Source organism: Orbicella faveolata, unplaced genomic scaffold (assembly GCF_042242905.1).
Source record: "Orbicella faveolata isolate gen_17 unplaced genomic scaffold, um_ofav_v1 contig_36, whole genome shotgun sequence".
In the NCBI taxonomy this organism is placed as follows: Eukaryota; Metazoa; Cnidaria; class Anthozoa; order Scleractinia; family Merulinidae; genus Orbicella; species Orbicella faveolata.
In genome coordinates this window covers 3,209,553-3,336,897 of record NW_028301565.1, presented here as the reverse complement: position 1 = coordinate 3,336,897, position 127,345 = coordinate 3,209,553, and the positions used below count along the sequence as shown (strand labels likewise).

General features: G+C 38.1%; 2 protein-coding genes and 15 long non-coding RNA genes across 19 annotated transcripts; 4 read left to right on the top strand and 13 right to left on the bottom strand.

Moving 5' to 3' along the window:
• Nucleotides 1-840: 840 nt before the first annotated feature.
• Nucleotides 841-3,183, bottom strand: LOC149102024 (uncharacterized). Its single transcript, XR_016202451.1, has 3 exons — nucleotides 3,072-3,183; nucleotides 1,485-1,619; nucleotides 841-1,052 (listed from the first exon to the last, which is right to left on the bottom strand). It is a non-coding gene; the product is annotated as an uncharacterized LOC149102024 (long non-coding RNA).
• A 3,079-nt stretch (nucleotides 3,184-6,262) lies between these two features.
• On the top strand, nucleotides 6,263-8,384 carry LOC149102023 (uncharacterized). Its single transcript, XR_016202524.1, has 4 exons — nucleotides 6,263-6,386; nucleotides 6,931-7,134; nucleotides 7,737-7,808; nucleotides 8,171-8,384. It is a non-coding gene; the product is annotated as an uncharacterized LOC149102023 (long non-coding RNA).
• A 1,741-nt stretch (nucleotides 8,385-10,125) lies between these two features.
• LOC110054011 (uncharacterized) lies at nucleotides 10,126-30,733 on the bottom strand. 3 transcript variants are annotated; one of them, XR_016202597.1, is made up of 3 exons: nucleotides 30,601-30,729; nucleotides 10,775-10,915; nucleotides 10,126-10,332 (listed from the first exon to the last, which is right to left on the bottom strand). It is a non-coding gene; the product is annotated as an uncharacterized LOC110054011 (long non-coding RNA). The 3 variants fall into 3 exon arrangements; XR_016202596.1 differs by lacking the exon at nucleotides 30,601-30,729 and adding an exon at nucleotides 11,797-11,925; XR_016202598.1 differs by lacking the exons at nucleotides 10,126-10,332; nucleotides 10,775-10,915 and adding exons at nucleotides 29,040-29,252; nucleotides 29,683-29,817 and having other exon boundaries at nucleotides 30,601-30,733.
• Nucleotides 17,133-18,882, top strand: LOC149102022 (uncharacterized). The gene is made up of 2 exons (XR_016202563.1): nucleotides 17,133-18,277; nucleotides 18,628-18,882. It is a non-coding gene; the product is annotated as an uncharacterized LOC149102022 (long non-coding RNA).
• On the bottom strand, nucleotides 23,906-25,724 carry LOC149102021 (uncharacterized). Its single transcript, XR_016202291.1, has 3 exons — nucleotides 25,595-25,724; nucleotides 24,563-24,703; nucleotides 23,906-24,109 (listed from the first exon to the last, which is right to left on the bottom strand). It is a non-coding gene; the product is annotated as an uncharacterized LOC149102021 (long non-coding RNA).
• A 3,628-nt stretch (nucleotides 30,734-34,361) lies between the features above and the next one.
• On the bottom strand, nucleotides 34,362-35,143 carry LOC149102020 (uncharacterized). The gene is made up of 2 exons (XR_016202313.1): nucleotides 34,985-35,143; nucleotides 34,362-34,592 (listed from the first exon to the last, which is right to left on the bottom strand). It is a non-coding gene; the product is annotated as an uncharacterized LOC149102020 (long non-coding RNA).
• Nucleotides 35,144-37,120: 1,977 nt separating this feature from the next.
• LOC110054010 (uncharacterized) lies at nucleotides 37,121-39,540 on the top strand. Its single transcript, XM_020760342.2, has 4 exons — nucleotides 37,121-37,261; nucleotides 37,930-38,169; nucleotides 38,700-38,770; nucleotides 39,332-39,540. Exons 1-3 carry the CDS (start codon nucleotides 37,207-37,209, stop codon nucleotides 38,735-38,737), a joined length of 333 nt encoding a protein of 110 aa, XP_020616001.1. The 5' UTR covers nucleotides 37,121-37,206; the 3' UTR covers nucleotides 38,738-38,770; nucleotides 39,332-39,540.
• Nucleotides 39,541-43,315: 3,775 nt separating this feature from the next.
• LOC149102019 (uncharacterized) lies at nucleotides 43,316-44,647 on the top strand. Its single transcript, XM_089275272.1, has one exon. It carries the CDS (start codon nucleotides 43,316-43,318, stop codon nucleotides 44,645-44,647), a length of 1,332 nt encoding a protein of 443 aa, XP_089131398.1.
• A 1,592-nt stretch (nucleotides 44,648-46,239) lies between these two features.
• Nucleotides 46,240-49,203, bottom strand: LOC149102018 (uncharacterized). The gene is made up of 3 exons (XR_016202537.1): nucleotides 49,100-49,203; nucleotides 47,866-48,006; nucleotides 46,240-46,495 (listed from the first exon to the last, which is right to left on the bottom strand). It is a non-coding gene; the product is annotated as an uncharacterized LOC149102018 (long non-coding RNA).
• Nucleotides 49,204-52,883: 3,680 nt separating this feature from the next.
• Nucleotides 52,884-54,718, bottom strand: LOC149102017 (uncharacterized). The gene is made up of 3 exons (XR_016202551.1): nucleotides 54,589-54,718; nucleotides 53,571-53,702; nucleotides 52,884-53,120 (listed from the first exon to the last, which is right to left on the bottom strand). It is a non-coding gene; the product is annotated as an uncharacterized LOC149102017 (long non-coding RNA).
• A 9,337-nt stretch (nucleotides 54,719-64,055) lies between these two features.
• On the bottom strand, nucleotides 64,056-65,280 carry LOC149102016 (uncharacterized). Its single transcript, XR_016202595.1, has 2 exons — nucleotides 65,148-65,280; nucleotides 64,056-64,308 (listed from the first exon to the last, which is right to left on the bottom strand). It is a non-coding gene; the product is annotated as an uncharacterized LOC149102016 (long non-coding RNA).
• Nucleotides 65,281-74,022: 8,742 nt separating this feature from the next.
• Nucleotides 74,023-75,870, bottom strand: LOC149102015 (uncharacterized). The gene is made up of 3 exons (XR_016202550.1): nucleotides 75,732-75,870; nucleotides 74,710-74,841; nucleotides 74,023-74,259 (listed from the first exon to the last, which is right to left on the bottom strand). It is a non-coding gene; the product is annotated as an uncharacterized LOC149102015 (long non-coding RNA).
• Nucleotides 75,871-82,951: 7,081 nt separating this feature from the next.
• LOC149102014 (uncharacterized) lies at nucleotides 82,952-89,601 on the bottom strand. Its single transcript, XR_016202521.1, has 3 exons — nucleotides 89,504-89,601; nucleotides 88,262-88,402; nucleotides 82,952-83,203 (listed from the first exon to the last, which is right to left on the bottom strand). It is a non-coding gene; the product is annotated as an uncharacterized LOC149102014 (long non-coding RNA).
• Nucleotides 89,602-91,973: 2,372 nt separating this feature from the next.
• On the bottom strand, nucleotides 91,974-93,812 carry LOC149102013 (uncharacterized). Its single transcript, XR_016202565.1, has 3 exons — nucleotides 93,680-93,812; nucleotides 92,662-92,793; nucleotides 91,974-92,210 (listed from the first exon to the last, which is right to left on the bottom strand). It is a non-coding gene; the product is annotated as an uncharacterized LOC149102013 (long non-coding RNA).
• A 9,334-nt stretch (nucleotides 93,813-103,146) lies between these two features.
• LOC149102012 (uncharacterized) lies at nucleotides 103,147-104,371 on the bottom strand. Its single transcript, XR_016202607.1, has 2 exons — nucleotides 104,239-104,371; nucleotides 103,147-103,399 (listed from the first exon to the last, which is right to left on the bottom strand). It is a non-coding gene; the product is annotated as an uncharacterized LOC149102012 (long non-coding RNA).
• An 8,746-nt stretch (nucleotides 104,372-113,117) lies between these two features.
• On the bottom strand, nucleotides 113,118-114,961 carry LOC110041343 (uncharacterized). Its single transcript, XR_016202586.1, has 3 exons — nucleotides 114,825-114,961; nucleotides 113,805-113,936; nucleotides 113,118-113,354 (listed from the first exon to the last, which is right to left on the bottom strand). It is a non-coding gene; the product is annotated as an uncharacterized LOC110041343 (long non-coding RNA).
• A 4,895-nt stretch (nucleotides 114,962-119,856) lies between these two features.
• Nucleotides 119,857-121,663, bottom strand: LOC149102011 (uncharacterized). The gene is made up of 3 exons (XR_016202295.1): nucleotides 121,572-121,663; nucleotides 120,560-120,697; nucleotides 119,857-120,094 (listed from the first exon to the last, which is right to left on the bottom strand). It is a non-coding gene; the product is annotated as an uncharacterized LOC149102011 (long non-coding RNA).
• Between the last annotated feature and the right edge of the window lie 5,682 nt (nucleotides 121,664-127,345).

Sequence of the window (127,345 nt, the reverse complement as noted above, 5' to 3'; positions counted from 1 at the left end):
AATTGAGCGTTTTGAAGTTGTGAGAGTTTGTAAGGTTGTTTGTAGCTCGGCGCTGTAATGGCGCGTAATTCTACCTGTACTTCTCACGCCGTACATTTTTAAGTAAAAAGTCAGTCAATGTCAGTCGAGTTTTCCTCTCTGATCGTTGCTTTATTTAAGAGAATTTCTCTAGAATACACTTGACGAATTTCCTCGCTTGTTGTCATTCAATTTACGGTTGAAAAGTTTCATATCAAGCGATTCGCGAAGACTGACAGTGTACAACTTCAAACTTAGCTCAAAAAAGTAGTTCGAAATAAATCAGTTCTTTAATACATATTTCTTTATCTAGTATCTGAGTTACTCGCTCGTTGTGAACATTTTTTACGAATCAATTCAATGACAATGTGTCGTGAACAAAACCATTTGTACATGTAATTAAAACCAATTACCTTAGGAAAAAAAATAAACAAGTTATTTGCCGGCTAACAATCATGGAGAAATTGTGTTGAAAAATGCGAAAAACATGAAATCATAACCTAAATACCTACAGAATTAGTGTCAGCACCCCGATTCCGCCTTTCAATGTTGAAAAATTGTAAAATGCAAATTTCTGTCATATGAAAGTGTTTTATCAACATTGCGCAGGGCAATGCCTAAAGAATGAATTTTTCCAACCCTTGTGACCAAGGTTAAAGGTCGGTCCGTATTGGCAAAAACTGTACTCTGTAAGACCTCGGGCACAGTTTTTCACGGGGCAGAATCTTGTTTCATCATTAGAGAAGTATTTCTCTAAGAGTCGATGGGACGTCTCTTGTGTCCGGCGTAGAACAAGGAAATGTGCTATGAAAAGCAGATCGGTCATGTTCATGTAACTTTTATTGCCTTTCGTTTTACATTACTTTGCAAGTTTACCACTACGATTATTACAAAAATTGAACTCCATATCGGAGATTCATGTAACTTCATTAATTATTTTTAAGGACAAAGGTAGTAGCGCCTTCATTTTCCAGTCTTGTTCAGTCCTCATTTGTCATCGTCACCGTCCCCGCCATCTGCTTCAGTTGTTGGCCCTAGAAAACAAACAAAATACAGTTTAAATTGAACGCCGTTATCAAGGGCTAAGTTTATCTATTTTAGTACAACATTGAAAAAAACTTAGTTTGAATCCCCCATTCTTCAATGCAAGTATCACATGAACGGTAAACAATCAGTTTTTAACACACTTATCGTTTCGTTTTCATCGGGAAGACGAGAATAAGGGATCAATTTGTATTTGAGGAAAACACGAGAAGAATGTATTAGTTTTAAGACAGATAACTTCGACATAGTTCCTGCCATTGAAAGTTTTCCAAACATTACATTCTTACAAATGATTTTCTTAGAAGCTATGTTAGCTTTTCTCTCAATGTGGATGTTATAGGTCATTACATAGTATTGTTTCCTCCTTAGGGAGCTATTTTCCGTTTACCTTCACTTAGAGAACATTCAAGAAAACTACTTACCAAGGCTTCGACTGCCGCCGGCGCCGCCATCTCCTCCGCCTCCTCCACCGCCACCACCGCCTTGCCCACCACCACCACCTCCACCTTCACCGCCGTCACCGCCACCTCCGCTTCCTCCGCCACCACAGCTAAGCACTAAAAATAAATACGACCGAATAAATAAAGCCCCGGTCAATAGCTGTGATGGTATTTTCTGGTGCGACACAAAAAATCAATTCAGCTAGGGCTATTTTACACTTGAAAAAGATACTGGTGATCTTATAATGTTTAAAAATGTCAGCTTCCTTCAATTCAACTTCGAGGACTAACTGATTACTTGCTTTGATAAATGCTCTAGTGTTTAGTAAATTATTATATTGCTCTTCTGTTTGGAGCAATAATACTCAAGCTAATTTGGACAAGCTCCAAGCAGGACAGAATTTTGCTTGCCGCATTTTGAGCGGCGCTAAAAAATTCGATCACATAACTCCTTTGCTAAAAGACTTGCGCTGGCTACCAATCAGGCAACAACTTTATTTGACATCTAAGCTCGTCAGAAGATCCGCCGTCTCGACAAGGAATACCAGACACTCTCAACTTTTGAACATACCACTCTTTCGCACTGCTAGCGGCCAAAGGACCTTTCAATATATAGCGAACTCTCTGTGGAATGAGTTGCAGCTGCGCTCAAACTAAGCCCATCCGTGACGGATTTCAAGCGCTTACTCAGGCAAAAGCTTCTTAATGACTGCTTTATTTCATTTTATTAACCTTTATCTTCTTTTTATCATTGTCGTGTACTTAGTTTTTAATTTTGTAATGTGAAATTGACTCTGAAAAGAACCCGTGAGTACGAGCCAATAAAGTATGTATCCATGTATGTATTACATTGCAGAAAAATATTTTCGCGTTACCACGCAGGAACATCCAGCTAATATCTCTCTGGATGTCATTATTAATATAAATAAACACTAGTGAATTGAAAAGGATTTTCTGCCTTGCGAAGAAACCGTAGTTTGACCGAGGGGTTTCATATGAGATTTTGTCCTATGCTGCAAACAATATGTTTTTTGAACAGTAACTTGCTGTCCCATTTTATTATTTTTCAAATTAGTGACACGATCGCCTAATCCGAAAAGAAAGGCCTTTCAAACTCCCCAGGCAATCCTGTATTGGCTTGTAATGAAATCTTCCACATCAGGAAATTAAGGTGATTTTAATCTAAATATGGTTTTGTGACACTTGTCTCATAGGAAAAGCCAACTTATATCGAATCTCATTCTTATTTCAAACTGAATTAAGAAATTAAAAGCTTTTCATCTTGAGTGCCAAGTGCTTTGAAAAACCATTTTCACTTGGGATTTTTTTGCCTCGTTCTAAATAGCACCATTTCCTTCGTCAACGATCAGTTGCTGCCTTTCTAGTATTCTTTTCATCAGGCTGCTACAAGGGAAAAATCGAAAACGTATCCTTTGTCTTTAGTTTGATCGAAGTCATTCTCGGGTTAATTTTAAATTGTGGTTTTCTAGAACAGATGTGTTATCAATTCCTCCATCTAGGAGTTATTAAAAAATCACTTGTAATGACTTAAAAATGCCTTCAACTAACCTTTTTGACACTGAATGATTACCAACACAACAGCAATGACGAGCCAAAGTTTCATGATGAACGGTGTTTAAGTTGCAAACTTCCAGAACTGTACAAAGAGAACTGTGAAAAGAGCACACTAGATACTGCGTATTTATGTGCTATGAAAGTTATATCGGCTTCCTCTGAGAGATGTTTTTTTTACTCATAACCTCTAAGCTATATAGACTTGCTTGAATAAATGTTTCCTATTTATAGCCTTTTTTTTTATAGAAATGTGGTTTCAAGTAATTTACAGTTGACGGCTTTTTGTCGGACAATCCCAAAACAGACAACTACATTTGCAAGAGCATAAACTTAGAAACTCCTTAAGATAAAGTGGTGCTCATCTCTTGAATAATCCACGTCAAAATGACCGGCAAGCAGAATATCTCTTGAGACGAGTTTTGATAATCTTCAAACGCTTTTTAATTCTTGCACTTTTGGAAAGAAAAAGACAGAATTATTTTACAATTAGGATGTTTATAAAACAGTGGGAACAATGCTCGGCGTGGATGCTGGATAAGAGATTGAAACCGTCCAATGACCCGAAAAAACGCATTATCTTAATTGATATAGATCTATTTTCAGTTTGACATGACCGAAAATACTTCAACACTAATACACAATGTCTGCTTTCACGTACATGCAACTTTCGGTATTAGACTGGTACTAGCTTGCAACAGAGGCTAACAAGGGCAGTATTTAAGAGGTAATATATTTTTAATGATATTCCCCCGCATGAGCCTCTTAATCAAGCTATTACGAATTCATTTTTAACAGCTTGTTTTTTACCCGTAATTCCCCAGATAATCTCGCAGTTTTCTAACCCTCAACCTCCTTTTAAACTACCCTAAACCAGCTGTAGCCACAGTGCTATCATTCGTAAATTAGTCTGCCCAAATTTGTCATAATCTCTCCACTAACTTTGAACCTTTTAACAATTGTTGTATTCAATATCAAAGGCAGGGCAATCACGAGACCGGTGTCATATTAGGACTATGGTTGTAGTTGCGTCCTCAATGATATATGGAAAAAAAAAAACATTTTACTAGTAAATTTAAAACCAATAAAAATTCAAAGTTGTGTGTTAATTTTATTATTTTACTATTTTTATTGTCTAATTTGGCTTGCATTGTCTTTACCCAGGGGCGTAGCCGGGTTTTTTCAAAGGGGGGACACTCTGTATCTGATGTAGGTTGTTTGCGTAAAAACGGCTTACAAAAGCGGGGTCATGGGCACCCCAGTACTCCATCTAGCTACGCCGCTGCTTTACCTAATATCTTCCCCTCGCATTGACCATTAACGAAAGATGCACTAAAGCAATCTAGGCGTCCAGCTACAGAGCCATATATGATGTTAGCCTCCTCTGCGTAAAGTTTGTTATTTATAGCATTTTTCTCCGAAAGTAGCTAGTTTGCCTGAGTACAACTTCTTTAAGGCTTTTTTTTTTTGCATGATAATAATTATAAACTTTTATTTTGATAGAATACAGCTATTTACATAACTTACAATACTTATACACTGATTTCGAGTTGCTAGTATTATTTACCCGAATAAATATTCCCTCATTCTAAGGGATTTAGAGCGACCAGTAATCCTCAAAACACACTAGCTGAACAAATGTTATAATTCATTTCCATAACATAAGATCGAAAATCAGTTGAAGACCAATATACAACTCATGTATTTATTTTTTATTATTATTTTTTATTTTTTTTAATTGCAGTAACATTACATTAGATACGAAAAAAAAATGCCTACTCTACTTACAATGTTAACATAACTTACAATTTAACAATACCAACAAAACTTACAATATAATACTAACATTATTTACAATTTGTTAATATCTTACATTACTTTCATGTAGCTACAATAGGAGGCTTTCTCACATATTGATTTGTGAATTAGACTTATGTTTCTCAATCTTAATTTTGTGTGTCAAAATCGCTAAATAGGCATCGAAATAAAACTCTTCTTTTCTTGAGGCAGTATATAAATAATATTTGGCTATAATCAAACAGAGGTTTAAGCCAAGATGACGAGCGAAGTTGTCTGTCACGCCATGTATTATTTCATACTTATCGAGAGTGATCCTACATCCTTATGTATATCCAATTTTTATACTTTCCAAATTTTGGCTTATGCGCATGCACCAAACTTAAATATTGTACATTTTTGTAACTTAACTTCGGGAGAATTTACATTTAGATGATCAAACTAAACAAGTTGTTTCCCTTTTTTTCGTCGCGGTGTTTTCAAAATGAAATAGAAAACATGTTCTGTGCGTTTCTATCGAATTATAGACACACTCGTGAAAATTCGGTAGAACTCGAAAAAGCTGTGGAAACACTCGCTTGTCGGCTCGTGTTGCCACGGCAGTTCTCGTTCTGTCAAACTTCCACTCGTGGCTTTATAACTCGATAGAAACACGGTACATGTTTTCTATTTCTAAACTAATATATTTTGAAACTGGCTTCCTGTTTTCTTTAACTCCCTAGTTATTACAAGTATCCAGTCCCCATTCTCTCTCTTTTTAGTAGTTTATACACTAATACGCTGAATAGGAGAATAAAGCTTGTTGCTGTGGTTGCTGCTGTTGTATTCTTTATCCTCCAACAGCGTTCCTTGGCTAGAGCTAGCACTACAGGGCCCGGTACGTCATAACAATATTTACGACAACAGACGATTTTCGTTTTCTCGATATTGAACTGGAACTACCTTACATCTGAGGCTAATTCGGAGAGCCTTTTCAAATGCAAATAAATCCCTCCATTGCAAGCTTGTTCCAGCCCAATACTGAGAATACGAATATGGCCTATTAGATGTAAGTGTTTTAAAGAGTGGGCGGCTTTCGTAGATATCGATCTGTATCTCCAACATGTTAACAGAAATATATCACTTCACTCTACAATTTGCACTCCACTTCTATTTTTCTTTATTGCAGTTCAATTCAGCTATACTTTGCTCTGATTACTAAGATATTTAACTGCTTTTCTCCATTGCAAAAGCGTTATACAAGCTGAAACTGTTTCTAGATTACTCGGTACATGGAAGGCGAATTTAGTATTGGGGCACTTGGCAAACATACACGCTTCTGTGAAAGAAAAAGACTATAAATAACAAGCAATTCTTCCACAAGCAAATATAACTGGGAAACGATATAAATACTGAATACCCAGTAGGTTGTTTGAACAAATTTCGTCTATTGTAGGCTAGGAAATCAAACAGCGTCCGCCATGAAACTTTTACTTGTCGTAGCCTTGGTTCTGGGAATCATGAAGTGTCAGGAAGGTTAGTTCACGGTACTTAAAGGGTGTTTTAGTAGACGACTTGAAGAATTACATTAGCATTCGGCAAATGTTGTTACTCAGTTAATAATAAAAAAAACACTGGTTCGTTCGTGCGCTTCGGAATATCTTCTATGATTTCAAACCTTAATGGGGGCGCTACTTTACTGTGTGACTAGTACTGGATTTTTCATATCTAGTTATCAATTCTGGATGCTTATTTGCGCGTTCTTTCGTTTTTAAATCGATTCATTTTCCAATAAATTTTATTTTAGTATCCTTTTAAGTACTTGAAAATATGTGTAAAACACTACCGGAACAGGCAAAATGGTTTAAATCGTTTTTGTAAAACACAAAATCTCGATTGAAAATGACGGTCAAACGTTATTTACTTCATTCAAGTTACAGTAGAAACAATCACTTATTGGATTTTTTGCTGAGTCAAGAAATTCTTATCTTGACTCAATGGCAGGTATTTTCCGCGTCGAAATATATCACCTCAGCTTTTCACAAGGGCAGTTTTTATTCTATCGTTCTATTTTTATTAGTGCTAGGCTGTAGCGCTGTCCCGGGACCCGGTAATGGCAGTGGCAGCGGTGGTGACGGCGGTGCTGGTGGTCCTGGTGGCGGTGGAGGCGGCGGAGGTGGTGGTGGTCCTCCTGGTTGTGGAGGCGGCGGTGGCGGTGGCGGCGGCGGGGGTGGCGATGGCGGCGCTGGTGCTCCTGGCTGTCGGACTACCCCTGATAACTCTTGTAAGTAATTTCTTTGAAGTTTTTAAGTTCAATAAGTACACGAGACGCTTACACACTACAGTTGACACAAACTCACACTAGCTGTCTTCAAACCGTCCCTTTCTAAGCAGATCGCTTGATAAGCAAACATGCTGTATTATCCATCAAAAGCGTCCATCTCTCTTCACATCTCGCCCAAATAATATAAACAGGTCTCTTTGCAGAAATGTTAAGCACTCACTCTTTTTCAAAGAAAGTTGTCACTACAAAACAATACAATTATAGGAAAGAAATTTGAAGGAGCAAAGTCTGCACTTTTCTTTTCGTATTAGCCGCTTGTATCACATATTTTTTGTGATTTTATATGGCATTTAAAGTTACGAAATACACAAAAAAAGTCTCACTAAAATTATTGTGCCAAACATCGTAAAAAGAATGTTTTCACCAGAGTCAGTCAGTTCTCGATGCTGAAAATATGAAACATCACAAGTTTGCGAGCATTTTTTATATATTTGTAAAAACTAATCGCAGCGAAATACTATTTTCTCAAGCAACATAGAAGAAGAGATAATTTCAGTTCTTCATACAGTTTTTTTTTTCTTGTTATTTTCTTAATGTTTTAGTACCAGGCTCTGGAGGTGGTAACGATGATGATCGATGAAGGTGGTTGTGATGGCGGTGGAGAAGAGGCTTAGGCAAGTAATTTCCTGTTATTTATTAGGCGACAATAGCTCACCAAAGAGAAATAATCGTCCTTTTTCGGCAATGGAATAAAATCAAAGTTGAGAGTAAAAACCTTATCGAGTTGGACACCAGGGCGAGCGAGGGAACGAACAAGCGAATGAACCAACGGGCTCATGTCTTCAGAGTACAACCGGCTTTGAATACCCCTACTTCATACCAGTAAGGCATAATCTATAAATACGATTTGACGCAAACTGACTGTTGCCTATTTCCACAAAGTAGCGGAAAGAAAACAGTAAATCAGGTCAAACCAAGCATTTTAAAAGAAAGTGCGTACATCTGAATGTTAATGTCTGATGTTTATCTTTCTCAGGCTTTACCGAGTATGCTCTGATGGAAATGACGACTGAACAAGAATAAAATACCCACTATCAAGACGTTAATCCTTTTAACAAATAAGCAATTCGGTTACACAAGTTACCGATATTCAGTTCAATTTATGATATAATAACTATAGTGGAATGTAATGCAAAAACGTACCCTGGCCCGGTTGTATGAAAGCCAATAAACACTGATGTTGGCTAAAAGTGACTGAAGGTCTTATTTGTTTCTCGTGTTCCGAGACAATTATTCATAGCAAGAAAACTTTCCATACCAAAGTTCTACGGAAACAGGCTTTTATAGTTCCGACTAACTTACTGAAGATTTAAACAATTTATTTTCAAATCCCTGTTTATACCAAGCGTATCGCGATTTGCCAGCCACAGTACCAGAATAAAGAAATTAAAAGTTACCTAAATTATTTGGGCATTTGCCTTCTTTGAATAAAAACTTGTGTGCATGGTGAGGTGTGTTCGTTGTTTTATCCGAAAATCAAGGAGAAATGAGTCACGCTATTTATTCGAGGTGGATTGGCAAATCAAAATATCAATGGAAACAAAGAATCCTTCTGTATAAAGAAGAACCTCACTATTGTAATGATTGTTACTAATCACCATTCCCCTCTAAGAACAAATTCTAGACACAAAGACAGTATCCTTCAATTGGCGCAATCATCCAGAAGTTACCTTGAAGTATATTAGTTTGATCATGTTCGTCAAGTTATAATGCAAATAATCCGTGCGGTGTTCGGTGGCAAACATCACACAGAGGATTAGTTCTCGGAAAATCACTTCCACCAGTTAGTGAATGAGTTTTGTAAAATCATTTTTGAGAGCCAAATAATAGAAAATGGATCTATTCAATTAGTATCGACAGCTGTCGAATAGTTAGCTGATATCTTGTGTTTAGCTTAAGGAAAATTTAGACGATTTTTATGCTAAGCAAGAGGCCTAGAGGTATTAACGCGGATGGTTTATTTTAAGTTTGCAGTGAACATCGTTGGTTTCTGTGCGAAGAGTGAGACCTGGTAACGAAATTAAGTAAAAATGGTAAATGGTTTTTTTTCCGTAATAAGCAAAATTCAGGGATCTCCTTTAACGCCTTAATAGGTAATGTCAACATATTCAGAGAGTTGTGACAAAACAATTACCGTAAAGCCAGCAAATTCTTGGGATCAACATCTTGAAAATCTCGTTTTAATATAGCACTTATACTGGAAAAGAAACCCATTTTCGATCAAAAATAGATCAAACGACCTCAAACAAACCCGCTCATTCTACGTGAGAAAAGAAATCAAAACGCTATTAATTTTCCGAACGCTATTTGCATACGTGTCGCCTGAATCGAATTAGAACACAATTATGCTCTCGAATCAATATCTTGTTTTCTATTATTTTGAAAAGTTTATTGCGAATGTTACCCCACGTTATCTACGAGCCGTCGAGTTCTCATTCGGCTTGCTATGTATGGCTTTGCTCTTTCTTAAAAATGAATGCTACTTTCTTAAGTTGTTTCTTAAGCGACCCAGTTTCTAAAGCGGATTCCTTCGCATCCGCGCAAATAGCCAAAACATTGACAAAGGAGTTCAAATTTGCCAATTTTAACATATTTGTCTCCCGCACAGACCAAAAAGGTTAAAACTTCCACACGAAATTTGAACATCTTTAAAGGATTATTATGTTAAATATTAATAGCCCGACGATTGTAAAAGACTCGTGTCTCATCAGAACTTTAGTTGTAGTTGCAGCCTTTATGAATCCAATCGGTTACTTCACAATGAATTTCTGCAGGGATTCTGAAAGCCTCTCAAATTTCTACAGGATTACATGTTACAAAGCTGTTCATTAGGATCTCATTTCATCTTTAGTAAAGGATTTAACCAACAGTCGGTGGAACGTGTGTTTTGTTTGGCTCAGAACAAGAAAATGTGCCAGGACAACAGGCCGATCATGTTGGTGTAACTTTTATTGCTGTTTTACAGTACTTTGTAAGTCTACCACTACGATTCAAGTTATATAAAATTGAACTTCGTGTACATGAATTGCTTAATTCTCAGAATAAAGGCAGTGAAGGCTTGAATTTTAATCTTGTTCAGTTATCATTTGTCATCGTCACCATCACCGTCGCCGCCATTTCCTTCAGGGATGGTTGGCACTAAAAAATAAAACAAAATAAAATGAAAAAATGCTCTTCTCACGGGCTGAGATTATCTTTCTTGGGATGGTATTGAAAGATCTAAAAACTCAGCTAGGAGTTCTCAAATTTCCCATTCTTGAATAAAGGTAAAACCTGAACGAACACAATCAGTTTTAAATGTATTTATCGTTTTTATTAGGAAGACGAGAATAATAAAGAAAGCAATTGGTCTTTTAAGAGAAAGACGAGTGAGAAAATGATTTTTAAGGCACATCACTTCAACACCGTTGAAAGTATTTCAACTATTCCAAATGATTTACTTAAATGTATTGACAGGTTTTTTATTGTCTTAATACATTTTACTGTTCTATTGCAAGAAAGGGACGCGTTTCTTCTCTAGTAAATTATTCTCAGTTTGCTTCACTTAAAACGGAGAAATTAATTGCAAGAGACTTCTTACCAACAACACGGGGTCTACTGCCACCGGCGCCGCCATCTCCTCCGCCTCCACCACCACCACCACCGCCTTCCCCACCACCACCACCTCCACCAGCGCCGCCGTCGCCGCCGCCACCGCTACCTCCGCCTCCACAGCTTAGCACTGAAAAATAAAGACGCAATAAAAAAGATCTGGTCAAAAACTGAGATTCTGTCTTCTGGTCTTACACTCGAAGTAAATAAATCATGTACGTTTATTTTTCACAAATTTCCCCACTCTTGTAAAAGATACTGGCGATCTTCTGAATTTGTATAAAGCAGCTTCCTTCAGCTTTGAGTATAATTAATTCAAGTAAAAATATTCTTTTCGCGTTACTACGTATGACACACTAAGTGGATATCGGTGTGGTTGTCACTGAGGGGTTGAAAAGTGTTTTCCGCCTTAGAAAACAAAACGCCTTAGAGTGCTGAGTTTCTCATTAGATTTTGTTCGTTGTTACGAACAGTATCAGTTGCTTGGCATGTCATTTTATCAAATACGTGCCACGATTGCCTAATCCGAAAGGAGAAACCTTAACTTTCTGAATCTTTCTGACTCCTTAGGCAATCCTGTACTAGCTTGTAATGAAATCTCCCACTTCGGGAAATTGAGGAGATTTTGTTCAAAATATTCTTTTGTGTCACTTATCCCACAGGAAATAACCAACTAATATCCAATCTCGTTGTTATCGAATCTCGTTCTTATTTCAACATGAATAAAGAAAGGCTTTAAAGGCTCTTTTTAAACAACCATTTTCACCCGACATTTCTGCTTGTTCTAAACTGCACCATTTCCTTCGATGAGTTGCTGTTCTGTCTACTTTTCACGAGACTGCTACGAGAGACAAATAGGAAACGTGTTCTTTTTCTTTAGTTTTATCGAGTTTCTTTGGTTAATCCGAACTAAGATTTGGTAGAAAAGACGTATCATCAATTTTTCCGTCTAAGACTGATTTAAAGGTCAGTTTAAATAAGTCACTTAACTTGAAAGTTACTACAACTAACCTTTCTGACACTGAATGACTACCAACACGACAGCAATGAGGAGCCAAAGTCTCATGGTGAACGGGATTTGAGTTTCTAGCTTGTCATCAACAGCGTGAAAAGAACCGTGGCTGTGGAAAAAGCACACTGGAGTTGCGTATTTATGTGCTCACTTGCTAAGTGATATTAGCTTGCTGGGAGAAAAATGTTTATTCTAATTATAGAGCCTTCCAGTTATATAGGCCTCCTTGGGTAGGATTATCCTATTTATAGCTTTTTTCTTTTAAACAAGGTTCATTTTCTGTGTATAACTACATTACAGTTCACGAAGAAATGGCCACGTCATATGGTTTAGTACAATCAGGGCTTTTGTCTGACAATATTAAAGCACAACCTCTGCATGTGCATAAGCATTATATGGTTCTGATATCCATAAACCTACAGGAGAAACCCCTTTAGTCAAAGTGGTGCTCATCTCTTGAGCAATGGCCAACAGGCGAATATCTCATGTGACGATTTTCGAAAATATTCAAATGCTTTTTAAGTGAGATTAGAGGTACGCCATCCATGGAAAGCAATTTTAACATGATCGAGAAGCATCCTTAGCCTTAATGATAAGCATAGGTGGGCGAAATTGACCTCCAATATAGACTTTAAGTGGTGCTCTATTCTAGAGCCATAAAAAAAATAGCCATGGAACCGAGGAACAATAAAGCAGACCAGGCCGCCCGTGACTGCTAGAACCCTACTTATGCTTCTCGTACAACTATTTTCCACAAGTGCAAGGCATGCAGGTTAAATAGTTGTTTTTATTTATTTTCAAAATGCTAATATTTCTATTGTATGCTAAGCCCGTTTGTGCACAAAAACACTCATGAGAAAAAAAATTAATCCAGCTCTTAATTTGTCTATTGTAAGTGTTTTTCTTTATCTTTGTTTTTACTTTCCAGAGTTTGGCTTTGATTAAATTTAAAAGTTCCCTGATATGACTTGGTTGCGTGCTCCGAGAGAATCGACAGAGGACCCGATACAGTCCAGTGTGACGGGCAATTTAGGAGCGGACTAAAAAGGTAAATATCATCATCATCATATTTCTCTTCGCGCCAGTAGGCGCATAAGGCCGTCACGCTTTCCGACCAACACTCCCTGTTCCGTGCCATCGCTTTGGCTACTTCCCAGCTCTTCCACCAAGGTAAATATAACCAAGGCTAATATCATGAAGTATATGAATTCGAGGCCAGAGTCAAGGAATTATTTTAAAGTTTAATTTTAGAGACCCAATTTCCTAAGCAAGATTTTTAAGCAGAAATTAATATTGAAAAAACACCTGAATATTTTCAACATCCAAATCGTGCCTCAAGATTAAACAAACAAAAAATTTCATTTGTCAATAAGTGCAAAATTTGTAGTGATAACCGTTTCATTCTTACACTTTTGTATTTTAAGAAAAAATATATATTCATCTAAAATTTGAATGTTTAAAAACAGTGCATGGGAACAACTTTCTACAAGAATCGATTGAAAAAATCGAGCGATCCTATAAAAACGCATTACCCTAACTAATATCTGGATCTATTTTCAGTCTGGCACGACTGAGAATAGTTCAACACTAATACAGTCTCCATTGATCTATATGTAACTTTCAATGGCGTATGTTTTTTTAACAGCATTTGTTTGCCCATAATTGCCCAAATAAACTCTTAGTTTCCTTACCAACAACAAACACAACCACAAACTTTTATTGCGTCGGTAAGAAATGTTTTGGATAAGTTGCAAGCAAATATCAATTATACTTATTTAAGGATACAGCATCTTGAAATAACTAAAAAGCTAAAACGCCGAGAAGGGAGATGGGGATACTTAAAGGAAGGAACCATCTCTCTTAGTCCCCATAATCGTGCTTGGACATAGTGACGAAATGCTGCCAATTAACTCGTTAGTAACAAGCGCATTGCTAGATGAGAAATCACGATAGGCTCGGTCTGAACAACGATGTGTTCAAATCTTCATTAAGTTAGTCAGAGCTATAAAATCCTATCTCTATAGGTACTTTGTTATGGAAATTTTTCTTGCTATGAATTGTCTCGGAGCATGAGAAAAAGTAAGACCTGTAGTCACTTTTTCGTCTTCATCAGTGTTTATCGCCTTTCATACAACCGGGCCAGTGTATTTTAACACAACATAGCATTGTGCAATTAAAAATGGGCGCTACATTGGATTGAATTGGTATTTTGGTGAAAAATGTGAAGGCGAGAATTAGATGGCAGAATTTTGTGGAAGAGAAGGCTTCTGTTCGCTTATTGAAGACAAAAATGTTTGAGAATGTTCAAAACCGGACAAGAGATTATGCTAGCCTTGGACTGGTTTAAGGATGGTAGCATTATACGGCGTTGTTAGGGTAGTGTTAAGAATGCTGTAAACATTTGATTTACCTCATTTAATATGGCTCCCTGAAACTTTTAGCTTTTTAGTTATTTTAAGGTGCTAATTGAAATTTGCTCGTAACTTATCCAAAACATTAGGGTAGTGTAAAAGAATGCTGGTTTAAAAACCGCTCTCTCCTCCAATTTTGAACCTTGTCAAATGTTTTTGTATTTAATATCAGAGGCAGGCAATTCCTAAGAGTCAGATATCATATTGGGACTATAATTGGGGTTGCATCTTTCTGATAAAAATACATCTTACCCCTAAGTTTACCCCAATAAAGACTCAAAATTGCGTGCTGATATTGTGTTAATATACCCTGGCCCGGTTGTATAAAAGCCGATAAACATGGACGAAGGCTAAAAAGTGACTGCAGGTCTTGTTTTTTCTCATGCTCTGAGGAGATTTGCAGCAAGAAAACTTTCCATAACAAAGTTCCTGTAGAAATAGGACTTTATAGCTCTGACTAACTTAATGAAAATTTAAACATTTTTTTCAAATCCTTATTCAGACCGAGCCTATTGTGATTTCTCATCTGGCAATGCGTTTGTTATCAACTGGTTGATTGGCAGCATTTCGTCACAGTGACCAAGCACGAATTATGGGGACTAAAAGAAAACTGGTTCCTTCCTTTAAGGATCCACATCGCCCTTTGCGAACAAACTCTGTATGTTTGAATTTTCTTTACAAACGTCACGTGCTCAGTTTGGATTATCATGTAAAACCAAAGATGGTTGCTATAGAGTGATCTAACTCGAGTGACCAGCAACCATGCAAATGCATTGGACCAAAGGAAAGTCATTACAAAAGAAAAGAGCTCAACTCAAAGAGTTCGTGGCTGCCGTTTTATTGTTTCTAACATCAAAATGGCTCCTCTGACGCCCTGTGAAGACGCTATATCATGAAATAAGCTCCATTATCTCCCACATTGCTCGGGCAGTTAGACACCCAGAATTTAAATTTTCCTCGTTCCTTGGGCTGTCAATTTTACTTTCTATTAAAGGTATACCATTTTGCTCTCTTTCTGATATAACCTGAAAAGTTCATTGTTCGCCTCATGGTACCACCTTAACCCTAAACTTGAGAGACTATAAAACTACACTTAACAGAGGAGCCCTAGCAAGGGCGAAACTAATAAGAGGGTGCAGGGACTATGCACTCCCCGCTGAAATGACATGCGGCTTTCTAGTATAACTGATATTGTGCAAAAACAAGCTTAAGTTACGCCATTCCTTTGTGGTGCACCCCCTCCTAAGAAAAATCCTGGATCCGACCCTGCCTAGTCCCTTGTCAGTTTCATGTGGGCTTTATTCCAAGAATTTTGTTGTACTTGATTCAGTGTGTAAATCAATCCAATTAATCCAATTAGTGGCCTCACAATGAATTTGTGCATGGATTCTGAAAGCCCCTCGAATTATTACGGACCAACGTGTTATAAAGTGCAAAGCTGTTCACGGGATCTTGTTTCATCATGAAGTATTTATCTAAAAGTCGATGGGACGTGTGTTGTGTCCGGCGTAGAACAAGGACATGTGCTATGAAAAGTAGACCGGTCATGTTCGTGAAACTTTTATTGCCTTTCCTTTTTACATTACTTTGTAAGTCTACCACTACGATTATTACATAAAATTGAACTCCATATCGGCAATTCAGGTAACTTCATTGATTATTTGTTAAGAGAAAGGCAGAAACGGCTTTATTTTTCAATCTTGTTCGGTCCTCATTTGTCATCGTCACCGTCACCGCCATCCGCTTCAGTTGTTGGTTGGCCCTAGAAAATTAAAAAAAAAAATTACAGTTTAAAAGGCCCTTATCAAGGGCTAAATTTATCTATTTTAGTACAACATTGAAAAAACACAAAACTTAGTTTAAATTCCCCATTCTTGAATGAAAGTAAACATGAACGGTAAACAATCAGTTTTTAACACACTTATCGTCGGTTCTTTTTCATCGGGAAGACGAGAATAAGGGATCAATTTGTATTTGAGGAGAAACTAGAGGATTGTATTAGTTTTACGTAAAGAGGACTTATAACAAATAAACAATAGGTCTCTTTTCATCCACAGTAATTACAGAAGGTTTGCAGAAATATAACACGTACCAAAATACCAAAATAACACATCATTTAAAGTTGATATTGGAGGTAAAGTAAAGAGGCTTGTGCGAGGGAATATCATTAAAAATATATTGCATCTTAAATAATGCCCCATTGGCGTCTGTTGCAAGCTAGTATCAGTCAAATACCAAGGGTAGCCTGATCGTGAATGCAGATATTGTCTAGCAGTATTGAACTATTTTCTGTCATGACACACTAGATATTAATTAAGACAATACGTTTTTACCGGGTCGCTAGACGGTTTCAATATCTTATCCAGCATTCGTGCCGAAAATTGTTCCCACTGTTTTATAAACATCGTGATTGTAAAATAATTCTTTCTTTTTCTTTCTAAGAGTGCAAGAATTAAAAGCGTTTGAAGATTATCAAAACTCGTCTCAAGAGATATTTTGCTTGCCGGTCATTTTGACGTTGATTGTTCAAGAGATGAGCACCACTTTATCGTAAGGAGTTTCTTCTAAGTTTAAACTCTTGCAAATGTAGTTATCTGCTTTGGGATTGTCAGACAAAAAGTCGTCAACTGAAAAATACTTGAAACCAGATATCCATAAGAAAAGGCTATAAAGAGGAAACATTTATTCAAGCAAGTCTTTGTAGCTTAGAGGTTAAAAAAATATATATATATCTTCTAGCAAGCCGATATAACTTTCTTAGCACATAAATACGCAGTATCTAGTGTGCTATTTCCACAGTTCTCTTTGTACAGTTTTGGAAGTTTGAAACTCAAACACCGTACACCATGAGACTTTGGCTCGTCATTGCTGTCGTGTTGGTGGTAATTTAGTGTCAAAAAGATTAAGTTAAGTGATTTTTTTAATCACCCCTAGATTGAGGAATTGATAACACATCTGTCCTAGCAAACCACAATTTAAAATTAACCCGAGAAACTTTTTGATCAAACTTAAGACAAAGGACACCTTTGCGATATGTCACGTGTAGCAGTTTCATGAAAAGAAGACTAGAACGGCAACAACTGATCGACGACGAAGGAAATGGTGCTGTTTAGAGCAAGGAAAATAAATCCCAAGTGAAAATGGTTATTCAAAGCACTTGCTGTTCAAAGCGAAAAGCCTTTCTTAATTCACGTCGAAAAAACGATGAGATTCCATTTTAGTTGGTTATATCCTATGAGATGAGCGACAAAAATGCATATTTTGAAATGATGCTGTTTAGAACAAGGCAAAAATTCAAAAAAAAATGCCAAGTGAAAATGGTTATTCAAAGGCCGAAAGCCTTTCTTAATTCACTTTGAAATAAGGATAACATTTGATATTAGCTGGTTATTTCCTATGAGAAGAGTGACATAAAAGCACATTTTGATTAAAATCACCTTAATTTCCCGATGCGGAAGATTTCATTACAAGCCAGTACAGGATTGCAGGGAGGTTTGAAAGGTATTTCTTTTCGATTTAGGCGATCACCTCACTAATTTGAAACAATATGGAACAAAATCTCATATGAAACTCGTCGCTCAAACTGCGACTTATTCGGAAGGAGAACAATCCTTTTCAATCTCACAGTGTTTATTCATATTAAAACAATAATGACATCCAAACAGATGTCAGCTGGGTGTTCCTGCGTAGTAACGCGAAATAATATTTTTCAATGGAATCGGTTAGTCTTCGAAGCTGAAGTGAAGGAATCTGTCATTTTTAAGCATTATAACATCATCAGTATCTTTTCTTTTTTTTTTAGGGAAGTTTTTGTAAAAAAAAAAAAAAAAAAAAAACAGCTCAATCGATTTTTTTGTGTCGTTCCAGAACAGATTATCTCAGCTATTGACCAAGGCTTTATTTATTCTATCGTCTTTACTTTTAGTGCTTAGTTGTGGTGGAGGAGGAAGCAGAGGTGGCGGTGACGGCGGCGAAGGTGGAGGTGGTGGTGGTGGTGGTGGTGGAGCAGGCGGTGATGGCGGTGGAGGAGGTGGAGGAGATGGCGGCGCCGGTGGCAGTCATAGCCTTGGTAAGTAGTTTTCTTGTATGTTCTCCTTTTTAAGTAACATCCACATTGAGAGAAAAGCTAACATAGCTTCAAAAAAAGAATAATTTGTAAGTTATCTCTCTTAAAACTAATACACTCTTACCGTTTTTCTTCGAATACAAATTGATCCCTTAGTCTCGTCTTCCCGATGAAAACGAAACGATAAGTGTGTTAAAAACTGATTGTTTCCCGTTCATGTTTACCGTTCATGTTTACTTTCATTCAAGAATGGGGAATTCAAACTAAGTTTTGTGTTTTTCAATGTTGTACTAAAATAGATAAACTTAGCTCTTGATAAGGGCCTTTTAAACTGTATTTTGTTTGTCTTCTAGGGCCAACCATCCCTGAAGGTGTAGGGCCAACAACTGAAGCAGATGGCGGTGACGGTGACGACGACAAATGAGAACTGAACAAGATTGAAAATCAAGCCGCTGTTACCTTTGACAAATAAGGCTGTTACCTTCTGACAAATAATCAATGAAGTTACATGAATTGCCGATATGGAGTTCAATTTTATGTAATTATCGTAGTGGTAGACTTACAAAGTAATGTAAAAAGGAAAGGCAATAAAAGTTACACGATCGTGAGCGGTCTGCTTTTCATAGCACATGTCCTTGTTCGGCGCCTGACACAACACACGTCCCATCGACTCTTAGATAAACACTTCACCAATGATGAAACAAGATCCCGTGAACAGCTTTGCACTTTATAACATGTTAGTCTGTAATAATTCGAGAGGCTTTCAGAATCCATGCACAAATTCATTGTGAGGCCACTAATTGGATTAACTGGATTGATTTACACACTGAATCAAGTACAATAAAATTCTTAGGATAAAGCCGGCATGAAACTGACAATAGACTAGACAGGGTCGAATTCAGGATTTTTCTTAGGAGGGGTGCACCACCAAGGAATGGCGTAACTTAATTTTTTTGCAGAATACCAGTTATACTAGAAAGCTGCATGTCATTTCAGCGGAGGGTGCGCAGTCCCTGCACCATCTCATTTGTTCCGCCCTCATTAGAACTCTTCTATTTCTGTGTGATTTCGTAGTCTCTAAAGTTTAGGGTCAAGGTAGTACTATGAGGCTAACAACGTTTCAGGTTATATCGGAAAGAGAGCAAAATGATAAACCTTTTATAGGGAGTAGAATTTTCAATTAATCTATCGGCAAATCGACAGCTTAGGCAACGAGGGAAATTTAAATTCTGCGTGTCTAACTATAAGAGCAATGTGGAAGTTAATGGACCTTATTTCACGATAGAGCGTCTTCACAGCGCGTCAGAGCAGCGATTTTGGTGTTGGAAAAAATAAAACGGCGGCCATGTTAATATGCCAAACCAATCCTGCGGTAGTGGAACTCTTTTCTTTTGTGAAGACTTGTGGTCTTTTGGTCTAATAGATTTGCATGGTTGCTGGCCACACGAGTTAAATCACTCTGTAGCAACCATGTTTGGTTCTACATGATAATTTAAACTGAGCATGCGACGTTTGTAAAGCAAATTCAAACATACAGTTTGCTTTTGGTTTCACATAGCCCCCCGCCCCCCCTCCCCCCATATGCTACTTTGACAAAAAAAACTCTTCTAAATTTTCGGCCATTTCAGTTCATTTCGAGTTAAAAGTAAACGTCATTCGTAGTTATCAAGTGAAGATGTAGGCTACCTTTTCTAAAGTATCTCTAATAATGGAATTTATCTATTTGGCGCTCAAAAACTGATTTGTACATATGATTCTCTATTGCAAGGAAGCACTTTTCCGAGAACTTTCCTCTGTCCGATGTTTGCTACTGCACATCACATGGCAAATTCGAATTATAACAGGATAAACATGATCATACTAATGTACTTCAAGATAGCTTTTGGACGATTGCGGTAAATGGAGGATATTGTCTTTGTCTCTAGAATTCGTTCACGAAGTGCGATGGAGATCCTTAAAGGTAGGAACCATCCCTTTTAGTCCCCATAATTCGTGCATAAACACAGTGACGAAAGGCTGCCAATCAAGCTGTTGATAACAATTGCATTGCTAGATGAGAAATCACGATAGGCTCGGTCTAAACAAGGATTTGAAAAAAATGTGTCACAATCTTCACTAAGTTAGTCAGAGCTATAAAATCCTATTTCTATAGGAACTTTTCAGAAAGTTTTCTCGCTGTGAATTGTCTTGGAGCATGAGAAAAAAACAACACCTGCAGTCACTTTTTAGCCTTCGTCAGTGTTTATCGGCTTTCATTCAACCGGGCCAGGGTATCTGAACACAATATCAGCTTTGTGTAATTATAAATGGGCGCTACACTGGATCGAATTGTCATTTTGGTGTATAAATGTGAAGGCGAGAATTAGAAGTGAGATTCTGGTAGAAGAAAAGGCTTCTGTTCGCTTTTGTTCGAAGATTGTTTATTAAGCCAAAGGCTCTTCATGTATGACTCTGTAGCTAGACACGTAGAACTGCTTTGGGTATCCTCTGGGAATGCCCAAAGGGAGGGGACGATATTAGGCAAACAGAAAGGAGGACATCTCATTATAACCTCGGTAACTAACAAAATACGTAAATCAACACGCAACTTTGGGTCTTTGTTGGGGATAAACTTAGGAGTAAGATGTACTTTTATCAAAAGGATGCTTCCCCAATTATAAACCTAATATGATATCTGACTCGTAGGAATTGCATGCCTCTGATATTCAAGACAAAAAGGTTTAAAATTAGAGTTGAGACTATGCCAACCTTGGTTAGACTGGTTTAAGGATGGTAGCACTCTATGGCGTTGTTAGGGTAGTGTAAAAGAATGCTGGTTTAAAAACCAGTCTAACCAAGGTTGGCATAATCTCTCCTCCAATTTTTAACCTTGTCAAATGTTTTTGTGCTATACACTTAAATAAGTATAATAGATATTTGCTTGTAACTTATCCAAAACCGGCATTTCTTACCGCTGCAATAAAGTTTGTGGTTGCTGTTATTGTTGTTGGTAGGGTGTTTATTTGGGCAATTACGGGTAGAAAAATGCTGTTAAAAAAAACATACGCAATTGAAAGTTACATATAGGTCGATGCAGACATTTTCTATTAGTGTTGAGCTATTCTCGGTCATCCAAAACTGAAAATAGGTCTAGTTTTCAGTTAAGGTAATAGACTCTATTCATAAATGGCTGCCAATTTAAAATTCTTTTGTAGCTATCTAAATTAGCCTAACTGACCTCGTTTAAAAGTAAATTTCTTTTGAATTTTCAACTTAAAAACGAAGTTAGTTGGGTTAATTTAAATACATACAAAATAATTTTAAATGGACAGCCATTTATGAATAGGGTCTATACGTTTTCATCGGATCGCTCGATTTTTCAATCGATAACTTATCCGGAATTCGTGTAGAAATTTTTTCCCATACACTGTTTTTAAACATTCACATTTTAAATCAATATATATTTTTTGGTTAAATCCAAAAGTGCAAAAATCGAACGGTTATCACCCCGAATTTTAACTTATTGATAAATGAAATTTTTTGGTTCTTTTGTCTAGGGTCACGATTTGGATGTTGAAAATATTCAGGTCCTTTTTCAGTAGTTCTTTCTGATTTAAAATCCTACTTGGAAAATTGGGTCTCTAAAATTAAACTTGAAAATAAGTCATTGATTGCGGCCTCGAATTCATATGCTCAATGATATTTGCCTTGGTTATATTTGCCTTTTTAGAGCGGTCCTGAATTGCCGATCTCCACTGGACTGTATCAGGTTCTCTGTGGATTCTCCCAAAGCACGCAACCAAACCATATCAGGAATACTTTTACATTTTATCAAAGCCAAACTCTGAAAAGTAACATCAAAGAAAAAGGAAAACACTTACAATAGACAAATTAAGAGCTGGATTAATTCTTTTTTTCATGAGTGGTTTTCGGGTTTTTCACAAACGGACTAAGCATACAATAGAAATATTGGCATTTTGAAAATAAATAAAAACAGCAAATTAACCTGCACGCATTGTACTTATGGAAAATAAATGTACAAGAAGCATAGGTAGGTTCTAGGGTACGGGCGGCCTGGTTTGCTTTATAGTTCCTCGGTTCCATAGCTATTTTTTCATGGTAATTTGGTTTTATCAACTGGGTTGATAATGTGAATTGGCTACCGTAAAGAGATTCGAAAGCTGACGTTTCGTGCGTTAGCCCTTCGTCGGAGCGAATCGAGGAATTGTGGGTTGTGTGTGGTTTATACAGAAAGATGGAGCTACGCTATTGGTTGGTGCATGGTAACGTGAAAAACAACAGAATAAATTAGTTGAATGAAAAGCGTTCGTTGATACGGCGAGGTTTAAGAGTGCCGATTTGAAAAAATGAATTTTTGCTCTAGAGAATTGCGGCTTTCCGAGTTTCCTTGATGTAGGGAAAGGCCGCAGACTGCCATATGTTGCTTAGAATGATTGGGGAAATTGAAGTGTCTCGCGACCGGTTTAGATGCGTTTTTGTCGTCTTTCTCTACGTTACGAGGGTGTTCTCGGAATCGGTCGCCTAGTCGTCTCCCTGTTTCGCCGATGTATAACTTTTTGCAAAGAGTGCAAGTTATGCAGTAGATGACATTGGCAGAAGTACAAATGAAATGATCAGTGATCTTGATGGATCGCTTGGGTCCCAATATTTTCTCACCGTTGCAAATGAAATCATGAATCTTCTCTCTCTCTCATTCTAATTACTATCTTCGCCAAATTCAGTGTACTCAAAATTCCTTTTCACGTAACATTATGAGGATTACTATCAGAGGTATGTGCCAAAAACGTGACGACCTCGACGAACAAATTTTACATTATCGCTCTGAACTGTGTAAAACCTGTCCAGCTATTTTAGTACAATCTACTCGCGCCGAAATTCAGGAGGTCAGTTCTAAACTTTTTAACAAGTTACACCAAATTAAGGCCCAAAAACTTCAACAATTAATACATCTAGAGACAAAGACAATATTCTTCACTTGGCGCAATCACTCAGAAGTTACCTTGAAGAATAAGCAGTTTGCCAAGTTATAATGCAAATAAGCCGTGCGGTGTGTGGTGGCAAGCAGTTCTCGGAAAATCACTTCCTCCAAATACTGAATCATTTCTGCAAAATCATTTTTGAGAGCCAAATAATGGAAAATAGATCAATTCAATTAGCATCGGCAGTTTCAAATAATTAGCTAATATCTTGTGTTAATAACTACAAAAGGTCGGTTTAGGAAATTTAGACGATTTTTATGCTAAAGTAGCCAAAACAATGACACAGGAGTTCAAATTTGCAAATTTTAACATATTTACATTCTCTACCGGCTAAAAAGCTTAAAACTTCTCCGGGAAATTTGAACATCTTTAAAGGATTATTATATTTAATATCAGTGGCCCGGCAAGAGTGGAAGGCTCGTTTCTCATCAGAACTTTAGTTGTAGTTGCAGCCTTTATGAATCCAATCGGCTACTTCACAATGAACTTGTGCATGGATTCTGAAAGTCTCGCAAACTTCTACAGGATAACATGTTACAAAGCTGTTCATTAGGATTTTAATTCATCTTTAGTAAAGGATTTAACCAAGAGTCGGTGGGTCGCACGTTTTGTTCGGCTCAGAACAAGGAAATGTGCTACGACAACAGGCCGATCACATCGGTGCAACTTTTATTGCTGTTTTACAGTACTTTGTAGGTCTACCACTACGATTATTATATAAAATTGAACTTCGTGTACATGCACTGCATAATTCTCAAAATAAAGACAGTAAGGGCTTGATTTTTAATCTTGTTCAGTTATCATTTGTCATCGTCACCATCACCGTCGCCGCCATTTCCTTCAGGGATGGTTGGCACTAAAAAATAAAACAAAATAAAATGAAAAAATGCTCTTCTCACGGGCTGAGATTATCTTTCTTGGGATGGTATTGAAAAATCTAAAAACTCAGATAGGGGTACTCAAATTTCCCATTCTTGAATAACGATAAGACCTTAACGTACACAATCAGTTTAAAATGTATTTATCGTTTTTAATAGAAAGACGAGAATTATGAAGGAAGCGATTGGTCTTTTAAGAGATAGACGAGTGAGAAAATGATTTTTAAGGCATATTACCTCAACACCGTTGAAAGTATTTGAACTACTGCATTGTTACAAATGATTTACTTAGAAGTATTGTCAGGTTTGTTTTATTTTCTTTAATATATTGTACTGTTCTATTGCAAGAAAGGGAAGTGTTCCTTCTCTAGTAAACTATTCTCAGTTTACTTCACTGAAAACGGAGAAATTAATTGCAAGAAACTACTTACCAACAACGCGAGGTCTACTGCCACCGGCGCCGCCATCTCCTCCGCCTCCACCACCGCCACCGCCGCCTTCCCCACCACCACCACCTCCACCAGCGCCACCGTCGCCGCCACCACCGCTACCCCCACCACCACAGCTTAGCACTAAAAAAAATAAGAAAGATGCGATGAAAAAGACCTGGTCAAAAACGGAGATTCTCTCTTCTGGTCGTACACTTGAAGTAAATAAATCATGTAGGTTTATTTTTCACAAATTTCCCCACTCTTAAAAAAAGATACTGGCGATCTTCTAATTTTTTATAAAGCAAATTCCTTTAGCTTCGAGTATAATTAATTCAAGTGAAAATATTCTTTTCGCATTACTACGCATGAAACACCTAGTGGATATCGTTTTGGTTGTCACTGCCGGATTGAAAAGAGTTTTCCGCCTTGGAAAACAAAATGGCTTAGAGTACTTAGTTTCATATTAGATTTTGTTCCTGGTTACGAACAATTGTTTTCTATCAGTTGCTTGGCATGTCATTTTATCAAATGCGTGCCACGATTGCCTAATTCGAAAGGAGACGCCTTAACTTTCTATATCTTTCTAACTCACCAGGCAATCCTGTACGAGCTTGTAATGAAATCGTCCGCTTCGGGAAATTTGGGAGATTTTATTCAAAATATGCTTTTGTGTCACTTATCTCACAGGAAATAACCAACTAATATCGAATCTCGTTTTTATTTCAACATGAATGAAGAAAGGCTTTCCGTCTTGAGTAAAAAGTGCGTTAAACAACCATTTTCACCCGACATTATTGCTTGTTTTAAACTGCACCATTTCCTTCAATCAGTTGTTGTTCTAGTCTGCTTTTCATCAGACTGCTACGAGAGACAAATCTGAAACGTGTTCTTTTTCTTTAGTTTTATCGACTTTCTTTGAATAATTCCGAACTGAGGTTTGGTAGAAAAGACGTATTATCAATTTGTCAGTCTAAGACTGATTTAAGTGTCAGTTTAAATAAGCCACTTAACTTGAAAGTTACTACAACTAACCTTTCTGACACTGAACGATTACCAACACGACAGCAATGAGGAGCCAAAATCTCATGGTGAACGGTGTTTGAGCGTCTAGCTTGTCAGCAACTGCGTGAAAACAACCGTGGACTGTGGAAAAAGTACGCTGGAGTTGGGTATTTATGTGCTCAGTAGCTAAGTCATATTAGCTTGGTAGGAGAATAGATTATTATATAAAGCCTTCAAGTTATATAGTTTTCTTTGGGTAAGATTATCCTATTTATAGCTTTTTTCTTCTAAACAAGATTGATTTTCTGTGTACAAATACACAACAGTTTACGAAGAAATGGCCACGTCATATGGTCTAGTATAATGACGGCTTTTTTCTGACAATCTCAAAACATAACCTATTCATTTCCATAAGCATTATATGGTCCTGATATGCATAATCCTAGAAACACCTTTAGTTAAAGTGGTGCTCATCTCTTAAGCAATGGCCAACAGCGAATCTCTCATGTGACGATTTTCGAAAATCTTATATTGCTATTTAAATGGGTACGGAAATGATATAGAAGCATACTTAGCCTTAATGATAAGCATAGGTGGGCGAAATTGACCTCTAATAGTCCCTCTAAAATAGACTTCAAGTGGTGTGTAAATTTTTGTATTACATTTGTATAACAGGATAGATTTAATGTGTAAAAAAAAAAACTTGTAAGTATTGTGCTGTCTTATCTTACCTGTTATAGAGCCATGAAAAAATAGCTGTAGAACCGAGGAATTATAAAGCAAACCAGACCGCCCGTGCCCTAGAACCCTACCTATGCTTCTTGTACATTTATTTTCGATAAGTACAATGCTTGCAGGTTAATTTGCTGGGTTTTTTTTTTATTTTCAAAATGCCAATATTTCTATTGTAAGCTTAGCCCATTTGTGCAAAAGCAAAAAACACTCATGAAAAAAACAATTAATCCGGCTCTTAATTTGTCTATTGTAAGTGTTTTTCTTTTTCTTTGATGTTACTTTCCAGAGTTTGGCTTTGATCAAATTTAAAAATATTCCTGATATGGCTTGGTTGCGTGCTTTGAGAGAATCCACAGAGAAGCCGATACAGTCCAGTGGAGATCGGCAATTCAGAACCGGACTAAAAAGGCAAATATACCTTGGGCAAATATCAATGAGTATATGAATTCGAGGCCACAATCAAGGACTTCTTTTTAAGTTTAATTTTTGAGACCCAATTTCCCAAGTAAGATTTTAAATCAGAAAGAACTACTTAAAAAGCACCTGAATATCTTGAACATCTAAATCGTAACCCCAGATGAAACAAACAAAACATTTCATTTATCAATAAGCTAAAATTCGTAGTGATAACCGTTTGATTCTTACACTTTTGGATTTTACGAAAAAAATACATATTGATTTAAAATTTGATTGTTTAAAAACAGTGCATGGAAATAATTTTCTACACGAATTCCGGATAAGTTATCGATTGAAAAAATCGAGCGATCCTATGAAAACCTTAACTGATATCTAGTTTTATTTTCAGTCTTGCATGACCGAAAATAGTTCAACACTAATAATAAATGTCTGCATTGACCTATATGTAATTTTAAACTACGTATGTTTTTTCAACAGGATTTTTACCCGTAATTGCCCAAATCAACTTTTAGTTTCCTTAACAACAACAACAACAACAACAACAACAACAACGACAACGACAACTACAAATCTTATTGCACTGGTCAGAAATGTTCTGGATACGTTACAAGCAAATATCAATTATACTTATGTAATGGTAGAGCACCTTGAAATAACTAAAAAGCTAAAAAGTTTCAGGTAGCCATATTCAATGAGGTAAATCAAATGTTTAGAGCATTCTGTTACACTACCCTAACAAAGCCATATAGTGCTACCATCCTTAAACCTGTCTAACCAAGGCTGGCATAATCTCAACTCCAATTTTGAACCTTTTTGCCTTCAATATCGGAGGCATGCAATTCCTAGGAGTCAGATGTCATATTGGGTTTATATTTGGGGTTGCATCTTTCTGATAAAAATACATCTTACTCCTAAGTTTATCCCCAATAAAGACTCATAGTTGCGTGTTGATTTAAGTATTCTATTATTTACCGAGGCTGTAATGAGATGTCCTCCCTTCTGTTTACCTAATACCTTCCCCTCCTCTTGGCCATTCCCAAAGAATACACTAAAGCAGTTCTACGTGTCTAGCTACAGAGCCATATGTCAAGAGCCTTGGGCCCAATAAAGAATCTTCGAGCAAAAGCGAACGGAAGCCTTTTCTTCCACAAACTTCTCGCTTCTAATTCCCACCTTCACATTTATACGCCAAAGCAACAATTCGATCCAGTGTGGCGCCCATTTTTAATTGTACGATGCTGATATTCTGTTAAGATACCCTGGCCCGGTTGTATGAAAGCCGATATATAAACACTGACGAAGGCCAAAAAGTGACAGCAGGTCTTATTTTTTCTCATGCTCCAAGACAATTCACAGCAAGAAGACTTTCCATAGCAAAGTTCCTATAGAAATAAGAATTTATAGCTCTGACTAACTTAATGATGATTTTAACAATTTTTTCAAATCCTTGTTCAGGCCGAGCCTATCGTGATTTCTCATCCAGCAATGCGTTTGTTATTAACGGGTTGATTGGCAGCATTTCGTCGCTGTGTCCAACCACGATTATGGGGACTAAAAGAGCTGGTTCCTTTCTTTAAGTATCCCCATGTCCCTTCGCGAACAAATTCAAGAGACAAAGACAATATTCTCCATCTGCACACGGGCCATGTGACGACGCTTTATCGTGAAATAAGGTCCATTAACTTCCACATTGCTCGGACAATAAGACACAGAGAAATTAAATTTTCCCACTTGTCTACGCTATCGATTTGCCAATAAATTAATTGAAAAATCTACTTTCTACAAAAGGAATATCAGTTTGTTCTCTTTCCACTGTAACCTGAGAAGTTGTTTGTCTCATGGTACTACCTTGACCCTAAACTTGAGCGACAAAGAAACCACGCTTAACAGAAGAGCTCTAGCATTGGTGGAGCTAGGAGGAGGGTGCAGGGGATGCCCACATGTGGCTTTCTAGTATAGCTACCAAAAAAATATCAGTTACGCCATTCCTTAGTGGTGCATCCCCTCCTAAGAAAAATCCTGGATCCGACCCTGTCTACTCTCTTGCTCAGTTTCACGTGCATGGGCTTTATCCCAATAATTTTGTTGTACTTGATTCAGTGTGTAAATAAATGCAATTTATCCATTTAGTGACCTCATAATGAATTTGTGCATGGATTCTGAAAGCTCCTAGAATTACTCCAGACTTTACATGTTATAAAGTGCAAAGCTGTTCACAAAATCTTGTTTCATCATTAGTGATCGAAGTATTTATCTAAGAGTCGATGGGAAGTGTGTTGTGTCCGGCGTGAAACAAGGAAATGTGCTATGAAAAGCAGATCGGTCATGTTCGTGTAACTTTTATTGCCTTTCCGTTTTACATTACTTTGTAAGTTTACCACTACGATTATTACAAAAATTGAACTCCATATCGGAAATTCATGTAACTTCATTAATTATTTTTAAGGACAAAGGTCGTAGCGCCTTCATTTTTCAGTCTTGTTCAGTCCTCATTTGTCATCGTCACCGTCCCCGCCATCTGCTTCAGTTGTTGGCCCTAGAAAACAAACAAAATACAGTTTAAATTGAACGCCGTTATCAAGGGCTAAGTTTATTTATTTTAGCACAACATTGAAAAAAACTTAGTTTGAATCCCCCATTCTTCAATGAAAGTATCACATGAACGGCAAACAATCAGTTTTTAACACACTTATCGTTTTGTTTTCATCGGGAGGACGAGAATAAGGGATAAATTTGTATTACAGGAAACACGAAAAGAATGTATTAGCTTTAAGAGAGATAACTTCAACATAGTTCTTGCCGTTGAAAGTTTTCCAAACATTGCATTCTTACAAATGATTTTCTTAGAAGCTATGTTAGCTTTTCTCTCAATGTGGATGTTATAGGTCATTACATAGAATTGTTTCCTCCTTAGGGAGCTATTTTCTGTTTCCTTCACTTAGAGAACATACAAGAAAACTGCTTACCAAGGCTTCGACTGCCGCCGGCGCCGCCATTTCCTCCGCCTCCTCCACCGCCACCACCGCCTTGCCCACCACCACCACCTCCACCTTCACCGCCGTCACCGCCACCACCGCTTCCTCCGCCACCACAGCTAAGCACTAAAAATAAATGCGATAGAATAAAGAAAACCCTGGTTAATAGCTGTGATCTGTTCTGGTGCGACACAAAAAAATATCAATTCAGCTAGGGCTATTTTGCAGAAACCTCCCTATCTTCAAAAAGGTACTGGTGATCTTATAATTTTACAAATGGCAGCTTCCTTTAATTCAACTTCGAAGACTAGTTGATTACATTGAAAAAAGTTTTTTCGCGTTGCCACGCAGGAACACCCAGCTAATATCTATCTGCATGTCATTATTATTTTTAATATGCATAAACACTAATGAATTCAAAATGATTTTCCGCCTTGCGTAGAAATCGCATTCTGAGCGACGAGTGTCATATGAGAGTTTGTCCTATACTGCAAACAATATTTTTTGAACAGTAACTGGCCGTTCCATTTTATTATTTTTCAAATTAGTGACGCGATCGCCTAATCCGAAAAGAAAGACCTAATAATAAATGTCATTCTTATTTCAACGTGAATGAAGAAATGCTCTCCGCCCTTAGCACAAAGTGTGTTCACCATTTTCACCCGACATTTTTGCTTGTTTTAAACTGCACCATTTCCTAAGATCAGTTGTTGTTCTAGTCTTCTTTTCATCAGACTGCTACGAGAGACAAATCGGAAACGTGTGATTTTTCTTTAGTTTTATCGCGTTTCTGGTTAATTCCGAACTAGGGTTTGGTAGAAAAGACGTATTATCAATTCTTCAGTCTAAGACTGATTTAAATGTCAGTTTAAATAAACCACTTAACTTATAAAAGTTACTACAACTAACCTTTCTGACACTGAATGATTACCAACACGACAGCAATGACGAGCCAGAGTCTCATGGTGAACAGTATTTGAGTTTCTAGCTTGTCAGCAACAGCAAGAAAAGGACCGTCGACTGTGGAAAGAGCAGACTGGAGTTGCGTATTTATTTGCTCACTAGGTAAGTTATATTAGCTTGGTGGGAGAAATGTTTTATATAAATAGCCTTCAAGTTATATAGGCTTCTTTGGGTAAGATTATCCTATTTATAGCTTTTTTCTTTTAAACAAGGTTGATTTTCTGTGTACAAATATATTACAGTTTACGAAGAAATGGCCGCGTCATATGGTCTAGTATAATGAGGGCTTTTATCTGAGATCCCAAAAACACAACCTCTGCATTTGCATAAGCATTATATGGTTCTCATATGCATAAACCTAGAAACTCAAAGTCAAAGTGAATCCCTCATGTGGCGATTTTTGAAAATATTCAAATGCTTTTTACGTGAGATTAGAGGTACGCCATTCATGGAAAGCAGTTTTAACATGATATAGCAGAATCCTTAATCTTAATGATAAGAATAGTTTGGCGAAATTGACCTCCAATATAAACTTTAAGTGGTGTCTAAATTTTAGTATTATATTTGTATAAACAGGATAGAAAAAATGTGTGTAAAAAAAACTTTCAACTATTGTGCTCTTATCTTACCTAGTATTCTAGAGCCAAGAAAAAATAGCTATGGAACCGAGGAACAATAAACCAAATCCGGCCGCCCGTGCCCTAAAACCCTACCTATGCTCCTTGTACATTTATTTTCCATAAGTACAATGCATGCAGGTTAATTTGCTTTTTTTTTTTTTTTAATTTATTTTCAAAATGCCAATATTCCTATTATATGCTTAGCCCGTTTGTGCAATAAAGATTCTTAATCAGAACGAAATGCTGAAAAGGCACCGGAATATTTTTAACATCCAAATCGTGACCCCAGACAAAACAACCAATAAAGTTCATTTCTAAATAAGTGCAAAATTCGTAGTTATAACCGTTTGATTCTGACAAGAAAAAATATTTATTGATTTAAAATTTGAATGTTGAAAAACAGTGCATGGGAACAACTTTCTACACGGATCGATTGAAAAAAATCGAGCGATCCTATGAAAACACATTACCGTAACTGATATCTAGACATATTTTCAGTCTGGCATGACCGACAATAGTTCAACGTTAATACAAAATTTCTGCATTGACCTCTTTCTAAATTTCAATTGCGTATGTTTTATTAACAGCATATTTTTTACCCGTGATTGCCCAAAATATATAAACTCAACAGCAACTACAAACTTTATTGCACCGGTCAGAAATGTTTTGGATAAGTTACGAGCAAATATCAATTATACTTATTTAAGGGTATAGCACCTTGAAATAACTAAAAAGCTAAAAAGTTGCAGGGAGCCATATTAAATAAGGTAAATCAAATGCTTACAGCATTGTTTTAGACTACCCTAAAAGAAAGAACGGTAGCACTATAAGAGTGTAATCCAAAACATTAGGGTAGTTTAAAAGAATGCTGGTTTAAAAACCAGTCTAACCAAGATTGGCATAACCTCTCCTCCAATTTTTAACCTTGTCAAATGTTTTTGTATTCAATATCAGAGGTCAGGTGTCACATTGGGACTATGATTGGGCTTCCATTTTTTTTTATAAAAATACATCTTACTCCTAAGTTTATCCCTAATAAAGACTCAAAGTTGCGTGTTGATTTACGTATTTCATTATTTACCGAGGCGTATAATGATGAGATGTCCTTCATTCTCTTTACCTGATATCTTCTCCTCCCCCTGGCCATTCCCGGATACACCAAAGGATACACCAAAGCAGTTTTACGTGTCTAGCTACAGGGCCACATATGAAGAGCCTTGGGCCCAATAAACAATCTTCGAACAAAAGCAAACAGAAGCCTTCTCTTCCACAAGATTCTCACTTGATCGAATGTAGCGCGCATTTTTAATTGCACAATGCTGATATTGTGTTCAGATACCCTTGCGCGGGTTGTATGAAAGCCGATATATAAACACTGACGAAAGCTAAAAGTTACTGTAGCTCTTATTTTTTCTCATGCTCCGAGACAATTCATAGCAAGAACACTTTCTATAACAAAGTTCCTACAGAAATAAGATTTTATAGCCCTGAGTAACTTACTGAAGATTTAAGCATTTTTTTTCAAATCCTTGTTCAGACCGAGCCTATCGTGATTTCTCATCTCGCACTGCGTTTGTTATCAACTGGTTGCAGAAATTTTGAAGACTAAAAGAGATGGCTCCTTTCTTTAAGGATCCCCATCGCCCTTCGCGAACAAAATTCTAGAGACAAAGAAAATTTCTTCCATTTGCCACAATCGTCCAAAAGTTATCTTGAACTATATCATTATGATCACGTTTTGCTATTATAATTCGAATTTGGCATGTGATGTGCAGTGGCAAACATCGGACAGAGGAAAGTTCTCGGAAAAGCGCTTCGTTGCAATAGAGAACAATTTGTACAAAATCAGTTTTTGAGCGGCAAATAAAAAAGTAGATAAATTCCATAATTATAGATACTTTAGAAAAGCTAGCCTACATCTTGACTTAATAATTACAAATAACGCTTAGTTTTAGCTCGAAATGAATTAAAATGGCGGAAAATTTCAAATACTTTTTTGTTAAAATACCAAACCAACTGAGGGCCCTTCTGTAAACCACTCTACTGTGATGTTGGTATCATCATTAAAGATTACTGCTACTACTACTACCAAATCAAAGGCAGGGCTTTGTTACATTACATTAGATTAGGCCATCTTCGCTTCTAATAGGGAGCATAGGGCGTCAACCAGGGCTATGTTAAACTAGCAGCAAACTGTATGTTAAAATTTGCTTTACAAACATCACGTGCTTAATTTGAATTATCATGTAAAACCAAACATGATGGCTATAGAGGGATTTAACTCGAGTGGCCAGCAACCACGCAAATTTATTGGAACAAAAGAGTTCAACCAGTACAGGATTGGTTTGGTATATTAACATGGCCGCCGTTTTATTGTTCAACACCAAAATGGTTGCTCTCATGCCAAGTGATGACGCTTTATCGTGAAATAAGGTCCAGTATTTTCCACATTGCCCGGACAGTTAGAAACCCAGAATTTAAATTTTCCTCGTTGTCTAGGCTGTCGATTTGTCGATAAATTAATTGAAAAATCTACTTTCTATAAAAGGAATACCATTTTGTTCTCTTTCTGATATAACCTGAAAAGTGTTTTGCCTCATGGTACTACCTTCACCGTAAACAGTAGAGACCAGGAAACCACACTTAAAAGAAGAGCTCTAGCAGTCGCGGAACTAGGCAGAGGGTGCAGGGGGTACGCATCCCCCAATGAGATGACATGCGGCAGGTATTCTGCCAAAAAAAATACTAAGTTACGCCATTCCTTGGTGGTGCACCCCCTCCTAAGAAAAATTCTGGATCCGACCCTGTCCAATCTCTTGGTCAGTTTCATGCGGACTTTATTCCAAGAATTGTGTTGTACTTGATTCAGTGTGTAAATCAATCCAATTAATCCAATTGGTGGCCTCAAAATGAATTTGTGCGTGGATTCTGAAAGCCTCTCGAATTATTGCAGACTAAAATGTTATAAAGAGCAAAGCTGTTCACGGGATCTTGTTTCATCATTAGTGAAGTGTTTATCTCAGAGTTGATTCGACGCGTGTTGTGTCAGGCGCAGAACAAGAACATTTGCTATGAAAAGCAGACCGGTTATGTTTGTGTAAATTTTATTGCCTTTCGTTTTTACATTACTTTGTAAGTTTACCAGTACAATTATTGCATAAAATTGAACTCAACAATCGGAATGTAGCTTCATTGATTATTTATTAAGAGAAAGGTAGTAGTGGCTTGATTTTTCAATCTTGTTCAACGTTGGTCCTCATTTGTCATCGTCTCCGTCACCGCCATCTGCTTCACTTGTTCCTTCAGGAATGGTTGCCCCTAGAAAACAAAGAAAACACAGTTTAAAAGACCCTTATCAAGGGCTAAGTTTATCTATTTTAGTGCAACATTGAAAAAACTCAAAACTTAGTTTGAATTCCTCATTCTTCAATAAAAGTGAGCATTAACGGTAAACAATCAGCTTTTAACACACTTATCGTTTCGTTTTCATCGGGAAGACGAGAATAAGGGATCAATTTGTATTTGAAGAAAAACGACAGGAATGCATTACTTTTAAGACAGATAACTTACAAATTATTTTCTTCGAAGCTATGTTAGCTTTTCTCTTAATGTGGATGTTATAAGTCATTACATATTATTGTTTCCTCCTTAGGGAGCTATTTTCCGTTTAACTTTACTTAAAACGGAGAACATACAAGAAAACTACTTACCAAGGCTACGACTGCCGCCGGCGCCGCCATCTCCTCCGCCTCCAACACCGCCACCACCGCCTTCCCCACCACCACCACCTCCACCAGTGTCGCCGTCGCCGCCACCACAGCTTAGCACTAAAAAATAAAGACGATGCAATAAAAGAAAGCCTTGGTCAAAAACTGAGATTGTCGGTTCTGGTACGACACAAAAGGTCAATTTAGCTGGGTTCATTTTACACAAACTTCCCTACTTTGGAAAAATATTGATGATCTTATTATGTTTAAAAATGACAGATTCCTTCACTTCAGCTTCGAGGACTAATTGATTCCACTGAAAAAAATTTTTCGAGTTACCACGCAGGAACACCCAGCGATATCTTTTTGGATGTCTTTATTGTTTTAATATGAATCATAATAGGGCCCGGGACGTCATAACAGTATTTTCGACAATAGACGATTTTCGATTCCTTGGTACTGAAGTGGACCTAGCTTGCAACTGAGATTAATGCAAGGAGTGTTTTCAAACGCAAATGACATTATTTATCTCTTTTTAATGATATACCCCAGCATGAGCCTCCATTGCAAGCTGTAGTTGCAACCCAATACTGAGAATACAAATATGTCCTAGCTATTAGATGTAAGTGTTTTGAAGAGTGGGTGGCTTTCGTAGATATCAATATGCATTCTTCCATTATCGGCGTATAAACTGATGAACGAGATTGTCGAGGAAAGTCAGGGGTCAGCGAATCCTATTTGGCAGTGATGCGAAAAGACGGGTTGGGTGACACCAATTTGCCGCTATCCAACATGGTATCCGTTCTACGAAGAGGTGACAAAGGAGAGAAGAATTGAATGCTCGCATTAACTTTGTAGTCCTGTTTTCCATATTCTAATTGCTAATTAGAATTTTTACTCTAAAGGTTCTAACACAGCTGCTTCACATTATTTACGATACTAAAACAGCTTCTTTATTTCATGTACTTGCAATACTAATATAACTACTTTATATTATTATTTCTTACTTTATACACTGATACGATTTCGATTTGTTAGTACTATTTGCCTGAATAAATATTTTTCATATCTGATGCTAAGGGATTGAGAGCGTCTAGTAATCCTCAGAACACACTAACTCCTAACACATAAAATTTATTTCCGAATGAGACGATGGAAAATTACTTGAAGAACAATATACAGCCCGTGTATTTACGTATTTGCAATTTTTATGTACGCATGCATTTTTAGCAGCTTTTACTTGACAGTGACTCTCATAATTTACTTCCAATATCTACTTAATTAAAACGAAGTGTCTTGAACACTCTAGCTATTTCAGGAAGTCACCCCTTTCTGCAGCTCTTTTAAATAATTTACGCACTAATATTGTAATATCACCTGAATGGAGAAATAAAGCTTGTTGTTGTGGTTATTGTCGTTGTTGTTGTTGTTCTTTATCCTATCCTACTTTGCATAATAGTGCCCGGGACGTCATAACAATATTTTCGACAATAGACGATTTTCGATTTTTCGATACTCGAGTGCAACTAGCTTGCAACTGAAGCTAACACGAGGAGTCTTTTCAAATACAAATGACATTAACCTCTTTTTAATCCCCCGCATGAGCCGGTGCAAGCTGTAGTTCCAGCCCAATACTGAGAATACGATTATGTCCTAGCTATTAGATGTAAGTGTTTTGAAGAGTGGGTGGCTTTCGTGGATATCAATATGTATATCGAGCAGGTTTACAGAAATATATCACTTCACACTACAATTTACACACCACCTCTATATTTTTATATTGCAGTTAAATTTAGCTAATCTGCTCTCATTACTATGAAACAGATGTTTATTTTATTGTAATTTTCTCCACTGTTTTGCCTCTAAATAATAACATATTACTATAATTAAAAAATAATCCAATCTCTGCAAATTCGTTGAAATATTTTATCTGCCTGACATTTTGAGATGGATAGTTTAAAAGACGAGCGCTGCTGAAGCAAAAACTGTTTCTAGATTGCTCGGTACATGGAAGGCGAATTTATTTGTGGAATCAAGAAAAAAAGTGCTCAGTCATGGAACACTTAGCAACCATACACGCTTCTATAAAGGAAAAAGGCTATAAATAACAAGCAGTTCTGCCAGCAAGCAAATATAACTGAGAAACGACATAAATACTGAATTCTCAGTGGCTTGGTCAAACAAATTTCGTCTACTACAAGCTAGGAACTAAAACAGCGTCCACCATGAGACTTTTGCTTGTCATAGCCTTAGTGCTGGGAGTTATGAAGTGTCAGGAAGGTTAGTTAAAAGTACTTAAAGAATGATTTAGTAGACGACCAGGAGAAAAACATCAGCCTTCCACAACTGTTTTAACCAAAATAATAATACACCTTTTAAATTGGACAACGCTTCATAATTGCCTACCGAGAATGAAGTTAGGCCCCATTATTCTTCAAACTTGCTGCTCATAGCAATTCTTTTTTGATGGCAAATCGTATAACATAGTAGGCGGCTAACCTAAACTGGTGTTGTTTCTAAAAACACTAATTCGTTCGTTTACTTCGGAATTTTTTCTATCATTTCAAAACGTATTGAGAAAGCTGCTTTACTGCGAGACTGATCCTGAATTTTTCATGTCTACTTATCAGTTCTAGATGCTAATTTGCGCGTTTTGTTGTTTTTAAGTTAACATATTTTATAATAAATTTGATTTCAGTATCGTTTTTAGTGCTTGGTAAAATAGCGCGTGTTTTAAAATCTTTTTCGTAAACCACAAAATCTCGTGTGAAAATGACACTCAAACGTGATTTACTTTATTCAAGTTAGAGTAGGAACAAACACATATTCTTGATTTCCCGAGTCGAGATGTTTTCATCTTGACTGAGTGGCATGTATTTTCAGCGTCCAAAGGCATGACTTCAGCCTTTCAAACGGGCACTTTTTATTCTATCGTTTTATTTTCATAGTGCTTGGCTGTGGCCCTCTCCCGGGGCCAGGTAATGGCGATGGCAGCGGTGGTGACGGCGGTGCCGGTGGCCCTGGTGGTGGTGGAGGAGGCGGAGGTGGCGGCGGTGGTGGCGTTCCCGGAGAACCTGGTGCTCCTGGTTGTGGTGGCGGCGGTGGCGGTGGCGGCGGTGGGGGCGGCGATGGCGGCGCTGGTGCTCCAGGTACTCCTGGCTGTCGTACTGCGCCTGTTGATAACTCTCGTAAGTAATTTCTTTGGAGTTTTTCAGTTCAATAAGTATTCGAGACGCTTTTACGACACATTTGACACAAACTCACACTCCATCGAAGGGGTCGATCTCTCTGCACATCTGACCCAAATAATATAAAAAGGTCTTTTCGCAGAAATGTTAAGCACCCACTTTTTCTCAAAGAAAGTTGTCATTACAAAACAATACGATATATCGGAAAGAAATTTGAAGGGGCACTGCACTTTTCTTTTCGTATTAGCCGCTTATATCACAGATTTTTTGAGACTTGAACAGACTCTCATTTAAAAATTGTTGTACCAAACGTCGCGCAAAGAATATTTTCACCAGAGTCAATCAGATCTCGATGCTGAAAATAGCTACCATCATGAAACATTACAAGTTTGCAAGCATTTTTTTTTTTTCATATATTTGTAAAAACTAATCCTAGCGGAATTTTATTTACTTAAGCAAAGTACAAGAAAAAATAATCTCAGTCCTTCATATGGTTTTTTTTTTTCCTTGTATCTTCCTAATTTTTCTAGCCCCTGAATCTGAAGGTGGTGACGATGACGATCGATGATGGTGGCAGTGATGGCGGTGGAGAGAGGCTTAGGCAAGTAATTTTTTGCTATTTATTCACGCAAGTCGACAATAGCTCACTAAAGAGAAAAACCCTTTTTGGTAATGGAATAGATCCTACGTTAAGAAAAAACGTCATCTACTTTGACAGTTAAACGAACGATTGAAAGTAAGATTGAATGGGCCAACCGGTTCACGTCTTCAGAATATAAATGAAAAATACCAACTTGCTCTGCAAACCCTCTCAAATCAAAGAAGAACCTTACGCTCTTTCATATTTGGGTGTTTTTGTACCCCCGATTCTCAAAGCTCTTGCGCTCTCTTTCAGACTGAAATGTTTTACATACCGTATTTTACTTTCACATTTGTACCTTTCCGTCCACTTTTGTCAGCAACTAGTTTAACCTTCTCTTACAATCGGCTTTGGATACCCCTATTTCATACCAGTAAAGCGAAATCTATAAATCCGATTTGACACAAAATAACCGTACCCTATTTCCACAAAAAAAGCGGAAAGAAAACAATATATCAGATCAAACCAAGCATTAAGAAAATGTATATCTAAATTTTAATGTTTGATGTTTATCATTCTCAGGCTTTACCGATTATGCTCTGATGGGAAATGATGACTGAACAGGAAAGAAATACCCACTATCAAGACTATCCTTTTAACAAATAATCAATTCGGTTACACAAATTACCTTTATTCAGTTCAATTTATATAATAGTTGTAGTGGAATGTAATGTAAAACATACCCTGGCCCGGTTGTATGAAACCCAATAAACACCGATGTTGGCTGAAAAGTGACTGGAAGTCTTACTATTTTCTCGTGCTCCGGGACAATTCATAGCAAGGAAACTTTTCGTAACAAAGTTCCTATTATTTGTGCATTTGCCTCCTTTGAATAAAAAACTGTGTATGCTTATGTGTTTTCGATGTTTTATCCGAAAAACAAGCAGAAAAGAATAACGCCATTAATTCGAGGTTGATGGTCAATTTAAAATGTCAATGCAAAAATAGAATCCTTCTGTATAAAGAAGAACAACTATTATCATAATTGTTATGGTATTACTCAACCGACAGAAAAAGTTAACTGCGAAACTCTTCTACGGACCCATCTTATTTATTTAGCGATGCGCAATTAATAAAATCGTAGTTACAAGGAGTGACTCCTAAACAATACAATCTATCATCAAACTAACTTAACCCTGCTACAAAACCTCAGTCAGCACTCACACAAACCCACAGTAAACGTCGCTGTCTCCGAAGAAATCTCCTCTCGATTCATTTGACTTTAAACGAAGTTTATCAATAGCTCTCTACGATTCTCTTGGTATAGCTTCTCCAGTCGACCTCTGCCGACAACAGCATCCCACTCTAGCTAGCTGAGTCCTTGTATACAATTAAGGTTACAGTATACCTTCAGATCGGCAATTTTCTTCAAATTTGGATTTTTGGTTCAAAGTAATGGTCGAAGAGCAATCTCTAATTTCTGAAAACAAAATTGAAAAAAAAACCTAATATTAGCGGAGAAATGGAGGTTTTATGTTATGGCCGGAAGTAAAAGTTCCCTCTTGATTGACAGCCCTATAACGTGTATGCAATCAACCGAGACTACTTTCGCGGGAATATTACCGATATGGATACCACGAATTGGCTGGCTACTCAGTTAATCAGCATTGTTAATCCAAGCATTTTTCGTATTAGATGTAATTCTACTAAGTTATAAGTAAACGTGGACCACGGAAAACTCCGTTTACCAGTTCGAAAAAGCGAAGAATGTATGAAAATACATCAATGAGTGAAGAAGCGAAAGTTGGCCTCGCGGATGAAGCTACGGACGTATCAAGCGGGCAAAAAGATCGAGTCAAGAAAAGAGAAAGGTTGTGTAAAATTTGGGAACCCGACAGCGATAACAGCGATGTTCACAGTGACTCTTTTGTTGAGTTCGATACCGATGAATCGTCCAACTCATTGAGATCCATTGGAATATTATCCATGCACATTTGCTCTGCCGCGCTTTCTTTTGTTTGTTCTCGTCGCCCAGCTACTCTAGCGTTCGTATCCTTTTTCGTCTTCCCCATTTTTGCCAAACCAGCTTCAAGAAAAACCCAGCTGCCTTGAGCGCACTGCGAAACGCAAGGTTTTTTGGAGATTCACGCGTAAATTTCACCGCGAGTTAATGGTAGTAAATTTTCCAAGCGCTGATTGGCTCAGTGATCTGAGAACCCAGTTGAAGGCGTTTGTGGGCGGAGTTTGTTTGCGAAGCAAGATCTTTTTCTTAGCGCTGTTTTCTCGAATAAATTTTTTCGCCTGAAGCAGACACTTTAAAGAGTTACAACTCAAAGGGAATTTGTTTATTCGCCCTCAAATTTGGACAGTAGCTAGATTAACATATAAAAAACAAAAACATGTCTTCGAATTGTTTATTTCGAAATATTTTTTCTCCGAGAGCGATTTTTGTACGATCACTTCACATTTTTTTGAATCCTATTTCGAAAATGTTCTGTAACTTTTTACTGCAATTGAATATGGAAAAACGCAGACACGCTTTTTTAGCGCTTTTTGTCCTGAAACCGAGGGAAAAAATAAATTGGCGAAAAACAAAATTCGCTTTGACTTGTAGCTTACAAAAGGTGATTAGGACGCTTGCATTTAGTGGCCGTGAAAAAATCGGCAATTCCTTTTTTTTCAAAATTTTTAGTATGGTTTGATAGCCAGCTCTATAAGCTTTAATTTGATATAGGAGTTTAGGTATCTATAGCTTAAACCGGACGCGCTACATCGCTTGGACGCGAGACACCCCTGAAGGTATACGGTAACCTTAAGTGGCAGTCCCGCTAAAAGCGGTCCACTCGACTTCGGGACCAAAAATAACTTTCCTTCATTTTTTGTCAGTGAAAAGGATTTGACACATATATATAAAAAAGCAATCTATTCTTTTCCAACTCCTTATTTTTGCTTTGCTACGAGCCAAAATTGAATTTTGGCCGAACTGGGGTTTCCGACCGTGATCAGAAAGGTAAAATTCACCGATTTTGTGAAGCGTGCTACGTCGCCTAAAATGCAGTTCACGCAATTTCGTTTTCATACGAATTTTAAGGTACATTCATTACTTTGACTGACGAAATATGGAAACTTTTCAAAAAATTCTAAGCTTACCAGCGAGGCTGGAAGACACCCTACTCCGAGGCCCTTGATCACCTACTAAAATTCAGCCAAATTTGACGGGGAAATCTCAAAAGTTGGGTCTAAATGAAGCCTAAAAAGCACATCACAGTAAATTTCATACCTTAATAAATCGTTCTATAAGTTCAAACCGGCGGGCATCTCCTTGGATTGCACGCGGGAACAGATTAAAATCTGCCACAGTCAGTGTGTTTACATAGCCATCGCTCGTGTCAAAGCTCATTTGTATAACCCCTAGCACCCGGTGAAAATACATCTTCTTCCGTTCAGGTTCGTTTGTTGACCTTCTGAGTAGTGGCAAATAGCTTCCTTTAATACTTGTGTACACTCTAGATCCAGTTTTGAGGAGAAGGTTACGTTAAAGTTGATCAATTCTCAAGACTTGCGAGACTCCAAAAGTAAATAATGGCGCCGGTCTGCACAAATTAACCTTGGCCGTCGTCCTGACCCTTCAATAAATTCTGCCGCAGAGGTAGCACTAGGAGAACAAGAAAATCGTAAGTTTTCATCTACCGTTTAATGGCAACTGAATCCTGCACTACTGCCAAGACTAATGGGAGCTTGATGGCTATATGGCCGAATTTGAAAAACAACAACAACGTATCGCTGCGAAATGAACCTGAATGAACACGACACGCTTGAATGGAACTATGTTTTGCGATGAATGATGGGCTTTACTTCTGTTTTATGCTCGATGCTTGTCTTTTAGTATCTTGCACAGCGCATAAAATAAACTTCGGGATCCGTTTATCGGGCCGTTTATACAACGAAAGCTGCACCGGCTTCGTCAAAATGTCACACAAGTTGTAACGTGACAAATTACCCGGGAGGGAGATACTCCCTTATATGGGTTATCTACAATCCCGGCCAAAAGTAGTTGGGACACTTGAGCTAGATCACGTATCCCCCATCCCCCCTAATCAATGTTGGAAAATATCGCGTTTTTTCCAACAAAAAGGGAAAAAATCACCCGATTATCAACATTGTAAGTGGGGGGAGGGGAGAACTCGCTTGCTGTCCCAACTTTTTTGTCCGGGATTGTCTGAAAAAAAAATTTAAAGAATGTCACACAACCTGCTATAGAGGCTTAGAGAAGAAGGGAGTTGTACCGTCTTGCGCGTACTAGTAACGCACACCGAAAAAAAAGAAACCAACAAAATGGATCGAAATCCTCCAATCGTAATCCTAGAGGATGTTATCGTTTGAACTCCCTTGTTTCCTGAGGCGTACGCATAAATATATAACTAAGAAGTCGTATTTTGGGTCGTTATAACGTTTGTGTAACCGTTCATACGGACTGTTATGCTAAATGCGTAGTCATTTGCTACCTGGCGTAGTTATTTGTTACCTGAGAGTTTAATTATTTAGCAAGAGTCATCTTCTTTTGAAATGGAAAGTGCAGAACGCCAGCCGCGTTTGAATGGTAGAAAAATGAGGAGTGTTTACCTGATTACTTACAGTAAGGCGAACGTTGAAATTATTGCATCGCGTGAATCATTTGCTGTGGTAGTGCTTGATTCTTTCCAAAATGCTGATCCCACGAGCAAAACTAAAGTTTTACAATGGGTGTGCAGTCAGGAACGTCATCAGAATGGTGAAATTCACTATCACATGGCCGTTAAACTTGATCGAAATCGGAGATGGCTGACGGTGCGGAATTATGCGGACAAAAAGCATGGCCTGAAACTAAATTTCTCTAGCAGTCACGCTAACTACTTCTCGGCTTGGAAGTATACGACAAAAGATGACAAAGAGTACCTGGAATCAGAATCTCACCCCGACCTGAAAAATGCGCCACAAACACAAGAGGCCAGCCAAGCACGCATCGCAGAAATGGGAGGAAATGAAAAACGCGGGAAAAAGAGTAAACGAGCACGGCAGCCCCGGCTAACGATTTATGAAGTTTCCCAAGTGGCAGTGCAAAAAGGAATTAAGAGTAGGCTAGAATTGCTGTCCCTTGCTAATCAGCAGAAGAAAGAAGGCAAAACTGATTTGGCCGAGTTTATCGCCAACCGCGGCTACAAAGCAGTAGAAGAGGCTCTACGGGTCGGATGGGAAATGGAAGAGGCTCCAGCTAAATTAGAGAGAAACCAGAAGACACGAATGGAAATACTTCAGGAATTTCTACGAGAAGAGTGTGTCTTCACTTGTAACAAGAAGTGGCTTACTATTGCCAAAGATATCCTTCAAAGAAATTCTATCCCAGAGGCTGATTTCACAGAAGCCGTCAGAAATCTTCTCGTCAAAGGTCGTGGGAAATATCGCAACATCTTGCTTAAAGGGCCTGCAAATTGTGGGAAGACATTCATCCTTAATCCACTAAATTCAATTTTTCATACCTTCAGCAACCCCGCAACAACAAGTTTTGCCTGGGTAGGAGCTCAAGATTGTGAAGTGATCTTTCTCAATGACTTTCGCTGGTCGGAGAAAATAATCCCTTGGCACGACCTCTTATTGCTTCTGGAGGGACAAACTGTTCACTTGCCCGCCCCTAAATCTCACTATGCGGAGGACATTGTGTTCAAAAAGGACGTTCCTATTTTTTGCACTGGTAAAGATGAGCTCGTCTATGTTCGTGGAGGGGTAGCTGATTCTCGCGAAACTGAGATGATGCAAGTTCGATGGAAGGTTGTCAGTTTCAACGCACAAATTCCATCTAGCGAGCAGGTAGATATTTTGCCATGCCCTCGCTGCTTCGCAGAGTTTATCTGTGGACGTTAAGGAAGTGTTGCTGCTAACTAAGCAGGACCATATTGGCAATTTTTTTCTTCCTTTTCAATTCCCTCTAGTGCCAGGACGTGTATAAAGCGAGATGCGTTGTCCGCTTAATCGGACTCACTGGTTATCCGCGACAATTAACCGCCACGATTAACCACTGACCACGATTAACCATTTTTGTAAAAAAAAAAATGGCTCCAAATCGCTTCGGGGCATTTCATTTATAACTGTTTCCCCTTTTATGGAATTATAATAAAATATTTAACATTGATTTGGGTCAAGAAAATGTAAAACAGAACTTTGCGAGAAGGTTTATTTGGTTAACCGTTCAATTGAAATATAAGGGTAGTTAATGGTTAAGCTATTGTCTCCGATAGACGGTTAACCATATTGTAAGGTCTAAACCCTACTATTTTGCCACCAAATTGCTTCTATCCCGCATTTAAAATGGTATCTGAAGTAAGAAATTTTTGTAACTTGCGCCAATTGGGAAGAAGACCGAATTTTAAGAAGCAAAACGGGACTTTCAAATGGTTAACCGTCGTGGTTAATCGTGCGTGATCTAAACTACGTGTAAACCGGAAGTTGTTGTGTCTCGTGAAATCGCGATAAACTGATTACTGTAAACATTTCAGTGGGTTTTCACTTAATTAATTTATTTTGCATTTTAACTGAAGTACAAGTATTTTTTACGGTGCTAATAGCATTTAACAGTCAGTTCTTTGTAGCGGGTATCTAACCCTTTATTATCTGAAATACATTGATAAAATAGAGTATTAACTGCTTGTAACAAATGAAATCAATTTACCTTAATTACATATACATGGCTGGCAGTCTCGCTATGAAAACATACAGTACAAGTCAATATCTAGTACGATTTCCTTTAGTTCTTATTACATCATTTAGCCGTGCATTCATTGATCCGATTAAATTGTTGATAGTTTCAATCCGTATTGAGTACATTGTGTTCACCGCTCTTTGTTTGAATTGCTCGAAAGACTCTTTTGTAATGTTCTGTGATACAGTACCCCTGGGCCAATTACCAGGGGCGGAAGGCAAATCCCCCACCCCGCGCGCGCCGATCATTAGATTTGGCAAGATTTTCTCATTTCAATATTGATAATTAAAAAGCCACCCATTAATTTTTTGGACTAGTGCAATCTTTTCAGTATGACCGAACGACGACAATCATTGCACCTTTTCAATTTTTATCTACCTTTCCTCGGAAAATAAAAGGAGTTGCTAATACATGAGCGCGGGGGAAGCAGACATGGACCAAAAATTCACTTTTCCTTTCCCGTTATCAGCCGTTCGTTTTTCATAGAAAACACAACGGAAGAAAATCAAAAGATGGGACCAACAAACCTTCCAAAAAACGTCCATATCGAAGCGCGTGCAGATGTTGAGAGGCCGATTTCTTACTTTGTGTTTATAGGACTACTACAAACGTAATGTGTCGTGTAGGCCCGTCAACCCCATTTTACAAATAATCTCGCACTTTCCGTTCTTTGCGGATTCTTCGTCAATATACCTATTGCAGTTGCTGCAACTCCAATTTGAAGTTCAGCTCAAAATGACCTAGGACAACAGACCGATCATGTTCGTGTAACTTTTATTGCTGTTTTACATTACTTTAAAAAGTCTTCCACTGCGATTATTATATAAAATTTAACATCGTGCACATGCATTGCTTAATTCCCCCCAAAAAAAATGCAGTAGGGGCATGATTTTTAATCTTGTTGAGACATCATTTGTCATCGTCATCGTCAGCGTCGCTGCCATTTCCTTCAGGGATGGATGGCACTAAACCTTCAGGAATGGTTGGCACTGTACCGTCAGGGATCGATGGCACTAAAATAAAATAAAATAAAATAAAATGAAAAAAGTCCCTTATCCTGGGCTGAGATTACCTTTATTGGGATGGTATTGAAAAATCTAAAAACTCAGCTAGGAGTAATCAAAATTTCCATTCTTGAATAAAGGTAAAACCTGAACGATACACAATCAGTTTTAAATATATTTAGGGACCGGTCATTATTTATCTCCTGGGGGATGGCGGAGCATTTTCGGCGAAAGACAGTAACATTTAGCTGATACCCCTTTAAATGTTTTTTTTATTATTATTATTGAAGTGTCCCCCTCATAGTTATTGATAAATTTCGTGATAGCCCCTCAATGTCTTCGCACACATACTTACCTTTCGACATAAATATTTAGTGCTTTTAACGGTCATTTGAATGTAATATTTTTAACTATTATGCTGACTTACAGATTAATGAGGCCGCCATAGTGCAGTCTTTGATCCGTGTCTTCCCGATATCTGATCAGGGTTCTGGCCAGGACTTTTCACAGGCGTTCAATAAAGTATAACAGGCGGCATCAATTAAAGCGAGGCCTAATTTGCCCGAAGGGGCCAGCCAACCCAGGGGGTTGCGGGCGTATGTTCCCCCAAGAAAATTTGGAAATTGTAGGTTGCCAAAGATGCGATGTCATGCATTTTGGGAGGCAAAGTGTTGCCGAGAATGAGTCGCTTATGATCATAAAATTAGATGTAGCAAGTAGCGCTGTTTAACCTTTTTAAATACTAGTTTCTTCTTGAAACGTCTCAATCTGTAAGTCTTAATTTATTGTTATATGTGTACAAATTTTAATAACGGGAACAGGGGGCTACATTCGACTTTATAGAGCCGATAGAATTCTGCTGCCCTGTGATTGATATCAGATGTCATACCAAGAAGTAACCGTCCCAAAGTTACTTTTTAGAGCGCCAAATTGCCGTCTACCAAGTCTGTATGGGCACAGACTTGGTGGACCCCCCTTTTGGTCTCTCAGTTATGACTGAACCCCCTTTTGTAATCCTAAAAATCCAATGATCCCCCATAAATCCTCCCCCCCCCCCCCCCGGCCAGGCGATAAGTAATGACCAGTTCCTTATCGTTTTTATTAGGAAGATGAGTTATAAAGGAAGCGATTGGTATTTTAAGAGCAAAACGAATAAAAAAATGATTTTTTAGGCATATCACTTCAATACAGTTACCTGCCGTTAAAAGTGTTTTAACTATTGCATTGTTACAAATGATTTTCTTACAATTATTGTTAGGTTTTTATATTCTTATATTGGACTGTTCTATTGCAAGAAAGGGACGGGCCTCCTCTCTAGTAAACTATGCTCAGTTTGCCTTACTTAAGACTGAATAAATAATTGCGAAGCAACTACTCACCAACTACTCGGGGTCTCTTGCCACCGGCACCGCCACTTCCCCCTTCGCCGCCACCACCGCCACCACCGCCTTCACCACCACCTCCACCTCCACCTACGCCGCCGTCGCCGCCACTACCATTACCTCCGCCACAGCTAAGCACTAAATATTAAGACGATAGAATAAATAAAGCCCTGGTCGAGAGCTGAGATTATCTGTTCTGGTACGACGCAAAAACTTAATTCAGCTAAGGTTACTTTACAGAAATTTCCTTATCTCGAAAAGATACTGGTTATCTTAGTGTTTAAAAATGGCAGCTTCTTTAAGCTTTGAAGACTAATTGATTCCACTTTTTTGTTTTCGCGTTACCACGCCACCACCGTATAGCACTAAAAAAAGACGATGCAATCAAAAAGCCCTGGTCTAAAGCTGAGATTATCTCTTCGGTGCTATACTTGAATCATGTACGTTTCTTTTGCACAAATTCCCACACTCTTCAAAAAGGCAATAGCGTTATTGTAATATTTTATAAAGCAGCTACCTTCAGCCTCGAGTATAGATGATTCAAGTGAAAATATTCTTTTCGGGTTACTACGCAAGAAACACCAAGTGGATTTCTTTTTAGTTTTCACTGCCGGACTGAGAAGGACTTTCCCTCTTGCAATACAACAAAGCGTTGAGTGCTAAGTTTCACAGGAGATTTTGTCCCTTGGTACAAAAATTTGTTTTCTATCAGTTGCTTGGCATACCAGTTTATTATTTATCAAATGAGTGCCGCGATTGCCTAATCCAAAAAGACAAGCCTGAACTTTCTGAATCTTTCAAACTCCCCAGACAATCCTGTACTTGCTTGTAATGAAATCTTCCGTATCGAGAATTTGAGGAAAGTTTATTGAAAATACGCTTTTTGTGTCACTCATCTCATAGGAAATAACCAACTAATATCGAATCTCGTTCTTATTTCAACGTGAATGAAGGAAGGCTTTCCGCCTTGAGTACAAAGATGATCACAGGTGAGCGCAGGTGATCATTTTCACCGGACATTGTACCAGTCTGCTTTTCATCAGACTGCTGCGAGAGACAAATCGCCTCAAAAAGGTCTATTCCTTTGTCTTTAGTTTTCTCGAGTTTCTTTGGTTCATTTCGAACTAGGGTTTGGTAGAAAAGAAGTATTAACAATTCGTCAGTCTAACACTTATTTAAATGTCAGTTTAAAAAAAAACAAACACTAAACTTAAAAGCCACTACAACTAACCTCTCTGACACTGAAATATTACCAACACGACAGCAATGACGAGCCAAAGTCTCATGGTGAACAGTGTTTGTGATTTTATCTTGTCAGCAACAGCATGAAAAGAACCGTGGACTGTGGAAAGAGCACACTGGAGCTGCGTATTTATGTGCTCACTAGCTAAGTTATATTAGCTCGCAGGGAGCTTGTTTATTGACTTTATTATATATAGCCTGCAAGTGATATAGGCTTCCTTGGGTAATTCTAATCCTATTTCTAGCTTTTGTCTTTTATAGATAGGTCATTTTCCATGTACAAAAACGTTACAGTTGACGGGGGAATGACCTAGTCTTAAGGTCTAGATAATGACGGCTTTTGCCTGACCATCACAATCAAACAGTGACAAACACAACCTCTGTATTTGTATACGCATTTTATCACTCTGATATGCATAAACTTAGAAACTCCTTCAGTCGAAGTGATAGACATCTCTTGAACAATGGCCGGCAGGCGAATCTCTCATGTGACGATTTTCGAAAATCGTCAAATGCTTTTTACGTGAGATTAGAGGTCCCGGAAAGCAGTTTTAACATGATATACGGCAGCATCCTTAGCCTTAATGATAAGTTTAGTTCGGCTAAATTTACCTCCGATATAGACTTGAAGTGGTGTGTAAATTTTATCATTTCCTTATTATATTTGTATAAACGGGAGATAGATGTAATTTGTTCAAAAAAAATTCAAGTATTGTGCTATCTTGCCTACCCTATATAAAACCATGAAAGAATTGCTATGGAATCGAGGAACATTAAAGCGCACAAGGTTACCCGTGCCGTAAAATGCTATATATTATTCTTGTACATTTATTCTCCATAACTACAATCCAAGCAGAATTGTTGTTTCTATTTATTCTCAAGATGACAATATTCTGGCAATATTATGCTTGGCCCGTTTGTGCAAAAGCCGAAAAACACTCGTGAAAAAAAAAATTAATTCAAGTCCTTTGATGTTTCATTCCAGAGTTTGACTTTGATTAAGGTCAAAAGTAATCCTGATATAGCTTGATTGGGTGTTTTGAGAGAATCCATAGAGAAACCGATAACGTCGAGTGGAGATCGGGATTTCAAGGCCCGACTAAAAAGGCAAATATAGCCAAGACAAGTTTTATTGAGTATATGAATTCAAGGCCACAATCAAGAGATTGTTTTCAATTAGTTAAATCTACGAAACCCAATTTTCCAAGTAAGAAAGAAATACTGCAAACGCACCTGAATTTTATAAAATTATTATAATTTTTTCAACATCCAAATAGTGACGACCTTATGAAACAACCAGAAAATTTCCTTTATCAATAAGTGCACAATTTCTTGTGATAACCATTTAATTCTTACACTTTTGGAATTTAAGGGAAAAAGATATTCTGATTTCAAAATGTGAACGTTTGAAAACAGTGCATGTGTTTAAGCATCTCCATCTCCCTTTGCGAAACAAATTCCAGAGACAAAGACAATATCCTCCGTTTGCCTCAATCGTCCAAAACTTACCTTGAAGTATGTTAGTATGATCATGTTTGTCATGTTATGATACAAATAAGCCATGTGATGTGCAGTAGTAAATATCGCGCAGAGGACAGCTCTCGGAAAAGCGCTTCCTTGCAGTAGAGAATAATTTGAACAAAATTTTTTTTTTTCAGAGCCAAATAATGGAAAATAGACAAATCTACACTATTATAGATACTTTCGAAAAGCTCGCTTACATCTTGACTTGATAACTACGAAAGACGTTTAGTTTTAACTCGAAATGAATTAAAATGGCCAAAAATTTAGAAGATTGTTTTGATAAATTAGTGAACCAATGGCAGGACTATGTTAAACCAGGAGCAAACTATATTTTTGAATTTGCTTTATAATAAAGTTTTCATATAACGCGCGCTCTGATTGGCTGAAACAGCGTGCTTTATCAGAGAACAGAGCACGGGTTGATGACGGTAAGTTGGCTTCCAAATTTTTGCTTCGGAATTTTGACAAATTTGACCCAAATTAAACATCCCGTGTGACTCAGACAAACGCACTGGAAGCGAGCTATTTTTCTGCAGTAAATATGGCTCACAGAGACCATTGTTAGCAACAGTAGTGTTAAAACTGTACTAAAATAACAAGTTTTGCTAGATTCCCGCCGACAAAACATGTACAGCTGTAGCGAAATACACAAATTCTCAACCTAAACAGTGCTTCGATAAAGACATTAATTTTGTTACGAAGGCAGAAATTATACTAAGAAGTAAAACAACGACAGAAAACAATTGAACTGGCTCTGTTTATGATGAGAAGCTTTATTTTTGTAAATTTACAATTAAAAATGCTCATTTGCTCAAACAACACTTACATGCAGTGTAGTAACGCTCGTTCTCCGGTCATCTCAGCGAAGCAAACCGACGAGTGGTCAGTGCAAAACTTGTTCTGATATTCTCTTCTGTGCTCGAAGTAGAACCAGTGGGAGCCGTTAAGTCTTTCTAACTTTTACGCTAGTTCGGACAATCTTGCTGCATGCGGCTACAAGCCGTAAATAACTGTAGCTCCTTTCAAATTCAACCCGGCATTTCGCATTTTCATCCACAAGCTTTGAGCTCCGCGTTTCGTAATTTCCACTGGAAAAGTGTTCGTTTTCATGGGCCACAATACGGCCGGATTCCTCTGGACTATAAACCTTTACCTGCCTTGAGATCCGTATTTAAAAATTAACTTAAAAGCGAACTTTGAAGGCATCGTTCTTCTCTCGAAAGTCGCTCAAACTTCTCGAAACTGAAAGCTTAGCTGAAGTCCAGTTTGTGATTGACAGCTGTCGCTTCGTTAGCCAATCAAATTATTTGAACAATTCTAACAAGGATTGTGATTGGCTTATTTTAGCGTGCTTTATCAGAGAACAGTGCACGGCTGACGCCACTTTTGCTCGTTTGGAAAATAAAGTTTGGTTTGAAAATTCAGCCGAATGCGTGGGGAAATTATCTGATTCTTTATCATAAAACAAATAAAGAAGCCTCGACTGTGCTCTGTTCTGTTGTAAAGCACTTAGGAAGCGGTAGAGCACTCAAGAAGTAGGGAAAAACACTCGACTACGTCTCGTGTTTTCCCCTACACTTCTTTCATGCTCTACCGCTTCCTGCGTGCTTTACAACAGAACAGAGCACAGTCGAGGCTTCTTTATTTGTTAATTACAAACGTCACGTGCTTGATTTGGATTATTATGTAAAACCAAACATGGAGGCTATAGAGTGATCTAACTCGAGTAGCCAGCAACCACGCAAATTAATTGGAACAAAAGAAAGTCTTTACAAAAGAAAAGAGTAACTGCCACAGGATCGGTTTGGTATATTAACATGGCCACCCTTTTATTGTTTCCAACACCAAATTGGCTGTTCTGACTTCATGTGAAGACGCTCTATCGTGAAAAAGATCTCTTAAATTCCACATTACTAAGAGAGTAAGACACCCAGAATTTAAATTTTTCTCATTGTCTAGGCTGAACAGAATGAGAACCAGTGTCTTCTTTTTCATGTGGGCTTTATCCCAAGAATTTTGTTGTACTTGATTCAGTACTAGTGTATAAGTCAATCCAATTAGTGGTCTGACAATGAATTTGTGAGTTGATTCTGAAAGCCTCTTCAATTACTACAGACTAACATGTCATAAAGTGCAAAGCTGTTCATGGGATCTCGTTTCATCATTAGAGAAGTGTTTGCCTAAGAGACCGTGGGACGTGTGTTGTTTCAGGCATAGAGCAAGGACATGTGCTGTGACAAGCAAGCCGATCATGTTCGTGTAACTTTTATTACCTTTGCGTTTTACATTACTTTCAAGTCTACGACTACGACTATTACATAAAACTGAACTCCATATCGGCAATTCATGTAACGTTACTGATTATTTGTTCGAATAAAGGCAGTAAGGGCTTGATATTTCAATCCTGTTCAGTCCTCATTTGTCATCGTCACCAGAACCGCTACCTGCTTCAGTTGTTGGCACTAAACCTTCAGGGATGGTTGGCCCTAGAAAATATACAAAATACAGTTTAAATTGAAGGCCCTCATCAAGAGCTAAGTTAATCTATCTCAGTACAACCTTGGAAAAAACACATAACATAGTTTGGAATACAAAAAGTCCCCATTCTTGAATGAAAGTAAGACATGAACGTGCACAATCAGTTTTTAGCACACTTATCGTTTTGTTCTTATCCGGAAGACGAGAATAAGGGATCAATTTATATTTGAGAAAAAACGAGAAGAATGTATTATTTTTAAGACAGATAACTTCAACATATTACCTGCCGTTGAAAGTCTTCCAAACATTGAATTCTTACAAATGATTTTCTTAGAAGCTATGTTAGCTTTTCTCATCTGTGGATGTTATAGGTCATTCCATATTATTGTTTCCTCCTTGGGGAGCTATTTTCCGTTTTGCTCGACTTAAAAAGGAGAACATACAAGAAAACTACTTACCAAGGCTACGACTGCCGCCGGCGCCACCAGAACCCCCTCCTCCACCGCCACCACCACCGCCTGCCCCACCACCACCACCTCCACCTTCGCCGCCGTCACCGCCACTTCCACCACCTCCGCCACAGCTAAGCACTAAAAATAAAGACGATAGAGTAAAATATAGCCCTGGTCAATAGCTGAGATTATGTTTTCTGGTACGACACAAAATATCAATTCAGCTAGCGCTATTTTACACAAAGTTCTCTATCTTGGAAAAGATACTGATGATCTTATAATGTTTAAAAATAGCAGACTGCTTCAGCTTTCAGGACTAATTGATTCCATTGAAAACGTTGTTCGCGTTACCACGAAGGGAACACACAGCAGATATCTGTTTGGTTGTCATTAATATTTTTAATGCGAATATACACTATGGGATATCCTCCTTCCGAAAAAAATCGCAGTTTGAGCGACGAGTTTCATATGAGATTTCGTTCCATATTGCACACAATATTTTTGAACAGCAACTTGCCGTCCCATCTTTTTTTTTTTTTCAACATAGTGACACGATCGCCTGATCCTAAAAGAAAGGCTCTTCAAACTCTCCAGGCAATCCTGCACTAGCTTGTAATGAAATCTTCCTCATCAGGAAATTAAGTTAAATTTTATTCAAGATATGATTTTGTGTCACTTATCTCATAGGAAATAATCACCTTACACCAGATCAAATCTTATTGTTATTTCAGCGTGAATGAAGACAGGCTTTCCGCCTTGAGCACCAAGTGTTTTTGAACAATCATTTTGACCTAAGTTTTTGCCTTGTGCTCAACTACACCATTTCCTTGGTCATCGATCAGATGTTGCCGTCATAATCGTAAAGTAGTACGAGTGACAAACTGGAAAACTGTAGTCCTTTGCCTTTAGTTTGATCAAGTTTCTCTGGCTTATTTTAAATTACCCTCTGCTAGAACAGGTCTGTTATCAATTCGTAAAAGACTGGTTAAGAAAAACGCTTAACTTAAAAGTACCGTGAACTAACCTTTCTGACACTGAATGATCACAAACACGACAGCAATGACCAGCCAAAGTCTCATGGTGAACGGTGTTCAGTTGAGTTTCCAGCTTCTAAAACTGCACAAAGAGAACTGTGGACTATGGATAGGACACACTGGATGCTGCGTATTTATGTGTTCACTAGGTTGTATTGGCTTGGACGGAGAGATATTTTGTTTTACATGATTTATAGCCTCTAAGCTATATAGGCTTGCTTGGATAGATGTTTCCGCTACTTACATTTGTATACGTACTTGCACAAACTAAGAAACTCCTTAAGTTAAAGTGGTGCTCATCTCTTGAGTACTGGCCAGCTAGAGAAATATCTCATGTGACGACTTTCGAAAATCTTCAAATGCTTCAGTCACCTCAGATTAGAGGCAAGTTATGCGTGGAAAGTAACTTTAACAAGACATAACGGCAGCAGAAGCCTTAATGATAAAATTTTCCTCCAGTAGAGAATTAAAGTGGTATGTAAATTTAAGTATGTCCTAATTATCTCTGTATAAACTGGATAGATTTACTGGGAATTAAAAGAAAAATAACTTTCTAGTATTGTCCTTCCCTATTCTGGAGCCGTGAAAGAATACCTATGGAGTTCAGTAACAACAACAAAAAAAAGGCAACGCCGGTGCCATAAAACTCTACTTATTCTCCTTGTACATTTATTCTCCAAAATTACAATGCAGGTCTGTTGTTTTTATTTGTTTCAAAAATGCCAATATTTCTATATCGTATGCCTGGCTTGTCCACAAAACACTCACGAGGGCTGAAAAGTTAATCTAAGTTTTAATTTGTCCCATGTAATTTTCGTGTTTTTTTTTTTTTATTTTATCGCTCTCCAGAGTTTGGAATCAATTACGGTCAAAAACATTTCTGATATAACTTCGTTGGGTACTTTGGGAGAATCCACAAAGAAGAAGTCCAGATCTGCAATTCAGGACCGGGCTAAGAAGACAAATATAGCCAGGGAAAATATCACTTTGTAGATTGAGGGCACAATCGGGCATTTAGACCTCCAAGCTTAATTTTAGTCACCTAATTTTCCATGTAATCACAAAGACATAGCTACAAAAGAAGCTCAATATTATCAACCAATCCAAAACATGACCCCATTATCAAAATTCGTGGTGATAACCGTTTCATTCTTACACTTTTGAAAGTAAAAAGTGCAGTGACTTTAAAATGTAAATGTCCCAAAACGATCGAAACAATTTTGTACACGAATTCCAGATAAGGGATGGATTAAAACATCGAGCGACGCGAAGAAAACGCATTACGTTAACTGATATCTAGATCTATTTTCAGTGTGACATTACCGAAAATAGTTTAACTTCAATACCCAATATTTGCAGTTACCTATGCGCAAAATTCAATGTTTTTTAAACAGCCCTAAAATAACCCGCACTTTCCTTACCAACAACAACAACAACAACAGCAAAGTTATTTTACCCATCAGAAATGTGTTAGATAAGTTACAAGGAGATATCAGGTGCACTAATTAATGGTTACCAGAACTCAGAAAAAAAACTAACAAACTAAAATGTCAGGGAACTGGACTAAATAAAGTAAATCAAATGTTTACAGCTTTCTTTTAAACTACCCTAAAAAGCTTTAAACTTCAGTGCTACAGTTCTAAAACCAGTCTACCGAAATTTGTCAATGACTCGGAGTTTTGATTCTTAATTTAAATGTTTTACTATTCACTGTGGTTAAAATCAGCTGTCTTCCATTCTCAATATGTATACAATATACTTAAATCCTAAATCTCTACCAAATGTAATCTGGCAAATAATACCAATTGAAAATAGTATACACATGTGAAAAGTTTGAAATTCTGTTTTCTAACTTTATCACCAAAGATACATAATGGTAATTGAACTGAGTGGAGTGCAATTTGGTCTGAAATCATACGCGTGATTTCAAAATCGAACGAGCGCGCAGCGCGAATTCGATTTGAAATCACAAGTATGATTTCAGACCAAAATTGCACGACACGAAGTTCAATTGCCACTTTATTAGATCCATTTTGAAATCGCACAATTTTATCGCCTTAATTTTTAGATTTTTGATTTATATTTCCAGTAGCCGGTTTGTTAAAAAAAAAAAGCGGAACCGGAAACGCCTTTACGTCTCAGTTAGTATGCAAAACGATGTCATGTGACGAAAACTCATCCGAGCATGACAAAGAAACAAGCGGTTTTGAAGTGAGAACGAAAATAGTCTACTTCAGGTATAAAAGTTCAATTCTCGTCGCCTGAATCAATGATGGAAGGTCTTTCTTTCTTCTGTGGTTGAGGCTGAGACTTTTCATTGTCTTTGGAGAAGGAATTTGAATTTGAATTTGAAGGAATTTGAAGTAATTCTGCGATGGATTTCTTTTGAGTTGTGAAACTCGAGTGCACGATGCCCAGTGGATGGTACTTTTTTTTCTTTCATACCGTTTAATGGCATGATTTTAAGGGAGTCCAGCTCGTTATCATCTCCGTTTCTTTTTGTGACCTCGGTGAAGGACCCAATACTCAGGACCTTGTCATGTTCTTGCGGCGCCATTTGTTTCAAGATATTTCCAAGATGGTGGGACTAGCACCAGCTTCGTAAGACGTTCATTCATTCACTGTTTGGTGGCGCGGGGCGCATTTTGACTATGTTTATTCACAGCGACAGAGTTGAGCTCTTTTGTTGCTTCGTTTGAAACTACCGGAAACCTGGAAACATCTACCTTCTTGAGATGGCCCTGAATTTGTTGTTGTGTGGTTTTCGTTTGTTTATGTTTTACTGGACTCGGTATCATACGGATTTTGAGCAAAATATTCGTCAAAATGGACACTGAAAGTTGGAAACTTCCATTAAAGTAGGTGTTCAGCCTGAAGGAGCTGATAATCGTCATTTAGAAACTGTAATTAATTACATTCGTCAATTTTTTTGGAAAAAAAAAAGCAAGAACAACAAAGTTTTGGCAATAATAGTTGCTAAATTCTCCACACAATGGCTTTTTGTCTCTCATTTTCCTGAAATTTTATTATTTACCCTAAACTAATATTGAAATCTGATTGGTTGTTCTGTTTTACTGTCCCATTCTCAATGGCTGAGAAAAAGATGCGATTTAGAGCAAAAACTAGTGCGATTCGTGAATAAATCGCACCATTGAGAGCCAATCAGATTGCAAGGATAACCAGTGATTTCAAAATGGATTTAATAAAGTTAGCAATCTTCACTTTTATAATTATCATGGGGACTGTCTTCCTGCTTGAAGGGTTTGCACAATCTCTAAAACTACAAGTATAAACAAAATCACTCTTGCATAAACGGTAAAGATAATATTTTGTTGCTGATCATAAATACTTGCATAGGATTCCAATTATAATTTTATTATTTAGTTTCAATAATGTGTCCGAGTGATTTGTTCTTTTTTTCTCGACTGAGACTGTGGAGTACAGGAACTGTGTCTGGGTGCCATTAATTAGCAATTATGCTATTATTAAATTATGCCTAAATTAATAAGTAAGCTAAAAGTAACGGTAAGTTATAATATTTACATGTATTTTGCCTGCACTATCCAACAAAATGCTTTCAATGGTTATGATGCATATGTGCATTTGTCAGCTGAGCCCAAGATATTTTTTAGTTGGCATATCAAGGAGATAATTTACAGCAAAATTATACATTAATATCCTACATGCATCAAAGCCGGACACGTAAATCTCTAAAACCTCTTATTAGTAAAGAGAAATTGGAATCGTGTTCCCCTGATCAAATGGAGTGCTGCCACTTCTGGGGTTATAAGGTTTTAATCATATTATCAATAGGTTGAAATGTAAATTAAATAGCACTATTTACACAACACTAGCTGAAACCTAACCTTGCTGAAAGTTGCGAGGAGCAAGGCTGTCCTTCAAATGTCCCAAATTTCTCAAGCCCCTCTTTTTATAAACATACTAAATTATCTTGCACTCGGTTCTCCATTTCGTGTTGGCAAAATATTAACTGAATTTTATGCCATTGCAGATTATCACAACATAAATTTAAAAGACCCATAAACCAAGCACAATTTCCTTCCAAAGCCAAAAAAATGAATTATTTAAATAAGCCATGAGTAATTTTCTTTGTTCCATTTGTTTAAGTTGAACTCTTTCTTTCTACATTTACGAATATTAACGTAAAGAATGGAAGAAAATAAAGACAAGTTACCTTAAGAGTGCCTGCCTGTAAAAATCAGACAAATTCTTAATTTCGCGGCAACGGTCGAAAATTTGATTTCGCTCATATTCTTATGGTAGATAGGCTAGGGCATGACAAAAACTACTGGATAGTTTTTTTGGCGAAATATCCTTTTATTTCAAAGAAATATGCAAATTACCAAATTCGGTTAAAATCGTCATTTGACGCACCATTTTGTTAAGCAAGTTTGAGAGCCTCGCATGCAAAACTACATGATTCTTCCGTCTTTAAAACACTCAAATATTTTTGTGCAATGTTTAAATGTGTACTGGGTTGATTTTAGGGAAAGTTGCGTTGTCGTTTTGGGTGCAAAATAATTAAATTTCGAAGACATGTATTTCATTCACTTAAAAGTACTTCGTCAATATAATTAATTTTCACCATGTGCGAAACCTTCAAATGGATCAAGCTTCTGCTGGTTGAATTGCAGAACGATGGTCTACAGATTCCTGTAAAAATTTCTTTGGGCAAATGATTGTGAGCGACGCGAGAGCTTTTCAAAGTACGTCAAAAATGCAAACATTTGGCCATCCGTCGTCAAATTTCAATTTACGGGTTAGACGTATATTTTAGCATGCGCCACATGACTCAGATGACTTGACTTCTGTAAAGTTGAAATAGACACAGAGCTGATAATTTCGAAATGTTCTAACCTCATTTGCTGTAAAAGGCAGGTCCAAAGCCGATTTGACGTGTTTCTCTCACCATTCGTCGCACATAAAGCAAAGTTTGCTTTTGTTTACATAACGTCCGATGTACATCGCCAACTGTCAACTTATTTAACGGTCGAATACCATGAATCTGTGACCCTCTTTCGACACATATGATCACCACTGCATCTAAGTCAAAAACGGCTAAGTCATTTGTAGATAGTTGCTTGCTTTGCACAACACCAAACTATTACGTTTGATCATCATGGTTTGATGGCTTGAATCCTTTCTTGAAGCGGTTCCTTGTTCGTCACGCAATGCTGTCATCCCATTTTAGGGGGTAGGGGTAGGACAATTCCTATCCTAATATGTAAGGCTCTGTAAGGCTTGGAATCACTGGGAGCACACAATCGTGTTGAGTAGCAAGAGATTGAATTAAGAAATGAAAAGAATGAATAGTTTACCATTGCCCCTGTTGTAATATTTTACTCGACCACCGCTACCTACATGCCCTGCGTAATACTGTAACGCTAAACTCATACCTAGGTCTTTTCGCGCTATGCAATTATTTTTGGTTTATACATGTAATACAGTGGGCTACCCTCGGGGAAATGGGTGGTGACCGCTTAATGGGGCTAGCCGCTCAAATAGAGGTTGGTGTACCTTGAATATTTAATTTTTCACCATCTTTCTGCGCTTATGAACATCACTGCATCTAAGTCTAAAACGACTGAGTCATTTGTAGATGGTTGCTTGCTTTACGCTTCGCCAAAATATTACGTTTGATCGATTGCTGACCATTGTTGATAAACGTGTCGGCGCAGCACAATCTTACAGCCATTATTTGTTCGTCACGCAATGCTGTCACGGCATACGCTGCACATTATAATCTATTTTGTATAGAGTACTCTCAGGATAAGTGAAACAATTTAATCATTGTTCATCTGTTTGTTCATATATATAATAATATGTGTATATTTATATAATCGTGCTCCATAGTGTACGTGGCGTCGGTCCAAATCACGTTTGTTGTACGTTCTGACGTTTCAGACAACAGCTGATAAAGCTAGTGCCTGTACTCACTAGAATTTTAAGAAAATCGCCATAAACAAATTATAGATCAATGAAGCAAGAACTACCTGAAATAAAAATAGGAAATCACGACATGTCTAATTCGTGAGAAAAACAGACTAAATTTAATTAGTAATTACGTGAGTAAATAGCCCTGGCCATGCCATTTTATTTGGCGTATTTTGTTTGCTTGGTGGCGAGGCATTGGTATGTAACAGAAAATAGTGGACTGTTGTCAATACAGTCCAAAATTATCGTCAGTAAAATATTGTAAATAAAACACCTATTGACCGGTTACCTCCGCGGCCACCATTTGGTCATTCCGATAAGGGTTTCATTATTGTCTTTACCCCTATTAAGCGGCCACCCAAAATTTAAGAACTTTGTTTTGGAAAGGGCGCTGGCAGATAAGAGTCTGAAACTGAAGTGCATGACGAGTGATAATTCAAACACACGTCTATCATGATTGTCTTGAATTGACTCCATGTTCGCCAAGAAATTTATAGCCCGACAGTGAAAAATTAAATATTCAAAGTACACCAACCTCTATTTAAGCGGCTAGTCCCATTAAGCGGTCACCACCCATTTCCCCGAGGGTAGCCCACTGTATTACATGTATAAACCAAAAATAATTGCATAGCGCGAAAAGACCTAGGTTTGAGTTTAGCGCATTCTCGTCCCCAGAGCCTCCGTTTCTTTTGCTCACGTACTCGGACTTTTAAGACGAGTAGCAGTGGGTACGAGAATGGAGTTTAGCGTTACAGTATTACGCAGGGCATGTAGGTAGCGGTGGTTGAGTAAAATATTACAACAGGGGCAATGGTAAACTATTCATTCTTTTCATTTCTTAATTCAATCTCTTGCTACTCAACACGATTGTGTGCTCCCAGTGATTCCAAGCCTTACAGAGCCTTACGTATTAGGATAGGAATTGTCCTACCCCTACCCCCTAAAATGGGATGACAGCATTGCGTGACGAACAAGGAACCGCTTCAAGAAAGGATTCAAGCCGTCAAAACATGATGATCAAACGTAATCGTTTGGTGTTGTGCAAAGCAAGCAACTATCTACAAATGACTTAGCCGTTTTTGACTTAGATGCAGTGGTGATCATATGTGTCGAAAGAGGGTCACAGATTCATGGTATTCGACCGTTAAATAAGTTGACAGTTGGCGATGTACATCGGACGTTATGTAAACAAAAGCAAACTTTGCTTTATGTGCGACGAATGGTGAGAGAAACACGTCAAATCGGCTTTGGACCTGCCTTTTACAGCAAATGAGGTTAGAACATTTCGAAATTATCAGCTCTGTGTCTATTTCAACTTAACATAAGTCAAGTCATCTGAGTCATGTGGCGCATGCTAAAATATACGTCTAACCTGTAAATTGAAATTTGACGACGGATGGCCAAATGTTTGCATTTTTGACGTACTTTGAAAAGCTCTCGCGTCGCTCACAATTTTTTGATCTTCCGATTAAAGAAAATTTATGGGAATAATTTTTTATTGTCTAGTAGATCCGAACATTTCAAATTCCACAAGCTACCGTCGATCTAATTTAGGTCCTATATTTCTGAAGTTTGTTTGGAAGCTTCGAACGACATGAAAATTGTGAATTTCGGTTCGGTTTTTCCATATTCTTGAAAGTTACATTTTACGACGTCATTAGTTACTTACACAGAGCAACCTGCGGTGTGTCCGAAATCATTGTAGGTTTGTACCTGGATATGAGCCATGTCGTTCTGTTCGATATAAGTTCCAACATTCGTGTGTCTCATTCTCAAAAAAAAATGGCTTTCTTTCTGCACATTCCGGGCTCGGTTTTGCCAGTCGAATTTACGCAACATTATAGCACGCAGTGAGCTAGCCCGCGTAGCAAGTGTTTCTGTGGGGTTCGAGAGCAAAGAATTACGGCGCCCCGTTTTCCGCGCAGGCAAAACACCTAATATCCCGTTCCTCGGTCTTTCTTTGCTCTCAAACCCCACGGAAACGCTTGCTACGCGTGGAACAATTCGTTGACTAAGCGTTCTTTCAAGCCCATAAGGACTAGAACCTAGCAACTTTCCCAATCTGGGGGTCTATTTTGCTTAATTGGCGGACTTTTGAAATTTAGCTGGAAAGTCAGGTGGTAAAATATGTGACGTGATCTCTGCTTTTATATTTCAATCCAAGGAATTTTCTCGCTTTCTTGTAGGTTTCCAACCGTAACAGAAGGATACATTTTGACAGTCTACGAAGCGGTTGTCCCTACTCAGTCGGCCTATTTGCAAATACGGTTTATTGTTTTTTAGACGTGAGGTTATTGGCAAAAATCGACTCAAAACTACTTGTCCTACCATTTGCAGTTCATATAACAACTTCGGCCAGCTTCGACAAGTCAAGTAACTCAAGTGTTATTGTTTAGAATAAGCGAAATGAAAGCAATGAGATATATAAAATGTCTCACAGTATGGTTTCAAATCAGGAGGACTTTACATCTCCTATTGAAGATATCTCGCCGACGATGGTCCTATTCAATTTGAAAGTGCTCGCAAAACTTGGCCTTTGCTCGAATTGCTCACGAAAAATAGATAAAGATGAGTGCTCGCTTGCTTGGGTTTCCCAATTTCCATAAGTATGGGGCTGTCCTTGTGGCCCTACGGGTCGCCGGAGCTTCGCTGTAATGTCAATGATAATAATGACAAAGGAATTGAAATTTTCCAGTTTCAACCTATTTACCTCCTCTACAGGTCAATCGGTTTAACAAAAAGGTTAAAACCTCTACACGAAATTCAAACATCTTTAAAGGATTATTATATTAAATATTACCGGCCCGGCAATCGTAGAGGGCTCGTTGTAGTTGCAGCCTTAGTGAATTCAATCAGTTACGTCACAATGAACTTGTTCATGGACTCTGAAAGCCTCTAAAATTACTACAGGATAACATGTTATAGAGCTGTTCATGAGAATCTTATTTCATCATTAGTAATAGCCTCTTCCAGGTTTTCAGTTAGCTGGGGTGCAGCGCGAAAAACGGTGAGCAAGGAAATAGAGGAAAAGCGCGGTGAGAAAAAGCGAAAGAACGCCTGTGGGAGAACTTAACAAAAGCTCCTTCTGACCACTTATAGACCACCTAGAGGGCCCCGTAACATAACCGCCGGCTTCTGGTTTTCAGTTGTCAACAATATAGAACGCAACTTAGTAGCATGTTCAATGTATATTTCAAACTTTTTCCCTCGAAAGCCAATACTTGGAGACTTTAAAACATATCTTCCGATAGAAATGAGCCTAAACAAAGTATGAATACATGGCAAATTACAGAGCTGTAAAACTCTGCGAAGAGAAAGGTCGAGAGACCGAAAGGAGAACGGCAAATGTACAAACGTAATGTGTCGTGTAGGCCCGTCAACCCCATTTTACAAATAATCTCGCACTTTCCGTTCTTTGCGGATTCTTCGTCAATATACCTATTGCAGTTGCTGCAACTCCAATTTGAAGTTGAACTCAAAATGACCTAGGACAACAGACCAGTCATGTTCGTGTAACTTTTATTGCTGTTTTACATTACTTTAAAAAGTCTTCCACTACGATTATTATATAAAATTTAACATCGTGCACATGCATTGCTTAATTCCCAAAAAAAATGCAGTAGGGGCATGATTTTTAATCTTGTTGAGACATCATTTGTCATCGTCATCGTCAGCGTTGCTGCCATTTCCTTCAGGGATGGATGGCACTAAACCTTCAGGAATGGTTGGCACTGTACCGTCAGGGATGGATGGCACTAAAAAAAGATAAAATAAAATAAAATGAAAAAAAGTCCCTTATCCTGGGCTGAGATTACCTTTATTGGGATGGTATTGAAAAATCTAAAAACTCAGCTAGGAGTAATCAAATTTTCCATTCTTGAATAAAGGTAAAACCTGAACGATACACAATCAGTTTTAAATATATTTAGGGACCGGTCATTATTTATCTCCTGGGGGATGGCGGAGCATTTTCGGCGAAAGACAATAACATTTAACTGATACCCCTTTAAATGTTTTTTTTTTTATTATTATTGAAGTATCCCCCTCATAGATTAAAATTCCTGGAAGAAGTTTTATCATTTCGACTTCCTTCGAGGCATACACGCCGGAGGACGTTCACGCTGCTAAGGGTGCCTCACAACACGGGAGCTACAAGCTCGTCTCAACTGCACTTGAAGTCAGGGGATATTCATCCGAATCCTGGACCGAAGAAGAGAAATACCGCTAAATATCCTTGCGGAGAATGCCAATGCAACGTGCGAAATAATCAAGACGCCATTTTTTGTGTGGAATGTCAAGGGTGGTTTCATGCAATGTGCATCAATATGAGCAAAGCGACTTTCGAATACTATCTTAAGAATTTTAATCTCCCTTGGACCTGTTCCTTCTGCTCTTTACCGAAGTTCAGTGATTCTTTCTTTGAACAACCGAATGATGGTCCTGGTTCTTCGATAATCAATTCGCAGGAGGCTTACGGAGGTGTTGCTAGAGATTTGTGCATCGGCTCCTCAGATGATTATGTTGGACCAGGTTTTCGTAGGGAATTAGCTTCCCAGTCCAACACTCTTCAGGATGGTTACTAATCAACACTCACCAAGTATGGTTGGCTCTGGATTTAATGTTTAACTTCAGCTTCACATCATTTTTCAACACCAGCTTTCAGCAATTTCTAAAACTCTCTCTCTTTACAGTTTTACAACTCTTTTTGTTAGCTAGTTTACAGGAGGTTATCTAACGCTTTACATCAGTGCTAAATTAAGCTAAATCTACCACTCTAGGTGTGGATTTCCAGGCACAGAACCAATGGAGGGTATCGGTGGTTACCTCAGTAAAACTTCAGTAATAATTAAACGTGCTTTTGACTAGACGGATTGGTTATGGGAATGAATAGCTAATGAGATAGACGAGAAAGGGACATTTTGGGCTAGGTCGAAATCTAGCGAAGCGTTCAAAGGTCTGAGTAATGAAAATAAGATCATAGCCTTGTCTAGTGACGCACAACGCGCGGGCGACTAAAACAACAGGTGGAAAGCTAAAACTGGCAGGTGCCTAAAAAGTACTAGTGAAAGGTAACGGATATCTAGCATTGGTTCTCGCTGTTCGATGGATATATTTTACTTCTACTTAAATTATAGTTCTACAATTAATTAGCGTATGAGAGAACTAAGACAATATCGAGAATCCTAATTGGATTACGGTCGCGCTTACAAAAATAACTGACAGGTAGGTGAGTTACGGGTGGCCGTAACGCCCAACTTAGTTTCCAGTTTACCAACGTTATCTTTTTCCATGATAAACCCTCGAATTCGTTTTAAAAATATCCCAAGACAATAATTTATATCTGTAAGTATTATAAGTTTCCAACACCAAAAATAAGTTTCCCTTATTGTTTAAAGTAGGAAATAAATAAATATGTGTAACGCATCATTGCTTGCATTTTTATTGTTTAACAATTATGCAGAACCCTCTGTTGTAGATGACAGTTTGAGGGAGTTTGCAATGAGCCTACGGCAATCATCTGTTAAAGATTTTAAAGTGGCGCACCTGAATGTTAGGAGCCTTCGATCGAAGATTGATGAGATTCGCCTGCTACAAGAATTATGTAATTTCGACATTCTCGCAATAACAGAGTCGCATCTCGACAGTTCTGTTCCTGACTTTCATATCGAAATTGAGGGTCTTCGCTTTTTCCGTTTGGATAGGCCAAAACGTAAAGGAGGAGGGTGTGTGCTGTACTACGCGGAAAATCTTACTGTCATTTACAGAAGAGATCTGTCCGATAAGAACCTTGAGGCTATCTGGATTCAAGTGAATTTCCCATCAGTAACTGCTTTATTTTCTGTTATTTACAGAGCACCAGATGATAATGACTTCTTCGATAAATTTCAGAAACAATTAGAAAGCGCATGGCTCAGATCATCCTACATCTTCCTATTAGGAGATTTAAACTGCGATCTGAGTATTCTGAACACTGTATCAAGGAACAAGAACGCAGCAAAGTTGTTGAGTATTTTTGATGCTTTAAATTTAGAGAATACAATAACATCGCCAACTCGTGTTACACCAACTTGTGAATCGCTAATTGACCTAATTGTGACATCCAAGAAAGAATTGATCCATTCATCTGGTGTTTTCCACTTGGGGATTTCTGATCACAGCTTAATTCACGCTTCTATTCGACTGACACAAAAACGGCCTCCCGCTAAAATAATCAAAACTAGGAACTACAAGAATTTTAATGAGGCCAACTTCCAGCAGGATATTTCCTTCGCGCCCTTTCATGTTGCCTCTGTTTTTGACGATCCTGATGACAAACTATGGGCCTGGAACAAGTTATTCCTTGATGTGTGTGATCAACACGCACCTCTTAAAGATGTAAATGTCAGAAGCTCCTCACTTCCTTGGATTACAAACAGTATCCGTCTTAAGATTAACCTAAGATACAAACTATTCAAATTGGCTGTGAACACTAAATGCCCACATAATTGGAGCGAGTACAAGAGGATTCAAAACGAAATTACCACTGACCTTCGTCAGGCCAAAGCTATGTACTTCAATGAGTTGTTTACTGAGATTAAGACTACTAGAGCATATTGGAATCTAGTGCGAAAAGCCACTGCACCGAAGAAGCAAACTGTTGTTGGTCCACTAAAAACTGAGTCGGGTCACCTTGTTGTTAAGGACGACGAGAAAGCTTGCTTGATGAACACCTATTTTGCCTCGGTTGGTGAGAAATTGGCGCTTGATCTCCCGCCTTCAATCACGCGATCGCTGTCTTCTGATTTGGTGACACAGACGAAAATCGTACCATCACTTTCTGAGGTCAATCTCTCTGAAGTTGGCGTTCTGCGACAAATAAAGCATCTTAAATCCAATAAGGCTACCGGTCCTGACGGTATTTCTCCAAAACTTTTGAAATTAGCCAGTCATGCAGTGAGCCCTCACCTCACGAACCTTTTCCGACGGAGCATCCACCACGAAACTGCGTACGAGGGTTGGAAACTTGCAAGGGTGTCCCCGATTTTCAAAAAGGATGACAGCACCGATCCAGGAAATTATCGTCCGGTCTCTATTTTGTCGGTTCCAAGCAAGCTGCTCGAATGTGAAATCAATACCGCCATTGTCAATCATGCGACGAACAATAACTTGATAACTCCTAATCAGTGGGCCTATAGGAAGGCTCACTCCACTGAGCTACTTCTCATTCATCTCACAGAGAAATTGAGGAAGTTTGTTGATGACGGCCTCACAGTCACTGTCGCTTTTGTAGACTTCAGGAAAGCCTTTGATAGCGTATTGCATTCGCGCTTATTGGACAAATTACATGGACAGTTCGGCATTGATGGTGAACTCTATGCGTGGATGGATAGCTACCTTTCGAATCGAAAGTAGTTCGCGACGATAAATGGAAAAGAACCATCGAAAATGTACGTTAGGTGCGGAGTACCACAGGGCTCGGTGTTGGGTCCTACCTTGTTTACGCTTTTTACGAACGATTTACCTTCATTCATTAAATCTGGAGATACTTTTATGTACGCTGATGACACTACGGTTTTCTGTACAGGCTCCTCGCGAGACGTCGCCTGCAGTTTACTAAACTGTGCCCTGGAAGAACTTTTCACCTGGTGTGTTAACAACCGCCTTACTCCACATCCTGGCAAGTGCGAGGTAATGTTACTCTCCAAAGCTCGGCTTATTGGTCCGCTGCCTGCCATTTATATTGGCAAGTCCATCATTGAATACAAGGCTACGGCCAGGCTTCTGGGTGTTACCTTGGATCAAAACCTGAGCTGGATACCTCGCCTGAAAGAAGTCATTAAAAACTTTACAAACAAATTGAGCCTCCTGAAGAAATCCAAGTTTCTACCCAGTCATGTGTGCCAGTCACTTTACGTAAAGGTTATCCAGCCATCCATTACGTACGCGATGCCCGTCTGGGGCGGGGTTAATCAGACAGAGTTATTTAAAACATTGGAAAGACAACATTGCCGTGCTGCTAGAATTATTTTTGGCTTTCCACCGGACATGCCAACAGTTGACGTTTTAGCTACCGTTAAGTGGAACACTTTAACATATATGTATAAACGTTCTTTAATTAAACTTTTTTTCAAAGGTTATCATGGCATGCTCCCTAGCACTTTGGCTGAAGAGTTGATTATCCACGGCGACAGACCTTCTTCACGACTAAAGCATGGGCTGATAGTACCGAGTTTTACCTCCAAATACGTTAAAAACTCCATTTCCTATAGAGGGGCTGTCCTCTAGAAGGCTATAGGGCGAACTAATAGATCGATACTAGAGAGCACAGACCTGAAATCTTTTTTGAAGAATGTTGTTAATTGTAACACTTTTAAGGAATTTAATTTTAATGTTTTAGCCCCACAAATAATTAACAAAAGATCGGAAAATCTTAACTATGGATCTCATTCGTTGTTATCAAATTATATTTTTTGTAAGAATTACTTAATTCTTGTATTAATTTTTTATTAACTGTATTAATTATTTATCTATTAATTTGCAGTTATTTTATGTATCTTATTAGTACACGACCCCACAAGCTTGTTAGTTTTGACGTCTTTTATCGTGTATAAATAAAGGTTGTCTGTATGTATGTATGTAGGTATTGATAAATTTCGTGATACCCCCTCAATGTCTTCGCACACATATTTACCTTTCGACGTAAATATTTAGTGCTTTTAACGGTCATTTGAATGTAATATTTTTAACTATTATGCTGACTTACAGATTAATGAAGCCGCCATAGTGCAGTCTTTGATCCGTGTCTTCCCGATATCTGATCAGGGTTCTGGTCAGAACTTTTCACAGGCGTTCAATAAAGTATAACAGGCGGCATCAATTAAAGCGAGGCCTAATTTGGCCGAAGGGGCCAGCCAACCCAGGGGGTTGCGGGCGTATGTTACCCCAAGAAAAGTTTGAAATTTTAGGTTGCCAAAGATGCGATGTCATGCATTTTGGGGAGCAAAGTGTTGCCGAGAATGAGTCGCTTATGATCATAAAATTAGATGTAGCAAGTAGCGCCGTTTAACCTTTTTAAATACTAGTTTCTTCTTGAAACGTCTCAATCTGTAAGTCTTAATTTATTGTTATATGTGTACAAATTTTAATAACGGGAACAGGGGGCTACATTCGACTTTATAGAGCCGATAGAATTCTGCTGCCCTGTGATTGATGTCAGATGTCATACCAGCAAGTAACCGTCCCAAGCGCTTGAAGACTGCAAAGTTACTTTTTAGAGCGCCAAATTGCCGTCTACCAAGTCTGTATGGGCACAGACTTGGTGGACCCCCCTTTTTAAGTGACCCCCCTTTTGGTCTCTCAGTTATGACTGATCCCCCTTTTGTACGTAATCCTAAAAATTCAATGATCCCCCATAAATCCTCCCCCCTTCACCCCCCCCCCCCCCCCACCAGGCGATAAGTAATGACCAGTTCCTTATCGTTTTTATTAGGAGGATGAGTTATAAAGGAAGCGATTGGTATTTTAAGAGCAAAACGAATAAAAAAATGATTTTTTAGGCATATCACTTCAATACAGTTACCTGCCGTTAAAAGTGTTTTAACTATTGCATTGTTACAAATGATTTTCTTACAATTATTGTTAGGTTTTTATATTCTTATATTGGACTGTTCTATTGCAAGAAAGGGACGGGCCTCCTCTCTAGTAAACTATGCTCAGTTTGCCTTACTTAAGACTGAATAAATAATTGCGAAGAAACTACTCACCAACTACTCGGGGTCTCTTGCCACCGGCACCGCCACTTCCCCCCTCGCCGCCACCACCGCCACCACCGCCTTCACCACCACCTCCACCTCCACCTACGCCGCCGTCGCCGCCACTACCATTACCTCCGCCACAGCTAAGCACTAAATATTAAGACGATAGAATAAATAAAGCCCTGGTCGAGAGTTGAGATTATCTGTTCTGGTACGACGCAAAAACTTAATTCAGCTAAGGTTACTTTACAGAAATTTCCTTATCTCGAAAAGATACTGGTTATCTTAATGTTTAAAAATGGCAGCTTCTTTAAGCTTTGTAGACTAATTGATTCCACTTTTTTGTTTTCGCGTTACCACGCCACCACCGTATAGCACTAAAAAAAGACGATGCAATAAAAAAGCCCTGGTCAAAAGCTGAGATTATCTCTTCGGTGCTATACTTAGTATAAATAAATCATGTACGTTTATTTTGCACAAATTCCCACACTCTTCAAAAAGGCAATAGCGTTATTGTAATATTTTATAAAGCAGCTACCTTCAGCCTCGAGTATAGATGATTCAAGTGAAACTATTCTTTTCGGGTTACTACGCAAGAAACACCAAGTGGATTTCTTTTTAGTTTTCACTGCCGGACTGAGAAGGACTTTCCCTCTTGCAATACAAAAAAGCGTTGAGTGCTAAGTTTCACAGGAGATTTTGTCCCTTGGTACAAAAATTTGTTTTCTATCAGTTGCTTGGCATACCAGTTTATTATTTATCAAATGAGTGCCGCGATTGCCTTATCCAAAAAGACAAGCCTGAACTTTCTGAATCTTTCAAACTCCCCAGGCAATCCTGTACTTGCTTGTAATGAAATCTTCCGTATCGAGAATATGAGGAAAGTTTATTGAAAATACGCTTTTTGTGTCACTCATTTCATAGGAAATAACCAACTAATATCGAATCTCGTTCTTATTTCAACGTGAATGAAGGAAGGCTTTCCGCCTTGAGCACAAAGATGATCACAGGTGAGCGCAGGTGATCATTTTCACCGGACATTGTACCAGTCTGCTTTTCATCAGACTGCTGCGAGAGACAAATCGCCTCAAAAAGGTCTATTCCTTTGTCTTTAGTTTTCTCGAGTTTCTTTGGTTCATTTCGAACTAGGGTTTGGTAGAAAAGAAGTATTAGCAATTCGTCAGTCTAACACTTATTTAAATGTCAGTTTAAAGAAAAAAACACTAAACTTAAAAGCCACTACAACTAACCTCTCTGACACTCAAATATTACCAACACGACAGCAATGACGAGCCAAAGTCTCATGGTGAACAGTGTTTGTGTTTCTATCTTGTCAGCAACAGCATGAAAAGAACCGTGGACTGTGGAAAGAGCACACTGGAGTTGCGTATTTATGTGCTCACTAGCTAAGTTATATTAGCTTGCAGGGAGTTTGTTTATTGACTATATTATATATAGCCTTCAAGTGATATAGGCTTCCTTGGGTAATTCTAATCCTATTTCTAGCTTTTGTCTTTTATAGAAAGGTGATTTTCCATGTACAAAAACGTTACAGTTGACGGGGGAATGACCTAGTCTTAAGGTCTAGATAATGACGGCTTTTGCCTGACAATCACAATCAAACAGTGACAAACACAACCTCTGTATTTGTATACGCATTTTCTCACTCTGATATGCATAAACTTAGAAACTCCTTCAGTCGAAGTGATAGACATCTCTTGAACAATGGCCAGCAGGCGAATCTCTCATGTGACGATTTTCGAAAATCGTCAAATGCTTTTTACGTGAGATTAGAGGTTCCGGAAAGCAGTTTTAACATGATATACGGCAGCATCCTTAGCCTTAATGATAAGTTTAGTTCGGCTAAATTTACCTCCGATAGAGACTTGAAGTGGTGTGTAAATTTTATTATTTCCTTATTATATTTGTATAAACGGGAGATAGATGTAATTTGTTTAAAAAAAAAAATTCAAGTATTGTGCTATCTTGCCTACCCTATACTAGAACCATGAAAGAATTGCTATGGAACCGAGGAACATTAAAGCGCACAAGGTTACCCGTGCCGTAAAATGCTATATATTCTTCTTGTACATTTATTCTCCATAACTACAATCCAAGCAGAATTGTTGTTTCTATTTATTCTCAAGATGACAATATTCTGGCAATATTATGCTTGGCCCGTTTGTGCAAAAGCCGAAAAACACTCGTGAAAAAAAAAATAAATTCAAGTCTTGACATTTTTTTTTTTCCTTTGATGTTTCATTCCAGAGTTTGACTTTGATTAAGGTCAAAAGTAATCCTGATATAGCTTGATTGGGTGTTTTGAGAGAATCCATAGAGAAACCGATAAAGTCCAGTGGAGATCGGGATTTCAAGGCCCGACTAAAGAGGCAAATATAGCCAAGACAAGTTTTATTGAGTATATGAATTCAAGGCCACAATCAAGAGATTGTTTTCAATTAGTTAAATCTACGAAACCCAATTTTCCAAGTAAGAAAGAAATACTGCAAACGCACCTGAATTTTTTCAACATCCAAATAGTGACGACCTTATGAAACAACCAAAAAATTTCCTTTATCAATAAGTGCACAATTTCTTGTGATAACCATTTAATTCTTACACTTTTGGAATTTAAGGGAAAAAGATATTCTGATTTCAAAATGTGAACGTTTGAAAACAGTGCATGTGTTTAAGCATCTCCATCTCCCTTTGCGAAACAAATTCCAGAGACAAAGACAATATCCTCCGTTTGCCTCAATCGTCCAAAACTTACCTTGAAGTATGTTAGTATGATCATGTTTGTCATGTTATGATACAAATAAGCCATGTGATGTGCAGTAGTAAACATCGCGCAGAGGACAGCTCTCGGAAAAGCGCTTCCTTGCAGTAGAGAATAATTTGAACAAAAACGTTTTTTTTTTTTTTTAGAGCCAAATAATGGAAAATAGACAAATTTACACTATTATAGATACTTTCGAAAAGCTAGCTTACATCTTGACTTGATAACTACGAAAGACGTTTAGTTTTAACTCGAAATGAATTAAAATGGCCAAAAATTTGGAAGATTTTTTTGATAAATTACTGAACCAATGGCAGGACTATGTTAAACCAGAAGCAAACTATATTTTTGAATTTGCTTTACAAACGTCACGTGCTTGATTTGGATTATTATGTAAAACCAAACATGGAGACTATAGAGTGATCTAACTCGAGTAGCCAGCAACTACGCAAATTAATTGGAACAAAAGAAAGTCTTTACAAAAGAAAAGAGTAACTGCCACAGGATCGGTTTGGTATATTAACATGGCCACCGTTTTATTGTTTCCAACACCAAATTGGCTGTTCTGACTTCATGTGAAGACGCTCTATCGTGAAAAAGATCCCTTAAATTCCACATTACTAACAGAGTAAGACACCCAGAATTTAAATTTTTCTCATTGTCTAGGCTGAACAGAATGAGAACCAGTGTCTTCTTTTTCATGTGGGCTTTATCCCAAGAATTTTGTTGTACTTGATTCAGTATTAGTATATAAGTCAATCCAATTAGTGGTCTGAGAATGAATTTGTGAGTTGATTCTGAAAGCCTCTTCAATTACTACAGACTAACATGTCATAAAGTGCAAAGCTGTTCATGGGATCTCGTTTCATCATTAGAGAAGTGTTTGCCTAAGAGACCGTGGGACGTGTGTTGTTTCAGGCATAGAGCAAGGACATGTGCTGTGACAAGCAAGCCGATCATGTTCGTGTAACTTTTATTACCTTTGCGTTTTACATTACTTTCAAGTCTACGACTACGATTATTACATAAAATTGAACTCCATATCGGCAATTCATGTAACGTTACTGATTATTTGTTCGAATAAAGGCAGTAAGGGCTTGATATTTCAATCCTGTTCAGTCCTCATTTGTCATCGTCACCAGAACCGCTACCTGCTTCAGTTGTTGGCACAAAACCTTCAGGGATGGTTGGCCCTAGAAAATATACAAAATACAGTTTAAATTGAAGGCCCTCATCAAGAGCTAAGTTAATCTATCTCAGTACAACCTTGGAAAAAACACACAACATAGTTTGGAGTACAAAAAGTCCCCATTCTTGAATGAAAGTAAGACATGAACGTGCACAATCAGTTTTTAGCACACTTATCGTTTTGTTCTTATCCGGAAGACGAGAATAAGGGATCAATTTATATTTGAGAAAAAACGAGAAGAATGTATTATTTTTAAGACAGATAACTTCAACATATTACCTGCCGTTGAAAGTCTTCCAAACATTGAATTCTTACAAATGATTTTCTTAGAAGCTATGTTAGCTTTTCTCATCTGTGGATGTTATAGGTCATTCCATATTATTGTTTCCTCCTTGGGGAGCTATTTTCCGTTTTGCTCGACTTAAAAAGGAGAACGTACAAGAAAACTACTTACCAAGGCTACGACTGCCGCCGGCGCCACCAGAACCCCCTCCTCCACCGCCACCACCACCGCCTGCCCCACCACCACCACCTCCACCTTCGCCGCCGTCACCGCCACTTCCACCACCTCCGCCACAGCTAAGCACTAAAAATAAAGACGATAGAGTAAAATATAGCCCTGGTCAATAGCTGAGATTATGTTTTCTGGTACGACACAAAATATCAATTCAGCTAGCGCTATTTTACACAAAGTTCTCTATCTTGGAAAAGATACTGATGATCTTATAATGTTTAAAAATAGCAGACTGCTTCAGCTTTCAGGACTAATTGATTCCATTGAAAACGTTGTTCGCGTTACCACGAAGGGAACACACAGCAGATATCTGTCTGGTTGTCATTAATATTTTTAATGCGAATATACACTATGGGATATCCTCCTTCCGAAAAAAATCGCAGTTTGAGCGACGAGTTTCATATGAGATTTCGTTCCATATTGCACACAATATTTTTGAACAGCAACTTGCCGTCCCATCTTTTTTTTTTTTTTTTTCAACATAGTGACACGATCGCCTGATCCTAAAAGAAAGGCTCTTCAAACTCTCCAGGCAATCCTGCACTAGCTTGTAATGAAATCTTCCTCATCAGGAAATTAAGTTAAATTTTATTCAAGATATGATTTTGTGTCACTTATCTCATAGGAAATAATCACCTTACACCAGATCAAATCTTATTGTTATTTCAGCGTGAATGAAGACAGGCTTTCCGCCTTGAGCACCAAGTGTTTTTGAACAATCATTTTGACCTAAGTTTTTGCCTTGTGCTCAACTACACCATTTCCTTGGTCATCGATCAGATGTTGCCGTCATAATCGTAAAGTGGTACGAGTGACAAACTGGAAAACTGTAGTCCTTTGCCTTTAGTTTGATCAAGTTTCTCTGGCTAATTTTAAATTACCCTCTGCTAGAACAGGTCTGTTATCAATTCGTAAAAGACTGGTTAAGAAAAACGCTTAACTTAAAAGTACCGTGAACTAACCTTTCTGACACTGAATGATCACAAACACGACAGCAATGACCAGCCAAAGTCTCATGGTGAACGGTGTTCAGTTGAGTTTCCAGCTTCTAAAACTGCACAAAGAGAACTGTGGACTATGGATAGGACACACTGGATGCTGCGTATTTATGTGTTCACTAGGTTGTATTGGCTTGGACGGAGAGATATTTTGTTTTACATGATTTATAGCCTCTAAGCTATATAGGCTTGCTTGGATAGATGTTTCCGCTACTTACATTTGTATACGTACTTGCACAAACTAAGAAACTCCTTAAGTTAAAGTGGTGCTCATCTCTTGAGTACTGGCCAGCTAGAGAAATATCTCATGTGACGACTTTCGAAAATCTTCAAATGCTTCAGTCACGTCAGATTAGAGGCAAGTTATGCGTGGAAAGTAACTTTAACAAAACATAACGGCAGCAGAAGCCTTAATGATAAAATTTTCCTCCAGTAGAGAATTAAAGTGGTATGTAAATTTAAGTATGTCCTAATTATCTCTGTATAAACTGGATAGATTTACTGGGAATTAAAAAAAAATAACTTTCTAGTATTGTCCTTCCCTATTCTGGAGCCATGAAAGAATACCTATGGAGTTCAGGAACAACAACAAAAAAAGGCAACGCCGGTGCCATAAAACTCTACTTATTCTCCTTGTACATTTATTCTCCAAAATTACAATGCAGGTCTGTTGTTTTTATTTGTTTCAAAAATGCCAATATTTCTATATCGTATGCCTGGCTTGTCCACAAAACACTCACGAGGGCTGAAAAGTTAATCTAAGTTTTAATTTGTCCCATGTAATTTTCGTGTTTTTTTTTTTTATTTTATCGCTCTCCAGAGTTTGAAATCAATTACGGTCAAAAACATTTCTGATATAACTTCGTTGGGTACTTTGGGCGAATCCACAAAGAAGAAGTCCAGATCTGCAATTCAGGACCGGGCTAAGAAGGCAAATATAGCCAGGGAAAATATCACTTTGTAGATTGAGGGCACAATCGGGCATTTAGACCTCCAAGCTTAATTTTAGTCACCTAATTTTCCATGTAATCACAAAGACACAGCTACAAAAGAAGCTCAATATTATCACCCAATCCAAAACATGACCCCATTATCAAAATTCGTGGTGATAACCGTTTGATTCTTACACTTTTGAAAGTAAAAAGTGCAGTGACTTTAAAATGTAAATGTCCCAAAACGATCGAAACAATTTTGTACACGAATTCCAGATAAGGGATGGATTAAAACATCGAGCGACGCGAAGAAAACGCATTACGTTAACTGATATCTAGATCTATTTTCAGTGTGACATTACCGAAAATAGTTTAACTTCAATACCCAATATTTGCAGTTACCTATGCGCAAAATTCAATGTTTTTTAAACAGCCCTAAAATAACCCGCACTTTCCTTACCAACAACAACAACAACAACAGCAAAGTTATATTACCCATCAGAAATGTGTTAGATAAGTTACAAGGAGATATCAGGTGCACTAATTAAAGGTTACCAGAACTCGGAAAAAAAACTAACAAACTAAAATGTCAGGGAACTGGACTAAATAAAGTAAATCAAATGTTTACAGCTTTCTTTTAAACTACCCTAAAAAGCTTTAAACTTCAGTGCTACAGTTCTAAAACCAGTCTACCGAAATTTGTCAATGACTCGGAGTTTTGATTCTTAATTTAAATGTTTTACTATTCACTGTGGTTAATTTCAGCTGTCTTCCATTCTCAATATATATACAATATACTTAAATCCTAAATCTCTACCAAATGTAATCTGGCAAATAATACCAATTGAAAATAGTATACACATGTGAAAAGTTTGAAATTCTGTTTTCTAACTTTATCACCAAAGATACATAATGGTAATTGAACTGAGTGGAGTGCAATTTGGTCTGAAATCATACGCGTGATTTCAAAATCGAACGAGCGCTGCGCGCTCGTTCGATTTGAAATCACAAGTATGATTTCAGACCAAAATTGCACGACACGAAGTTCAATTGCCACTTTATTAGATCCATTTTGAAATCGCACAATTTTATCGCCTTAATTTTTAGATTTTTGATGTATTGTTCCAGTAGCCGGTTTGTTAAAAAAAAAAAGCGGAACCGGAAACGCCTTTACGTCTCAGTTAGTATGCAAAACGATGTCATGTGACGAAAACTCATCCGAGCATGACAAAGAAACAAGCGGTTTTGAAGTGAGAACGAAAATAGTCTACTTCAGGTATAAAAGTTCAATTCTCGTCGCCTGAATCAATGATGGAAGGTCTTTCTTTCTTCTGTGGTTGAGGCTGAGACTTTTCATTGTCTTTGGAGAAGGAATTTGAATTTGAATTTGAAGGAATTTGAAGTAATTCTGCGATGGATTTCTTTTGAGTTGTGAAACTCGAGTGCACGATGCCCAGTGGATGGTACGTTTTTTTTCTTTCATACCGTTTAATGGCATGATTTTAAGGGAGTCCAGCTCGTTATCATCTCCGTTTCTTTTTGTGACCTCGGTGAAGGACCCAATACTCAGGACCTTGTCATGTTCTTGCGGCGCCATTTGTTTCAAGATATTTCCAAGATGGTGAGACTAGCACCAGCTTCGTAAGACGTTCATTCATTCACTGTTTGGTGGCGCGGGGCGTATTTTGACTATGTTTATTCATAGCGACAGAGTTGAGCTCTTTTGTTGCTTCGTTTGAAACTACCGGAAACCTGGAAACATCTACCTTCTTGAGATGGCCCTGAATTTGTTGTTGTGTGGTTTTCGTTTGTTTATGTTTTACTGGACTCGGTATCATACGGATTTTGAGCAAAATATTCGTCAAAATGGACACTGAAAGAATATTTAATTTTTCACCATCTTTCTGCGCTTATGAACATCACTGCATCTAAGTCTAAAACGACTGAGTCATTTGTAGATGGTTACTTGCTTTACGCTTCGCCAAAATATTACGTTTGATCGATTGCTGACCATTGTTGATAAACGTGTCGGCGCAGCACAATCTTACAGTCATTATTTGTTCGTCACGCAATGCTGTCACGGCATACGCTGCACATTATAATCTATTTTGTATAGAGTACTCTCAGGATAAGTGAAACAATTTAATCATTGTTCATCTGTTTGTTCATATATATAATAATATGTGAATATTTATATAATCGTGCTCCATAGTGTACGTGGCGTCGGTCCAAATCACGTTTGTTGTACGTTCTGACGTTTCAGACAACAGCTGATAAAGCTAGTGCCTGTACTCACTAGAATTTTAAGAAAATCGCCATAAACAAATTATAGATCAATGAAGCAAGAACTACCTGAAATAAAAATAGGAAATCACGACATGTCTAATTCGTGAGAAAAACAGACTAAATTTAATTAGTAATTACGTGAGTAAATAGCCCTGGCCATGCCATTTTATTTGGCGTATTTTGTTTGCTTGGTGGCGAGGCATTGGTATGTAACAGAAAATAGTGGACTGTTGTCAATACAGTCCAAAATTATCGTCAGTAAAATATTGTAAATAAAACACCTATTGACCGGTTACCTCCGCGGCCACCATTTGGTCATTCCGATAAGGGTTTCATTATTGTCTTTACCCCTATTAAGCGGTCACCCAAAATTTAAGAACTTTGTTTTGGAAAGGGCGCTGGCAGATAAGAGTCTGAAACTGAAGTGCATGACGAGTGATAATTCAAACACACGTCTATCATGATTGTCTTGAATTGACTCCATGTTCGCCAAGAAATTTATAGCCCGACAGTGAAAAATTAAATATTCAAAGTACACCAACCTCTATTTAAGCGGCTAGTCCCATTAAGCGGTCACCACCCATTTCCCCGAGGGTAGCCCACTGTATTACATGTATAAACCAAAAATAATTGCATAGCGCGAAAAGACCTAGGTTTGAGTTTAGCGCATTCTCGTCCCCAGAGCCTCCGTTTCTTTTGGTCACGTGGTCCGACTTTTAAGACGAGTAGTACTGGGGACGAGAATGGAGTTAAGCGTTACAGTATTACGCAGGGCATGTAGGTAGCGGTGGTCGAGTAAAATATTACAACAGGGGCAATGGTAAACTATTCATTCTTTTCATTTCTTAAATCAATCTCTTGCTACTCAACACGATTGTGTGCTCCCAGTGATTCCAAGCCTTACAGAGCCTTACGTATTAGGATAGGAATTGTCCTACCCCTACCCCCTAAAATGGGATGACAGCATTGCGTGACGAACAAGGAACCGCTTCAAGAAAGGATTCAAGCCGTCAAAACATGATGATCAAACGTAATAGTTTGGTGTTGTGCAAAGCAAGCAACTATCTACAAATGACTTAGCCGTTTTTGACTTAGATGCAGTGGTGATCATATGTGTCGAAAGAGGGTCACAGATTCATGGTATTCGACCGTTAAATAAGTTGACAGTTGGCGATGTACATCGGACGTTATGTAAACAAAAGCAAACTTTGCTTTATGTGCGACGAATGGTGAGAGAAACACGTCAAATCGGCTTTGGACCTGCCTTTTACAGCAAATGAGGTTAGAACATTTCGAAATTATCAGCTCTGTGTCTATTTCAACTTAACATAAGTCAAGTCATGTGGCGCATGCTAAAATATACGTCTAACCCGTAAATTGAAATTTGACGACCGATGGCCAAATGTTTGCATTTTTGACGTACTTTGAAAAGCTCTCGCGTCGCTCACAATCATTTGCCCAAAGAAATTTTTACAGGAATCTGTAGACCATCGTTCTGCAATTCAACCAGCAGAAGCTTGATCCATTTGAAGGTTTCGCACATGGTGAAAATTAATTATATTGACGAAGTACTTTTAAGTGAATGAAATACATGTCTTCGAAATTTAATTATTTTGCACCCAAAACGACAACGCAACTTTCCCTAAAATCAACCCAGTACACATTTAAACGTTGCACAAAAATATTTGATTGTTTTAAAGACGGAAGAATGATGCAGTTTTGCATGCGAGGCTCTCAAACTTGCTTAACAAAATGGTGCGTCAAATGACGATTTTAACCGAATTTGGTAATTTGCATATTTCTTTGAAATAAAAGGATATTTTGCCAAAAAAACTATCCAGTAGTTTTTGTCATGCCCTAGCCTATCTACCATGAAAATATGAGCGAAATCGAATTTTCGACCCTTGCCGAGTTATTTTCCATTTTTATGGACAGGGACTCTTAAGCATTTTAACTTCCGTTACCTTGTTCGCTGCGATGTTTTGATCTTCCGATTAAAGAAAATTTATGGGAATAATTTTTTATTGTCTAGTAGATCCGAACATTTCAAATTCCACAAGCTACCGTCGATCTAATTTAGGTCCTATATTTCTGAAGTTTGTTTGGAAGCTTCGAACGACATGAAAATTGTGAATTTCGGTTCGGTTTTTCCATATTCTTGAAAGTTACATTTTACGACGTCATTAGTTACTTACACAGAGCAACCTGCGGTGTGTCCGAAATCATTGTAGGTTTGTACCTGGATATGAGCCATGTCGTTCTGTTCGATAAGTTCCAACATTCGTGTGTCTCATTCTCAAAAAAAATGGCTTTGTTTCTGCACATTCCGGGCTCGGTTTTGCCCGTCGAATTTACGCAACATTATAGCACGCAGTGAGCTAGCCCGCGTAGCAAGTGTTTCTGTGGGGTTCGAGAGCAAAGAATTACGGCGCCCCGTTTTCCGCGCAGGCAAAACACCTAATATCCCGTTCCTCGGTCTTTCTTTGCTCTCAAACCCCACGGAAACGCTTGCTACGCGTGGAACAATTCGTTGACTAAGCGTTCTTTCAAGCCCATAAGGACTAGAACCTAGCAACTTTCCCAATCTGGGGGTCTATTTTGCTTAATTGGCGGACTTTTGAAATTTAGCTGGAAAGTCAGGTGGTAAAATATGTGACGTGATTTCTGCTTTTATATTCCAATCCAAGGAATTTTCTCGCTTTCTTGTAGGTTTCCAACCGTAACAGAAGGATACATTTTGACAGTCTACGAAGCGGTTGTCCCTACTCAGTGGGCCTATTTGCAAATACGGTTTATTGTTTTTTAGACGTGAGGTTATTGGCAAAAATCGACTCAAAACTACTTGTCCTACCATTTGCAGTTCATATAACAACTTCGGCCAGCTTCGACAAGTCAAGTAACTCAAGTGTTATTGTTTAGAATAAGCGAAATGAAAGCAATGAGATATATAAAATGTCTCACAGTATGGTTTCAAATCAGGAGGACTTTACATCTCCTATTGAAGATATCTCGCCGACGATGGTCCTATTCAATTTGAAAGTGCTCGCAAAACTTGGCCTTTGCTCGAATTGCTCACGAAAAATAGATAAAGATGAGTGTTCGCTTGCTTGGGTTTCCCAATTTCCATAAGTATGGGGCTATGTCCTTGTGGCCCTATGGGTCGCCGGAGCTTCGCTGTAATGTCAATGATAATAATGACAAAGGAATTGAAATTTTCCAGTTTCAACCTATTTACCTCCTCTACAGGTCAATCGGTTTAACAAAAAGGTTAAAACCTCTACACGAAATTCAAACATCTTTAAAGGATTATTATATTAAATATTACTGGCCCGGCAATCGTTGAGGGCTCGTTGTAGTTGCAGCATTAATGAATCCAATCAGTTACGTCACAATGAACTTGTTCATGGACTCTGAAAGCCTCTAAAATTACTACAGGATAACATGTTATAGAGCTGTTCATGAGAATCTTATTTCATCATTAGTAATAGCCTCTTCCAGATTTTCAGTTAGCTGGGGTGCAGCGCGAAAAACGGTGAGCAAGGAAATAGAGGAAAAGCGCGGTGAGAAAAAGCGAAAGAACGCCTGTGGGACGCCGGCTTCTGGTTTTCAGTTGTCAACAATATAGAACGCAACTTAGTAGCATGTTCATTGTATATTTCAAACTTTTTCCCTCGAAAGCCAATACTTGGAGACTTTAAAACATATCTTCCGATAGAAATGAGCCTAAACAAAGTATGAATACATGACAAATTACAGAGCTGTAAAACTCTGCGAAGAGAAAGGTCGAGAGACCGAAAGGAGAACGGCAAGTGTACAAACGTAATGTGTCGTGTAGGCCCGTCAACCCCATTTTACAAATAATCTCGCACTTTCCGTTCTTTGCGGATTCTTCGTCAATATACCTATTGCAGTTGCTGCAACTCCAATTTGAAGTTGAACTCAAAATGACCTAGGACAACAGACCGATCATGTTCGTGTAACTTTTATTGCTGTTTTACATTACTTTAAAAAGTCTTCCACTACGATTATTATATAAATTTAACATCGTGCACATGCATTGCTTAATTCCCAAAAAAAATGCAGTAGGGGCATGATTTTTAATCTTGTTGAGACATCATTTGTCATCGTCATCGTCAGCGTCGCTGCCATTTCCTTCAGGGATGGATGGCACTAAACCTTCAGGAATGGTTGGCACTGTACCGTCAGGGATGGATGGCACTAAAAAAAAATAAAATAAAATAAAATGAAAAAAAGTCCCTTATCCTGGGCTGAGATTACCTTTATTGGGATGGTATTGAAAAATCTAAAAACTCAGCTAGGAGTAATCAAATTTTCCATTCTTGAATAAAGGTAAAACCTGAACGATACACAATCAGTTTTAAATATATTTAGGGACCGGTCATTATTTATCTCCTGGGGGATGGCGGAGCATTTTCGGCGAAAGACAATAACATTTAACTGATACCCCTTTAAATGTTTTTTTTGTTTTTTTTTTTTTTATTGAAGTATCCCCCTCATAGATTAAAATTCCCGGAAGAAGTTTTATCATTTCGACTTCCTTCGAGGCATACACGCCGGAGGACGTTCACCCTGCTAAGGGTGCCTCACAACACGGGAGCTACAAGCTCGTCTCAACTGCACTTGAAGTCAGGGGATATTCATCCGAATCCTGGACCGAAGAAGAGAAATACCGCTAAATATCCTTGCGGAGAATGCCAATGCAACGTGCGAAATAATCAAGACGCCATTTTTTGTGTGGAATGTCAAAGGTGGTTTCATGCAATGTGCATCAATATGAGCAAAGCGACTTTCAAATACTATCTTAAGAATTTTAATCTCCCTTGGACCTGTTCCTTCTGCTCTTTACCGAAGTTCAGTGATTCTTTCTTTGAACAACCGAATGATGGTCCTGGTTCTTCGATAATCAATTCGCAGGAGGCTTACGGAGGTGTTGCTAGAGATTTGTGCATCGGCTCCTCAGATGATTATGCAGAACCCTCTGTTGTAGATGACAGTTTGAGGGAGTTTGCAATGAGCCTGCGGCAATCATCTGTTAAAGATTTTAAAGTGGCGCACCTGAATGTTAGGAGCCTTCGATCGAAGATTGATGAGATTCGCTTGCTACAAGAATTATGTAATTTCGACATTCTCGCAATAACAGAGTCGCATCTCGACAGTTCTGTTCCTGACTTTCATATCGAAATTGAGGGTCTTCGCTTTTTCCGTTTGGATAGGCCAAAACGTAAAGGAGGAGGGTGTGTGCTGTACTACGCGGAAAATCTTACTGTCATTTACAGAAGAGATCTGTCCGATAAGAACCTTAAGGCTATCTGGATTCAAGTGAATTTCCCATCAGTAACTGCTTTATTTTCTGTTATTTACAGAGCACCAGATGATAATGACTTCTTCGATAAATTTCAGAAACAATTAGAAAGCGCATGGCTCAGATCATCCTACATCTTCCTATTAGGAGATTTAAACTGCGATCTGAGTATTCTGAACACTGTATCAAGGAACAAGAACGCAGCAAAGTTGTTGAGTATTTTTGATGTTTTAAATTTAGAGAATACAATAACATCGCCAACCCGTGTTACACAAACTTGTGAATCGCTAATTGACCTAATTGTGACATCCAAGAAAGAATTGATCCATTCATCTGGTGTTTTCTACTTGGGGATTTCTGATCACAGCTTAATTCACGCTTCTATTCGACTGACACAAAAACGGCCTCCCGCTAAAATAATCAAAACTAGGAACTACAAGAATTTTAATGAGGCCAACTTCCAGCAGGATATTTCCTTCGCGCCCTTTCATGTTGCCTCTGTTTTTGACGATCCTGATGACAAACTATGGGCCTGGAACAAGTTATTCCTTGATGTGTGTGATCAACACGCACCTCTTAAAGATGTAAATGTCAGAAGCTCCTCACTTCCTTGGATTACAAACAGTATCCGTCTTAAGATTAACCTAAGATACAAACTATTCAAATTGGCTGTGAACACTAAATGCCCACATAATTGGAGCGAGTACAAGAGGATTCGAAACGAAATTACCACTGACCTTCGTCAGGCCAAAGCTATGTACTTCAATGAGTTGTTTACTGAGATTAAGACTACTAGAGCATATTGGAATCTAGTGCGAAAAGCCACTGCACCGAAGAAGCAAACTGTTGTTGGTCCACTAAAAACTGAGTCGGGTCACCTTGTTGTTAAGGACGACGAGAAAGCTTGCTTGATGAACACCTATTTTGCCTCGGTTGGTGAGAAATTGGCGCTTGATCTCCCGCCTTCAATCACGCGATCGCTGTCTTCTGATTTGGTGACACAGACGAAAATCGTACCATCACTTTCTGAGGTCAATCTCTCTGAAGTTGGCGTTCTGCGACAAATAAAGCATCTTAAATCCAATAAGGCTACCGGTCCTGACGGTATTTCTCCAAAACTTTTGAAATTAGCCAGTCATGCAGTGAGCCCTCACCTCACGAGCCTTTTCCGACGGAGCATCCACCACGAAACTGCGTACGAGGGTTGGAAACTTACAAGGGTGTCCCCGATTTTCAAAAAGGATGACAGCACCGATCCAGGAAATTATCGTCCGATCTCTATTTTGTCGGTTCCAAGCAAGCTGCTCGAATCTGAAATCAATACCGCCATTGTCAATCATGCGACGAACAATAACTTGATAACTCCTAATCAGTGGGCCTATAGGAAGGCTCACTCCACTGAGCTACTTCTCATTCATCTCACAGAGAAATGGAGGAAGTTTGTTGATGACGGCCTCACAGTCGCTGTCGCTTTTGTAGACTTCAGGAAAGCCTTTGATAGCGTATTACATTCGCGCTTATTGGACAAATTACATGGACAGTTCGGCATTGATGGTGAACTCTATGCGTGGATGGATAGCTACCTTTCGAATCGAAAGTAGTTCGCGACGATAAATGGAAAAGAATCATCGAAAATGTACGTTAGGTGCGGAGTACCACAGGGCTCGGTGTTGGGTCCTACCTTGTTTACGCTTTTTACGAACGATTTACCTTCATTCATTAAATCTGGAGATACTTTTATGTACGCTGATGACACTACGGTTTTCTGTACAGGCTCCTCGCAAGACGTCGCCTGCAGTTTACTAAACTGTGCCCTGGAAGAACTTTTCACCTGGTGTTAACAACCGCCTTACTCCACATCCTGGCAAGTGCGAGGTAATGTTACTCTCCAAAGCTCGGCTTATTGGTCCGCTGCCTGCCATTTATATTGGCGAGTCCATCATTGAATACAAGGCTACGGCCAGGCTTCTGGGTGTTACCTTGGATCAAAACCTGAGCTGGATACCTCGCCTGAAAGAAGTCATTAAAAACTTTGCAAACAAATTGAGCCTCCTGAAGAAATCCAAGTTTCTACCCAGTCATGTGTGCCAGTCACTTTACGTAAAGGTTATCCAGCCATCCATTACGTACGCGATGCCCGTCTGGAGCGGGGTTAATCAGACAGAGTTATTTAAAACATTGGAAAGACAACATTGCCGTGCTGCTAGAATTATTTTTGGCTTTCCACCGGACATGCCAACAGTTGACGTTTTAGCTACCGTTAAGTGGAACACTTTAACATATATGTATAAACGTTCTTTAATTAAACTTTTTTTCAAGGGTTATCATGGCATGCTCCCTTGCACTTTGGCTGAAGAGTTGATTATCCACGGCGACAGACCTTCTTCACGACTAAAGCATGGGCTGATAGTACCGAGTTTTACCTCCAAATACGTTAAAAACTCCATTTCCTATAGAGGGGCTGTCCTCTAGAAGGCTATAGGGCGAACTAATAGATCGATACTAGAGAGCACAGACCTGAAATCTTTTTTGAAGAATGTTGTTAATTGTAACACTTTTAAGGAATTTAATTTTAATGTTTTAGCCCCACAAATAATTAACAAAAGATCGGAAAATTTTAACTATGGATCTCATTCGTTGTTATCAAATTATATTTTTTGTAAGAATTACTTAATTCTTGTATTAATTTTTTATTAACTGTATTAATTATTTATCTATTAATTGCAGTTATTTTATGTATCTTATTAGTACACGACCCCACAAGCTTGTTAGTTTTGACGTCTTTTATCGTGTATAAATAAAGGTTGTCTGTATGTATGTATGTATGTATTGATAAATTTCGTGATACCCCCTCAATGTCTTCGCACACATATTTACCTTTCGACGTAAATATTTAGTGCTTTTAACGGTCATTTGAATGTAATATTTTTAACTATTATGCTGACTTACAGATTAATGAGGCCGCCATAGTGCGGTCTTTGATCCGTGTCTTCCCGATATCTGATCAGGGTTCTGGTCAGAACTTTTCACAGGCGTTCAATAAAGTATAACAGGCGGCATCAATTAAAGCGAGGCCTAATTTGGCCGAAGGGGCCAGCCAACCCAGGGGGTTGCGGGCGTATGTTCCCCCAAGAAAATTTTGAAATTGTAGGTTGCCAAAGATGCGATGTCATGCATTTTGGGGGGCAAAGTGTTGCCGAGAATGAGTCGCTTATGATCATAAAATTAGATGTAGCAAGTAGCGCTGTTTAACCTTTTTAAATACTAGTTTCTTCTTGAAACGTCTCAATCTGAAAGTCTTAATTTATTGTTATATGTGTACAAAATTTTAATAACGGGAACAAGGGGCTACATTCGACTTTATAGAGCCGATAGAATTCTGCTGCCCTGTGATTGATGTCAGATGTCATACCAGCAAGTAACCGTCCCAAGTGCTTGAAGACTGCAAAGTTACTTTTTAGAGCGCCAAATTGCCGTCTACCAAGTCTGTATGGGCACAGACTTGGTGGACCCCCCTTTTTAAGTGACCCCCCTTTTGGTCTCTCAGTTATGACTGATCCCCCTTTTGTACGTAATCCTAAAAATTCAATGATCCCCCATAAATCCTCCCCCCTTCCCCCCTCCCCCCCCCCCCCCACCAGGCGATAAGTAATGACCAGTTCTTTATCGTTTTTATTAGGAGGATGAGTTATAAAGGAAGCGATTGGTTTTTTAAGAGCAAAACGAATAAAAAAATGATTTTTTAGGCATATCACTTCAATACAGTTACCTGCCGTTAAAAGTGTTTTAACTATTGCATTGTTACAAATGATTTTCTTACAATTATTTTTAGGTTTTTATATTCTTATATTGGACTGTTCTATTGCAAGAAAGGGACGGGCCTCCTCTCTAGTAAACTATGCTCAGTTTGCTTCACTTAAGACTGAATAAATAACTGCGAAGAAACTACTCACCAACTACTCGGGGTCTCTTGCCACCGGCACCGCCACTTCCCCCCTCGCCGCCACCACCGCCACCACCGCCTTCACCACCACCTCCACCTCCACCTTCGCCGCCGTCGCCGCCACTACCATTACCTCCGCCACAGCTAAGCACTAAATATTAAGACGATAGAATAAATAAAGCCCTGGTCGAGAGCTGAGATTATCTGTTCTGGTACGACGCAAAAACTTAATTCAGCTAAGGTTACTTTACAGAAATTTCCTTATCTCGAAAAGATACTGGTTATCTTAGTGTTTAAAAATGGCAGCTTCTTTAAGCTTTGAAGACTAATTGATTCGACTTTTTTGTTTTCGCGTTACCACGTCACCACCGTATAGCACTAAAAAAAGACGATGCAATAAAAAAGCCCTGGTCAAAAGCTGAGATTATCTCTTCGGTGCTATGCTTAGTATAAATGAATCATGTACGTTTATTTTGCACAAATTCCCACACTCTTCAAAAAGGCAATAGCGTTATTGTAATATTTTATAAAGCAGCTACCTTCAGCCTCGAGTATAGATGATTCAAGTGAAAATATTCTTTTCGGGTTACTACGCAAGAAACACCAAGTGGATTTCTTTTTAGTTTTCACTGCCGGACTGAGAAGGACTTTCCCTCTTGCAATACAAAAAAGCGTTGAGTGCTAAGTTTCATAGGAGATTTTGTCCCTTGGTACAAAAATTTGTTTTCTATCAGTTGCTTAGCATACCAGTTTATTATTCATCAAATGAGTGCCGCGATTGCCTTATCCAAAAAGACAAGCCTGAACTTTCTGAATCTTTCAAACTCCCCAGGCAATCCTGTACTTGCTTGTAATGAAATCCTCCGTATCGAGAATATGAGGAAAGTTTATTGAAAATACGCTTTTTGTGTCACTCATCTCATAGGAAATAACCAACTAATATCGAATCTCGTTCTTATTTCAACGTGAATGAAGGAAGGCTTTCCGCCTTGAGCACAAAGATGATCACAGGTGAGCGCAGGTGATCATTTTCACCGGACATTGTACCAGTCTGCTTTTCATCAGACTGCTGCGAGAGACAAATCGCCTCAAAAAGGTCTATTCCTTTGTCTTTAGTTTTCTCGAGTTTCTTTGGTTCATTTCGAACTAGGGTTTGGTAGAAAAGAAGTATTAGCAATTCGTCAGTCTAACACTTATTTAAATGTCAGTTTAAAAAAAAAAAACACTAAACTTAAAAGCCACTACAACTAACCTCTCTGACACTCAAATATTACCAACACGACAGCAATGACGAGCCAAAGTCTCATGGTGAACAGTGTTTGTGTTTTTATCTTGTCAGCAACAGCATGAAAAGAACCGTGGACTGTGGAAAGAGCACACTGGAGTTGCGTATTTATGTGCTCACTAGCTAAGTTATATTAGCTTGCAGGGAGTTTGTTTATTGACTTTATTATATATAGCCTTCAAGTGATATAGGCTTCCTTGGGTAATTCTAATCCTATTTCTAGCTTTTGTCTTTTATAGATAGGTCATTTTCCATGTACAAAAACGTTACAGTTGACGGGGGAATGACCTAGTCTTAAGGTCTAGATAATGACGGCTTTTGCCTGACAATCACAATCAAACAGTGACAAACACAACCTCTGTATTTGTATACGCATTTTCTCACTCTGATATGCATAAACTTAGAAACTCCTTCAGTCGAAGTGATATACATCTCTTGAACAATGGCCGGCAGGCAAATCTCTCATGTGACGATTTTCGAAAATCGTCAAATGCTTTTTACGTGAGATTAGAGGTTCCGGAAAGCAGTTTTAACATGATATACGGCAGCATCCTTAGCCTTAATGATAAGTTTAGTTCGGCTAAATTTACCTCCGATAGAGACTTGAAGTGGTGTGTAAATTTTATTATTTCCTTATTATATTTGTATAAACGGGAGATAGATGTAATTTGTTTAAAAAAAAAAAATTCAGGTATTGTGCTATCTTGCCTACCCTATACTAGAACCATGAAAGAATTGCTATGGAACCGAGGAACATTAAAGCGCACAAGGTTACCCGTGCCGTAAAATGCTATATATTCTTCTTGTACATTTATTCTCCATAACTACAATCCAAGCAGAATTGTTGTTTCTATTTATTCTCAAGATGACAATATTCTGGCAATATTATGCTTGGCCCGTTTATGCAAAAGCCGAAAAACACTCGTGAAAAAAAAAATTAATTCAAGTCTTGACATTTTTTTTTTCCTTTGATGTTTCATTCCAGAGTTTGACTTTGATTAAGGTCAAAAGTAATCCTGATATAGCTTGATTGGGTGTTTTGAGAGAATCCATAGAGAAACCGATAAAGTCCAGTGGAGATCGGGATTTCAAGGCCCGACTAAAGAGGCAAATATAGCCAAGACAAGTTTTATTGAGTATATGAATTCAAGGCCACAATCAAGAGATTGTTTTCAATTAGTTAAATCTACGAAACCCAATTTTCCAAGTAAGAAAGAAATACTGCAAACGCACCTGCATTTTTTCAACATCCAAATAGTGACGACCTTATGAAACAACCAAAAAATTTCCTTTATCAATAAGTGCACAATTTCTTGTGATAACCATTTAATTCTTACACTTTTGGTATTTAAGGGAAAAAGATATTCTGATTTCAAAATGTGAACGTTTGAAAACAGTGCATGTGTTTAAGCATCTCCATCTCCCTTTGCGAAACAAATTCCAGAGACAAAGACAATATCCTCCGTTTGCCTCAATCGTCCAAAACTTACCTTGAAGTATGTTAGTATGATCATGTTTGTCATGTTATGATACAAATAAGCCATGTGATGTGCAGTAGTAAACATCGGAAAAGCGCTTCCTTGCAGTAGAGAATAATTTGAACAAAAAGTTTTTTTTTTTTTTTTTTCAGAGCCAAATAATGGAAAATAGACAAATTTACACTATTATAGATACTTTCGAAAACCTAGCTTACATCTTGACTTGATAACTACGAAAGACGTTTAGTTTTAACTCGAAATGAATTAAAATGGCCAAAAATTTGGAAGATTTTTTTGATAAATTACTGAACCAATGGCAGGACTATGTTAAACCAGAAGCAAACTATATTTTTGAATTTGCTTTACAAACGTCACGTGCTTGATTTGGATTATTATGTAAAACCAAACATGGAGGCTATAGAGTGATTTAACTCGAGTAGCCAGCAACCACGCAAATTAATTGGAACAAAAGAAAGTCTTTACAAAAGAAAAGAGTAACTGCCACAGGATCGGTTTGGTATATTAACATGGCCACCGTTTTATTGTTTCCAACACCAAATTGGCTGTTCTGACTTCATGTGAAGACGCTCTATCGTGAAAAAAATCTCTTAGATTCCACATTACTAAGAGAGTAAGACACCCAGAATTTAAATTTTTCTCATTGTCTAGGCTGAACAGAATGAGAACCAGTGTCTTCTTTTTCATGTGGGCTTTATCCCAAGAATTTTGTTGTACTTGATTCAGCACTAGTGTATAAGTCAATCCAATTAGTGGTCTCACAATGAATTTGTGAGTTGATTCTGAAAGCCTCTTCAATTACTACAGACTAACATGTCATAAAGTGCAAAGCTGTTCATGGGATCTCGTTTCATCATTAGAGAAGTGTTTGTCTAAGAGACCGTGGGACGTGTGTTGTTTCAGGCATAGAGCAAGGACATGTGCTGTGACAAGCAAGCCGATCATGTTCGTGTAACTTTTATTACCTTTGCGTTTTACATTACTTTCAAGTCTACGACTACGATTATTACATAAAATTGAACTCCATATCGGCAATTCATGTAACGTTACTGATTATTTGTTCGAATAAAGGCAGTAAGGGCTTGATATTTCAATCCTGTTCAGTCCTCATTTGTCATCGTCACCAGAACCGCTACCTGCTTCAGTTGTTGGCACTACACCTTCAGGGATGGTTGGCCCTAGAAAAATATACAAAATACAGTTTAAATTGAAGGCCCTCATCAAGAGCTAAGTTAGTCTATCTCAGTACAACCTTGGAAAACACACATAACATAGTTTGGAGTACAAAAAGTCCCCATTCTTGAATGAAAGTAAGACATGAACGTGCACAATCAGTTTTTAGCACACTTATCGTTTTGTTCTTATCCGGAAGACGAGAATAAGGGATCAATTTATATTTGAGAAAAAACGAGAAGAATGTATTATTTTTAAGACAGATAACTTCAACATATTACCTGCCGTTGAAAGTCTTCCAAACATTGCATTCTTACAAATGATTTTCTTAGAAGCTATGTTAGCTTTTCTCATCTGTGGATGTTATAGGTCATTTCATATTATTGTTTCCTCCTTGGGGAGCTATTTTCCGTTTTGCTCGACTTAAAAAGGAGAACATACAAGAAAACTACTTACCAAGGCTACGACTGCCGCCGGCGCCACCAGAACCCCCTTCTCCACCACCACCACCACCGCCTGCCCCACCACCACCACCTCCACCTTCGCCGCCGTCACCGCCACTTCCACCACCTCCGCCACAGCTAAGCACTAAAAATAAAGACGATAGAGTAAAATATAGCCCTGGTCAATAGCTGAGATTATGTTTTCTGGTACGACACAAAATATCAATTCAGCTAGCGCTATTTTACACAAAGTTCTCTATCTTGGAAAAGATACTGATGATCTTATAATGTTTAAAAATAGCGGACTGCTTCAGCTTTCAGGACTAATTGATTCCATTGAAAACGTTGTTCGCGTTACCACGAAGGGAACACACAGCAGATATCTGTTTGGTTGTCATTAATATTTTTAATGCGAATATACACTATGGGATATCCTCCTTCCGAAAAAAATCGCAGTTTGAGCGACGAGTTTCATATGAGATTTCGTTCCATATTGCACACAATATTTTTGAACAGCAACTTGCCGTCCCATCTTTTTTTTTTTTTCAACATAGTGACACGATCGCCTGATCCTAAAAGAAAGGCTCTTCAAACTCTCCAGGCAATCCTGCACTAGCTTGTAATGAAATCTTCCTCATCAGGAAATTAAGTTAAATTTTATTCAAGATATGATTTTGTGTCACTTATCTCATAGGAAATAATCACCTTACACCAGATCAAATCTTATTGTTATTTCAGCGTGAATGAAGACAGGCTTTCCGCCTTGAGCACCAAGTGTTTTTGAACAATCATTTTGACCTAAGTTTTTGCCTTGTGCTCAACTACACCATTTCCTTGGTCATCGATCAGATGTTGCCGTCATAATCGTAAAGTAGTACGAGTGACAAACTGGAAAACTGTAGTCCTTTGCCTTTAGTTTGATCAAGTTTCTCTGGCTTATTTTAAATTACCCTCTGCTAGAACAGGTCTGTTATCAATTCGTAAAAGACTGGTTAAGAAAAACGCTTAACTTAAAAGTACCGTGAACTAACCTTTCTGACACTGAATGATCACAAACACGACAGCAATGACCAGCCAAAGTCTCATGGTGAACGGTGTTCAGTTGAGTTTCCAGCTTCTAAAACTGCACAAAGAGAACTGTGGACTATGGATAGGACACACTGGATGCTGCGTATTTATGTGTTCACTAGGTTGTATTGGCTTGGACGGAGAGATATTTTGTTTTACATGATTTATAGCCTCTAAGCTATATAGGCTTGCTTGGATAGATGTTTCCGCTACTTACATTTGTATACGTACTTGCACAAACTAAGAAACTCCTTAAGTTAAAGTGGTGCTCATCTCTTGAGTACTGGCCAGCTAGAGAAATATCTCATGTGACGACTTTCGAAAATCTTCAAATGCTTCAGTCACCTCAGATTAGAGGCAAGTTATGCGTGGAAAGTAACTTTAACAAGACATAACGGCAGCAGAAGCCTTAATGATAAAATTTTCCTCCAGTAGAGAATTAAAGTGGTATGTAAATTTAAGTATGTCCTAATTATCTCTGTATAAACTGGATAGATTTACTGGGAATTAAAAGAAAAATAACTTTCTAGTATTGTCCTTCCCTATTCTGGAGCCGTGAAAGAATACCTATGGAGTTCAGTAACAACAACAAAAAAAAGGCAACGCCGGTGCCATAAAACTCTACTTATTCTCCTTGTACATTTATTCTCCAAAATTACAATGCAGGTCTGTTGTTTTTATTTGTTTCAAAAATGCCAATATTTCTATATCGTATGCCTGGCTTGTCCACAAAACACTCACGAGGGCTGAAAAGTTAATCTAAGTTTTAATTTGTCCCATGTAATTTTCGTGTTTTTTTTTTTTTATTTTACCGCTCTCCAGAGTTTGGAATCAATTACGGTCAAAAACATTTCTGATATAACTTCGTTGGGTACTTTGGGAGAATCCACAAAGAAGAAGTCCAGATCTGCAATTCAGGACCGGGCTAAGAAGGCAAATATAGCCAGGGAAAATATCACTTTGTAGATTGAGGGCACAATCGGGCATTTAGACCTCCAAGCTTAATTTTAGTCACCTAATTTTCCATGTAATCACAAAGACATAGCTACAAAAGAAGCTCAATATTATCAACCAATCCAAAACATGACCCCATTATCAAAATTCGTGGTGATAACCGTTTGATTCTTACACTTTTGAAAGTAAAAAGTGCAGTGACTTTAAAATGTAAATGTCCCAAAACGATCGAAACAATTTTGTACACGAATTCCAGATAAGGGATGGATTAAAACATCGAGCGACGCGAAGAAAACGCATTACGTTAACTGATATCTAGATCTATTTTCAGTGTGACATTACCGAAAATAGTTTAACTTCAATACCCAATATTTGCAGTTACCTATGCGCAAAATTCAATGTTTTTTAAACAGCCCTAAAATAACCCGCACTTTCCTTACCAACAACAACAACAACAACAGCAAAGTTATTTTACCCATCAGAAATGTGTTAGATAAGTTACAAGGAGATATCAGGTGCACTAATTAATGGTTACCAGAACTCAGAAAAAAAACTAACAAACTAAAATGTCAGGGAACTGGACTAAATAAAGTAAATCAAATGTTTACAGCTTTCTTTTAAACTACCCTAAAAAGCTTTAAACTTCAGTGCTACAGTTCTAAAACCAGTCTACCGAAATTTGTCAATGACTCGGAGTTTTGATTCTTAATTTAAATGTTTTACTATTCACTGTGGTTAAAATCAGCTGTCTTCCATTCTCAATATGTATACAATATACTTAAATCCTAAATCTCTACCAAATGTAATCTGGCAAATAATACCAATTGAAAATAGTATACACATGTGAAAAGTTTGAAATTCTGTTTTCTAACTTTATCACCAAAGATACATAATGGTAATTGAACTGAGTGGAGTGCAATTTGGTCTGAAATCATACGCGTGATTTCAAAATCGAACGAGCGCGCAGCGCGAATTCGATTTGAAATCACAAGTATGATTTCAGACCAAAATTGCACGACACGAAGTTCAATTGCCACTTTATTAGATCCATTTTGAAATCGCACAATTTTATCGCCTTAATTTTTAGATTTTTGATTTATATTTCCAGTAGCCGGTTTGTTAAAAAAAAAAAGCGGAACCGGAAACGCCTTTACGTCTCAGTTAGTATGCAAAACGATGTCATGTGACGAAAACTCATCCGAGCATGACAAAGAAACAAGCGGTTTTGAAGTGAGAACGAAAATAGTCTACTTCAGGTATAAAAGTTCAATTCTCGTCGCCTGAATCAATGATGGAAGGTCTTTCTTTCTTCTGTGGTTGAGGCTGAGACTTTTCATTGTCTTTGGAGAAGGAATTTGAATTTGAATTTGAAGGAATTTGAAGTAATTCTGCGATGGATTTCTTTTGAGTTGTGAAACTCGAGTGCACGATGCCCAGTGGATGGTACTTTTTTTTCTTTCATACCGTTTAATGGCATGATTTTAAGGGAGTCCAGCTCGTTATCATCTCCGTTTCTTTTTGTGACCTCGGTGAAGGACCCAATACTCAGGACCTTGTCATGTTCTTGCGGCGCCATTTGTTTCAAGATATTTCCAAGATGGTGGGACTAGCACCAGCTTCGTAAGACGTTCATTCATTCACTGTTTGGTGGCGCGGGGCGCATTTTGACTATGTTTATTCACAGCGACAGAGTTGAGCTCTTTTGTTGCTTCGTTTGAAACTACCGGAAACCTGGAAACATCTACCTTCTTGAGATGGCCCTGAATTTGTTGTTGTGTGGTTTTCGTTTGTTTATGTTTTACTGGACTCGGTATCATACGGATTTTGAGCAAAATATTCGTCAAAATGGACACTGAAAGTTGGAAACTTCCATTAAAGTAGGTGTTCAGCCTGAAGGAGCTGATAATCGTCATTTAGAAACTGTAATTAATTACATTCGTCAATTTTTTTGGAAAAAAAAAAGCAAGAACAACAAAGTTTTGGCAATAATAGTTGCTAAATTCTCCACACAATGGCTTTTTGTCTCTCATTTTCCTGAAATTTTATTATTTACCCTAAACTAATATTGAAATCTGATTGGTTGTTCTGTTTTACTGTCCCATTCTCAATGGCTGAGAAAAAGATGCGATTTAGAGCAAAAACTAGTGCGATTCGTGAATAAATCGCACCATTGAGAGCCAATCAGATTGCAAGGATAACCAGTGATTTCAAAATGGATTTAATAAAGTTAGCAATCTTCACTTTTATAATTATCATGGGGACTGTCTTCCTGCTTGAAGGGTTTGCACAATCTCTAAAACTACAAGTATAAACAAAATCACTCTTGCATAAACGGTAAAGATAATATTTTGTTGCTGATCATAAATACTTGCATAGGATTCCAATTATAATTTTATTATTTAGTTTCAATAATGTGTCCGAGTGATTTGTTCTTTTTTTCTCGACTGAGACTGTGGAGTACAGGAACTGTGTCTGGGTGCCATTAATTAGCAATTATGCTATTATTAAATTATGCCTAAATTAATAAGTAAGCTAAAAGTAACGGTAAGTTATAATATTTACATGTATTTTGCCTGCACTATCCAACAAAATGCTTTCAATGGTTATGATGCATATGTGCATTTGTCAGCTGAGCCCAAGATATTTTTTAGTTGGCATATCAAGGAGATAATTTACAGCAAAATTATACATTAATATCCTACATGCATCAAAGCCGGACACGTAAATCTCTAAAACCTCTTATTAGTAAAGAGAAATTGGAATCGTGTTCCCCTGATCAAATGGAGTGCTGCCACTTCTGGGGTTATAAGGTTTTAATCATATTATCAATAGGTTGAAATGTAAATTAAATAGCACTATTTACACAACACTAGCTGAAACCTAACCTTGCTGAAAGTTGCGAGGAGCAAGGCTGTCCTTCAAATGTCCCAAATTTCTCAAGCCCCTCTTTTTATAAACATACTAAATTATCTTGCACTCGGTTCTCCATTTCGTGTTGGCAAAATATTAACTGAATTTTATGCCATTGCAGATTATCACAACATAAATTTAAAAGACCCATAAACCAAGCACAATTTCCTTCCAAAGCCAAAAAAATGAATTATTTAAATAAGCCATGAGTAATTTTCTTTGTTCCATTTGTTTAAGTTGAACTCTTTCTTTCTACATTTACGAATATTAACGTAAAGAATGGAAGAAAATAAAGACAAGTTACCTTAAGAGTGCCTGCCTGTAAAAATCAGACAAATTCTTAATTTCGCGGCAACGGTCGAAAATTTGATTTCGCTCATATTCTTATGGTAGATAGGCTAGGGCATGACAAAAACTACTGGATAGTTTTTTTGGCGAAATATCCTTTTATTTCAAAGAAATATGCAAATTACCAAATTCGGTTAAAATCGTCATTTGACGCACCATTTTGTTAAGCAAGTTTGAGAGCCTCGCATGCAAAACTACATGATTCTTCCGTCTTTAAAACACTCAAATATTTTTGTGCAATGTTTAAATGTGTACTGGGTTGATTTTAGGGAAAGTTGCGTTGTCGTTTTGGGTGCAAAATAATTAAATTTCGAAGACATGTATTTCATTCACTTAAAAGTACTTCGTCAATATAATTAATTTTCACCATGTGCGAAACCTTCAAATGGATCAAGCTTCTGGTGGTTGAATTGCAGAAGGATGGTCTACAGATTCCTGTAAAAATTTCTTTGGGCAAATGATTGTGAGCGACGCGAGAGCTTTTCAAAGTACGTCAAAAATGCAAACATTTGGCCATCCGTCGTCAAATTTCAATTTACGGGTTAGACGTATATTTTAGCATGCGCCACATGACTCAGATGACTTGACTTCTGTAAAGTTGAAATAGACACAGAGCTGATAATTTCGAAATGTTCTAACCTCATTTGCTGTAAAAGGCAGGTCCAAAGCCGATTTGACGTGTTTCTCTCACCATTCGTCGCACATAAAGCAAAGTTTGCTTTTGTTTACATAACGTCCGATGTACATCGCCAACTGTCAACTTATTTAACGGTCGAATACCATGAATCTGTGACCCTCTTTCGACACATATGATCACCACTGCATCTAAGTCAAAAACGGCTAAGTCATTTGTAGATAGTTGCTTGCTTTGCACAACACCAAACTATTACGTTTGATCATCATGGTTTGATGGCTTGAATCCTTTCTTGAAGCGGTTCCTTGTTCGTCACGCAATGCTGTCATCCCATTTTAGGGGGTAGGGGTAGGACAATTCCTATCCTAATATGTAAGGCTCTGTAAGGCTTGGAATCACTGGGAGCACACAATCGTGTTGAGTAGCAAGAGATTGAATTAAGAAATGAAAAGAATGAATAGTTTACCATTGCCCCTGTTGTAATATTTTACTCGACCACCGCTACCTACATGCCCTGCGTAATACTGTAACGCTAAACTCATACCTAGGTCTTTTCGCGCTATGCAATTATTTTTGGTTTATACATGTAATACAGTGGGCTACCCTCGGGGAAATGGGTGGTGACCGCTTAATGGGGCTAGCCGCTCAAATAGAGGTTGGTGTACCTTGAATATTTAATTTTTCACCATCTTTCTGCGCTTATGAACATCACTGCATCTAAGTCTAAAACGACTGAGTCATTTGTAGATGGTTGCTTGCTTTACGCTTCGCCAAAATATTACGTTTGATCGATTGCTGACCATTGTTGATAAACGTGTCGGCGCAGCACAATCTTACAGCCATTATTTGTTCGTCACGCAATGCTGTCACGGCATACGCTGCACATTATAATCTATTTTGTATAGAGTACTCTCAGGATAAGTGAAACAATTTAATCATTGTTCATCTGTTTGTTCATATATATAATAATATGTGTATATTTATATAATCGTGCTCCATAGTGTACGTGGCGTCGGTCCAAATCACGTTTGTTGTACGTTCTGACGTTTCAGACAACAGCTGATAAAGCTAGTGCCTGTACTCACTAGAATTTTAAGAAAATCGCCATAAACAAATTATAGATCAATGAAGCAAGAACTACCTGAAATAAAAATAGGAAATCACGACATGTCTAATTCGTGAGAAAAACAGACTAAATTTAATTAGTAATTACGTGAGTAAATAGCCCTGGCCATGCCATTTTATTTGGCGTATTTTGTTTGCTTGGTGGCGAGGCATTGGTATGTAACAGAAAATAGTGGACTGTTGTCAATACAGTCCAAAATTATCGTCAGTAAAATATTGTAAATAAAACACCTATTGACCGGTTACCTCCGCGGCCACCATTTGGTCATTCCGATAAGGGTTTCATTATTGTCTTTACCCCTATTAAGCGGCCACCCAAAATTTAAGAACTTTGTTTTGGAAAGGGCGCTGGCAGATAAGAGTCTGAAACTGAAGTGCATGACGAGTGATAATTCAAACACACGTCTATCATGATTGTCTTGAATTGACTCCATGTTCGCCAAGAAATTTATAGCCCGACAGTGAAAAATTAAATATTCAAAGTACACCAACCTCTATTTAAGCGGCTAGTCCCATTAAGCGGTCACCACCCATTTCCCCGAGGGTAGCCCACTGTATTACATGTATAAACCAAAAATAATTGCATAGCGCGAAAAGACCTAGGTTTGAGTTTAGCGCATTCTCGTCCCCAGAGCCTCCGTTTCTTTTGCTCACGTACTCGGACTTTTAAGACGAGTAGCAGTGGGTACGAGAATGGAGTTTAGCGTTACAGTATTACGCAGGGCATGTAGGTAGCGGTGGTTGAGTAAAATATTACAACAGGGGCAATGGTAAACTATTCATTCTTTTCATTTCTTAATTCAATCTCTTGCTACTCAACACGATTGTGTGCTCCCAGTGATTCCAAGCCTTACAGAGCCTTACGTATTAGGATAGGAATTGTCCTACCCCTACCCCCTAAAATGGGATGACAGCATTGCGTGACGAACAAGGAACCGCTTCAAGAAAGGATTCAAGCCGTCAAAACATGATGATCAAACGTAATCGTTTGGTGTTGTGCAAAGCAAGCAACTATCTACAAATGACTTAGCCGTTTTTGACTTAGATGCAGTGGTGATCATATGTGTCGAAAGAGGGTCACAGATTCATGGTATTCGACCGTTAAATAAGTTGACAGTTGGCGATGTACATCGGACGTTATGTAAACAAAAGCAAACTTTGCTTTATGTGCGACGAATGGTGAGAGAAACACGTCAAATCGGCTTTGGACCTGCCTTTTACAGCAAATGAGGTTAGAACATTTCGAAATTATCAGCTCTGTGTCTATTTCAACTTAACATAAGTCAAGTCATCTGAGTCATGTGGCGCATGCTAAAATATACGTCTAACCTGTAAATTGAAATTTGACGACGGATGGCCAAATGTTTGCATTTTTGACGTACTTTGAAAAGCTCTCGCGTCGCTCACAATTTTTTGATCTTCCGATTAAAGAAAATTTATGGGAATAATTTTTTATTGTCTAGTAGATCCGAACATTTCAAATTCCACAAGCTACCGTCGATCTAATTTAGGTCCTATATTTCTGAAGTTTGTTTGGAAGCTTCGAACGACATGAAAATTGTGAATTTCGGTTCGGTTTTTCCATATTCTTGAAAGTTACATTTTACGACGTCATTAGTTACTTACACAGAGCAACCTGCGGTGTGTCCGAAATCATTGTAGGTTTGTACCTGGATATGAGCCATGTCGTTCTGTTCGATATAAGTTCCAACATTCGTGTGTCTCATTCTCAAAAAAAAATGGCTTTCTTTCTGCACATTCCGGGCTCGGTTTTGCCAGTCGAATTTACGCAACATTATAGCACGCAGTGAGCTAGCCCGCGTAGCAAGTGTTTCTGTGGGGTTCGAGAGCAAAGAATTACGGCGCCCCGTTTTCCGCGCAGGCAAAACACCTAATATCCCGTTCCTCGGTCTTTCTTTGCTCTCAAACCCCACGGAAACGCTTGCTACGCGTGGAACAATTCGTTGACTAAGCGTTCTTTCAAGCCCATAAGGACTAGAACCTAGCAACTTTCCCAATCTGGGGGTCTATTTTGCTTAATTGGCGGACTTTTGAAATTTAGCTGGAAAGTCAGGTGGTAAAATATGTGACGTGATCTCTGCTTTTATATTTCAATCCAAGGAATTTTCTCGCTTTCTTGTAGGTTTCCAACCGTAACAGAAGGATACATTTTGACAGTCTACGAAGCGGTTGTCCCTACTCAGTCGGCCTATTTGCAAATACGGTTTATTGTTTTTTAGACGTGAGGTTATTGGCAAAAATCGACTCAAAACTACTTGTCCTACCATTTGCAGTTCATATAACAACTTCGGCCAGCTTCGACAAGTCAAGTAACTCAAGTGTTATTGTTTAGAATAAGCGAAATGAAAGCAATGAGATATATAAAATGTCTCACAGTATGGTTTCAAATCAGGGGGACTTTACATCTCCTATCGAAGATATCTCGCCGACGATGGTCCTATTCAATTTGAAAGTGCTCGCAAAACTTGGCCTTTGCTCGAATTGCTCACGAAAAATAGATAAAGATGAGTGCTCGCTTGCTTGGGTTTCCCAATTTCCATAAGTATGGGGCTGTCCTTGTGGCCCTACGGGTCGCCGGAGCTTCGCTGTAATGTCAATGATAATAATGACAAAGGAATTGAAATTTTCCAGTTTCAACCTATTTACCTCCTCTACAGGTCAATCGGTTTAACAAAAAGGTTAAAACCTCTACACGAAATTCAAACATCTTTAAAGGATTATTATATTAAATATTACCGGCCCGGCAATCGTAGAGGGCTCGTTGTAGTTGCAGCCTTAGTGAATTCAATCAGTTACGTCACAATGAACTTGTTCATGGACTCTGAAAGCCTCTAAAATTACTACAGGATAACATGTTATAGAGCTGTTCATGAGAATCTTATTTCATCATTAGTAATAGCCTCTTCCAGGTTTTCAGTTAGCTGGGGTGCAGCGCGAAAAACGGTGAGCAAGGAAATAGAGGAAAAGCGCGGTGAGAAAAAGCGAAAGAACGCCTGTGGGAGAACTTAACAAAAGCTCCTTCTGACCACTTATAGACCACCTAGAGGGCCCCGTAACATAACCGCCGGCTTCTGGTTTTCAGTTGTCAACAATATAGAACGCAACTTAGTAGCATGTTCAATGTATATTTCAAACTTTTTCCCTCGAAAGCCAATACTTGGAGACTTTAAAACATATCTTCCGATAGAAATGAGCCTAAACAAAGTATGAATACATGGCAAATTACAGAGCTGTAAAACTCTGCGAAGAGAAAGGTCGAGAGACCGAAAGGAGAACGGCAAATGTACAAACGTAATGTGTCGTGTAGGCCCGTCAACCCCATTTTACAAATAATCTCGCACTTTCCGTTCTTTGCGGATTCTTCGTCAATATACCTATTGCAGTTGCTGCAACTCCAATTTGAAGTTGAACTCAAAATGACCTAGGACAACAGACCAGTCATGTTCGTGTAACTTTTATTGCTGTTTTACATTACTTTAAAAAGTCTTCCACTACGATTATTATATAAAATTTAACATCGTGCACATGCATTGCTTAATTCCCAAAAAAAATGCAGTAGGGGCATGATTTTTAATCTTGTTGAGACATCATTTGTCATCGTCATCGTCAGCGTTGCTGCCATTTCCTTCAGGGATGGATGGCACTAAACCTTCAGGAATGGTTGGCACTGTACCGTCAGGGATGGATGGCACTAAAAAAAGATAAAATAAAATAAAATGAAAAAAAGTCCCTTATCCTGGGCTGAGATTACCTTTATTGGGATGGTATTGAAAAATCTAAAAACTCAGCTAGGAGTAATCAAATTTTCCATTCTTGAATAAAGGTAAAACCTGAACGATACACAATCAGTTTTAAATATATTTAGGGACCGGTCATTATTTATCTCCTGGGGGATGGCGGAGCATTTTCGGCGAAAGACAATAACATTTAACTGATACCCCTTTAAATGTTTTTTTTTTTATTATTATTGAAGTATCCCCCTCATAGATTAAAATTCCTGGAAGAAGTTTTATCATTTCGACTTCCTTCGAGGCATACACGCCGGAGGACGTTCACGCTGCTAAGGGTGCCTCACAACACGGGAGCTACAAGCTCGTCTCAACTGCACTTGAAGTCAGGGGATATTCATCCGAATCCTGGACCGAAGAAGAGAAATACCGCTAAATATCCTTGCGGAGAATGCCAATGCAACGTGCGAAATAATCAAGACGCCATTTTTTGTGTGGAATGTCAAGGGTGGTTTCATGCAATGTGCATCAATATGAGCAAAGCGACTTTCGAATACTATCTTAAGAATTTTAATCTCCCTTGGACCTGTTCCTTCTGCCCTTTACCGAAGTTCAGTGATTCTTTCTTTGAACAACCGAATGATGGTCCTGGTTCTTCGATAATCAATTCGCAGGAGGCTTACGGAGGTGTTGCTAGAGATTTGTGCATCGGCTCCTCAGATGATTATGTTGGACCAGGTTTTCGTAGGGAATTAGCTTCCCAGTCCAACACTCTTCAGGATGGTTACTAATCAACACTCACCAAGTATGGTTGGCTCTGGATTTAATGTTTAACTTCAGCTTCACATCATTTTTCAACACCAGCTTTCAGCAATTTCTAAAACTCTCTCTCTTTACAGTTTTACAACTCTTTTTGTTAGCTAGTTTACAGGAGGTTATCTAACGCTTTACATCAGTGCTAAATTAAGCTAAATCTACCACTCTAGGTGTGGATTTCCAGGCACAGAACCAATGGAGGGTATCGGTGGTTACCTCAGTAAAACTTCAGTAATAATTAAACGTGCTTTTGACTAGACGGATTGGTTATGGGAATGAATAGCTAATGAGATAGACGAGAAAGGGACATTTTGGGCTAGGTCGAAATCTAGCGAAGCGTTCAAAGGTCTGAGTAATGAAAATAAGATCATAGCCTTGTCTAGTGACGCACAACGCGCGGGCGACTAAAACAACAGGTGGAAAGCTAAAACTGGCAGGTGCCTAAAAAGTACTAGTGAAAGGTAACGGATATCTAGCATTGGTTCTCGCTGTTCGATGGATATATTTTACTTCTACTTAAATTATAGTTCTACAATTAATTAGCGTATGAGAGAACTAAGACAATATCGAGAATCCTAATTGGATTACGGTCGCGCTTACAAAAATAACTGACAGGTAGGTGAGTTACGGGTGGCCGTAACGCCCAACTTAGTTTCCAGTTTACCAACGTTATCTTTTTCCATGATAAACCCTCGAATTCGTTTTAAAAATATCCCAAGACAATAATTTATATCTGTAAGTATTATAAGTTTCCAACACCAAAAATAAGTTTCCCTTATTGTTTAAAGTAGGAAATAAATAAATATGTGTAACGCATCATTGCTTGCATTTTTATTGTTTAACAATTATGCAGAACCCTCTGTTGTAGATGACAGTTTGAGGGAGTTTGCAATGAGCCTACGGCAATCATCTGTTAAAGATTTTAAAGTGGCGCACCTGAATGTTAGGAGCCTTCGATCGAAGATTGATGAGATTCGCTTGCTACAAGAATTATGTAATTTCGACATTCTCGCAATAACAGAGTCGCATCTCGACAGTTCTGTTCCTGACTTTCATATCGAAATTGAGGGTCTTCGCTTTTTCCGTTTGGATAGGCCAAAACGTAAAGGAGGAGGGTGTGTGCTGTACTACGCGGAAAATCTTACTGTCATTTACAGAAGAGATCTGTCCGATAAGAACCTTGAGGCTATCTGGATTCAAGTGAATTTCCCATCAGTAACTGCTTTATTTTCTGTTATTTACAGAGCACCAGATGATAATGACTTCTTCGATAAATTTCAGAAACAATTAGAAAGCGCATGGCTCAGATCATCCTACATCTTCCTATTAGGAGATTTAAACTGCGATCTGAGTATTCTGAACACTGTATCAAGGAACAAGAACGCAGCAAAGTTGTTGAGTATTTTTGATGCTTTAAATTTAGAGAATACAATAACATCGCCAACTCATGTTACACCAACTTGTGAATCGCTAATTGACCTAATTGTGACATCCAAGAAAGAATTGATCCATTCATCTGGTGTTTTCCACTTGGGGATTTCTGATCACAGCTTAATTCACGCTTCTATTCGACTGACACAAAAACGGCCTCCCGCTAAAATAATCAAAACTAGGAACTACAAGAATTTTAATGAGGCCAACTTCCAGCAGGATATTTCCTTCGCGCCCTTTCATGTTGCCTCTGTTTTTGACGATCCTGATGACAAACTATGGGCCTGGAACAAGTTATTCCTTGATGTGTGTGATCAACACGCACCTCTTAAAGATGTAAATGTCAGAAGCTCCTCACTTCCTTGGATTACAAACAGTATCCGTCTTAAGATTAACCTAAGATACAAACTATTCAAATTGGCTGTGAACACTAAATGCCCACATAATTGGAGCGAGTACAAGAGGATTCGAAACGAAATTACCACTGACCTTCGTCAGGCCAAAGCTATGTACTTCAATGAGTTGTTTACTGAGATTAAGACTACTAGAGCATATTGGAATCTAGTGCGAAAAGCCACTGCACCGAAGAAGCAAACTGTTGTTGGTCCACTAAAAACTGAGTCGGGTCACCTTGTTGTTAAGGACGACGAGAAAGCTTGCTTGATGAACACCTATTTTGCCTCGGTTGGTGAGAAATTGGCGCTTGATCTCCCGCCTTCAATCACGCGATCGCTGTCTTCTGATTTGGTGACACAGACGAAAATCGTACCATCACTTTCTGAGGTCAATCTCTCTGAAGTTGGCGTTCTGCGACAAATAAAGCATCTTAAATCCAATAAGGCTACCGGTCCTGACGGTATTTCTCCAAAACTTTTGAAATTAGCCAGTCATGCAGTGAGCCCTCACCTCACGAACCTTTTCCGACGGAGCATCCACCACGAAACTGCGTACGAGGGTTGGAAACTTGCAAGGGTGTCCCCGATTTTCAAAAAGGATGACAGCACCGATCCAGGAAATTATCGTCCGGTCTCTATTTTGTCGGTTCCAAGCAAGCTGCTCGAATGTGAAATCAATACCGCCATTGTCAATCATGCGACGAACAATAACTTGATAACTCCTAATCAGTGGGCCTATAGGAAGGCTCACTCCACTGAGCTACTTCTCATTCATCTCACAGAGAAATTGAGGAAGTTTGTTGATGACGGCCTCACAGTCACTGTCGCTTTTGTAGACTTCAGGAAAGCCTTTGATAGCGTATTGCATTCGCGCTTATTGGACAAATTACATGGACAGTTCGGCATTGATGGTGAACTCTATGCGTGGATGGATAGCTACCTTTCGAATCGAAAGTAGTTCGCGACGATAAATGGAAAAGAACCATCGAAAATGTACGTTAGGTGCGGAGTACCACAGGGCTCGGTGTTGGGTCCTACCTTGTTTACGCTTTTTACGAACGATTTACCTTCATTCATTAAATCTGGAGATACTTTTATGTACGCTGATGACACTACGGTTTTCTGTACAGGCTCCTCGCGAGACGTCGCCTGCAGTTTACTAAACTGTGCCCTGGAAGAACTTTTCACCTGGTGTGTTAACAACCGCCTTACTCCACATCCTGGCAAGTGCGAGGTAATGTTACTCTCCAAAGCTCGGCTTATTGGTCCGCTGCTTGCCATTTATATTGGCGAGTCCATCATTGAATACAAGGCTACGGCCAGGCTTCTGGGTGTTACCTTGGATCAAAACCTGAGCTGGATACCTCGCCTGAAAGAAGTCATTAAAAACTTTGCAAACAAATTGAGCCTCCTGAAGAAATCCAAGTTTCTACCCAGTCATGTGTGCCAGTCACTTTACGTAAAGGTTATCCAGCCATCCATTACGTACGCGATGCCCGTCTGGGGCGGGGTTAATCAGACAGAGTTATTTAAAACATTGGAAAGACAACATTGCCGTGCTGCTAGAATTATTTTTGGCTTTCCACCGGACATGCCAACAGTTGACGTTTTAGCTACCGTTAAGTGGAACACTTTAACATATATGTATAAACGTTCTTTAATTAAACTTTTTTTCAAAGGTTATCATGGCATGCTCCCTAGCACTTTGGCTGAAGAGTTGATTATCCACGGCGACAGACCTTCTTCACGACTAAAGCATGGGCTGATAGTACCGAGTTTTACCTCCAAATACGTTAAAAACTCCATTTCCTATAGAGGGGCTGTCCTCTAGAAGGCTATAGGGCGAACTAATAGATCGATACTAGAGAGCACAGACCTGAAATCTTTTTTGAAGAATGTTGTTAATTGTAACACTTTTAAGGAATTTAATTTTAATGTTTTAGCCCCACAAATAATTAACAAAAGATCGGAAAATCTTAACTATGGATCTCATTCGTTGTTATCAAATTATATTTTTTGTAAGAATTACTTAATTCTTGTATTAATTTTTTATTAACTGTATTAATTATTTATCTATTAATTTGCAGTTATTTTATGTATCTTATTAGTACACGACCCCACAAGCTTGTTAGTTTTGACGTCTTTTATCGTGTATAAATAAAGGTTGTCTGTATGTATGTATGTAGGTATTGATAAATTTCGTGATACCCCCTCAATGTCTTCGCACACATATTTACCTTTCGACGTAAATATTTAGTGCTTTTAACGGTCATTTGAATGTAATATTTTTAACTATTATGCTGACTTACAGATTAATGAAGCCGCCATAGTGCAGTCTTTGATCCGTGTCTTCCCGATATCTGATCAGGGTTCTGGTCAGAACTTTTCACAGGCGTTCAATAAAGTATAACAGGCGGCATCAATTAAAGCGAGGCCTAATTTGGCCGAAGGGGCCAGCCAACCCAGGGGGTTGCGGGCGTATGTTACCCCAAGAAAAGTTTGAAATTTTAGGTTGCCAAAGATGCGATGTCATGCATTTTGGGGAGCAAAGTGTTGCCGAGAATGAGTCGCTTATGATCATAAAATTAGATGTAGCAAGTAGCACCGTTTAACCTTTTTAAATACTAGTTTCTTCTTGAAACGTCTCAATCTGTAAGTCTTAATTTATTGTTATATGTGTACAAATTTTAATAACGGGAACAGGGGGCTACATTCGACTTTATAGAGCCGATAGAATTCTGCTGCCCTGTGATTGATGTCAGATGTCATACCAGCAAGTAACCGTCCCAAGCGCTTGAAGACTGCAAAGTTACTTTTTAGAGCGCCAAATTGCCGTCTACCAAGTCTGTATGGGCACAGACTTCGTGGACCCCCCTTTTTAAGTGACCCCCCTTTTGGTCTCTCAGTTATGACTGATCCCCCTTTTGTACGTAATCCTAAAAATTCAATGATCCCCCATAAATCCTCCCCCCTTCCCCCCCTCCCCCCCCCCCCCACCAGGCGATAAGTAATGACCAGTTCCTTATCGTTTTTATTAGGAGGATGAGTTATAAAGGAAGCGATTGGTATTTTAAGAGCAAAACGAATAAAAAAATGATTTTTTAGGCATATCACTTCAATACAGTTACCTGCCGTTAAAAGTGTTTTAACTATTGCATTGTTACAAATGATTTTCTTACAATTATTGTTAGGTTTTTATATTCTTATATTGGACTGTTCTATTGCAAGAAAGGGACGGGCCTCCTCTCTAGTAAACTATGCTCAGTTTGCCTTACTTAAGACTGAATAAATAATTGCGAAGAAACTACTCACCAACTACTCGGGGTCTCTTGCCACCGGCACCGCCACTTCCCCCCTCGCCGCCACCACCGCCACCACCGCCTTCACCACCACCTCCACCTCCACCTACACCGCCGTCGCCGCCACTACCATTACCTCCGCCACAGCTAAGCACTAAATATTAAGACGATAGAATAAATAAAGCCCTGGTCGAGAGTTGAGATTATCTGTTCTGGTACGACGCAAAAACTTAATTCAGCTAAGGTTACTTTACAGAAATTTCCTTATCTCGAAAAGATACTGGTTATCTTAATGTTTAAAAATGGCAGCTTCTTTAAGCTTTGTAGACTAATTGATTCCACTTTTTTGTTTTCGCGTTACCACGCCACCACCGTATAGCACTAAAAAAAGACGATGCAATAAAAAAGCCCTGGTCAAAAGCTGAGATTATCTCTTCGGTGCTATACTTAGTATAAATAAATCATGTACGTTTATTTTGCACAAATTCCCACACTCTTCAAAAAGGCAATAGCGTTATTGTAATATTTTATAAAGCAGCTACCTTCAGCCTCGAGTATAGATGATTCAAGTGAAACTATTCTTTTCGGGTTACTACGCAAGAAACACCAAGTGGATTTCTTTTTAGTTTTCACTGCCGGACTGAGAAGGACTTTCCCTCTTGCAATACAAAAAAGCGTTGAGTGCTAAGTTTCATAGGAGATTTTGTCCCTTGGTACAAAAATTTGTTTTCTATCAGTTGCTTGGCATACCAGTTTATTATTTATCAAATGAGTGCCGCGATTGCCTTATCCAAAAAGACAAGCCTGAACTTTCTGAATCTTTCAAACTCCCCAGGCAATCCTGTACTTGCTTGTAATGAAATCTTCCGTATCGAGAATATGAGGAAAGTTTATTGAAAATACGCTTTTTGTGTCACTCATCTCATAGGAAATAACCAACTAATATCGAATCTCGTTCTTATTTCAACGTGAATGAAGGAAGGCTTTCCGCCTTGAGCACAAAGATGATCACAGGTGAGCGCAGGTGATCATTTTCACCGGACATTGTACCAGTCTGCTTTTCATCAGACTGCTGCGAGAGACAAATCGCCTCAAAAAGGTCTATTCCTTTGTCTTTAGTTTTCTCGAGTTTCTTTGGTTCATTTCGAACTAGGGTTTGGTAGAAAAGAAGTATTAGCAATTCGTCAGTCTAACACTTATTTAAATGTCAGTTTAAAGAAAAAAACACTAAACTTAAAAGCCACTACAACTAACCTCTCTGACACTCAAATATTACCAACACGACAGCAATGACGAGCCAAAGTCTCATGGTGAACAGTGTTTGTGTTTCTATCTTGTCAGCAACAGCATGAAAAGAACCGTGGACTGTGGAAAGAGCACACTGGAGTTGCGTATTTATGTGCTCACTAGCTAAGTTATATTAGCTTGCAGGGAGTTTGTTTATTGACTATATTATATATAGCCTTCAAGTGATATAGGCTTCCTTGGGTAATTCTAATCCTATTTCTAGCTTTTGTCTTTTATAGAAAGGTGATTTTCCATGTACAAAAACGTTACAGTTGACGGGGGAATGACCTAGTCTTAAGGTCTAGATAATGACGGCTTTTGCCTGACAATCACAATCAAACAGTGACAAACACAACCTCTGTATTTGTATACGCATTTTCTCACTCTGATATGCATAAACTTAGAAACTCCTTCAGTCGAAGTGATAGACATCTCTTGAACAATGGCCAGCAGGCGAATCTCTCATGTGACGATTTTCGAAAATCGTCAAATGCTTTTTACGTGAGATTAGAGGTTCCGGAAAGCAGTTTTAACATGATATACGGCAGCATCCTTAGCCTTAATGATAAGTTTAGTTCGGCTAAATTTACCTCCGATAGAGACTTGAAGTGGTGTGTAAATTTTATTATTTCCTTATTATATTTGTATAAACGGGAGATAGATGTAATTTGTTTAAAAAAAAAAATTCAAGTATTGTGCTATCTTGCCTACCCTATACTAGAACCATGAAAGAATTGCTATGGAACCGAGGAACATTAAAGCGCACAAGGTTACCCGTGCCGTAAAATGCTATATATTCTTCTTGTACATTTATTCTCCATAACTACAATCCAAGCAGAATTGTTGTTTCTATTTATTCTCAAGATGACAATATTCTGGCAATATTATGCTTGGCCCGTTTGTGCAAAAGCCGAAAAACACTTGTGAAAAAAAAAATAAATTCAAGTCTTGACATTTTTTTTTTTCCTTTGATGTTTCATTCCAGAGTTTGACTTTGATTAAGGTCAAAAGTAATCCTGATATAGCTTGATTGGGTGTTTTGAGAGAATCCATAGAGAAACCGATAAAGTCCAGTGGAGATCGGGATTTCAAGGCCCGACTAAAGAGGCAAATATAGCCAAGACAAGTTTTATTGAGTATATGAATTCAAGGCCACAATCAAGAGATTGTTTTCAATTAGTTAAATCTACGAAACCCAATTTTCCAAGTAAGAAAGAAATACTGCAAACGCACCTGCATTTTTTCAACATCCAAATAGTGACGACCTTATGAAACAACCAAAAAATTTCCTTTATCAATAAGTGCACAATTTCTTGTGATAACCATTTAATTCTTACACTTTTGGAATTTAAGGGAAAAAGATATTCTGATTTCAAAATGTGAACGTTTGAAAACAGTGCATGTGTTTAAGCATCTCCATCTCCCTTTGCGAAACAAATTCCAGAGACAAAGACAATATCCTCCGTTTGCCTCAATCGTCCAAAACTTACCTTGAAGTATGTTAGTATGATCATGTTTGTCATGTTATGATACAAATAAGCCATGTGATGTGCAGTAGTAAACATCGCGCAGAGGACAGCTCTCGGAAAAGCGCTTCCTTGCAGTAGAGAATAATTTGAACAAAAACGTTTTTTTTTTTTTTTCAGAGCCAAATAATGGAAAATAGACAAATTTACACTATTATAGATACTTTCGAAAAGCTAGCTTACATCTTGACTTGATAACTACGAAAGACGTTTAGTTTTAACTCGAAATGAATTAAAATGGCCAAAAATTTGGAAGATTTTTTTGATAAATTACTGAACCAATGGCAGGACTATGTTAAACCAGAAGCAAACTATATTTTTGAATTTGCTTTACAAACGTCACGTGCTTGATTTGGATTATTATGTAAAACCAAACATGGAGGCTATAGAGTGATCTAACTCGAGTAGCCAGCAACTACGCAAATTAATTGGAACAAAAGAAAGTCTTTACAAAAGAAAAGAGTAACTGCCACAGGATCGGTTTGGTATATTAACATGGCCACCGTTTTATTGTTTCCAACACCAAATTGGCTGTTCTGACTTCATGTGAAGACGCTCTATCGTGAAAAAGATCCCTTAAATTCCACATTACTAACAGAGTAAGACACCCAGAATTTAAATTTTTCTCATTGTCTAGGCTGAACAGAATGAGAACCAGTGTCTTCTTTTTCATGTGGGCTTTATCCCAAGAATTTTGTTGTACTTGATTCAGTATTAGTATATAAGTCAATCCAATTAGTGGTCTGACAATGAATTTGTGAGTTGATTCTGAAAGCCTCTTCAATTACTACAGACTAACATGTCATAAAGTGCAAAGCTGTTCATGGGATCTCGTTTCATCATTAGAGAAGTGTTTGCCTAAGAGACCGTGGGACGTGCGTTGTTTCAGGCATAGAGCAAGGACATGTGCTGTGACAAGCAAGCCGATCATGTTCGTGTAACTTTTATTACCTTTGCGTTTTACATTACTTTCAAGTCTACGACTACGACCATTACATAAAATTGAACTCCATATCGGCAATTCATGTAACGTTACTGATTATTTGTTCGAATAAAGGCAGTAAGGGCTTGATATTTCAATCCTGTTCAGTCCTCATTTGTCATCGTCACCAGAACCGCTACCTCCTTCAGTTGTTGGCACTAAACCTTCAGGGATGGTTGGCCCTAGAAAATATACAAAATACAGTTTAAATTGAAGGCCCTCATCAAGAGCTAAGTTAATCTATCTCAGTACAATCTTGGAAAAAACACATAACATAGTTTGGAGTACAAAAAGTCCCCATTCTTGAATGAAAGTAAGACATGAACGTGCACAATCAGTTTTTAGCACACTTATCGTTTTGTTCTTATCCGGAAGACGAGAATAAGGGATTAATTTATATTTGAGAAAAAATGAGAAGAATGTATTATTTTTAAGACAGATAACTTCAACATATTACCTGCCGTTGAAAGTCTTCCAAACATTGAATTCTTACAAATGATTTTCTTAGAAGCTATGTTAGCTTTTCTCATCTGTGGATGTTATAGGTTATTCCATATTATTGTTTCCTCCTTGGAAAGCTATTTTCCCTTTTGCTCGACTTAAAAAGGAGAACATACAAGAAAACTACTTACCAAGGCTACGACTGCCGCCGGCGCCACCAGAACCCCCTCCTCCACCGCCACCACCACCGCCTGCCCCACCACCACCACCTCCACCTTCGCCGCCGTCACCGCCACTTCCACCACCTCCGCCACAGCTAAGCACTAAAAATAAAGACGATAGAGTAAAATATAGCCCTGGTCAATAGCTGAGATTATGTTTTCTGGTACGACACAAAATATCAATTCAGCTAGCGCTATTTTACACAAAGTTCTCTATCTTGGAAAAGATACTGATGATCTTATAATGTTTAAAAATAGCGGACTGCTTCAGCTTTCAGGACTAATTGATTCCATTGAAAACGTTGTTCGCGTTACCACGAAGGGAACACACAGCAGATATCTGTTTGGTTGTCATTAATATTTTTAATGCGAATATACACTATGGGATATCCTCCTTCCGAAAAAAATCGCAGTTTGAGCGACGAGTTTCATATGAGATTTCGTTCCATATTGCACACAATATTTTTGAACAGTAACTTGCCGTCTCATCTTTTTTTTTTTTTTTTCAACATAGTGACACGATCGCCTGATCCTAAAAGAAAGGCTCTTCAAACTCTCCAGGCAATCCTGCACAAGCTTGTAATGAAATCTTCCTCATCAGGAAATTAAGGTAATTTTATTCAAGATATGATTTTGTGTCACTTATCTCATAGGAAATAATCACCTTACATCAGATCAAATCTTACTGTTATTTCAGCGTGAATGAAGACAGGCTTTCCGCCTTGAGCACCAAGTGTTTTTGAACAATCATTTTGACCTAAGTTTTTGCCTTGTGCTCAACTACACCATTTCCTTCGTCATCGATCAGATGTTGCCGTCATAGTCGTAAAGTGGTACGAGTGACAAACTGGAAAACTGTAGTCCTTTGCCTTCAGTTTGATCAAGTTTCTCTGGCTTATTTTAAATTACCCTCTGCTAGAACAGGTCTGTTATCAATTCGTAAAAGACTGGTTAAGAAAAACGCTTAGCTTAAAAGTACCGTGAACTAACCTTTCTGACACTGAATGATCACAAACACGACAGCAATGACCAGCCAAAGTCTCATGGTGAACGGTGTTCAGTTGAGTTTCCAGCTTCTAAAACTGCACAAAGAGAACTGTGGACTATGGATAGGACACACTGGATGCTGCGTATTTATGTGTTCACTAGGTTGTATTGGCTTGGACGGAGAGATATTTTGTTTTACATGATTTATAGCCTCTAAGCTATATAGGCTTGCTTGGATAGATGTTTCCGCTACTTACATTTGTATACGCACTTGCACAAACTAAGAAACTCCTTAAGTTAAAGTGGTGCTCATCTCTTGAGCACTGGCCAGCTAGAGAAATATCTCATGTGACGACTTTCGAAAATCTTCAAATGCTTCAGTCACCTCAGATTAGAGGCAAGTTATGCGTGGAAAGTAACTTTAACAAGACATAACGGCAGCAGAAGCCTTAATGATAAAATTTACCTCCAGTAGAGAATTAAAGTGGTATGTAAATTTAAGTATGTCCTAATTATCTCTGTATAAACTGGATAGATTTACTGGGAATTTAAAAAAAATAACTTTCTAGTATTGTCCTTCCCTATTTTCGAGCCATGAAAGAATACCTATGGAGTTCAGGAACAACAACAAAAAAAAGGCAAAGCCGGTGCCATAAAACTCTACTTATTCTCCTTGTACATTTATTCCCCAAAATTACAATGCAGGTCTGTTGTTTTTATTTGTTTTAAAAATGCCAATATTTCTATATCGTATGCCTGGCTTGTCCACAAAACACTCACGAGGGCTGAAAAGTTAATCCAAGTTTTAATTTGTCCCATGTAATCTTCGTGGTTTTTTTTTTTTTTTTTTTTTTAATTTTATCGCTCTCCAGAGTTTGAAATCAATTACGGTCAAAAACATTTCTGATATAACTTCGTTGCGTACTTTGGGAGGATCCACAAAGAAGAAGTCCAGATCTGCAATTCAGGACCGGGCTAAGAAGGCAAATATAGCCAGGGAAAATGTCACTTTGTAGATTGAGGGCACAATCGGGCATTTAGACCTCCAAGCTTAATTTTAGTCACCTAATTTTCCATGTAATCACAAAGACATAGCTACAAAAGAAGCTCAATATTATCAACCAATCCAAAACATGACCCCATTATGGTGATAACCGTTTCATTCTTACACTTTTGAAAGTAAAAAGTGGAGTGACTAAAATGTAAATGTTCCAAAACGATCGAAAGAATTTTGTACAAGAATTCCAGATAAGGGATGGATTAAAACATCTAGCGACGCGAAGAAAACGCATTACGTTAACTGATATCTAGATCTATTTTCAGTCTGACATTACCGAAAATAGTTTAACTTCAATACCCAATATTTGCAGTTACCTATGCGCAAAATTCAATGTTTTTTAAACAGCCCTAAAATAACCCGCACTTTCGTTACCAACAACAACAACAACAACAAACTTATATTACCCATCAGAAATGTGTTAGATAAGTTACAAGGAGATATCAGGTGCACTAATTAAAGGTTACCAGAACTCGGAAAAAAAACTAACAAACTAACATGTCAGGGAACTGGACTAAATAAAGTAAATCAAATGTTTACAGCTTTCTTTTAAACTACCCTAAAAAGCTTTAAACTTCAGTGCTACAGTTCTAAAACCAGTCTACCGAAATTTGTCAATGACTCGGAGTTTTGATTCTTAATTTAAATGTTTTACTATTCACTGTGGTTAAAATCAGCTGTCTTCCATTCTCTTTACTTTATATATTCCACTTCCCCTGCCATTCCCATGGGACAGGGGCTAACGCGGGCAGAATTTAAGATGCAAATAATATTAATATATTTTTAATGATATTCCCCCGCGTGAGCCCCCTTTAAAAGTTACTTCCAGTAAATACCGAAATGGGAATATGACCTATTACAAATTCATTTTTAGCAGCTTGTTTTGTTACGCGTAATTCCCCAAATAAACTCGAAGTTTCCTTACCCTCGACGTTCTTTAAAATACTCTAACACGGTTTTAACTACAATGCCACTGATATTAAAACTTTCTATACTCATTTGTCATAATCGGTTCACCAGTATTGAGCCTCATTAAATGATTCAGTTGTATTCAATATCAGACGCAGGGCATCACGGGAGTCAGGTGTCATATAAGGACTATATTTGTAGCGCATTCTTTGTGTTAGATCGTATTTTACTTGTAACTTTATTTAAAAAAAGTAGTTGTCTGATAATTAAATCATTTTACTATTTTTTATTGTCAGAGTTAGCTTGCATTGTGTTTACCTAATATCTTCCCAATCCTGCCCTTTAGATGCTCTAAAGCAGTTCTAAGTGTCTAGCTACAGAGCATAATATGATGTTGGCTTCCTCGTTTTCACAGAAATGTTGAGCACTCACTTTTTAGCAAAGAAACTTGTCATTACAAAACAATACCATATGTCGGAACAAACTTCAAGAAACATGAGAAAGTCTACACTTTTCTTTTCTTATTAGCCGTTTGTATCGAAACAAACAAACTCATTTAAAAAATGCAAAGAATTTTTTCACCAGAGTCACTCAGTTTTCGATGATAAAAATAGCAACTATCATGAAACATTAAAAGATTGCGAACATTTTTCATATATTTGTAAAATTGTGGCGAAATTGTATTTACTTAAGCAACGTACAAGAGGAAATAAGTTCAGACCTTCATACGTTTATTTTTTTTCTTGTTTCTTCCTAAATTTTTAGTCCCAGGCCCTGAGGATGGTGATGATGACGATTGATGATGGTGGCAGTGATGGCGGTGGAGAAGCTTAGGCAAGTAATTTCCTGCTATTTATTGACGCAAATCAACAATAGCTCACTACAGAAGAAAAACCTTTTTTTGGCAATGAAATAGAACTTACGTTGGCAACAAAACTTCATCTAGTTTGACGGTGGAACAAGCGATGAACGAAAGATTGAATGAGCTAACGGGTTAACGTCCTCAAAATATAAATGAAAAATAGCAACTTGCCCTGCAAACCTCTCTAAAATCAAGGAACAAGCTTACCCTCTTTCATATTTGGTTGTTAGTGTGCCCTTCCGTTTCTCATACTGTATACCGTGTTTTACTTTCACATTTAACAATATACCAGATCAAACCAAGCATTAAGAGGGTCTGTTTTTTTGTTTTTGTTTTTGTTTTTTTCGTGCTCCGAGAAAATTCACAGCAAGAAAACTTTCCATAACAAAGTTCCTATGGAAATAGGCTTTTATAGTTCGGACTAACTTATTAAAGATTTGAACAATTTCTTTTCAGACCCCTGTTTAGACCAAGCGTATTGCGATTTTTCACCTAGCAGAATAAAGAAATAAAAGGTTAGTTAAATTATTTGGGCATTTGCCTTCTTTGAATAAAAAATTGTGTGAATGCTGAGCTGTTTTCCTTGGTTTATCCGAAAAACAAGGAGAATTAATTACTGTAAAAGAGTTGCGCCATTGATTCGAGGTAGATTGTCAATTCAAAATATCTATGGAAACATAGAATCCTTCTCTATAGATAAGAACCTTGATATCCTCAACAGTCGACAGTCAAACAAATTTTCCATCAATTCATATGAGTCGGTCGACGCTCGACCGACTAGCAACCGACTGTTTATCAAGAGTCGATTGCGTGTCGGCCGTGTATCGATACATACATACATACATACATACATACATACATACATACATACATACATACATACATACATACATACATACATACATACATACATACATACATACATACATACATACATACATACATCCTTTATTATCTTTCCCCATGGGGGCTTCGATCGAGGGGATGTCGATCGAGTATTGATCAAGATGTTGATCGAAAATATCGATCGAGAGCATCGATCGACACTCAACCGCGGATGCCTTTAGTTAGTACACATGATCACGATTTTGTAGTTTCAACCCGAAATAGGGCTCAATCAGCAGAGCTGTATAATTTTATGATGATGAAAATAGAGCCCTTATTTTATTGGCAGATTTCAGGGGAGCCACTGAAAATCTTCATCATGTAACAGAACTGTCGTCTGTGTTTTTTGGTGGCATTTCGTATTCTTTCCTACGTTATTCAGAAAGACAAGACATTGTTATAAATCATCGTATCCTTTCTTAGTTAACACGGAGATTCCCACACAAAATAAGCTTGCATCTTGACTTGATAACTACGAAAGACGTTTAGTTTTAACTCGAAATGAATTAAAATAGCCCAGTGAAAATTTAGAAGATTTTTTTGATAACATACTGGAAAAAAGGCAGGGCTATGTTAAACCAGAAGTAAACTGTATGTTTAAATTTGCTTTGCAAACGTCACGTGCTTAATTACGATTATTCTGTAAAACCAGGCATGGAGGCTGTAGAATGATTTAACTCGAGTAGCCAGCAACAATGCAAATTTATAGGAACAAAAGAAAAGAGTTCAACTAACGCAGGATTGGTTTGGTATATTAACATGGCCACCGTTTTATTGTTTCCAACACCAATATGGCTGCTCTGAAGTCATCTGAAGACGCTCTATCGTGAAATAAGGCCTCTTAACTTCCACATTACTCAGACAGTAAGACACCCAGAATTTGATTTTCTCCTCAGTATTGTCTAGGCTTCTGTTGCTTGCCGATAAATTATTTGGTAAAACCTAATTTCTCTCATGGGAAGATCATTAAGATGTTTGTCTCATGGTACTACCTTGACCATAAACTTGAGAGACAAGGAAACCACACTTAATTAACAGAATGAGCTTCAATGTCTTGGTTCTTATGTGGGCTTTCTTCCAAGAATTTTGTTGTACTTGATTCAGTGTATAAGTCAATGCAATTAATCTAATTAATGGTCTCACAATGAATTTTTGAGTTGATTCTGAAAGCCTCTCTAATTACTACAGACATACATGTCATAAAGTGCAAAGCTGTTCATGGGATCTTGTTTCATCATTAGCGAAGTGTTTGTCTAAGAGACCGTGGGACGTGTGTTGTTTCAGGCATAGAGCAAGGACATGTGCTATGACAAGCAAGCCGATCATGTTCCTGTAACTTTTATTACCTTTCCGTTTTACATTACTTTGTAAATCTACCACTACGATTATTACATAAAATTGAACTCCATATCGGCAATTCATGTAACTTCATTGATTATTTGTTAGAATAAAGGCAGCAAGGGCTTGATTCTTCAATCCTGTTCAGTCCTCATTTGTCATCGTCACCAGAACCGCTACCTCCTTCAGTTGTTGGCACTAAACCTTCAGGGATGGTTGGCCCTAGAAAGCAAACAAAATACAGTTTAAAAGGCCGTTATCAAGGGCTAAGTTTATCTCTCTTAGTACAACAACGAGAAGACACAAAACTCAGGTTGGAGTACACAAATTCCCCATCCTTAAATGAAAGTAAGTCATGAACGGTACAGCATCAGTTTAGAACACACTTTCATCTGTTTTTTATTGGGAAGGCAAGAATAAGAAACTAATTTGTCTTTGAGGAAAAATGAAAACAATGTTTTTTGAGACATACGAGTTCAATATAGTCCCTGTTGTTAAAAGTTTTTCAAACATTGCATTGTTACAAATAATTTTCTTCAAAGTTATGTTAGTTTTTCTCTCAATGTAAATGCTATAGAATATTACATAGTACCGTTCTATCGCATGCATGGGGCGGGATTCCTCCTTAGTGAACTATTTTCCGTTTTGCTTCACTTAATATGGAGAACATGCGAGAAAACTGCTTACCAACCACTCGGGGTTTGTCGCCACCGCCGCCGCCATCTCCTCCGCCTCCACCACCGCCACCACCGCCTTCCCCACCACCACCACCTCCACCTTGGCCGCCGTCGCCGCCACTACCATTACCTCCGCCACAGCTAAGCACTACAAATTAAGACGATAGAATAAATAAAGCCCTGGTCAAGAGCTCAGATTATTTGTTCTAGCGCGACACATCAATTCAGCTAGAGTTGTTTTTACACAAATTTCCCGTATCTTGAAAAAGATAATGGTGATCTTAAAATGTTTCAAAATGGCAGCTTTCTTCAGCTTTGAGGACTAGCTGATTGCATTAAAATATTTTTCCCCGTTATCCCTCAGGGAATACCCAGCGGATATCAATCCGGTTGTCATTAATGTTTCTAAAGTGAATAACCACCGTGGGATGGAAAAAGGGTTTCCGCCTTACGAAAAATTGGCCGTTTCAGTGATGATTTTCATTTTTTTTCGACAGTAACTAGCCATCTCCTATTATTATTTATCAAATCAGTGCCAAGATCGCCTAATCCACTAAGCCTGAACTTTCTTAATCTTTTAAACTCCCCAGGCAATCAGTCCTGTCCTAACTTGTAATGAAATTTTCTACATCGGGAAATTGAAGAGATTTTACTCAATGTCACTTAATCTCATAGGAAATACCCGAATAATATCATATCGAATTTTATCTTTATTTCAAAGTGAATGAAGAAAGGCTTTCCGCCTTGAGTGCAAAGAGCTTTGAACAACCATTTTCACTTGAAATTTTTGCCTCGTTCTAAACTGCCCCATTTCCTTCGCCATCGATCAATTATTGTTCTAGTCTACTTTTCATCAAACTGCTACGAGAGACAAATCGGAAAACTATAGTCCTTAGCCTTAAGTTTGATCAAGTTTTTCTGGTTAATTTGAAATTGGGGTTTGAAAGAACAGGTGTGTTGTCAATTCGTCAATCTAAGGCTGATTAAGAAAAACGCTTAACTTAAAAGTACCGTCAACTAACCTTTTTGACACTGAATGATCAGTAACACGACAGCAAGGACAAGCCAAAGTCTCATGGTGAACAGTGTTTGAGTTTCCAACTTCTAAAACTGCACAAAGAGAACTGTGGACTATGGATGGAACACACCGGATGCTGCTTATTTATGTGCTCACTAGGTTGTATTGGCTTGCTCGGAGAGATATTGTTTTATTTATAGACTCTCAGCTATATAGGCTTGTTCGGATAAATGTTTCCGCTTTTTATAGCTTTTTTCTTTTGTGGAAATGTGGTGTCGAGTATTTTACACTTGACGAGGGATTGACCACCTCATAACGTGTTGCCTAATGATGGTTTTTTTGCCTGACAATCCCAAAACAGAACCTTTATCCTCCTGACATATATGAACTTACAAACTCTCTTAGATTTTAGGTGCTCATCTCTTGAACAATCCACTTCAAAATGGCTGGCAAGCAAAATCTCTCAAGTGGCGAATTTTGATAATCTTCAAACGCTTTTTAATTCTTGCACCTTTGGAATGAAAAAGAGTTCATTAAACTGTGGGAAAAATTTCCGACTTGAATGCCGGATATCTTAACTGATATCTGTAGATCTATTTTCAGTCTGACATGACCGAAAATCAATTCAACACTGATACGCTATGTCCTCAATTACGCATATGCAACTCTCAATACAACATGTTTGTATTCTCGTTATTGGACTGGAACCGAGGCTAATGCGAGCAGAATTTAAGATGCAAATGATATCGATATATTTTGAATAATATTCCTCCGCATGAGCCTCCTTTACAAGTTACTTCCAGTAAAATACCGAAATGCAAATATGGCCTATTACAAATTCATTTTTAGCAGCTTGTTTTGTTACCCGTAATTCCCCAAATAAACTCGGAGTTTCCTTACCCTCGACGTTCTTTAAACTACTCTGACACAGCTTTAGCTGCAGTGCCAGTGATACTAAAACTCTTTACACCCATTTGTCATAATCTCTCCACCGGTATTGTGCCTCATTAAATCATTCATTTGTATTCAATATCAGACGCAGGGCATCACGGGAGTCAAGTATCGTATTAGCACTTTATTTATAGCGCATCCTAAACCTGCATTTTACTTGTAACTTTATTTCCGAAAAAATAACGAAGTTTTCTGTTAATTATGTCATTTTACTATTTTTTATCCTCCGAGTTAGTTTGTGTGTAGTTAATATCTTGCCCTATCTTGCCCTTTAGATGCTCTAGGAAATTTCACGTGACTAGCTACAGAACATAATAGGATGTTGGCTTCCTCCGCATAAGGTTTCTCCTAAAGTGGTACTTTTGCCAAAGTACTCAATTTAAGGGTTTTTTTGATAATAATTTTAAACTTTTATTTTTATAAAGTACAGCTCCTTGCATAACTTGCAATGGACATTACAATACACCTCCTTACACAACTTAGAACACAACAAATCTACTCAACACAAATTACAATACTTATACAGCTACTTTACACTATTTACGATACTAACATAGCTACTTTACATTATTTATGACACTATGCTGCATTATACTACTTTCAACACTAATATAGCTACTTAAGATTACATTTCGAGTTGTTAGTACAGTTCATCTGAGTAAATATTCTTCATAAATGATGCTTAGAGATTTAGAGCGCCTAGTAATCCTCAAAACATATTAACTCCTAACGAATATCATAATTTATTTCCGTATGATGAGATCGAAAATCACTCGAAGACCAATACATACACAACTCGCCTCCATCCACCAGCGTCCTACAAGGTGCCCTACATGAAATTGAAAGTGTTTAGAGCGGTGTATCTTTAGCCCTGCACCCAACGAACAATCTTTTTCCTCATACTTTTACCCAGAACCCTCTGTCTATGTAGGCCCCCGAGTCCTTGGCATGGGGAAAAGATGTACTTGGATAAACATTGTGGCTTATTTCTTAACTAATAATTTTACTAATCCTATTAATTTCAACGCTGGGTCCTTCCTAAAAGTATCACTTGTTGATCTCGAACTAAAATCGTCTGATTACAGCCCTTTAGACCTTCAGGAACGTCAGTTGCAACTGGGCGAAGATTTTTCAGTGTAATCCTCCGAAACGAAACATAAAAATTCTCGCTTCAGGCCAGAAGTTTACTTTTATTTTGAATTGTCTTTGTTGAAATCGCTTGTCTTTGTCTAATCATTCATATACAGTTTTCGTTCCAAAGTTGTAACAATAAAACAGCCAACACCACTAGTTTTTCGCATGTGTTGTTTACAGATGAATATCTCTGGGAGGTTTGATAATTGGGTCGGGGATCGAGTTCTACTAAATTGACGTGCTTTTGTAATTTGCGAATACAGCGATGTTCACTGAATTGGCTCTCGTAAAACCAAAACCAAACCAATTACTTACTAATTAGACTACTCGGTCAATCTCACACCGTAGTCAAACCAGAACCAAAACCCAAGTAATTGCCTGATTACTTTGGACACTCAACTGAAAACCCCTCTGCTAACGTTAATAAAAAAAACAACTTCAAGATAGCCGCCAGATCTTGGTTTTCTGGTGATATCTTCATTGATATTGGCTGGGTTATATTTACTTACTGGTGTTGATTGACTCTCAAAGCACAATAAATGTAGTCCAGGATTAGCTCTAACTTTATTTAATATCAAACAACAACAGTTAAACAACATTGAGCGAAAGTTGTGTGTCGAAAACGTTCGGTGTGTTTTACTTTTTAACTTTTTTAGCCTTGTAAATAGAAATTATTTTTAAGAAATAAAAACATACACTGAGATCAATATTTTGAATACTTGAAAGCAGCTGAATTGTTACATTTGTAGTACTGTTTTTTTGTTTTGTTTTGTTTTGTTTTCTATTTAGTATATTAGTTGGTAATTTAATATCTACCAGGACAGATTTAGAAATGAATTGATCAAGAAGTTAAATTGAATTGTAACAACTTTTTAACGCAAAATGCAACAACTTCTTTAACGCGAAAATGTCATTTCTATTTACTGTGTACGGGTGGCTAAACTTAGTCACAGCAACCTTCAGCACACTTTTAGCTGTTATCCTTTGACGGTCTAAATCTTATGAAGTATGTTTTCTTTCGGCTTCCTAGATTAATAAAGAGCTGTTTATATTATCATTGATACTAGTAGAAGAAAAGCGGGAAAGGGGAGCGAAGAATCGCAAGTTTTCCAAGTTTTCAGAATTGCGAGAGCACAAGTTAAGCTGAAGCGGTTTTCAGATTAGGTGGTAATGACATAAATGTAGTGTTCCTTTCCACTAACACTACATACACACAGGAGGAGTTTCGAAAGGTTTATCTCTGAAACCTGTATAAGAATGGTTACTTAAACAACTCCCACTGCTTCCTCTCATTTGCTCTCTGTTACTTACAATATACTGTTGCTTTTCCTATCATTAAGCAAACACGCAAACAGAGTCACTGTTCAGTAAAGATAGCTAGAAAGCTAAAAGAGTTTAGTGGAAAATTAAATTGAATTAACCATTAAACAAGGATAAGAGCGTTGTTCTTAACACTACATTCTATTCCCTCTAAAGTATTTCAATTCAACAAAAAACGCCGACCTTTCGAAACCAAACGATTTTATCTAACACCGCCAACTCTTTCCTAGCGGCCACTTCTCGTAAGCGACCACTTCCCGCAGGCGACCACTAAATGTCTTTTTGTGCACAGGTAGTGGACAGGCATGTGATCGCGCGTTCGGACATTTTGTGTATTTGTTGTTGTTTGCTTAGCGTTGGAAGATATCAACCTTAGAGCTCGGACTCTAAGGTTGATATCTTTTAAAGTAACGTAGCTTTTCCAATTCAACTGGAGAAAATTTTAAGCAGGTAATGTGGCCAGTAGGTTTGTACAATTTGACTGACAGGGTTTGTTAGGTTAATATATCTGAATTTCTTTCTTTATATATTAAGACCAGAGTTGTTACATTTTGCGTTGTTAGATTTCGCGTTAAAGAAGTTGTTACATTTTGCGTTAAAAAGTTATTACAATTCGCGTTAAAGAAATTGTTACGTTTTGCGTCAAAAGTTGTTACATTTTGCGTTAATGCTACATTTTGCGTCAGTTGTTACATTTTGCGGCGTAACGATGCCCCAAGCGCGAAGCGCGGGGAGCATAGATCAAACGGGGGAGAAAACGAGGATCCGTAACTTACAGCACGGACTGAGAAGACGAGGCTTGAATGATATTTATTCTATCTCTCCTGTGAGTCTGACAGGACGGGAACGATTTCTATTCACGCGGAACGGCTTCCAATTCCTGATGCAACGAGTCAATTTGAAATCGTCACAGTGTTAAGTCGTTACCACGTGTTAATACACAGTTAAACGTACAAGGAAGTTTCAAACTTTTACTTGCTGTAAAAGTTAAGAACACTTGGTGATAAATCACGAGACATTTTGGCAACAAAAACAGTTCTAAATTTTAGCGGGCCGTACAGTAGAATACGGCCCGCTAAATTGACCAATCACAGTGCGCGTAGTAACTGAAAGATATACTGTATTTATTTAGCTCTCACAATACATGTATATGAGTGCTGACCTAAACTTGCATTTATATGTTGTAAAACTGGCTACCTGTTTTCTTTAACTCTCTCGTTATTTCAGGTAGCCAGACCCCATCTCTTTTTTAAATAATTTATACACTAATATACTGAATGGGAGATTGAAGCCTGCTGCTGCTGTCGTTGTTGTTGTTACTGTTGTTGTTGTGTTCTTTATCCTCCATCACCGTCTCTCGGCTAGAGCACCCTAGGGCCTAGGACGTCATAACAATATTTTCGACAACAAGACGATTTTCGATTTCTCGGTATTCGAGTGCAACTAGCTTGCAACTGAAGCTAACGAGAGGAGTCTTTTCAAATGAGCCTCCATTGCAAGTTGTAGTTTCAGCCCAATACTGAGAATACGAATATGTCCTAGCAATTAGATGTCAGTGTTTTGAAGAGTGGGTGGCTTTCGTAGATATCAATCTGTATATAGAGCAGGTTGACAGAAATATATTACTATACACCACCATTTACACACTACTTCTTTCTTTCTATATTGCAGTTAAATTTAGCTATTCTGCTCTCATTACTATGAAACGTGTAGATGTTTATTTCACTGCGATTTTCTCCAATGTTTTTCCTTTAAATATTAATATATTAACTATTAAAAAATAATCCATGATCTGCAAATTCGTTGACATTTTGAGATGGATAGTTTAAAAGACGAGCGCTGCTGAAGCAAAAACTGTTTCTAGATTACTCGGTACATGGAAGGCGAGTTTATTTGTCCAAGTACTGCCAGTCATGGCGCACTTAGCAAATATACGCGCTTCTATAAAGGAAAAAGGCTATAAATAACAAGCAATTCTTCCAGCAAGCAAATATAACTGGGAAACGACATAAATACTGAATTCCCAGTGGCTTGGTCAAACAAATTTCGTCTACTACAAGCTAGGAACTCAAACAGCATCCACCATGAGACTTTTGCTTGTCATAGCCTTGGTGCTGGGAATTATGAAGTGCCAGGAAGGTTAGTTTAAAGTACTTAAAGAATGATTTGATAGACGATCAGGAGAAAAACATCAGCCTTCCGCAACCGTTTTAACCAAATTAATAATACACCTTTTCAGTTGGACAACGCTTCATAATTGCCTACCGAAAATGAAGTTGGGCCCCATTCTTCAGACTTTTTTTGATGGCAAATAGTATAACGTGACAGGCGGCTAATCAAAACTGGTGTTGTTCCCAAGAACACTAGTTTGTT

Excerpts from the sequence above, each read along its gene's own strand:
- LOC110054010 (XM_020760342.2), top strand. The coding sequence starts at position 37,207 with ATGAGACTTTTGCTTGTCATAGCCTTAGTGCTGGGAGTTATGAAGTGT. Across the intron at positions 37,262-37,929 it reads AGTTATGAAGTGTCAGGAAG|TGCTTGGCTGTGGCCCTCTC; the intron begins GTTAGTTAAAAG and ends TTATTTTCATAG. Across the intron at positions 38,170-38,699 it reads TGCGCCTGTTGATAACTCTC|CCCCTGAATCTGAAGGTGGT; the intron begins GTAAGTAATTTC and ends TAATTTTTCTAG.
- LOC149102019 (XM_089275272.1), top strand. The coding sequence starts at position 43,316 with ATGGAAAGTGCAGAACGCCAGCCGCGTTTGAATGGTAGAAAAATGAGG.